Source organism: Henckelia pumila, chromosome 2 (genome assembly GCF_033568475.1).
Source record: "Henckelia pumila isolate YLH828 chromosome 2, ASM3356847v2, whole genome shotgun sequence".
Lineage (NCBI taxonomy): Eukaryota > Viridiplantae > Streptophyta > Magnoliopsida > Lamiales > Gesneriaceae > Henckelia > Henckelia pumila.
Window position 1 is genome coordinate 106,060,466 of NC_133121.1, and position 138,663 is coordinate 106,199,128.

At 36.0% G+C, this 138,663-nt stretch overlaps 13 protein-coding genes and 1 non-coding gene across 24 annotated transcripts; 3 read left to right on the forward strand and 11 right to left on the reverse strand.

The window, feature by feature from the left end:
* Window positions 1-10,393: 10,393 nt before the first annotated feature.
* LOC140884746 (kinetochore protein SPC24 homolog) lies at window positions 10,394-12,407 on the forward strand. Its single transcript, XM_073291594.1, has 5 exons — window positions 10,394-10,736; window positions 11,478-11,619; window positions 11,731-11,832; window positions 12,010-12,083; window positions 12,169-12,407. The coding sequence occupies exons 1-5, from the start codon at window positions 10,559-10,561 to the stop codon at window positions 12,276-12,278; spliced, it is 606 nt and encodes a 201-aa protein (XP_073147695.1). The 5' UTR covers window positions 10,394-10,558; the 3' UTR covers window positions 12,279-12,407.
* Window positions 12,408-14,100: 1,693 nt separating this feature from the next.
* On the reverse strand, window positions 14,101-16,403 carry LOC140879748 (ferritin, chloroplastic-like). The gene is made up of 8 exons (XM_073283617.1): window positions 15,904-16,403; window positions 15,395-15,478; window positions 15,234-15,294; window positions 14,943-15,030; window positions 14,736-14,797; window positions 14,591-14,656; window positions 14,414-14,477; window positions 14,101-14,319 (listed from the first exon to the last, which is right to left on the reverse strand). Exons 1-8 carry the CDS (start codon window positions 16,266-16,268, stop codon window positions 14,285-14,287), a joined length of 825 nt encoding a protein of 274 aa, XP_073139718.1. The 5' UTR covers window positions 16,269-16,403; the 3' UTR covers window positions 14,101-14,284.
* Window positions 16,404-16,931: 528 nt separating this feature from the next.
* On the forward strand, window positions 16,932-17,002 carry TRNAG-GCC (transfer RNA glycine (anticodon GCC)). Its single transcript has one exon. It is a non-coding gene; the product is annotated as a tRNA-Gly (tRNA).
* Window positions 17,003-17,556: 554 nt separating this feature from the next.
* Window positions 17,557-19,460, reverse strand: LOC140879749 (uncharacterized protein At5g01610). Its single transcript, XM_073283618.1, has 3 exons — window positions 19,162-19,460; window positions 18,428-18,482; window positions 17,557-18,066 (listed from the first exon to the last, which is right to left on the reverse strand). Exons 1-3 carry the CDS (start codon window positions 19,246-19,248, stop codon window positions 17,696-17,698), a joined length of 513 nt encoding a protein of 170 aa, XP_073139719.1. The 5' UTR covers window positions 19,249-19,460; the 3' UTR covers window positions 17,557-17,695.
* A 5,234-nt stretch (window positions 19,461-24,694) lies between these two features.
* Window positions 24,695-31,901, reverse strand: LOC140882575 (protein BREAST CANCER SUSCEPTIBILITY 2 homolog B-like). Of its 2 annotated transcripts, XM_073288652.1 has the most exons (19): window positions 31,525-31,901; window positions 31,284-31,439; window positions 29,397-30,449; window positions 29,200-29,324; window positions 28,969-29,123; window positions 28,584-28,706; window positions 28,309-28,506; window positions 28,156-28,237; window positions 28,007-28,057; window positions 27,857-27,932; window positions 27,655-27,766; window positions 27,518-27,589; window positions 26,450-26,645; window positions 26,197-26,379; window positions 25,915-26,057; window positions 25,781-25,843; window positions 25,496-25,706; window positions 25,002-25,169; window positions 24,695-24,914 (listed from the first exon to the last, which is right to left on the reverse strand). In XM_073288652.1, the coding sequence occupies exons 1-19, from the start codon at window positions 31,727-31,729 to the stop codon at window positions 24,852-24,854; spliced, it is 3,435 nt and encodes a 1,144-aa protein (XP_073144753.1). In that variant the 5' UTR covers window positions 31,730-31,901; the 3' UTR covers window positions 24,695-24,851. The 2 variants fall into 2 exon arrangements, with proteins under 2 accessions (XP_073144753.1, XP_073144754.1); XM_073288653.1 differs by lacking the exon at window positions 24,695-24,914 and having other exon boundaries at window positions 25,018-25,185.
* A 330-nt stretch (window positions 31,902-32,231) lies between these two features.
* On the reverse strand, window positions 32,232-35,391 carry LOC140882928 (uncharacterized). Its single transcript, XM_073289191.1, has 3 exons — window positions 34,514-35,391; window positions 34,320-34,408; window positions 32,232-32,903 (listed from the first exon to the last, which is right to left on the reverse strand). Exons 1-2 carry the CDS (start codon window positions 35,342-35,344, stop codon window positions 34,361-34,363), a joined length of 879 nt encoding a protein of 292 aa, XP_073145292.1. The 5' UTR covers window positions 35,345-35,391; the 3' UTR covers window positions 32,232-32,903; window positions 34,320-34,360.
* Window positions 35,392-43,146: 7,755 nt separating this feature from the next.
* LOC140878091 (uncharacterized) lies at window positions 43,147-46,671 on the reverse strand. Its single transcript, XM_073281694.1, has one exon. It carries the CDS (start codon window positions 46,669-46,671, stop codon window positions 43,147-43,149), a length of 3,525 nt encoding a protein of 1,174 aa, XP_073137795.1.
* Window positions 46,672-58,719: 12,048 nt separating this feature from the next.
* Window positions 58,720-61,126, reverse strand: LOC140883571 (probably inactive leucine-rich repeat receptor-like protein kinase IMK2). The gene is made up of 2 exons (XM_073290096.1): window positions 59,476-61,126; window positions 58,720-59,389 (listed from the first exon to the last, which is right to left on the reverse strand). Exons 1-2 carry the CDS (start codon window positions 61,085-61,087, stop codon window positions 58,782-58,784), a joined length of 2,220 nt encoding a protein of 739 aa, XP_073146197.1. The 5' UTR covers window positions 61,088-61,126; the 3' UTR covers window positions 58,720-58,781.
* Window positions 61,127-67,374: 6,248 nt separating this feature from the next.
* On the reverse strand, window positions 67,375-72,748 carry LOC140882137 (uncharacterized). Of its 9 annotated transcripts, none has more exons than XM_073287924.1 (12): window positions 72,602-72,732; window positions 72,360-72,524; window positions 71,585-71,737; window positions 71,260-71,441; window positions 70,550-71,152; window positions 69,602-69,679; window positions 68,976-69,297; window positions 68,696-68,895; window positions 68,238-68,314; window positions 68,057-68,158; window positions 67,739-67,925; window positions 67,375-67,670 (listed from the first exon to the last, which is right to left on the reverse strand). In XM_073287924.1, exons 3-12 carry the CDS (start codon window positions 71,691-71,693, stop codon window positions 67,572-67,574), a joined length of 1,959 nt encoding a protein of 652 aa, XP_073144025.1. In that variant the 5' UTR covers window positions 71,694-71,737; window positions 72,360-72,524; window positions 72,602-72,732; the 3' UTR covers window positions 67,375-67,571. The 9 variants fall into 9 exon arrangements, with proteins under 9 accessions (XP_073144025.1, XP_073144023.1, XP_073144022.1 ...); XM_073287922.1 differs by having other exon boundaries at window positions 72,301-72,524; XM_073287921.1 differs by having other exon boundaries at window positions 72,292-72,524.
* A 5,372-nt stretch (window positions 72,749-78,120) lies between these two features.
* LOC140883577 (probable protein phosphatase 2C 65) lies at window positions 78,121-80,478 on the reverse strand. Its single transcript, XM_073290106.1, has 5 exons — window positions 79,920-80,478; window positions 79,433-79,753; window positions 79,205-79,322; window positions 78,897-79,120; window positions 78,121-78,700 (listed from the first exon to the last, which is right to left on the reverse strand). Exons 1-5 carry the CDS (start codon window positions 80,130-80,132, stop codon window positions 78,308-78,310), a joined length of 1,269 nt encoding a protein of 422 aa, XP_073146207.1. The 5' UTR covers window positions 80,133-80,478; the 3' UTR covers window positions 78,121-78,307.
* A 3,127-nt stretch (window positions 80,479-83,605) lies between these two features.
* On the reverse strand, window positions 83,606-85,824 carry LOC140882852 (uncharacterized). The gene has a single exon (XM_073289069.1). It carries the CDS (start codon window positions 85,392-85,394, stop codon window positions 83,823-83,825), a length of 1,572 nt encoding a protein of 523 aa, XP_073145170.1. The 5' UTR covers window positions 85,395-85,824; the 3' UTR covers window positions 83,606-83,822.
* Window positions 85,825-92,641: 6,817 nt separating this feature from the next.
* LOC140884969 (wound-induced protein 1) lies at window positions 92,642-93,416 on the forward strand. The gene has a single exon (XM_073291878.1). It carries the CDS (start codon window positions 92,708-92,710, stop codon window positions 93,176-93,178), a length of 471 nt encoding a protein of 156 aa, XP_073147979.1. The 5' UTR covers window positions 92,642-92,707; the 3' UTR covers window positions 93,179-93,416.
* Window positions 93,417-95,059: 1,643 nt separating this feature from the next.
* LOC140883772 (heme-binding-like protein At3g10130, chloroplastic) lies at window positions 95,060-98,300 on the reverse strand. The gene is made up of 8 exons (XM_073290355.1): window positions 98,012-98,300; window positions 97,731-97,820; window positions 97,554-97,624; window positions 96,709-96,810; window positions 96,461-96,565; window positions 95,831-95,966; window positions 95,413-95,522; window positions 95,060-95,337 (listed from the first exon to the last, which is right to left on the reverse strand). Exons 1-8 carry the CDS (start codon window positions 98,223-98,225, stop codon window positions 95,263-95,265), a joined length of 903 nt encoding a protein of 300 aa, XP_073146456.1. The 5' UTR covers window positions 98,226-98,300; the 3' UTR covers window positions 95,060-95,262.
* A 9,965-nt stretch (window positions 98,301-108,265) lies between these two features.
* Window positions 108,266-120,322, reverse strand: LOC140879791 (uncharacterized). Of its 2 annotated transcripts, none has more exons than XM_073283695.1 (24): window positions 119,864-120,322; window positions 119,598-119,669; window positions 119,152-119,195; window positions 118,967-119,078; window positions 118,796-118,867; window positions 118,476-118,538; window positions 117,471-117,548; window positions 117,274-117,366; window positions 116,624-116,743; window positions 115,651-115,737; window positions 114,934-115,143; window positions 114,805-114,852; window positions 113,921-114,172; window positions 113,662-113,768; window positions 113,215-113,459; window positions 111,799-111,867; window positions 111,574-111,638; window positions 110,960-111,129; window positions 110,764-110,842; window positions 109,993-110,248; window positions 109,653-109,698; window positions 108,952-109,060; window positions 108,621-108,683; window positions 108,266-108,493 (listed from the first exon to the last, which is right to left on the reverse strand). In XM_073283695.1, the coding sequence occupies exons 1-24, from the start codon at window positions 120,197-120,199 to the stop codon at window positions 108,413-108,415; spliced, it is 2,877 nt and encodes a 958-aa protein (XP_073139796.1). In that variant the 5' UTR covers window positions 120,200-120,322; the 3' UTR covers window positions 108,266-108,412. The 2 variants fall into 2 exon arrangements, with proteins under 2 accessions (XP_073139796.1, XP_073139795.1); XM_073283694.1 differs by having other exon boundaries at window positions 117,471-117,560.
* Between the last annotated feature and the right edge of the window lie 18,341 nt (window positions 120,323-138,663).

Consider the following 138,663-nt stretch of genomic DNA (forward strand, 5'->3'; position numbering starts at 1 on the left):
GTTAATATCAGACATATCAAACATGCTCTCTCCCACTAGCTTGTTCATCCTCCTTGAGGAAATATGACCTAGCCTAGCATGCCAAAGATTTGCCGGGTTTTGACTATCGTTTTTCCTTTTATTTGTTGTTACCAGTTTATCGACATAATTCATTGAAACGTCTTTTAATTTTAAGTTATATAGATCGTTTTCAAGTTGTCCATTTCCAATCAAACATTCATTCTTGTAAATATTGCAAATCTCATTCATAAAATTGCAAGAATAACCATCTCTACCAAGCATAGAAATAGAAATAATGTTTTTGACCAAATCCGGAACATACAAAACATCTCTCAAAAATAACTTAAAATTGTTTTGCAAAATTAAATAAATGTCTCCTATCGCTTTGGCTTCGAATCTTGAACCATTCCCGAGTCTCAGTTGGGTCTCACCCATCCTTAGCTTACGACTTCTTGTCATCACCTGCAAATCATTGCAAATGTGAGATCCACATCCGGTATCCAATACCCAAGAAGAAGTATTAAGAGAAACATTTATTTCAATGTAAAACATACCCTTTTCAGTTCGCAACTGATCGAGGTATTCCTTGCAGTTACGTTTCCAATGACCGGGCTTCTTGCAGTAATGGCAAACATTTTCATCCTTCTTCTCATATGAAACCTTGGCCTTCCCCTTCTTATTCGGTACACTCTTCTTGGGCGGGGCAGAACGCTTCTTACCCTTTCCACTTGGCCCCATCTTCGAGTTAGAAGAGGACCCAACCAAGAGTACCGGTTTATCCTTCTTTAGTGTGGCTTCATATGTGACAAGCATATTGACCATCTCTTCAAGGGTGGCCTCTATCTTGTTCATGTTGAAGTTCACCACAAAACCGTCATACGATGAAGGAAGTGAAAGGAGTAACAAGTCCGAGCTGAGTTCATGCTCCAAAGTCAAGTCGAGTGTTACCAACTTTTCAATGAGCCCAATCATGCGCACCCCATGCTCACGGACAGAAGTCCCCTCTCGCATGCGGCTTGTCATGAGCTCTCTGACAGTGGCATACCTCTCCGACCTTGACTGAGCTCCAAATAGCTCCTTGAGTGCTATGTGAATGTCAGCAGCATTCACGGCATCCTCAAATCGCCTCTGGAGTTCATCAGACATCGAAGCCTGCATGTAGCATTTGGCCTTGATATCATGGTCCCACCATAAATCAAGTTTGGCCAACTCTTCCGAACTTGTATTAGCCGGGGCTTCCTTCGGGGGCGGCTTCTCTAACACGTAGAAAGTCTTTTCCGAAGTGAGAATAATCTTTAACTTACGGAACCATTTCGTATAGTTTGCGCCAGTGATTTTGTTATGTTCGAGAATTGCAAATAGTGGATTACGCGAATTCATTGTAACGATATACTGAAAAGGAAACAGAAAATAATCAGTGATTGTTTAATTAATTTACTAAGACATAAAATATGGCGAATTTTAATTTTATGAATTACACTCCCACTATTTTAACGATTTCACCACCCTCTAGTGAAAACGGGAAACTTTTTCCTTAGTGAGAACATGGAGTCCAATTGACAAATCATAGTCCCGAATAATATCAGCCAACCATAATTTTCAAAAGGTAGAGTCCAATTACTTCCAAAGTAACCCCCATGTATTTACCTCATGTCCAATAAGGGCCCAATAATATGACGTCGTTTATTGTGACATGTCAAGATGACCCATCAATATTAAGTTGTGATGAACGGTCGCCATGTGGATCCCCCAATAATATGAGCCGATCCCATGGGAGTTCCACCCAACTTACAACATTTGTCGATCCAATGTACAGCTTTCCGATGAACGGGCCCCCTCAATAATATGAGCCGGACCATATCCGCGGGTAGCATCTCATACATTGATCGTTGATGGAAGGTAGGAAAATTTAAACAATATTTAAATTCCCTTTTATTAATCTTGATATAAATTTTAAATCATATTTAAAATGAGAGATTTTTAATTTTGAAAATTTGTCTCATCATTCATTTTTATGTATGCTTGCGGGATTCATACAATTTGTTCTAAACATGCATACATCAATAATATCATATATTATTTAAGGATGATCGATCCTATTATATATTCGACCCGTGGTTGCCAATCACGAGTCTAAGTCCAATCCTAGGTAATATGCAGGTATGCAATGCAATCCTATTACATTGAGCTTCCAATTTACATTTCTTCAGTCTTCATTGTCTGCTGGGCCCACCATTTCTTCAAATCTTTGTCTCCCACTAAGTCTAATAAATTTACAATAAATTTCGATGACAAATATGGGATACATTTGTAGGGGTGGGAACGGGCCATAAACCAGGCCCACTTTTATTACATATGACAATCATATTGGGCTATAAACCAAGCCCATTAATAAACACCAACAACAATAAGACAAATGTAAATTCCTAACATACACCTACAAAATTGGTTATGGCAATCGATCATCCCATTATCCAATTTTAAATTCAAAATTTAAATAATTGGATAAACATGCTGTGGCATCATTATTTAAAAGATAAAATCATATTTTATCTTATTACCAAAATAATCAATTTTCAAAATTCAATTTAACGGATAAAATATTTAAATTTTCCAAAAATTCAAATTTATCCAAAGATAAATTTTAAAAATTTCGGACTCGAACAATTCGATCCGATGCCTCGTGATCTTATCAAAAACATTTTTCGATCGGATCAAACACTAGAATTTCAAAAATTCAAAATTTTCAAAAATCAATTTTTAATTTTTCCGGGCTGCCCGGGACAATCCCGGGCAGCCCGTGCCCTGACCGGGCGCGGGCTGGGCAGCCCGCCACTACCCATTGGGCAGCGCCGAGCGCTGCCCTTGGGCAGCGATCCAATCGCTGCCCTTTTTTCTTGCCCGTCAGAAAAATAAAATTTTTGATTTTTTTTAAAAATATGTTTTGTTTCAAAAAACCCGAGGCCAAAAATTTTTGTACAATCGATTAATTTAATCGTTTGATCTGAGCAACCTGTCTCTGATACCACTGTTGGAAAACCGTGTTCAGATCAATTGAATCGATACCCGGTGCAGCGGAAGTTTAAAAATTTTATTTTTCTTTGATATGAAACAATTTCATATCATGGGTATCAAAACGTTTAACGATTAAATCACACAAGTAAAATAAATAATAATTAATTAAATATTTTACCTCCAATCTCGAAGCGAGATTATGGACACTAACAGAATTTAATATGCTCTTCTTGTAAATCCCGGGAACTGATGGCGTCACGATCAATCACCGGAATAAGGTCCACGAACAGAAAACAGAAACCCTCTGATTGACTGCACTAGAAATCAATCAGAAGTTTTGCGTAGAGAATAAACAGATATGATCTGTTAATTCAGAATTGTAATTTTTCACAAAAATCACAAGTCTGAATTTTCTCCGGGAGGGACAAGGATTTCGAAAAACCCTTAGAATATTTAGAGTGTAATTTCGAAAATTATAAGACACAAAGTGTTTGATTTTCGAGCCCAACACCTCTATTTATAGATAATTTCTAGTTATAATTGTATCAGGACTCTAACTCCTTAAAGCCCACAATCCATAACTTAAGCCCAACAAGCCAAGCCCGTTGTTATAGAAATTAATATAAAATTCATCGTGACTCCGGTTGATAAACTGATTTCACCAATGTGCACAGAAACCATTTTTGCATCTTTTAGAGTCAAGATAATTTTTCTGAATCCGAATTCAGTGATTTCCAAAAATGTCCATCACTATGTCATTTTAGGAAATTCCACTCCCTTTAGTTGAGAAATCCAATTTCTCTTTCATTAAATTTAACTATCTCTACGGGGTTTTAGTAATCCATTACTTGTGTAACCCTCAATGGTTCAGGAATACAGCTAGCCGTGGGCTCACAACTCCTTGTGACTCGGAACAACAATTTCCGACTTACCCAACGAATCATGGTAAGAGCGTCTAGCAACATCGCCCCATGATTCCCTAGGTATTACTGATAGTGCCTGCAAGAACCAGTAGATTTTGGTTAGCGTACAGTGCGGTCCCTTCAACCAAATATCCCGATCGAATCAACAACCATTGGTACATCGAGAGTCGTTCGAGATTCGATAACTATGCATAACATCTTGGAGATCTATTAGTGACATCGCATGTGTTACTAGGATAACCATTAACCTAAAACACATCATGTACTCTGGCCAGAGATTCGTCACACTAATATCTCCTCAGATCGCATAGGATATCCACACTCGCAAGTATGTGGTGAATCCTTGACAACAAAGCATCGACTCCTATATGCGTCGTAACTGTACCCAATCCCGACACCTGATGACCCCCATAGAGTCGGTAAACGAGTCAAATCACAGTACTAGCATATAGAGTCTCAATGATGTTTCAAGTAATAAGGACTAATGGTGTACAACCAAAACCGCGGACTTTATCCACTCGATAAGTGATAACCACTTGGAAAGTCCGAATAGGGTAGTTCGATCATTCATCATATGAAAATCCATTTGCATGCTTCGAACATCTTTATGTTCCCTACCAATGAAACGTGGTACTCTGCATCGCAAATGCTAGTTTCAAACTCGAGCGATCCTTATCCTAATTTTCGGACGGCTCAATCGACTAGGAACTGTTTAGAATATACAGTGACTATAAGATGTGTTTCATGATAGTCATCCCCATGTACTACCACATCTTACATACACTATAGTATATTCAAGGTCTTTACTAAAACAACAATAGTATATCACAATATAACAATATGAAGAAAGATAAAGTCATTGCCATTAATAAAATGTAAATTATATTAAACAAAGATTGTTTACACAAAGAGTCATAAAAGCCCTTAGCCACAAGTTGGCTATCCGGGCACCCACTCTTTCACGCCCACCAATACTGCCATGAGAACTCCGGTCGTCACGATCTGTCATCTACAAAAATACCTCACGGTTACCTTATGCAGAGTCTAAATCCCAAGAATTCTATGCATGCTCTGATACCATAAATGTAGTGACCCTTACCCGGATCACCTACTAACAGAACTTAGGCATGCAATTAACTTAATTAAATAGATATCAGAATAAAACTGCGGAAACCATAAACGTTATACAATTCCAAGTAAAGAAATCTGTAATTTATCCAAATAATATACAACCAAATCGAATAGCTGTATCAACCTCAAAACAACAGAAATAAAACCTAGACGAAGCTCCAGCTGGTCAACCACTGACTAGCCCCTCTTGGATCCACCCGCCTCGTCCAATCGCAAACCTGCCCCATGGAATAGGGTGTCCAGAAACACAGAGTACGAGACGTGAGCATAAAATGCTCAGTACTAGAGTATGAGTATACATGCATGCAAAGTGAACTCCCTATAAACTCGAGGTCAAGGATAAGATAACAGAGACAGACCGGGCCCTGGTATGTAGCACGTTGTGCCGTCGCTTCAGGAGGTGGCTCCCATACCATAATACAAGTGGATATGCCGGACCCAAATCGATGGAAGTCCAACCACTAACAGGATAGGAAAAAACCCTACTAACAGACATCTCGAAGAAGATAGCTCAGTATGCAAATGAATGCAGCATAAATCAATGACATATAAACCATGCAGTCACATAATACATGCATACCCAGTCAGGATATCTCGAACAGTACTTTCGTACCTCAAAACAGTGCAAGCTCTACCAACTCTAGGTCCGCGCCTATAGTCTGCTCTACACTGCCAAATGATACTACTATCATTAAAGTGCTCTAAAAGTCTTAACTAAGCTATTGCATACTCCTAAATATTTATAGAAAGCAAAAGTTATACCTTCGTCCGTCGTTAGCCCTTTGATGCCGATGCCTCAAGAACTTGGGTACAACTCTGCTACAACTTCCGAACGCCTCGCCGACCGCCGGGTCAAGCCTAGGAAGGCTAGAACAACTCGAATAGACTAGAAAGGAGAGGGAAATACTCGGAATTGGCAATTGGAAATGAAGCCCCGACCCTCTATTTATAGACAACAATCGGAACTTCCGATCCTCGATCGGAACGTCCGAACCTCGATCGGAACGTTCGATCCTGCCATCGGAGCTTCCGAAGATCCTGATCTGCCACGTGTCAAAATATCACTTGTTGACTTCGGATAGGGGTGATCGGAGCTTCCGATCTAGCCAATCGTCATGCCTGACGTAATATGATCGGAGCTTCCGATCCTGCATCGGAGCTTTCGATCCTGTTCGGAACTTCCGGACCTACCTTCGGAGCTTCCGAACTCTATTCAAGTAATTATGATTAATTCCTTAACTACTGATTTTGGTTACGGGCTACTACATTTGATCTGGATCGATTTGAAGTGTATCTTTGAGCTTGATCGATCTGTGTTGTGTTCTAACTCAGAATATCGAAACTTTGATCTGATGAAATAAGTATCTGAGTTGGTATATTGAGTGAAGGCTTTTTCGACTTTGAATTTGATTGCTTTGTAATTTTCACTCTTGGTCTCGTGTCTTGAATCTTCGAAATGCTTGAGTATTTATAGTTTCAAAAAGTAGACAGTGAGCCGCCAACAATTTCTGATCTTGGGCTGCCAGCATATCTCATAAATAGCTCACAAATCTTGACTTAAAGCGAAGGCCGATCAACGTTCAAATTCTCATTAAATGATTTTGTCGTTTTCTTCAATTACCGCAACGGATAGATTCCCGATGAAGCTTCGATCTGGTTGTTGACCATTTGATCTTGTGTCAATCGATCCGGTATAATAAGATCTGTGGAGCTTGATCTGTATCTTGGTTTAATCACGATACTTTGATCTGGCAACTTTCGTAGAAATCTTTAGTCTTTAATATTTGATGAGTCCGATTAATTTATTTACTTGGTTTTGTTTTGACTTTGTAATCACCGAAATTCTAGAGTTTGATCTCCAACAGACTTTGAAATCTGATAACACAAAGTATCGAAATTATAAATAAAGAATTTTATAGAATCAAAAAAGCAATTTTTTCAAAAATAAATGTCAAAATGTAATCCACATTTAATCTAAATAAATTTAAGACTCAAATATAAGACCTTATCAAATATTAAAAATTCACTATATCTTAGAAACAATAAAACAAATGAATATTATTTGAAATTTTAATTATTACTTTTTTTATTTTTATTTTAAAGGTGAATAAATTTAAATTTATTATTTGTCTTATGTTATATCTAATATATTTTCACGTGTCTAACCCATAAGACACGTGTTAATGATTTTCTAAATATCATACTATATTTATAAATTTAATAATATACTATTACAATATAAATGCAATCAATGAATAAATTATTTTCATATAATTTTTTGGTATTAAAAATACATTGTGTTAACTCGCATCTTATTTAATTATAAAATTTCACCTTCAGTGAATTGGTTTGAATTATTTTCTATGAATTTAAGAAAACAAAATTTAAAATACGTGAGCATCAAAGTGGTTTTTTTTAAAAAAAAAATATATATATATATATATATATATATAATAGAAAAATAAAATTTGGTTACGACATACTTATAAGAAAATTTGAAAAAAAACGATATACCAAAATTGAATAAAAATTTGATAATAAAAATAAATTTTAGAAATAATATTTTATCGTACATATTTCTTAGAAAAATCTAAAACAATTAAAAAAATTAATTAGATGTTGGAAAAAATTTATATTCATTAAAATTATTAAAGATAATAAATATTTATTTTATTAAATTGTGTATTATTTTGATTAACATAAAAATGATTAGATTTTGAAAAATAAAAATATATATTTATTAAAATTATTAAAGATAATAAATATTTATTTTATTAGATTGTGTATTATTTCAATTCAAAACAATTAACATAATAAATATTTTCACTCTAAATATATATATATATATATGTTTGACAAATAATTTTTTTTTTACTGAAATTATTAAAATAAAATCATGTATATTTAATAATTATTACTTTACCTTTCTAAAAGTATGAATAAAAAGATAAAGTTTTGCAATTGTGAAATAACAACTTTGTCATTTTATTTACACTATAAGTAAGGTCATATAAAAATATAAAAAGATATAAAAGTAAAACAACATTTTAGTTAGAACATAAAAGTAAATAAATATTTTTATTATATTATATGTAAATATTAATATCCATAAATAAATTATACACTTTCATTAAATTGCAACTAATGCGTCCATTAATGTCATTAAATAATTCATTTTTTAATTATTATTTTTTGAAAGAACCATTTTTAATTTCTCATAATTTGTCTTTATTTATAGTACAACTTATGTAATGTTAAGCAATTTAAAAATATATAAGAATAAGCTAAATTTTAGTTTGTGACTGAAGAAAAGGAAAAAATCAAAACTTACGGTATTAATATAAATAGTTAAAATTAAAAAAAAATATAAGAATATAAATCTTGAAAAGAACAAAACTAAAAACTAAATTTTTTTGTAATAATATTAAAAGTTAAAGTTAAAAACATATATTTACGAAATTAATGTAGGAGTATAAATTAAATCTATTACCTAAATAAAAATGGTAAAATTTTATCATTGTTAAATCTATCTATCTATTATCTATTACCTATCTAAAAGTTTGAATAAAAAAGTAAAGTTTTATCATTGTGAAATAATAAATTTGCCATTTTATTTACACTATAAATAAGGTCATATAAAAATATATAGGGATATAATACAAGTTAAATGACAAAAAATAAAAATAATATAAAAGTTACATGACTATAAATGAAAATATATATACGACAACATAAGTACATAACCCAAAAAAACATGGGAGTTAAATGATCAAAATAAAAAATAATATACAAGTGACATGATTAAAAATGAAAATGCATCATAATATGACTAAAAATGAAAACATTCAAGTTACAGGATTGAAAATACAAATTCACCATTAACATGACTAAAAGTGAAAAAAATGATCATTGTATTATTTCAGTTGATTTTCATAATTAATAATTAAAGTTTATATGATTTTTATTATGATGCCGTGAAAATCTCGATAATTATAAAAAAAATAATAAATAGATATAATATATATAAACAAAGTGTCACCACGTGCATCGCACGTGCTGTTTACTAGTTTATTTAAACGGGACAATGGAAATTTTATTAATTTCGATGCATATAATTTTTATTTATGGGAATGTTTTCCACTCAGATCCATTCATGGATATCTTTTATATCAGGATAAATTTATGTCATTCTGAATGAATAAATTATTTTTAAAATCAAAATAATAATAATGATTTTTAATTTTTTTATAATCGGTTGAACAAATATTACATTATCACTGTAATATTTAAATAAGGGTTAATTTTATTTATTTTTTTAAAAACAATAATTTAATTTGTTTTCGAGACGTTCGGAAAATACCATGGCTCATAGTTTAGCCCGTAAAGCTTTAAATTTTTCTACGAACCTAGAATGGTTAGATGATAATATTCCGTTATGGCTCAGTTGTATTGTATCTAAATACCTTTGAAATTTATTTTGGTTTTCTCAAAAAAAAAATAAAAAAATGACCACATCTGTTGAAATGAGCATAAATTCGATTGAACCGAATTAACCGACCGAACTGATCTAATTCGGAAATTCGGTTCGGTTATTTCGAAAATTCGATTTTAATTTATAAAAAAATCGGTCAAATAGGTTAAATCGGTTTGGTTTCAGTTTTTTATTTTAAAAATTTGGTTAACCGATTTAACCGATTTTATAAAATAAAATTAATTTTTTATTTTTATATAGATTTTAGACTTCAAAATTTAAACCTTGACTTATGGGCTTGCAAATTCAATACCAAAAGCCCACGTCCGTTTAGCCCTAAATGGTCAAATAAAGCCATAGATTAGCCCAAAATCATCATTTCCTAAAATTGACAAAATTCATTGTTCATCTCCCATCATCTTTATGGTCTTTCTCTCTGCGCTCTTCGTTTTCGATCGTCGGCGTCACTTGTTTATCTCTGAAAAAAGTGAATTTCTTTCCGGTGAAGTGATTAACATTCCCTGAAACAGTCAATGTGCCCCTTATTCGATTAATTTTCATCATTTTTGTAATGATTTTTGTCATGTTTTTCTAATGTGAAATTACATATACTTTGTGCTTTTAATCGCATGCAAGCAAAAAATGAGTTTTATTTTTTTAATTACAATTGCACAGTTTTGCAGCTGAACTCTAGTAGCACAAGGCTTTTCTTTTAAAAAAAATCGGTTAACTCGATTTTGATTTTGTTATTACAAGTAAATCGGTCGGTTCGGTTTTTAAAAAAAATGGTTCGGTTTTTCGAAATTCGACCGAACCGACTGAATGCTGCGAGTGACATTTGTCGTTTCAAACATTTCAAAATTCACTCAGGTCTCCGAAAGATTGGCCAAATCAAAGGAGACTCTTTTTTTCTCAATTATTATCACCATCAATCAGAAAACCCTAAAATTTGTCTTCAACAATTTATGTTTTGTGTTTCTTTACTCTGAATTCGGATTCGAGCATTCTGTTCGGTAGAATGGGAGATACGACGAGGAAGATGGATATGGAAGAGTTGATGAAGTACTGCAACAACTTGATTGATTTCTTGAAAGACGACAAGGATATAGTTGGTCTCCAGCATTTTCTGCGCCATTCCAAAGCTCTTCAGTCTCAGTGCGATAAAGATTTCAACGAAGTACAATTGTCCATTGAAGGTTATTATTTTCACTCCAATCGGCACTGTTTGCTGCATCTTTTATTGGGTTATTAAATGATTGGACTTGATTTAAGTTCTGCCGGTTATTTAGTCTTTTTTTTTTTTGCGCCACACCTGTTCGCGTATCGAGCAATGACATATTTGGTAGTGTAGTATTCCTTCATACTGATTATCCTCTAGAATTTCTGTTTTAATGCTGCAATTCGTGTTTAGTGGAAGCCAAGAAGTACAATGATGGTTAGAGTTCATACTGTTTCATTGATTTGTTGATCTGTTTTTAAGAATATAAATGTTGGCAATCAGTTTGACAGACAAGAACTAGGATGTGAGTTGTGTTTTTTGTGCATAATTCTCTCTCTCGAGCTCAGGTATAGCATTTTTTTTGCTAGAAAAGCTACTCTCTTGAGTCTTGACTATCAACTCGATTAGAGCTGCTATGCGCCTATGCCACAAGACACAAGAGTGCAAATACTAAATTTAGTCCTTGTGATACAATAAGACTTTTAAAGGTGATTTGAGTTTCTTCGTGATTTTGATGCCGGTTTGTTCTTGATGATGCTTATAAGTTATAAGTAACTGAACCTTTTATGCCTCGAGTTGTTATCATCGGTAGAATTATGTCTGTGTATTTTGTAATTTTCTGTAAATGAACATATTTATTTGGTTTTGGAGATGCCACTCTCTCCCAATATGAGTTGATTATTTTTTCACTACCGTTAATTAATGATATTTGTCCCAGACTACAAAAAGAAGATAGAAGCATGCAAGCAGAAAGAATCAGATGCAGAATCCGAAAGCATTGCTGATGTAGAGCTAGATTTGCTCGAAAAAGAATTGGAAGAGAGACAAAAACTAGAACGAATGCTTAGAGAAGAGCTTAGATAAGTATTGGGTTCATGTTGCTGATTATATTCAGAGTCTTGAAATACTACTTCCCATTTTTGATTTTGTTTCCAATTACATTGTTTGACTTCCTCTATTATAATCAACACAGTAACAGTCAATGGAATTGATGATCTAGAGCTTCAGAGGGCCTCTCTTGAAGAACAAATGCAGACCCTAAAGAAATCCGAGCAAGATGAACTGAGATCTGAGTAAGACTTATTGGAAAATTTTGGGTATTTCAAGTGCTGTTGTGTTGTCTTATGCTAAATTTTTATTTGTTTCTGTTTTTGTGTGTTCCAATGTTCTCATGGCTTAAAATGAGTGAATTATTATCCCAATTTTCTTCTCGACCCTCAACAGCTAAGCAATTTTCTTTTATCTTGCAGGATGAAGCTTTCGATGCATGCGTCTGTCACAAACATAATCCCAAACTTGGATGATCTATCCAAAATATCTGGCCGTATCCTTTTTGTTACTTTTACATTAGATTTTTCTCCGAACTTCTGCCTTAGTAGAAGGATTCTCCTTTAACTTAATGAGTCCAGATATCGTGGTGAGAGATAAGAAAGTTGTTGACAATTTTAAGTTCGATCCAGCAAAGCATTCTGCCTTTGATACATGTAATGGTGTCTGGAAGATGATAAAGTTGCAATAATCTGACTTCTGCTTTTGTATTTATTCTAACTAGTAATTTGTGGACAACTATTCAAATTATGATCTGTATCGGAACTCTGATGCCAAGCTTGCTCTTCATGTTGAAAAGTGTGATCTTTTATTTTTCTCATCTTTATTGTCTATGGTCTGATGCTTCTTTTGTCTCTGCGAATTGGGGGAAATTTCTAAATCTTATCAACATCTTGAAAAGTCATAATATATTCTTTGAAAGATAATAACTCATGTGAGCTGAATTATATTTCAAATGAATACATGAGGGGAAGATTTGGAATGCAGTTGAGAAGATCTGACCCCACAAGGCTATCCAAGTTTGAATCTAAACTGCCTCATTACCCGTTTTTCGTCACCAATTTCACCTCCAGATGATCCAGTTTCCGGGTTGTTTCCTGTATCCGAAGGCATCCCTCTGTATGGCACACTAGTGCAAGTTTGACTTTGTTTTAGTATTCAAAATAATGAAGAGTAGATAAAAGTGGAATGAATTAGGTCACTACATTGCCAGAGTTTGTTGAGAATTCACATGCTTGCTTTCTAAGAACTCACTTCTACTACCTGCACTGCAGTGTTAAATCAGAAGGAGCAGATTATACCAAATTTTGGTATTATACCGAAAAGGGGCATGGTTTTTCCGATACCAACACAATTGGTTTAAATTCAAAAATTTTATTAAAATTTATTATTTAAGGAGAGATGATTGTTATCAAATGTTATGTTTTCTTTTTTGATTTAAATCATTACATTGATGAGTTTATTATAATTTTTAGTGGGGAAGGAGAGTGTACACAAGCAGAAAGGCACTTGAAGAAAAAACAAACAACCGTTTGACCCAGGGCCCCAACTAAACACCAATTCTTCCTACTCATGTGTTTGTTTCTTCTTATTATTATATGAATATATATATTTTTTTCTTTTCCAATATTTTTCTTTTCTCCAAATCCAAACATTAATGTGAATTAAATTGCCTGAATAATGATAGCATTTTTATCCAAAACCTTCCCAACTTCTGATACATTCATTCATTGGAAAAGAAACAGACTCGAAAATTTAAATGATGATGTATAATTTCTATCAAAAGATTTTTTTTATTGAAAACAAAAAAATTTAAAATTAAAAAAAAAAAACTTCATAATGATTTGTTAGACACCATTTGTAGGCTAGTTCATGTAAAATAAAAGTAATTAATTAGCAGGGGTTAAGTTCAGGAGAAAAATTATATAAATAGGCAAGAATCGAGAATGGCCTTTCAAGAATCCTTCATAAACATGGAGAAGAGAAAACTAATCTCCTTGATCAACAACTCTATTCTTCTCCCAACAAAGTATACCATTGCTAGTGCTGCTTCACTTCTCAAAAATGGAGCCAAAGGTAAACTCATCTCTTCCAAGAAAATTTCTCAGCCATTATTTTTAGCAGCTTCTCTTCTCTGTAAGTCTTTTTATATCTCTTTAATAATGCAGGAAAAAGTAGTGGGTTGATTGCTCTATACAAAGACATGGAGGCTTGTGCCGGATACACGGATATACGGGTGATGTGGGAGATGGTACACACATCATATCCACCCGTTGCAGAGAGGGAAAGTAGCAGCAGCAAGGGCTTTAAGTTTTGGAAATCATGTTTTCAAACAGTATGATAATCGCATTTTTATTCAAAAATTTTGATGGGATTTGGCTTTGCTTCATCTTTTACTTGTGTACTCATTATTTTTTTTCAAAAACACGAGCCAAACGTCTTATTCTTGCGATTTAGAATCAGTTGTTTATGTTCTTGAAGTGTAACATAGCAAAAAGGGTAACACAGCCTGCTGCTAAACACGGTCTGCTAGTACAGAGCGATTTCTTATTGAAAACCAAACGATAATGACAGTAGGATAGATCTTGTCTCATACTTCAACATTCAACAGTAAGAAACCAAATAGCAGAACTGATAACTGGAACAGAATATCTATTCTAATATCTGTCTCCTTTTCTTTAAAGTACTCACGTCGCCTTAATGAAGCAGCATCTGATCAAAGTGCCACACACCTGCATGGTTAAAAAAGACTATTTATTTAGTCATCAGAGAGATTTTTTATGAAATTGTGAATACATCATGAATAATAGTGGGATATGGTCTTACCGTGTCCTTTTCCAACCCTCCTCAATTGAGCTACATATTCTGCAATTTTCTTTATGGCTTCGACCTGGAAAGTTCGAAACGAACTCGTAAACTCGATTTGATGCCTTTTTGTATTTTTTTATGCATTCTCAAGTGCAATTGGATTGGTAAAACAAAGTCCACCAAGTTGAAGCTTACCTGCTCCCCTAAAAACTCACTCTCTATGAAATCTGCCATCTGAGGGTCATTATTTTCATCTGCCACCTGTTTCAATCCGAGAACAAAGATCAGCAAACGACCAGAAACATAACTTAACGGCATAAAAATGTCTAGATATGCTTACACGGTGCACTTTAAGAAGTTTCTCATTAGTTAACTTCTCCAAGGACAAGGCAAGTTCCATTGCTGAATCAAGAGATCATAGAGAATTCTAGTAAGAACTCAAAAGAAAATTGTTATGGAATATAGAATATGATGCATTCCATTGAAAATTGGGTCCTGACACAAAATACATCAAAGAAAACGCGATATATGAGGTCCAAAAACTTACCATATAGTGCATCACCCTTCTCGATATGATCAAACTCGGTAGGTGGAAGCTTGATATGATTCAGGATAACTTTCCCCCCTCGCTTATTCTAAAATTTGTCAAAGTTAGAACCAAAAAGGTGGCAATCACAGTTACATGATGTCTAACTTATATAGTTTGATTCTTATGTTTTCTTCTGGTATGAGATGTGGCGATTGTATGTATTTTTGGGTACAAATCCACATGAAATTTCAAATGATTTCATCACATCTCTGTTGGATTCACCCATTACAACTGCATATCATACTATACCTGATATTTCATAAATTTTTCTGCATGTTCTCTTTCTTCTTCACTGGCCTCCTTGAAAAACCTGCCCACAAAAATCATCATAGTAAACATTAAAATCATGAGAAAAGTAAAGTGAGATAAAAAGTTAAGAGCAAGAAAGCATGTGAGTCTATTTCACTTACTTTGCTAGGCCTTTGAGAGCAACATTATCCCTGTCAAAGTAGGCATAAAGGGAGTGGTACACATAGGACACAGAGTATTCCACACTGAAAGAGAAGAAAATATCCATAAACTTCAGCATTTGAAGTATAATCACAAATGCTACTATTCGTATTCCTACGATGACTCAAATAAGAACTCGTGCCTTCTATACCTCAAATCATAATAACATATCCAACTTTATATTAACAGCATATGGAAGCATTCTTATGCAGGCAAAGTTTAGTAGTTTTTACTCGGGCTAAAACAAGCAGTATCTATGGTCATAGTTGAAATTTTGATACACCAAACGTGGATATGCTCCCTCAAAAAGGCCGGGAATCCATTAAAGATACCCCAGATTGTCCAGGAATCCAAGAATCTTGAATTTACCCACCGGATGAATAATCAACGTAAATCAACCCATTGTAGAAATGTAAATCTAACACCCAAGAATGTAAATAGAAACAAGAAGAGATTATCCAGAACTCACTTGATCTGCTCATTAATGGCATCCTCACACTCTTTGGAGTACCCCTGGCGAGCAAGTGAAACAAGAGGAGCAATCGGGACCATAAACTCATCTCTCTTAACCTCTTCAAACGGCTGAAAGACAAGGCCAGTGAGTGTCAAACTTTCAGTCTCGTTCGAGGCACTGGCCGCAAAACCTTTATCGCGTCTTCTCGCCAAAGAAAGACTCAATCTTGAGGGAGAAAACGAAGATGTAAAGGGATTCAAGCAAGGAGATGGTACGGTTGAAACGGCATTTGGATTGGTCAAATCTTGCAAGAACACAAGATTCGAAGAACCACGCGACGAAGGCATGGAAACAGCTGAAATCGTCTCAAGAAGCATCATTCTTTCTCTCCAAAAGATTTCAAACAGATCACAAAGAAAGGAAGGAATTGGGAGTTAGATTCACGCAAGTGCAGAATGGGGTGGCAGTGGAATTCCTCGAAAGTCCGGCGGCTGAATTATATAGATATGGCGAAGTCACGATTGTAAAGCTCTGGCCATTGAAGAAGTGACACGTATAGTACGAAAACGGGTCCATCTGGACATGGGCGTGTGGCAGGCTCGTGGCCTAATCCAGAATCTTGTGGTTTTTAAGGAAATATCCGGAACCCATCGGTGTCTAAATTCAAAAGGTATCTTGGCTTCATGTAATCTGTTCACACGACGTGGAGTGGAGTTCTTGAATTTGATCCGCTCATTTTTCACTGAAAGTTGCCTTCCCATCGACTGCCCTAAGCCAAGATCAATGGTCCGGATCATCTTTGCAAAGAGATCCGCACAATTCGATCTTCACCCGGACACTGTTTGGGTGGGGTAACGTCTACTGATTCCATGGGAAGATGTTATCTCGTTGCAGTGAGTTGTCAAAAGTTGTCGAAAGAGAACTTATAATTTATTTGGGAATTTTTCCAATTATATTTTTAAAAGCTCAACGTGATCGATCTATTTCAGATTTTAGAAAGAATGGTATATTAAAATATATTAATAGTCACAGCATGTTATCCAGCACCAGTGGTCTAGTGGTAGAATAGTACCCTGCCACGGTACAGACCCGGGTTCGATTCCCGGCTGGTGCATTATTCTTTTTTTTTTTTATTTTTAATTTCTTAATAATTTTTATAGCTAGACACAATTCATGATTCTCTTGGGCTTGTTTGTGGCTGCTACCGATTATATAGTTTTCAATTCGATTATGACAGAAGTTTTGAGTCTAGGGAGACATTTTATTGGTCAAAGGATCTAAATTTCTCGAATAGTTGATTTTGATGGACTTTTAGTTGTCGAAACACAATTCGATTATATCAGAAATTTTGAGTATTTAGAGGCACTTTATTGGTTAAAGGATCTAAATTTTTCGAACAATTGAGTCCGATGGACTTTTGGTTGTCGATATTCTCAAGACACCTTCTAATGCTTCTAGTTTTGAAGGCCGGATTTCTCCTCTCTTCTCCTCTTGTTTATGATGTAATTTCTTCCGACATTTAGTAATGAATTTGGCTTTATTTATTTATTAAAAAAAAAACAATTCCACCAACCATTCTTTAAAAAGTTAATCTTGGTTTATTTATTTCTGAATGTGAACTAATGTTCTTAATATTTGTTTTCAAAGGAAAAAAGAAGTCAGTACAAATCGAATATACAATTCACAAAATACCAGTCAATTGATATGATTTTCAAGCATGAAGCAAGTGAAAAGAATCCAACATCCCCCCAAGAAACAATGCTACAACTGGAGACGATAAAACCGGTTACCAGAGATTAGAAAGATACTAGAATTTGTCAACACCTATCCCATCTCTGAGTACCTCATATGCATCCCTGCTTCTGGTTTTCCTAATCCCAGCAGTGAAATGAAGCTTCGATTGTTCGGATGTAATACAAGTCACTTTAACCCAAATCATCACTTTAGTTTTGATTCCCTCTATGTCAGCCAGCTTACCCTTCTCCAGATATCCGGTTATAGTATTCGCGAAACGTAATACAGATGAATCCTTGTAACTAACCTCACAGATTGATGGAACGAATACAGTCAGCTTCTTTGTTTCCTCGTCGAACTCATAGTTCGTGGCATCTCGGGGAAATATTCCTATAGCCAGGTCGTACTCCTTGAGAAGTTCTTGCAGAGGTTTTTGCATCTTCCCTGAAATGACAAGTTCTCTGTCACACTTTGATGGAATAAACTCTGATTCAATATCAAATATTGTCATAATTGACAGATTTGAGGAGACTGTTTCTTAAGCTCATCCATGATCTCAACTCATGACTCTAATCAAAGGAATGACATCAATGCAACTTGAAATTCGGATAAATCATGTCTAAATAAAGAACTGATGCTTAAATTGGTGAAAGATTTCTATTTGCATTTCAAGCAAAGCAGCTTGATACTTTATGATATAGAAGAAATATATACAAACTGATGCGTTAGACCTAAGATTTTCTTTTGACAAGCAATTTGCAGAAGCTTAAAAGTAGAAATGCATAGAGAACAGGAAGAATAGAACCTTTCATCTTATTAACCAACCATTTGGCTCCCCCTTCGATACTATTCGATATGGACTAACAAAGAAGAAACAAGATTAGCGTCAGGAAAAAGATTGATGGGATGCAAGAAATGGACAAGCAAAATAGCTCAGAGGCGAATATAACTCGCTACAGTTGAATAAAATAACAGGCATTCAAGATCCAATGCGTCTTTTATGTTAAATGGAAAGATGATTCAATTAATCTCCAGGTTTCAGGCTTTTGCATGATGCAAAACTTCAGTGAGAAATAGAGGGGGAAAAAAACTACATTTTGAACTTGTGGTAAAAGAAAGTCCCCAAAAATTGAACAGCTGAGAATGCAATCACGATTTAATCCAATATGCATTTTGATATGTGTTCTGCATTTCTTCCACTGAAAAATCATATTGGTGCAAACTAAAATAGTCAAGAGGCAATTATCAAATCACATCACCTAATCGGCATTTGCAGCAAAATAAAAACTACAAGACGATTTCTCAATATCCTTTATAGTTTGCTACACACAATGTAAAAAGTTCGTCATTTATCCAACTTTCGGTCGGTCATTTCAAGGCACCAAAAATCCTGTCACTCTCAAATCAAAACACACGCACCGTCAAAAATTTTTGCAGATTTCTGAAAAACGAAGATCCCGATAACGTGAATTTCACCAAAATTCAAGAAATGATTCTGGGAAACTACAGTGCAAAAACTACAGAATGAGAGAGTCTTACATTAATCTCATTGCCGACCGAAGCAAACTCCTTGTTGGCTTTTTGTCCCAACCAATACGAACCCACCTTGTTAAATATCTGATCCATCAAAAAATTCACGAATATCAGTTTCTACAATGTGAGACGAATTCACAAATATTTTTCACTATCTGCGAATGATTCTGCGTCTTGAATTTTTTTCTCTCACGCAAGTCGTTCCAATTCAAAAGCGAGAGAAAGGCTTCTTTTGATCAAAAGAAGCCTTTTTGCCGGTAATGGATAAAGTCGAGACTTTCTAATGTACGGTGAATTGTTTTTGCTCTTTTCATGCAACCAGCGTCCCACAATTTCAAATGAAATTTTTGAAATTAAATCGGAGAATTGTTATAAATATATTATTATTATAGATGATTATTTTATTTAGTTAGATTTGGAAGATTCGTGATCTTTATAAATATGTCAAGATAATATCTGTAAAGATTTGTATTTTGTAATCTTTTTCTATAAATAGGATGATTGAGTTCAATAATAATTGCACCTGAGTATTGAAATTCTCTCTTCTCTCGTGAATTCTCTCTACTCATCTCTATATTTCTATTATGATTTATAACACGTTATCAGCACGATGTTGTAACCAATTGAGAATGAAAATAATTCTCGTTTTATTGATCCTATTGGAATAGCACAACATGTTGTCAATACTCAAATTTATGAGAGATATTCATTGGTGCTCTAGAAGTAGCACAAAGAGATATTCATTGGTGCTCTAGAAGTAGCACAATGAAAATAATTGATATATTGGTGCCCATGAAATATCATGAATATGTTGATGGTTATAAAGTAGCACAACATGATTTTATATTGAGAATTTGAAGAAATTCATTATCATGATACAATATACTGAGAATTTTGAGAAATTCATGATTTCAATTTTGATATATCGAAAGATATTCATGAATTCATGATATAATGTATTGAATATTGAGATATTCAATATTCAGATCTGATATAAGATCAAATATATTGATAATCTAAAGATATTCCTATTTATAATATAATATATTGAGAATCTTAATAGATTCACGATAAAGATGTGATATATGATTTCGTATATTGAGAAAGTGAAGAAACCATGATTGATATCTGATATGATATCAAATATCTACAAATATCATTGAAGAAATTGATTTCATGTCAAAATATATCAATATTGACATATTGATAAAAGGATATTGCAATATTGTATCAATATTGAAATATTGATAAAAATATGCAAGATTTGATAATATTCATGAAGAATATTAATATAAGATCCAAGATTTTGAAATATTCTCGAAGAATATAATTTAATGTCCTTTTGGTTGTTGAGAATCTTATGAATTGAGAAATTTAGTATAATTTCTAAAAGAATATCGATATATGATCTAAAATTGTTAATATCCATAAGAAAATATTATTAAAGATATATGTGAGATATATATCAAAAGATATTGACTTGATATCGATTCAAATCATATATTTGTTTTTAATGCTCTAGAAGAAGCATGATCTATTATTTGTCACTATTTTTATAAATAGCGACTTGATGTTCAATGATGAACTGCATAGACTATTGATTGAAAATTATGAATGTGCAGTAGTAAGATCGCAACACTATCAACCGGAAAAAGAAAAATAAATGTTAAACCCAATAAATTGGACCATCATCTATATTGGGCAACGACGATGATGGATTGATGGTAGCGTATGCATGATGATGTATATAAGTTGATTTATTACTAACTTCAACTCATTTTATTTATTTATTGAACCAATTTATTTTTGGTAAATTAATTTTGTATTTGTTTAAACTAAATTGTGAAAAACTCTAGAATGTGTTTTGTTTTGATTCACATAAATTATTTTGATGATATAAAATAAGAACTACAAATTTTGTGAATTTATTCTATTAGTCAATATATTGCATGAGATATTGATTATGCAATTTGGTGATAAATTTTTTGATTTGAGAATTTTTATATTTTAAGCATATATTGGGTTGTTAAATCTTTATTTAATAAAATTTGATTATGGATTTTAAATTCATCAATTTTGATTGTGGATATAAATTTTGGATTTTTTCAAAATCATTTGATTAATCTATCATTTTTTAAATAAATGAAAGAGTATTTTTATCACATTTTATTATCTTACATGTAGGAACATGAATTTAATGTAAAACGATATTCGTGATAGATCGAATGTTACTATTGAAGGTAAAAGATCTACTTGATGCATACAAGAATTTGAAAAGGTACAGTATTTTGTTCAAGGAAAGACAATTATGACAATTGTCTAATTAATGTGGTCCATTCTTTTAAGTAAATGTGAAAGTGCCAATGAACACAGTTGATACACTGTAGTTTATTCTTCAAGGAAGAATATGTCATCTCGTATGATCGAGATATGAATCATAAATTCGGCTCAAAATATTGAGATATACGTCATAATCAAGTATTGTCCTAAACGTTCATCGGTATCTCGTATCACTATCGTACCTGAAGTACGTAAAAAGATTTATTGATATCTATCAAGCAAGATATAAAAGTTTGTGGAGACCATTGATGTCTATCCAAATCATATGTTGATTGAATGTTTGAAAGATCTATAAGATCGCTTGATTGACGATGAAAAAAGATGATGTGCTTGATATTATAAAATAGTGATACACAATAATGACGTATATGTATTTTTTAATCTAGCAGATATTGATTTGGTTTAAATAGTATACTACAAATCAATATTTCTAGAAGAGTTAAAGAGCTCCAAAAGTATCATTGATACAAATACTTTCAGAGTTTGGCATAATGGATTGAATTGAGCATTCAAATTATATAAATAGTTGAAAAACTATTGATAGTACACAAAGTTGTTAATGAACAAGTCAAAAGTTTTTGGATCGATAAATATGAATATTTTTGAATCAAAGATCCAGAAAATTTTATGAATTCTTATTGTCTTATCAAATTTGATATCACTATCATTAGCTCAAATTGTTAGAGAATCCCCATATTATCTGGAAGGAATAAATAACGTGGGCCCACGAAGCGCAACATAATGTTTGCGAAAATACGTATTGAGAAAATTTTCAGAATATGTAATCAAGACAAGCTTGATCAAAAGAGGATATGCATATCAATTTCATGATTATAAATACATTGGTTTAGTTGATTTATTTTGCCTCCAATCAACTATTAAACCATGAGAATAAATGCGTCATATTTGGGGATATCTGAAATATATATTATAAATATTATGTCAAATGCTCATGTATTGAAAGTTAATATTTGTGCGAGAAATGCACTACAATAAATCTCTTGAAGAGATTGTAAATATGTTGGAAATAAATTAGATCTTATGATCAATTATTTGATCAATGAGATTTTATGACGCGAAATTCTCATTTGTTATTCTTGTAAAACAATGTTTCCAACATTGAGGGGGAGGAATTAGAAGCTACAAGAATATTTGAGATCGATCCCAATGAAATATGAAGTAAACATGATGTTCAAAGTTTAAATCTCAAATACATTATTTGATCTTGTTTATAAGATCGTTTAGCTTCATTTATGTTCAAGTTGAACAATATATATAAATCTTCTTTAGTGACGAAACCCCTTTAAAGAAAATGTGTGAATATCTCAATGTGAAAAGAATAATGGAGGTTGGCCGTTATGAAATAAATTAATGTCCTGCAGGACCATATATTATATTACTTGCAAGTAAATGAAAAAGACGCTAGAAGCGTGAACGGCCAGTTATTTCAATGAATCCATTTTGGATTATGTTATTCATGAAGAATAACAAGTATATCAAAATATGAGATTTCACAAATTATTGGGATCGAAATGATATAATCATTCGTGTGTTTTGCTATTACGCAAAATGATGATTATTTTGAACTACAACTTGTTGAACTTTCAATAACAATGATATGTGGCAATATGAGCAAATATTAGCAAAGTTTCTCAAAGTATTTCAAGCGGATTATGATAAAATATTTGCACTTATCGTGAATGCACTGATTTGATGGTGATAATATAGAAACATCCTCGAAAGATTCGATGCTCAAAATATTGTTTTTGTCAACTTGAAGAAGAAGAAAAGATATTTGGTCTTGAAGTACCATATATATGGCAAAATCAACATCTGAATAAATTTTTGGCAAAGTAGTGCATAAGATTGAAATATTAAGAGTTAATAATTGAAAGTGATGTTTGCAAGAGGGGGAACAATTAAAGTTGTACTCTTTTTCCCTTGTCTATGATTTTTCCCATGTGGTTTTTCATAACAAGGTTTTTAATGAGGCAATTAACAAGTATCGCAAGAGATGTCGTACTTTTTTTTCCTTCATTAGGATTTTGTCCCACTGAGTTTTTTCTAATAAGGTTTTAATGAGGCGCATCTATCTTCGGGAAGACATCTAAAGAAAATATATGGTGTTGTACTCTTTTTCCTTCGTTCAGATTTTTTCCACGGAGTTTTACTGTCAAGGTTTTAACGAGGCAGCACTTGAGTCCCGATGAAGTTCACGAACATCAATCTTGCCAAATGGAGATTTTAAAGAATTGATTGTTTGTGCCAATAATCATCTAAGGGAGAGTGTTATAAATATATTATTATTATAGATGATTATTTTATTTAGTTAGATTTGGAAGATTCGTGATCTTTATAAATATGTCAAGATAATATCTGTAAAGATTTGTATTTTGTAATCTTTCCCTATAAATAGGGTGATTGAGTTCAAAAATAATTGCATCTGAGTATTGACTCATATGAATTCTCTTTCTCTCATGAATTCTCTCTACTCATATCTCTATTTCTATTATGATTTATAACAAGAATCATATTTTATAAAAATCATGTAATATATAAACAAGTTTTGGCTTTATTAATGGGAAAATAAAGTAAACATACAAGTGATAAGTCCGATACATTATAATACAAAAATTCAAGGATCTCTAAAGAGTTATCGAGCAATTAAAATTTGTAGAAAAATATTTATGATAGGTTTAAAAAAAATCAGTTGATTAAGAGTTGGCGATTTTTTTTTTCCATCTTTTAAGTAAAAGATTCGAAGATATAATGAATGTCATATTATTAAACATTTATAACATTACTAATATCGTACATAAACAGTCTATGTTACACCGGATGTGTTACACTTTTTACAATAATTTATTTGAATTTAGAACATATTCTTATATAAAATCGATGTAGCATAGACAGAGAAAGTGAGAATAAGTGAATGGCATTTAATTTAAATCCTCAATCACGTAATATGCAATACGATGTATTTCAGCATTTAACCTTGAAAAATTATATGCATAGTCTGGCGTATGAATATTTCTTCACATTCTATTCTTTACTACTTTCTATGTAACCCTTGTTTAGTTGTTTCTCTAACGGTGATCTGATTCAAGTTTGTAAAAAGTAGAAAACATTCAAAAATATATATCAAATATCGAATGTTACTAACAGCTTAGATAATAAAAATTGTACGAACCTAATATTCAGTGTGAAGCTATACTAATTTTGAAAACTATGACAATGCCAAAACTAGTTTTGTTGTCAAAGCATCTATCTATACTTACGAAAATTTTTCATAAAAAACTAAATATACAAGTTCCTCTGTAATGAAGAATGATTCCACACAAAATCTTCTATTAGTTTCAACACCCTTCTTTCGAATGTTTGATCATAGCATGAACATTTTCCTTAAGCTTCTCGATTACCTGAGTTTGGAAAAATAATTGTTTCTTTCATCCAAAGGGTGAATGAATTTGATAATAGGAAGGAACATTGAGATGTGAAAACCATACCGATGTTGATGTTTTTGCCCATTTCAGAACTGAAGCAGCTTCGTCTTTGAGGTGGTTGCAACCTTTATCATCATAAGTTAGAAAATAATCTGAATTTTCAGTGGCTTCTGCCACCCACAAGCCATTGGCTTGATCTTTAGGTCTCTTGATCAGATTACAAAATCCAACCTGCAAACAAGATAAGCTGGAACTTTTGTTCGCACCACTTGTATTTTTCAAACTAATTAAGGAAAACAATGCATGTGACGTATGCTGATTATGATTCGACAAGGCGAAAAAGATGAAGTTTCATCTTGTTAGCTCAAGTTACTGCTTTCTATAGCTGTCATTTTGATTACATCTACAATTCACCAACCAAAAGCAACATATGGCTGAACTTCGAGGATAGCAAGTGGTAAGAGATTAAATGTGAGTTTTATTTGTTCGGCAATAAATCAGCAACGAGTAGATTGCCATAGGCTGTAAGTAAGGATTTTGAAGTTTTATATGCTTACCACAGATCCTGCAACATTTTTGTTGACGGGTGCAAATGACTCACACTCAACATATGGCAAGCTGAAGCTGACAGCGATTAATGCACCTAATGATTCTTTTGGACAAGATTCAGTTGTAGATCCATCAGTCACAAACACCCACTGCTTCTTTTGATGACCTTGTATATACACCTCTCCCACATAAACAACATATGCGGCAATATCAAATTCGCTGTGAAATATGAGAGCAACATTAGCAACAGTATTTATGCAATTTTAGAAGCATCTTTTGCAAATTAGATCAACCTGGAGAGAGAAAGTTGACCCAAATTTGATATTGTTATTGATGAGCGGGGAATGAAGAATGGCCTGCAAGAAACATCCATTAATGTTGCAGTCATTTAATTTATTTCTAAAAAACCACCTGTGCAGCTGCTTACTCAAAATTTTCCATTTTCACAGGAGTCAGGGGTGTCCAAGTGCTAGTTGATCCTCTCGTTTGTAAATAAAGAGTGACTGAATCAGAACTAGTCGGTGCAGCACCTCCCACAGAATATGCTTTGCCCTCGCACAGCTCCTGTTTCTGAACCAGTAAGAAACAAGACACTTGATGCATCAAAATCCATGTAACTAGAAAAGAAACTAGCATGTGAAGAAACACAATGTCCAAGAAAATTGTAAGTAACAAGAAAATTTATGACATGGATAACATATAGATTCACCTGTTTCTCAGTTGGGTACCATATTGTTATCAAGCCTTCACGTGGACGATATTTCTGCTGACAACATTTATCTGTTAACCCAACAACTCTTATCCGCAGAAATGGAGTTACCTCTCTCTCACTAAGCCCAGCAGCCTCCAGAGCTTTCTCAATAGATTTTTCCATGTCTGTCTGTCTAATTGTCTGATACAAAGGAATTGTCGTAAAACTCTTGTACTATGTGTGCTCAATCAAGAAACAAGCATTCACATACCTCGAGCTTAGCTTTGTAAGAAGCAAAAGAACTTAATTGTTTTGAGCTCATCCCTGCCATTAAGATTTCTGGTTCAGCAGATGTCTCAAGTAGCTTCATGATTTTGGCCCCTTCTTCACCATCATGATTGTAATCTATATCAACGTTCGTTTCCCATTTGAATGCAGATACAATCCCTTCCACAACAGCAGATCGCCTAAACTCCCAAAATGGAAAAGAAAAATAAAACTCAATTATCAGGTACTGGATTTTCTTCGACTCAAATTTCTTCAACTCCCAAAACGGAAAAGAAAAAAAAAACAATTATCAGGTACTGGATTTTCTTTAACTCAAATTTTACGCAAGAAAAAGTCATTTGAAATTTATGGGAAAGTAAATTGACAGTGACTGTATAACGGGGTTTAAAAATTCAATATTTAACCAAGGTGCATGACCTTGATTTCTTCTTTAACTTTCTCTTCAACTTCAGGAATCTAATGAGCTAAGTGATCAGGAAGTAACTTTATGATCACAGATTTTAGAACCCAGAATCATAGATGATAGATCATTCCTACCAAGAGCTTGGTATGGAAAGTGTTAGTTTTTTTCAAATTTCTATTTAATCTTTTTTTAGTTAAAGAAAAAAACATGAGAGCAAAGGGGCCAAAATTGGAAGAACCTGATATGGAGCAAAACTTACTGTTTTTTTCCAGTTTGCTAGTTCCAAGGTCCCACATTCACAGGCAAGTAGAATCGCCACAAAGAGATATCTCCCCATTCCTTTTCTATGTTTGAAAATCTCTCCAACTACATTTGTTAATTTCATGATTTCTATAACGTCACTGAAAGCTTCAAGCACTTCAAGTGAACCATAAATTATGTCAGGTTTACCTAATCTAGAGGCACATTAAGACTATTTTGATATTGAAGTTACTAAAACAACGGTTGCATAACGTCTATTAACCAACAAGTCCATACTAAAAGATATATGATGCAAATCCAGTAAGACAAACAAACAGAGCAATAAATAGAATTATAACAGGTTAAAAAGAAGTTTCAATCAGTTTACAATAAAGAATCAAGCATCACCTTTGGTTATATAAATGCATCACTCTAGTTTCCATCCTCTGCGATCTCACGGTGAAATTCCCGTTATTCAACCTGAATGAGATAATTTAGTCAAGCCCAAAATGGACAAAAATCATAACGTGTGACACTTGAGTTACCTTTCCCTGTACAAAATTGGATATATCCTTGTAATCCCAATTAATGTGCTGGGAATTGTCCCTCCTGTACTCTTGATGCATCTAAAAGCTAATGGAGCACCAGCACTTTTACCTATACGCATAGGAAGCCAATTTTGAGGTTTTAGGAGACCACAAATGTGTAGGAAGATATTGTAGAATGTGTGAAATGAAGCACACTCACAGAACCCCAATCGTTCAGCCCAGTGACATCTGTATGTACCATTTAGGTGCAATGATAAAAAAGATGTATGTGATCCCTGAAATCCAAGTTAACTCAAACTAAGAAATGCCAATGAGTACAAAGTTTGGCAAAATGAAATCAGGAAATAACCTCTAAGGGCGAAATAGGCCCAATCCATCCACATAGTTTGGCTCCCCAAATCTTCAGATGACAATACAAACTGTAAGTGTTTAAGAAATTGACAATAATGTCAAACAGTAGAGGAAGCAGACTTAAATTAGTGAAGAAAGATATCATACCCTAAGCTTTTGCCCCAGAAACAACTTCCGAGAAGCAAGTTGCTGGGATAGTGGTTCATCCAAAAGAGCTTTCACAGAATACCTGTTAAACTCTACAGTTACACAGATGGAAATCGACTTTCAGTAAAAGCATTAACGAAAAGAGTTCTTTACCACCCATCAGTTAATTCTATTTTGGCATCTCCACCATTGACATGCCCTTCCAATGCAAGGGATTGAGGCCCAGACTTAGGGTCACCATATTCACAAAGAGAGGTAATGCACAGCACCATCATTGAAGAAGGTGCCACATCTCCATCTAAGATTTTCCTGATTGCAGATCGATGGCCATGGACTGCTTCTCTCTCATATCTATGAATGATTATGCAGTAGGGTATCAATAACTTCCTGAAACCCAAACTTAAAGTAACAATAGGAATCATGCATACCTGTATTTCAATTCTTCAAGCACGTTAGAGACGGTCAAAAACTTTCCCAAGAATTTGCCCGGAAACCTCCTCTCATACGAGGCAAGTTTCCAGACAATCCACTTATAATGATTTGCAACCCACCTAAATGAATAGACATTGAATTGAAAATACAGATCAACAGAGTGGGAGAATGAACCAAAAGAAGCTATTGGAAAACATGAGAATTTATTAGTACACCTCAAGTCAATTCAAAGCATACAATAACAACCTTAAGCTACATAAAGATGGTACCATGAATAGAACAATAATTTCTTCATAGCCAATAAAAAATGTTTGTTTGTGACAGGTATTATATGCATCATGCATGGCCGTATAAAATTATGTTGAAAGAGAACAAGATTACTCTTTAGTCAAGCATGGAGAAGAAGCTCCCGACTTGGACAGCATCAGTTGCAAAGCCTCTGGTCCAATGTCAACAGAAGCTTGTTCACTCTGAAGTTTGTAGCTTTCAGCAGCATTCGGGTTCATTTTCATCACATGTCCTGGTAAATTCTCCAGCTAATTTAACAGAGAGTCATCATGTCAACAAGAAGAGTCATCACTAGAAGTAATGATTATTACATGTAAACAGTACCTTTATTTGAATGGGTGGGAGCAGTGAAATGTACTCCTTCACATATGCTCGTGGAACCTGGCTTGGGTATCGCACAGAAATCTTCTCTTTATAGCAACCTTCTTTAGGAGCTAGTCTAGATAAATCTAACAAAAACATATCATTATGATACATATTATGCCAAGAAAAACTTTATGCTCAAAGCTTGATCCCTTTACCATTAGGAACCGAGGAATTCTTTGTGTTCAAAGGTGTGACAAATGAGCTCCGAGGCTTTTTGAATGGAGATACAGAATTGATGCTTCCATTTCTTCGCTTCTCGCCAAAACATCGCTTATTATCAATATGATTTATGCTGGTGCTGTTTGTAATATCAATCAAGGCCACATTTGATGACCTCTTCAGACGATTGAGTGAATCACTTTCATTTTCGGAAGAATTCACGTTTTCTGATGGCGGCTTACTTTCATGGGGGTTTTGATAGCAAATAAGGCCATTATAAGAGGTACTGGTTGCAGCCTCTGAATCAAATTTCTTAATCAAGTTGTTCCCAGGTTGCTGTAACTTAAACCTACCCATCAACTGCTGGTGGTATGAACTTGATCTAAGAGGAGATGTGAAATTCCTTGAGGAACAGTTGAAATTTTCTGTCGTATTTTTTGAAACAGGTGTGTTCTGATCAATTTTTTTCTTTGCACAACTGACTTTTTTATTGTTAAGAGTAGGAAGCACAGAATTAACTGAGTTTGCTTCATTTAAAAAAGAATCAAACTCCAAATTTCCCAGAAGGCTTCTTGCTCTTTGCAATGCATCATTAGAAACCGATATAGATCTACCACCGGCAGTATGAAATTTGACGGGAGAAGGCTTGCTAGCAGTATTCATGAAGTCTGGAAACTCTTTGAACGCACTCGGGATTGAATAACCGTTGGTACAGCTATTACAGTTTAAGTTAGTGAAATCATCAGTCTTTAAATGAGATATCATTTGCCCATCAATGAGCTCTGTACAAGTCAATTGATTTTTGGTCTGATGAAAGTCATGTAAAGGGTCGTCACCATAATTTTCTTCAACGCCTAATAATGTCTTTGCTCTAAGTAGGCCAGCAGAAGATATGCTGACTGTTTTACCGGAGCCTGTCTGGAACATGGAATTTGAAATGCTACCAGCATCTTCAAACCTATTCTGCATACCAGACTTCAATGGCTTCAACGAGTTCAACTCTAACATTGGTTTTAACGAACCGAAACCATTTTCTCTCCCATTTTGGCCTGCAATAATTTGTTTGATGAAAGAGATGCCGCATCGCTATATGCCTACATCTAGAAATGCTTAGAGATGGTAATACTTCACCAAAGCAATAAGATCTTCAAAGTTCTTTAGCTGTTTCTTGATAGATTCGAGTATCTTATTGTAAAATAGTGTATTGGCAGGTGACATAATCAGATTGTGTTTCACAAAGATCCTTAATCAAATTACATTAGTCCAACAAATTGAGTCCTTGCCTTCATAAGCATCTTGATATTTTTTCAAATTATGACTTTGTCCATCCAAAATGAATGGACATGCACAAAATTGTAGCCCTATAAGCAGATTTTGTATAGACTATCCAAAAGGAGATATAGTGTTCTGAAATTATTCTAACTCATAGTTAAGTTACACAAAAAATATTTATTTGGTCTTTGACACGATAGAGATTGAGAACAGCAAGACAATTTTCTCAAATTAAACTCATATTTAAATGTCGAAAAGTTCAACTTCAGTCATCAGTATTAAGAAAATAACTAAATCTAGAGGATGACATTCCTTCAGAATAAATTATTAAAAGCAAGCCACCTTCAAGCTGGTGCTCTGGACATCAAAAGCATTTTGAACCAAAGAAGTTCTATCAATTTTCTATTATATCCCAAATACATGAATACAGCCACCTAATGCCGAATAAATGTGGACAAACATTTCAAGTGCTTGGGAAAAGTTTACATATTTGTAGGCTAATTTATTTTTATTTTTTTTAAAAAAAAAGAATTAAAATAGACAATCTCTTATCCCCGCTGAGCTGCAGCTAAAGAAGAAAAATACAAGACAATATGAATCAAAATCTCTACCTGCATCAGTGAACACCTCATCATCCACATCACCAAGAACTGAACGTGCTTTTGCAATTGAAGACTGCTTCACCGCAACTGATTTCCCCATTCCAGTTCGAAACATGGGTGAATTATCCACGTTACACTTCTCATTCTCCAGTAACTTTGAACGACCTGCTTTTTTTTGTCGTGGAAAATCCTTTTACATAAATGAGCGTTTATAAATTCAAAAATCCGAATTAACAGACACAGAAATTGCCTTGAATTAAAAGATCTTGCATGGAAGGAAGGCGAGAAGTGTCGACAGTTGGATGAGCTGGGGCATCGATTTGACCTTCTCTCCATAGCTGTTGATCGGATTCTTCCCACCGGAAATGACTCCCGGCGTCTGCGAAAACCTGCCACGTAGACATTTCTCGGGGATTAGCTCCTCTGGTCAAGTTTTGCGTTCCCGGAGAAACCATTGTTGGAGTTCAGATTCGGCATTTTAACAAAGCGGGAATTTCGACTTCTTTTTTGAATTAGCGCCAGTCATATGGTAAATCGGTTTTTGTAGGTTTGGGCCTCCACAATTGGGCCCAGATACATTGGGCCTATTTCATTCATACTCGGTCCACTTAAAGACTTATTGAAACTTTAATTTAAGTATTTAACCCCTTCAAAAAAAAAAACAGAAGCTGTAATTTAACAAAAAAATATATTTAAATAAATTATGTTTTTTAAATTGTTTTTAGTTTTTTTAAAAAAAAAGAGATACGTGGTTTTATCGTTTAATAAATATTAAAAAACTATTTATATTATTTTTATATAGAAACAAAAGAAGAAATCGAAAAACCAAAATTTTCTAGTTAATCTTTTTGTAAAAACAGTTTTTGTAACCAAAAATTATTCTATACTTCTTATGAAAAAGTTTTTTTTTTTAAAAAAATATATATTTTTAGTCCATTGACTTCTCCAACCAATTAGATTCATATCAGAACGTTATTTTATACAATATACATACATACATTTGTCATTAAAAACTTCGTGTGTAAATTATATTTAGTTCTCATAACTCCATTATTACACATAAAACTCAGGTCTCAGTAGCATCCCAAAATTGCTTTTAAAAAATAAATAAAGTTATTTTAATACATAAATTATTTTATCGAAACAAAGCATGAAATACATAATAATTTGAAAAATAAAAATGATACATCCCACCCCTAAATACAGCTGTAGCACAGGCGAAAGCATGAACATCCACGGATGCAAGTTCAAGCTCGCACAGAGGTGCGGATACTGGTTTTTCCATGGTAAAAACCAAAGTGGGTGATAAGGACAATACAAGGGGTTGGGTGCAACAAAATTAGTAGTAGCCAAGGGACAAGTACGTACCCAAGATTTGGGTATCATGTTTACCGCGATCACATTAGAAAAAGTTCTTTACATAAACACCAGGATTACACACAAATATGGGACGAAGGCAATGACATATAGAGTTAAATGATAAACACATTAGGCGGTCCTGAGGTTGGAGCTAGAGATGGGCCAGAGTTGATTTTAGGCAACCAAAAACACCGGTATTTCCAAGATTGTCATGCTTTGCTCAGCCCAGCTGCAAGGTTTCATGGCGTATACCTTCATGTTTCCAGGGATCTATAATGACAAAGTTTGAAAAGTTGAGGAGACGTATACGTGGGCAGCAACAAACAACATAATATATCCCTTTTTAATTAAACACCATTCTTATATCACCTCTACAGTGGCATAGTCACCAAACAATACATAACCAAGAAAGGAAAAGAAATAAGAACGGATCAGGAGAACTTCGGTGCATATAGGAAAACAAGATGATGGCCATAGCATGAGAATAACTACCAAAACCATTACCGTAAAACATGTCAATTTTGTGAAATTCAAGGTCTCTAACTTGAAAAGAGTGCAAAATTGAATGAGCTAATGAAGTATCAAGGTAGCAGCATAAGGGAGAAAAAACAGGAATGCTTTACGGTGGATGCATAAAACTACTTCATTGATTTGGCATAAATAACACTCGTTTTAACTTCTAGATAGTAGATACAGTGTGTTATGGCAGCGGCTGAGGAAGGGGGGAAAAACTATATTTGGTCAATGATAACGGCTGAACCATGAGTGAGCTGTATCCAAACAAGGAAGATAAGCAATAATCATCGTCTCAAACTAATAGTCACAGAAATTCCAAGAGAAAAAACAGCATTCAGTTGCCAATTAATTTACACCTTCACATTAAATGTAAGTAAAACACACAAAATAACCAGACATTAATTAAAGCTTGATCACATTAAACAGTAAGCCTAAGTATAGTACAAACTGCATATACGATGGTGAAACGCGTAATGGAGCAATTAACCAAAGTTAATAATGACAAATGCAGAAAGATATGACTTCATTTTTAATATAAACACCACCTATGCCAAGTAAGAAGTTTGGCATGGATCCCCAGCAGTAAGTAAAATAAAAGAGGCCAAAAATATATAGTCCCCAGCATGGAGTCAATCTAGTCAAACATTTATTGTACCCTTCAAGTAAGTTTGGCATGGATCTCCGCAGTAAGTAAAATAAAAGAAGTTTGGCATGGATCCCCGGCATGGAGTCAATCTCACGTGTTCAATTACCATAAGTTGCAAGTTTTGATGGTTTAAAAATTAAGAGTTGCACTTAAGCCCCTTATTGTTGGTGAATAAACGTAGACTCAAATAAGTCCCACATAAGAGAGTCAATTTACACCCACATGTCAAACGTACCATTATCAGCAATTCAGAAATTCCTTAAACGCAAAGTTAACTTTATCTAGGCGGCCTCTCACCACCCACTACTCGCACATTGCTATGAAAATCTTCAGCAAAAATGATACACATTCAATTTAAAACCACACATATTCTTTCCTTGGGCTTAACAAACAGTAAGTAATTACACTATGTTCAACTCCTTTCCTGATGTGTTTCGGTGCCATAGCCAAGCACCCTTGCAATTGCAAAGGAGCAATAAAACTACCATATAAAGGACTGAATGGAAAAGGAGCAATAAAACTACCTAAGCTAACAAAAAAAAGGATAGCCGCGACCACCACCAAATTATTCCAAGCCCGCAACTTTGTACCTCAACCTCATGTTATGATTCTCCTGCAAAAAAAGAAAAACATTGTTGAATCAAGAATAATACTCTACTTGATCAAGTTTCGACATTTATTATTTGATCAAGCTTAAAATCTTTATTATCCTCCTCACCTGCTCCAAAACTTTTGCAGAGGTCTGCTCCACCGATCTTGATAACCCGTCAATCTTAGCCAGCATTTTACCGTATAAATCCTCCAACTCGCTAGTGCAGTTTCCTGCCTCTGTGCCCATCAATTTATTGAGCCTGTTAATATCGAAGCCTTCCGCGCACATGTCCAATTGCTTCTGGTTAACCAAATTCCTCTTTGCACTCCCCAAAGTCTGTTCTTTCTCATCTTCTGCCATCGCATCCGAACCCCTGGGTTCGAAATCCATAAAAGGGAAAGGCGCATTTGGGACAAAAGAATCAAATTGAGATCGAAAAGAAGGCCCGATGTTGATAATAGTCAAGCTCTTGGGCTCGAATGAATTGGCCGGAATGCGATACTGAAATGCCTTGTACTCGTGCGTGTGAATCAACTGGTCTTGAAACGGCGTCGTGAGGAGGAGAAAGAGGGATGGGGAGAGGGAGAGAACGGAGTTTTGAGGGGTGAAAGCGAGGGAAGGAGACGAAGAGAGAGTAAGGGTGGTGGTGGACTCTCTGAAAGAAGGGCGGAGAGGGGTTTTGCGGCGAGCGGAGAACCAGCCGAGGAGGGAGGTGGTGGAGGGAGAGGGCGGAGGGAGGGGGAGATGGGAAGGGAGGGAGAGGAAGGAGGTGATGGTGGCAGTGATGATTTGGGTGGCGGCGGAGGTGGATTCATCGGACAGGGGATTGGGAGTGGAGAGGGTTGCGTGGCCGAAGAGGAAGCCGTGGAGGTCTGCCGGGGAGGCGGCGGAGCGGTGGAGAAGTGAGGCTAATGTTGCGCCGGAGATGTTGATTTTGTCGATCGGAACGTCGTCCATTTTTCCAATCGACCCAACGAAAATAAGAAATAAGGCTTTGGTTCAGACAAGGGATAAATAAAATCTTAGAAAGTAAGTGTGAATTTCATACTCATGCTTTATTTTTAACTAGTAAATTTGGAACGTGTAAAGAAATATTTTCTGCTCATTTTCTTAGTATTTCTAATCAATATTGGAGAAAAAAATCATCTGAAAAATTAAAAGTTAAAAATGAAAAATACGATGAAATTGAAAATATGTGAGGATAATTGGAATTAGTGTCTAGTGGGTTAGTTAATTGAGGGCAAAATCTCGGTTCAGTATTAAATGTTTGGACACATTCCCGGTTCAGTCCTAAATATTTGGACGTTCCCGGTTTGGTCCTAAATGTTTCTCAAAAGTTTTCGGTTCAGTCCTAAATGTTTATACGTTCCCGGTATGATCCTAAATGTTTCCCAAAAGTTCCCGGTTCAGTTCTAAAAATTTTTACATTACCGATTTCATGCCAAATATTTCTCAAAAGTTTCCGGTTTGATCATTCCATCTACTTGTGTGTTAAAACTAACACCGCGTAGTGTTATATAATTTATGATTGAGTTTTATATTATTTATTATATATTTAACATTAAACAAATTGTAAATAAAATACAAATTTATTAGAGTTTTTATCCAAATTTAAATCAATTTTACACAATGTTCAAAATAAAAATATTAAATTCATGATGCTTAAAAATAAAAACTTAAATAAAATAAACAAAACTTGAGAAATTAAAATTTAATGATGTTATTTCACATTTTTATTAATTTTGTTATATTCTCTTCATGATGGTTGCACATTTAAAAAAAATTGGAGGTTGGAAAAAGATATATATCTTTTCAAAACTCTTTTTATAATTTAAAAAATTAGTATTTGAGAAAAATTTACTATTAAATAAAACTTAATTTCATATCACTACTTCAACGGTGGTCAAATAATTCATTATATTTTCTCAATTATTAAGCATAAATATTATTCTCTTGAAAAATTTGTTGAAATTTTCAAATATTTTGTGAAATAAATAATACTAGTTATTTGCTAAAACATTTGTTTATTTGTTTGTGATTGATAATGTTTTTAACTATAAGATTGCACGGTTCAATTATTTTTTTATTCTATAATTTTATTTTGTATAATTTATATTTATTTTCATTTGAAAGAAATTTTTGTTCATTTATTATTATTATTATTATTATTATTATTAGCTTCTATTTTATTTAACTTTGTCTTTTGTTTGTAAGTATTTTTTTATTACGCTTTGTTTGTAGATGGAAGGACCAAATCGATAACTTTTGGAAAATATTTAGGACGAAATCTTGAATGTAAAACATTTAGGACTGAACTGAAAACTTTTTAAAATATTTGGGACCAAACCGGGAATATAAAAATATTTAGGACTGAATCGGAAATTTTTGAAAAACATTTGGGACCAAACCGAAAATATTGAAACATTAGGACTGAACTAAAAATGTGTCCAAACATTTAGGATTGAACCGGGATTTTTTCCGTTAATTGATGTAGTTTTGTTTTACAGTTCGTAACGAAAATCAATAAAAGAAAGAAAAAATATAAAATGAATAAAATAAAAGATACTTCTTGTAGAAATAGGAGATAGTGAACTGATTTCGAATAATTAATTTTACAAACATGACATTTTCATAAATTAAGACATTAAAAGTGGGGAGGGAAAAAAAAAAAGAAAGAAAAGTAGGGAGGAAGGAATTGACTACATCCTCCTTAAATTATAGAGATTGTAGAGATACATGTCGTATAGTTAGTGATGATGGTTTGTAAAACCAGGGCCCGGGCTATCAGGGTAGTGTTAAGGACCTGACGTGGTGACCGGGCTAATGGAAGTAATATATGAGCTGCCCTTCCTTAATCAAGATGATCTGCACACCAAGGAAAGGAATAAAAAGCACGTTAGTGGGGCGCCGGAGGAAGTTCCGGCGGGGCCAATCTGATGCTTAAGTTAGACTTAGAAATAGAGTGGGCTTTTTAGAGAAAATGAGTATAGTGCTTTGGAAGTTTAGGTGAACATACCTCTACAAATATCTGTGACCAGGTATTTAAAGGCCTTGGAGTGAGAGTGTCACTCCGCAATTCCAGGGTAGTGGCCACGATCTGGATCGTGGGTGCGGTAGTTGCCCATGTTTGCCTGTCACGTACGATGAACCCGAAAAGCTCGGGTTTATGATAATCGTGGGGATCATGCCCCCAAAACACGGGCTTTATATAAGTCCTGCAAACCTGGTTTCCCGGGCTCCTGAGGCTACTGGGCTGCCTTAATACGGCCCTACCACTCCGGGGCATTCGTGGCCCTGCCCCCTGGCTTACCGGGGCATCACTACTCATCCTAAAAATAGTCGGGCTAGAGTCTTACTCGCTGTCCTGACTTACAGTTCCGCCACCCTTGCTTTAATACAACCCTGTAATCCCTGACTCTTTATGTCCCTGCTCCCCGGGGCATTTCTGGCCCTGCTCCCCTGTCTTGCCGGGGCATCACTACTCATCCCAAAAATAGTCGGGCTAGAGTCTTACTCGCTGTCCTGACTTACAGTCCTGCCCCTGGCTGTTCAAAGCTTTGCTACCCCAGCCTTCTGGGGGTATCGTCCAGTAATATCCAAAAATTCTAGGGCTGACGTTAACCCTAGAATTTGAAAAGACGGGCAGGTGTCAGAGGACGTTACCTGTCCTTTCGACTGCCCGCGTCATCATTACGCTGCCCGGTTCAACTTTCCAAGATCACCCTTACCCTTCGATCATCTTTTCATCTACGGCCAACATTAAAGCTCTTCGCCTATAAAAACAAGGCCCCTTTCTTCACTTTTTCTTTACTTTCCCTATTCACGTATTCCCTCCCTGGTTCTAAGCTTCTCCGGCTCCGGCGACTCCGCGTAGCAAGCTTGCTTTCTTCTGTAAGTTTTCTGTCTATCTTACCTTAAAGTTTCCTTGTCCTTTGAACATGTCAAATTCCACATCTTCAACCTTCGGTGGCCACGTTCGTGGCTCCTCTGATATAGAATCCGAGACCTTACGCCATGATTCTCCCCCTCCTGTCACCTCCCATGTCCAATCCACAGTAGCTCCCTCCTCATCTCGTCCGAAGAAGGCTAAAATCGGGCCTTCTAAGGACAAGGGTAAGGCTAAAATATCCGACTCTGGGTCTCTCCTTCCTTTGCCCAAACCAAACCCCGAAGGTCCCTGGTTCTCCCACTTTACCAGTACCCTCCGCCCAGAAGCCATAGAGGAACTTAGGCTTATGGGTAACATTCCTCCTGCGTACTCTATTCTCATTCCGGGGCCCCTAGGCCGGGCTGACCGGCCGCCCGAGGGGTTCTATACCTTCTTCAGGGAACAACTCAGGAATGGGTTTCGTTTCCCTATTCATCCCTTTTATTACCAAATTGCTTCTTTTTACAAGGTTCCTTTGAACCAATTTCATCCCAATGCCTTCCGTATGATGACTGCCACTTACGTTCTTTTCAAAGCGAACAACTTAGCCATCACCCCTCTCATCTTTCACTACTATTATGCCTGCCGTTTCACGGAGATGGCTTTCTCTTTGAATGCCCGGCAGAATGCCCGATTTCTAGATGATACCCCGTCCTCGTGAAAGGGATGGAAAGAAAGATTCTTTTATATTCAACTCCCTGGTGCCCGAACCAGACCTACCCAATTCTTGACGGCCCTTCCGCTTCAACCCGAGCTCCCTAAAAATTATAAGTTGGAGGAACCCTACCTCCGAACCCAAGAGCTAGTGGAAAACCAGAAGTTTCCTTCAGCCCCTCTCCTGGAGGAAAAAAGTTTGAATGATTACAGGCTGGGTGCCCGGGTAACTGATCCCGTTGACCGGATTATTGATGAATATGATGAGTCGGCCCCAGTCCCTGGTATGCTTTACTGTTACCATGTATTTGCTTCTCTTACATGTTGTTTCTAATGTACCGATTTTTATCATTTTTGCGCAGCATCCCCAGCCCCGACTAAGAAGAAAAAATCTCGACTGATGAAGCAGGCCTTTGCTCAAAAACGGGCAGCCGAGAAGGCAGCTGCCCGGGAAAAGGAAGAAGCCAGGGCTGCAGAGGCAGCTAGAAAGACCCGAGTCCTTCAACTAGCGGAGGAATGCAGGGCTCAACAAGCCATAGGTGAGGAGGCTGCCACTGCAGTGGTCATCCCCGAGGTCTCCGCTCCTTCACCTTCTGTTGTTCCCCTGCCAGTTCCATCTGTGGAGGCAGGGTGGACGAATGATCAGGCTCCTTCTGCTGTCGGTCCCTCCTCTCCTTTGACGCGGAAGAGGAAAGCCATAGAGGAGCCAGAAATAGTCATTCTTAGTGACCCAGAAGAGGTGGCTCCTTCCTCTCCCTTTTTCCCCCCGTTGGCCCCCTTTTACCAGGCTGCCCAGGGATCTAGTCCCTTCGGTGCGAGGGAAAATATATTCCAAGCCGGGGCCTCTGGCCGGGGAGTGCGGATGCTGAAGGACCTCTTGACTTCTGCGGAGCAGCTCCACCTCTATAACCAAAAATCGAACGTGAAGTATTTCGAGGGCACCAACCGGGTTATATCCGTAAGTTTACTTCTCCTAGTCTCGAACGTGTTCTGTTTTATATTTCTAATACCTCTGCTTTCAGGGACTGCATATGCTGGTGGACAGCTATGAAGATGCGACCAAATTTGGTCGGATTGAGACTGATCGGGCACACGTAGAAACTGAGAAGTCTCGGGCTGCCGCGGAGTTGATCAAAAAACTGGAACAAGACTTGATGATGGCACAACAAAGTCATGATCAAGTGGCGTCTAGTCTCCGTTCAGCCCTGAGGCAGCCGAGCAAGGTCTTCACTCTGCTCAGCTAGACCGTGCCCGCTCTGAAGCTGATCTAGGGCAGGCTCGAGATGCTCTAGCCACCACTACGGATGAGTTGAGGGCGGCTGAAAACCGAGCTGCAGAGGCTCAAGCTGAAGCGGCCAGTGCGAGGGATAAAGCGGAGAAAGCAGTGTCAGCTCTGGAAACTCGCCTGAAGTCAGAGGAAGAGCTCAAAGCAACTTTCCTATCTTCTGCTGAGTTTCAAGAGACAGTGGTGGATAGATCGTACACCTTTTTCCAGGTCGGATTTTACAAATGCCGAGATCAATTCGAGGAAGCTGGCCTATGGTCTTCTGACAAGAGATATTTTTCCGACTTGGATAAGGCCATCGACTCCCTCCCCGCCACCCAAGGAGCTGAAAATGCGAAGGCTGCCCCGAGTCAGACAACTGCAGATGTCGGTCCCTCTAATAACCCCGCACTTTGAATTATTATTTGTAATTGGGCCGTAGGAGCCCCTCCTCTCATAATCTGTTGTCAATGTAACTCCTCTGTTCTTGTTATTCATTATTTAATGCCTGATATATATAAATAAAAGAGTAGGTAATGCCAAGGGCTTATATATGCCTTGGGCTTATGATAGTTGCCGGGGCCTGGAACCTCCCGGGCTTATATAATGCCAAGGGCTTATATATGCCTTAGGCTTATGATGGGTGCCGGGGCCTGGAACCTCCCGGGCTTATATAATGCCAAGGGCTTATATATGTCTTGGGCTTATGATGGATGCCGGGGCCTGGAACCTCCCGCGCTTATATAATGTCAAGGGCTTATATATGCCTTGGGCTTATGATGGGTGCCGGGGCCTGGAACCTCCCGGGCTTATATAATACCAAGGGCTTATATATGCCTTGGGCTTATGATGGATGCCGGGGCCTGGAACCTCCCGGGCTTATATAATGCCAAGGGCTTATTTATATATGCCTTGGGCTTATGATGGGTGCCGGGGCCTGGAACCTCCCGGGCTTATATAATGCCAAGGGCTTATATATGCCTTGGGCTTATGATGGGTGCCGGGGCCTGGAACCTCCCCGGCTTATATAATGTCAAGGGCTTATATATGCCTTGGGCTTATGATGGATGCCGGGGCCTGGAACCTCCCGGGCTTATATAATGCCAAGGGCTTATATATGCCTTGGGCTTATGATGGGTGCCGGGGCCTGGAGTCTCCCGGGCTTATATAATGCCAAGGGCTTATATATGCCTTGGGCTTATGATGGATGCCGGGGCCTGAAACCTTCCGGGCTTATATAATGCCAATCCTTCTTTCATGATAAAACTCCTTCATTAATAAAACATTAAATACAAATCATTACACAAAATACTTCTTCAAATGTAAAGCATTCCATGGTCGCTTGAGGGGCCGTCCCTGGCCATCTTGTAGGTACCAAGTATTAGCACCGACTTTTCTGATAAGCTTATATGGTCCCTCCCATTGGGCATCTAGCTTCCCTACTTCCCCTGCTGGATTAACTCTTTTCAACACAAATTCTCACTCTTGGAATTCCCGAGGCCTGACCTTCTGATTATAGGCTCTCATCACCCGAGCTCTGTAGGCCTCCATTCTACGAGCCGCCTTCTCTCTTCGTTCTTCAATGAGATCCAATTCTTGTGCCCGGGCTCCTTCGTCTGTGTCCTCATATGCTTTAATCCGAGCTGAAGGCTGTCCGATCTCTACAGGCAAAATAGCCTCCGACCCATATACCAGGCTAAAAGGTGATTCTTGTGTTGCAGTGTGTGGAGTGGTGCGATAGGCCCATAACACACTCGGGATCTCTTCAACCCAATCTTTCCCCATTCCATGCAATCGCGTCTGTAAAGATCGAACAATAGTACGATTGGTTACCTCTGTTTGGCCATTAGTTTGAGGATAGGCGACCGAGGTGAAAACCTGCTTAATGCCCATCTCGGCACACCAGTCTGCCAATTTTTGGCCCTGAAATTGCCTGCCATTATCCGAGACCAGCTTTCTCGGTAGCCCAAATCGACATACTATGCTTTTCCATAAAAACTTCATCACCTCGGCCTCTGTTATTTTCGCCAAAGGCTCTGCCTCCACCCACTTGGAAAAATAATCAACAGCTACCAACAAGAACTTCTTCTGTGCCCGGGCTAGTGGAAAAGGTCCCACTATGTCCAGACCTCATTGATCAAAGGGGCAGGATGCCCATATCGGATTCAAATTGCTTGCCGGGCTATGCTGTATATTTCCGAACCTCTGACATCCTTCACAAGATCGGGAAATCTTGGATGCGTCTGCCTGCATAGTGGGCCACCAGTATCCTGACAGCAACACCCTTCGGACCAGACTCATAGACCCTCCATGGTTTCCACAACATCCCTCATGCACTTCCCGCAAGACATATTCGGTTTCTCCTTCCCCCAAACATTTGAGCAAAGGGCCCTGGTAGGAATGCCTATACAGGCTTCCTCCCAAGATAGCAAACCTGGCTGCCTGTCTTCGTATGATCCGGGCTCGTCCTTTGTCCTCCGGGAGGTTCCCCTGAGTTAGGTACTTGACAATCGGGGCCTTCCATGTGTTTACTTGGAGGACCGGCTCCCAGGCTTCTATGGCAGCCACCGTTTCCCTTTGCATAAGGGATTCTCTACTATCACCTTCCCCCGCGGCCGCTCTTTTAGCCAAGGCATCTGCTTCCATATTTTCTTCCCGGGGTATCTGCTCTATACTCCAAGTGTTGAAACTGGCCCCGAGCTCTTCAATCATCTTACAATATTTTATCAATTTCTCCTCTCGAGTACAGAAGGTTTTGTTTACTTGTTGAACAACCAACTGAGAGTCAGAATAAATTATGATATGACTTACCCCGACATCCCGAGCTCGTTGCATCCCAGCTATCACAGCCTCGTATTCAGCTTCGTTGTTGGAGGCCTGGAAGTCTAGCTTCACAGCTATCTCAATCTTCTCTTAGGAAGGTGAGATCAGGATGATCCCCACACTACTGCCTCCAGCACCACTTGCTCCATCTACAAAAACCCTCCATACTTCCTCTCGGCCAAAAACGGCCACCTCTGTCAAAAAATAAGATAAAGCCTGGGCTTTGATGGCCTTACGTGGCTGGTACTCAATATCATATTCTCCTAATTCCACCGACCATTTCACGAGTCTTCCCGAGGCATCTGGATGAGTCATAATGCGCCCCAGGAGGCTATTAGTAAGAACAGTTACCGGGTGAGACAAGAAATAAGGTCTCAATTTTCGGGCCGTTATTACTAGAGCCAAGGCCATCTTCTCAATTTCCGTATATCTAACTTCCGCCCTCTTCAAAGCATGGCTGACGTAGTACACAGGCCTCTGATCTCCCTTTTCCTCTTTTATCAAGACAGTGCTGACCGCCTTTTCTGTAGTGGATAGATATATCCACAATCGTTCCTCTGGTTCCGGCTTAACCAAGATAGGTAAGCTAGCCAGATGCCCCTTCAACTCCTGAAAGGCCTGCTCGCATTGCTCAGTCCAGTCGAACCTCTGGGCTTTACGCAACACTTGGAAAAAATGATAGCTGCGATGAGCTGATCGAGCTATAAACCGGGCCAGGGCTGTAATCCGGCCGGTTAATCGTTGTACCTCCTTAATAGATGTTGGTGAAGGCATTTCCTGCAACAGCTTCACTTTTTCAGGGTTGACTTCTATCCCCCGTTCAGTGACCATGAACCCCAAAAACTTGCCACTTTTCACCCCAAACATACACTTAGCCAGGTTCAATTTGATCCCATATCGCCGAACTGTCGCAAAGGTTTCCTCCAAGTCGGGTAAGAAACTATCCCGGGTCCTGGACTTCACCAATATATCATCCACATATACCTTCACATTTCGACCTACCTGTTCCCGGAACACTCTGTCCATCATCCGCTGATACATAGCTCCTGCATTTTTCAAACCAAATGGCATCACTACGTAGCAGAAAGTACCTCCCGAGGTGACAAAGCTGACTTTGTCTTGATCTTCCAGGGCTAAAGAAATTTGATGATAGCCCTGGTATGCATCCATGAAGCTCAGCAACTCACACCCGGATGTGGAGTCCACCAACTGGTCAATTCGGGGCAAAGGGTAGCAATCTTTGGGACAGGATTTATTTAAACCCCGGAAATCCACACACATTCTCCACTTCCCCGTAGCCTTTGGTACTAGCACTACGTTGGACAACCAAGTAGGAAATTGTATTTCCTTGATGTGCCCGGCCCGCAGTAGCTCTTGAACCTGCTCCGCTATCACCTTATCCTTCTCGGCCCCAAAATGCCTCTTCTTTTGTAGGACAGGTCGGGAACCCGGGCTGATGTTTAGTTTGTGTTCTTCCACCCGAGATGAAACTCCCACCAAATCACCCTGAGCCCAGGCGAACACATCCTTATTCTGAATGAGGCAGCCTCTCAATGCTTCAATCAACCATGCGTCTAAATCCCGAGCTATTTTAACAGACTTCCCTGTTTGCCCGGGCTCTATCTCTACCTCTTCATACTCGCTTTTAGATTCCTCTACAGAACAGACTTCTCTTCCCCCCAAGGCTCCTTCCTTTCCATTCTGTTTTGCCCTCTTGTAGTCTATCTTCACTGTCTCGGCATAGCATTTTTGAGAGGAAGGTTGATCTCCTCGAACTTCTCCGACCTTATCTCCCACTGGGAACTTGATCTTTTGATGGTAAGCTGAGGCTACGGCTTTGAAAGAGTTCATAGCCGGCCTACCCAAGATGACATTATAGGAAGAAGGTGCTTCCACTAATGTGAATCTTGTCATGACCGTCCTCTTCTCATCTCCTGATCCCAAGGTGATAGGCAGCAACATTTCACCTTGGGGTTGGACAGTGTGCCCGGCAAAACCATACAAGGCGGTTTTTACCGGGCTCAACTCATACCCCTGCAAATCCATCTGCTCGAATGCTTCTTGAAAAAGGACATTCACTGAGCTTCCCGAGTCAACGAACACCCTTCGAACATCATAATTGGCGATTCGAGCTTGTATAAGCAAGGCGTCATTATGGGGTAAGTTTACTTCCTCCAGGTCTTGGGGTCCAAATGTGATGATTGGCCCCGCACCCTGCCTTCCTTCCTCCACCCCTAAACTTTCCCTCCGACTCCAGGCCTTCCTAGCCCGGTTGGAATCTCCATCCGTAGATCCTCCCGATATCATGTTAATGATACCTTTGGCCGGCCCATCCCCAGATGTTTTGTCTTTTTTTGCATGATCCATTTCTTGTTTTCCTTTTTCTCGAGAGCTGGTGGCATCCCGGAGAGGAATCGACGTTTGTGACCCCCGAAACCAAGGCACGCTTCGGGGCTTTTTTGGGACCGGCCTACCATCTCTAACATAAGGCAGTTGGTGTCTTTGCTGCAGAGTTCGACACTCACTGGTGTCATGAGTGCACTCTTGATGAAGTGCACAGTACTTCCAGAGCTTCTCCTTAGAAACAGGGGCCTGCGTGTCCACCCTTTCTTCACACATATGAACAGCCTTATCTCGGGTCCCTCGGTACGGAGCATACCGGGACAATCGCCCCATGGGATCATGGTTCTCTCTACTTCTTCCTTGTTCCCGGCCTCCCTCCCGCTGGGCCACCTCCTTTTTCTGCCTCTGAGCTTCTTCCATGTTAATGTATTTTTCAGCCCGAGCCAACAAATCTTCGAAGGTCCGGGGTGCTTTTTTCACTAGTGATTTAAAAAATTCCCCTTCCCGAATACCTTGAGTGAAAGCCGTGATCTTGGTCTCCTGGGCACAAGTCGGGACCTCCAAAGCAATTTTGTTAAACCTTTTGATATAGGTTCGTAAAGACTCCTCTCCTGACTGCTTTGCTTCAAAAAGGCTATAGACAGTTTTCCTATACCTCTTGCTACTGCCGAAGTGCTGCAAAAACACTTGCTTTAATTCTGCAAATGATTGAACACTCTGGGGCTCCAACTTCTCAAACCATCTTTGGGCAGAATCCACCAAAGTGGTTAGGAAGACTTTGCATTTGATCTTATCTCCATAGCAATGTAACATGGCTACATTTTCAAACCGAGCCAGGTGCTCCTCTGGGTCTGTGCTCCCATCGTATTCCCGGATTTTAGCCGACTTGTAATTCAGTGGCAAGGGTTCCTCTATCACCTCCTGTGAAAAAGGGCAACCCGGAATTTTGATAGGGCAAGCTATTTGGGAACCCCCCTCCTCCAACTTCTGTACCTTACTCCTGAGCTCATGCAACTCATCTGCCATGGACGGCTGTATTGAGTGCATCCAAGAGATTTCTTCTTCTTCTCCTTCTTGAACCTGGGCAGTAGGGTTTGGATTACCCTGATTCCCTTCTTCCTCCACTGTTATGTCCTTTGATTGTGGCTGCTTTGCAGCTATAAACGACTTCCGTACCACCTCTTGGACAAATGATTCTAACTTCTCCAAGGGAATGGTAATATTCCGTCCTGGCTGATGGTCTCTAGGTAATGTTTGATCATGAGAAGCCATATCTACGTCTATAGAACAAGCTTTCCCACAGACGGCGCCAATGATGATGGTTTGTAAAACCAGGGCCCGGGCTATCAGGGTAGTGTTGTGGGCCTGACGTGGTGACCGGGCTAATGGAAGTATTATATGAGCTGCCCTTCCTTAATCAAGATGATCTGCACACCAAGGAAGGGAATAAAAAGCACGTTAGTGGGGCGCCGGAGGAAGTTCCGGCAGGGCCACTCCGATGCTTAAGTTAGACTTAGAAATGGAGTGGGCTTTTTAGAGAAAATGAGTATAGTGCTTTGAAAGTTTAGGTGAACATACCTCTACAAATATCTGTGACCAGGTATTTAAAGGCCTTGGAGTGAGAGTGTCACTCCGCAATTCCAGGGTAGTGGCCACGATCTGGATCGTGAGTACGGTAGTTGCCCATGTTTGCCTGTCACGTACGATGAACCCGGAAAGCTCGGGTTGATGATAATCGTGGGGATCATGCCCCCAAAACACGGGCTTTATATAAGTCCTGCAAACCTGGTTTTCCGGGCTCCTGAGGCTACTGGGCTGCCTTAATACGGCCCTACCTGAAACGACCCTCACTACTAGACTATAATTAAAATAAAGGAAAATTACGGATTTTTAAAAATTTTGCCATGACCTATTTGTAAAACAAACAAGCCAACAAGACTCAGTCAGCAATTCAAATAAGGAAAGAAATACTGACATAAAAACTCAAGTGCGCTAATCATAAACATGCAATCCTAGTAACCACCTCCCGGTTACAGCATAAAGTAAACTAGGGTATTTAAAATCTTCGACGATAATCATAAACATGCATAAGCGGAAAACGTACTTCAAATCGTAAACTGTAGCACAGGGAATGCACATCCTGGCTATAAATACTAAAAATACTCAAATAACTCTTCATTATTACATAACAGAGAAATGTGCGAAAAACGTAAACATAATGAAGCAACGGTCACTGGGCCTCGCACTGCCGACGGCCTCATCCCAGTAGATCACGCCCCTCTGTCTCAGCAACAAACTCCTCACCTGCAAACATTCAAGCATAGTGAGTCTAAAGACTCAACAAGTATAAACAGTGTAATAACAAGGGTTTAAAATACGTGATGCAATAGCTCAACTTTAACTGTAATATGCATAAAACTAGAAGGTATAGAAAACATGCACTGATGAACTCACGCTATAAAAGACTTTCAACTTCTTAACATCAACCTCATACTTTACTTAACCTCATGCATGACTGACTGACATCAACGTAAGACGAGTCAACTGAAATAATGAAACTTTAACTTTAAACTTTTCTTTTACTTTTTCCTCTAGAAATCAGATTCTTGATTTGTGACCCTCTGTTTTGATCATGATCATGGCTGCAGTGCACTATGCCGGCAAGACGACGAGATTTCTCCCGACGAACTTAACCCCTCTGTGGCAAGGAGATCGAGATAACTCCCGATCCTACATTGCCCCTCTGTGGCAAGGAGACCGAGATTACTCCCGATCCCACATTGCCCTCTGTGGCAAGGATAAACAAGATGTCTCTTGCTCCCTACCCAAACCTCTATAACCTCTTGGTGAGCAGACCGAGGCATCCCCCGGCCTAGCAACACCCTTCTTTGTCACAAACAAATCACTTCATTCAAAAACATTTACTTTCTTTTCCTTTTCATTCATTAAGACTCGACTCACACCTCTTTATAGCATGCAAAACAAGAAAACTTCCTTTCACTTTATGAAACTCAAGAACATGTCATATGCACACGAATAGGCAACCTTTAAGACATGAGACTCAACTCAAAAATGTGGGTGTAAGGTGGATGAGTGGCTGCCCCTAAGTCAAAAGAAACAAATCACTCAACAATTTCCTCAAACTTGACGTAGCCCGAGCAAGAGAACCGTAAGACCCTAAACTTTGTCATGCCTTAACCAAAACCCGTCCCGCTTGAACCGACACTTAACAAACACTTCAAATTACCCCTAGGAATAGGTGGTAACATCAAATGATCAAACGAGCTAATTGACAAGACAAGAAAATTGGACAGCCCCTTTTTACAAAGAAAAAATCTGCACCTACACCTCCAACTTAAAAGACTCATAACTTGGTCCAAACTTATCCGAAATAAGCCCATTTTATACCGACACGACCACAACATCATGAACTTTACTATGGTACAGCCCTAACCCTGCCCAGACCTCAGCCAAGACCTGCCCTGCCCCGTGAACAGTACTGCCCTGCACACCCAACAACACCCAACTTACCTCTAACTCAAAAATTCAACCCCATAACTCTCTTTCCTCAACTTTTATCCATACCAAAAATCAATACACCTCAAATAACATCACTTAGGACTTTTCCCAAGCACTTGGACAACACCCAACCACACTTTCATCTCACATTTCGAAAACTTCAAATTTTAAGCATCAAAAGCCTCAAAATATTGGGTAATCAATCAAGACTCATGCAAATCAATTAAATGCCTCAACATCAATTCAATTCCAGCCCTTACACATGCAAAACTTCAAAATTTAGGGCACCTCACTTCTGAATTTTCGAAATTATGCAAACCCAATCATAAAAATCCATGCCATAGCTTCTAAATTCATCATTTAATCACATAAACACAACTCAAATGCAATACTTAAAAAAAAACAGCCCTACCTCCACTAAATCATGCAAAAACCGAACCCTACATACATATACATCATGCATTTCGAAATTTCGCAAAAGAAACTTAAGGGTGGGGATAGATATTGCTTGAATGAAAGCCCAAGAACAATTTATACTTGCCTTCAACCTTGACTACCCAAAAATTCGAAAATAAAAAGGAAAGGAGAGCTGAAACTTCAAGCTAACACCAAGCTAAGCTTCTTGGGAAGCTTCTCCGGCAGCTGGAGGCGGCGGACGGTGGCTGGGCGGCAGCTGGAGGTGGAGGAGGCGGCGGCCAAAAGGAAACTCAAAGGGGAGGGGGCGGCTACTTAGGGTTAGAATGGGCTAGGGTTTAGTTTTAGGTTGTACTGTGCATTTTAGAGGGAAAATAAAAGGAGAGTGTATTGTGTGTAGTGCTTTAAAGTTGCTTTTGTACTTGTAAAAGTGCTACTAGCACTATTACAACTCTTTACCTCAAAACTTTTGCACCTTTAAAACTTCTAAGTTTAAAATTTCAACTCTCAACATTTTAATTGAAATTACACTAGCCCGGATTTAATAAAATCCTATTTTATGAAAATTTTAGGAAATAATCCAAGAAAATGATAAAATTGCTTTTTGACCCCTAAAAATTCAAAATTTACATTTTTGGCCAAAATCCCCTTTTTCCTCTAACTTAAAATCTTAAAATCGAAAGTCTTGAAAATATACCACCGAAGCCCACCATCGTCGCCTGCCGGGATAGAAAATCACTAACTAAACAATTCAAGGCATTTAATTCAAATAAGTCAAGCAATGCTATCTTTAACTGAAACTTAAACAATTAACTTCAAGAAATTAAAAACATAAATACTGAAAATAATTTTAGGCATGATATTCAAATTTTAAAAGTTCTTGGTGTTACAATTCCTCCCTCCCTAATAAGGAATTTCGTCCTCGAAATTAAAACTCACCAAAAAGCTCCGGATAGCGATCTCTGAAATCTGCTTCTGCTTCCCAAGTGGCCTCTTCATCCGAATGGTTCTGCCATCTCACCTTGATCATTGGAATTGACTTGTTACGGAGTCTTCTCTCCTGTCTATCCAAAATCCGGATGGGCGTCTCCTCATAGGACAGGTGAGGAGATAGTTGAAGCGGTTCCGAACTGAGCACATGGGATGGGTTCGAGATGTACTTCCTCAACATCGACACATGGAAGACACTATGGATCTTATCAAGGTTAGGCCGCAGGGCCAATCTATAAGCCAGTGCCCCTACCCTATCCAAAATCTCGAAGGGTCCTATAAACCTCGGTGCCAACTTTCCTTTCTTCCCAAACCTCAAAACTCCCTTCAGCGGCGCTACACGGATGAATACATGATCACCCACTGAGAACTCCAAGTCTCTCCTCCGGTGATCAGCATAACTCTTCTGCCTACTCTGGGCAGTCCTCATCCTATCACGTATCTTAGCCACTACCTCGGTGGTCAACTGAACAATCTCCGGACCAAAGTCTGATCTCTCACCTATCTCATCCCACAACACTGGAGATCTACACTTCCTCCCATAAAGTGCCTCGTAGGGAGCCATGCCAATAGTGGACTGAAAACTGTTATTATACGCGAATTCCACTAGTGGTAGTCTCGACTCCCAACTATCTTGAAAATCAATAGCACATGCCCTCAAAAGATCCTCCAAAATCTGAATCACCCTCTCTGACTGGCCATCAGTCTGCGGGTGGAAGGCGGTGCTAAAAAGTAGCTTCGTACCCAAAGCGGAATGAAGACTCTTCCAAAAAGACGAAGTAAACCGTGGATCTCTATCAGACACTATGGAGACTGGAATACCATGTAGTCTGACTATCTCCCGGATATACAACTCCGCGAACTGAGTCATCGTGAAAGTCATCTTCACCGGTAAAAAGTGAGCCGACTTAGTGAGACGGTCTACAATAACCCAAATAGCATTTGAACCTCTCACTGTCTTCGGCAATCCCACAACAAAGTCCATGGTGATATTCTCTCATTTCCACTCAGGAATAGGGAGAGGCTTAAGCAATCCGGCCTTTCTCTGATGCTTCGCCTTGACCTGCTGGCATGTCAGGCATTCTGACACGAATCGGGCAATGTCGCTTTTCATGCCTGGCCACCAATAAAGCTGCTGAAGATCCCGATACATCTTCGTACTACCAGGGTGGATTGAGTACGGCGATGTATGTGTCTCTGCCATGATAGTAACTCGCAGAGAATCACCTGCGGGAACCCAAAATCTACCTCTGTACCTCACAATCCCATCTACCACAGCATACAAACCGCTGCCTTTCTCCTCATCTCTCTGTCTCCACTTCCTGATCTGCTCATCAACTGACTGCGCTGCACGGATACGATCAAAAAGTGTAGTCTGCACACTTAGGGAAGACAATCGGGGAGCTCTACCACTTGCATAAAACTCAAGACCATACCTCTGAATCTCAACCTGCAACGGTCTAGACACTGACAAGGAGGTAATCACTGCAGTCTTCCTGCTCAAAGCATCTGCAACCACATTAGCTTTACCAGGGTGGTAGCTAATATTGCAGTCATAGTCCTTCACCAACTCTAACCACCTACGCTGCCTCATATTCAACTCCTTCTGGGTGAAGAAGTACTTGAGGCTTTTGTGGTCTGTGAAGATCTGACTCTTCTCTCCGTAAAGATAGTGTCTCCAAATCTTAAGAGCAAACACTACCGCTGCCAACTCTAAGTCATGAGTAGGGTAGTTCTTCTCGTGCTCCTTCAATTGCCTAGAAGCATAGGCAATAACTCTGTCTCGCTGCATCAGAATTGCTCCCAATCCCAACTTGGAAGCATCAGTATACACCACAAAATCACCTTGCCCGGATGGCATGGTCAACACTGGCGCTGTCGTAAGAGCTTCCTTCAAAGTATCAAAGCTCCTTTGACACTCGGCACTCCAAACAAACTTGGCGTTCTTCTTAGTCAACGCTGTCATAGGCACAGCAATGGAGGAAAAACCCTTGATAAATTTTCGGTAATATCCGGCTAATCCAAGAAAACTGCGAATCTCAGACGCGCTCCTCGGTATAGACCACTCCTTCACTGCTTGAACCTTTGAAGGGTCTACTTCCACACCGCTCTTAGAAATAATATGACCCAAGAAAGCAACTTTCTCCAACCAGAATTCACACTTATCAAACTTGGCCAACAACTTGTGCTCTCGAAGCACCTCAAGAACGGTCCTCAAATGCTGTTCATGCTCCACTCTATCCTTCGAATAAATGAGGATGTCATCGATGAAAACAATGACAAAGCGGTCCAAGTAAGGCTGAAACACGCGGTTCATAAGATCCATGAAAACCGCGGGCGCGTTCGTCATCCCAAACGGCATCACAAGGAACTCGTAATGACCGTAACGAGTCCTAAAAGCTGTCTTCGCCACATCTGACTCCTTCACCTTCAACTGGTGATAACCTGAACGAAGATCAATCTTCGAAAAGACGGATGCACCTTGCAATTGATCGAATAGGTCCTCGATCCTAGGTAATGGGTACTTGTTCTTCACAGTCACTCCGTTCAAACCTCGGTAGTCTATGCACAATCTTAGACTACCGTTCCTTCTTCTTAACGAAGAGAACTGGTGCGCCCTATGGGGAGAAACTAGGGCATATGAATCCCTTGTCAAGCAACTCTTGAATCTGCTCTTTTAACTCCTTCATTTCGGTAGGAGCCAATCTGTACGGTGCCTTGGAGATAGGCACAGTACCGGGAATCAAATCTATAGAGAACTCCACTTCTCTATCGGGCGGAATTCCCACAACATCGCTAGGGAACACATCCTCAAACTCCCTGACGACAGCCACATCAGAAATAACTGGTCGCTCTGGAAGCTCTGTCAAAGATAAACTGGCTAGAAATGACTCGCACCCACTAAGCACAAGCCTCTGAGCTTGCATGGTAGAAATGACTCGAGTCTTCCTCAAGCTCTTAGCAGCCTCAAACCAAAACGGTTTCTCGCCCTCAGGCCTGACTAGCACTGATCTCTGTTGGAATTCTATCATCACCGCATTCTTCGTCATCCAATCCATCCCAAAAATCAGGTCAAACTCTGGCAAAGGTAGCACTATGAGGTCTGCTACCACTGACTGACCCTGCAAAAGCAATACAAGATCTCTCACCAAGCTCCTGGTGGATAGCTCTTCCCCTGAGGGGATAGTAACTGAGAATCCAACCTCCAATTCCTCGCTCTGAATGCCCCTCTCAAGGGAAAAAGACTCCGATATAAAAGAATGGGTAGCCCCTGAGTCTAATAAGGCCCTCGTGGCTACGCCTGCCACAACAATCCTACCTGCATAGCAGTAGTTACAACGACGAAAAGGTTGAAGTTAAAACCACAAGTTCTACTTAGGCTCATTCTAATTCAACAATTCCCAAACAAGATACTATTCATGCTAAACAGTCAAAGGTCCTAAGACATGCAACAAGTTACTAGAGTAAAACCTCAAACAAGCAAAGACTTAGAGTCGCATGCATCAACAAATCTTTAACTGCTCTAACCCAAAAGTTAAGATATTACCTGTGAGAAGAGTAGTGTCTGGGTCGGCCTGCTCGGCCTCCATCACGAACACTCTGCCCTGCACGGGCCTCCTCAGCTCTGGACAATGGGTAGAGATATGGCCTGGCTTCTTGCACTTGAAGCAAACTCCAGCATCCTTCAAACATCTCCCAAAGTGCGGGCGGTGGCAAACCTGGCAAATGGGCTTCTCCCCAGCCTTGGGAGGAGCCTGTTTCTGGGCCTGACGTCCCTGAGGTGTCTGCTGTCCCTGCTGTCTCGGTGGTCCATGATACGGCTTCTTGCCGTGCTGCTGCTGCTGAGAGTGGCCCTGATGAGGAAAGGGTCTCTTGCCATGCGCCTCCGCGCTAATATCTCTCAGTGTCTGCTCGGACCTCAAGGCGCGCCTCAGCGCTGAAGCATAATCAGCTGGCTCCGCCATAAGTACATCCCTACGGATGGCGGGTCGAAGCCCCACAAGAAAGTGCTCCAGCTTCTCCTTCTCGTCATCGCCAATCAAAGGCACGAAATGGCAGCCCCTCTCGAACTTTACCACAAACTGTGCCACCGACAAATCTCCCTGTCTCAAGCTCATAAACTCCATCTTCAAACGGGCTCTCACATCAGCAGTAAAATACTTCTCAAAGAACAGCTTCTTGAACTCAGTCCAAGGTAGAGTAGCTGGGTCCACAATCTTCTCCATTCCCTCCCACCAGAGGGCGGCATCATCCTGGAGGAGAAACACAGCACACCTCACTCTATCTGGATCTCCCAGCTGCATATAGCGAAAGATCACCTCCAGAGAACGGATCCAACCCTCCGCTATCAACGGATCAGTGGTGCCAGCGAAGTCCTTCGGATTCATCTTCCGGAACTGCTCATAAACAGTCCCCACTCCAGCTCTAGGAGCATCCACATGACGCTCGAGAATGCGGGCCAATCCCGCTAGCACCTGTCCTCCTACATCCACCTGCGGCGGCGGTGAAGGCGGCGGCAGTGGAGGAGGCGGCGGTGGAGGCGTAACTGCACGATGATCACGACGACGAGCCATCTAAACGCATTGAGAAAATCCAACATTCAAATTTCATGTCTTAGAAAATATTTTTACTTCAAATTTAAACTTCTCAATAACTCAAGAAACTAATACATCAAAACTTAAACAGATAGAGACATTAAACTTAAATCTTACAGACTTTGAGGCGAGATCCCCTGAGTTTCAGCAACCGGCAGTAGGCTCAGCCCAAACCAAGACCGTGCTTTGATACCAACTGAAACGACCCTCACTACTAGACTATAATTAAAATAAAGGAAAATTACGGATTTTTAAAAATTTTGCCATGACCTATTTGTAAAACAAACAAGCCAACAAGACTCAGTCAGCAATTCAAATAAGGAAAGAAATACTGACATAAAAACTCAAGTGCGCTAATCATAAACATGCAATCCTAGTAACCACCTCCCGGTTACAGCATAAAGTAAACTAGGGTATTTAAAATCTCCGACGATAATCATAAACATGCATAAGCGGAAAACGTACTTCAAATCGTAAACTGTAGCACAGGGAATGCACATCCTGGCTATAAATACTAAAAATACTCAAATAACTCTTCATTATTACATAACAGAGAAATGTGCGGAAAACGTAAACATAATGAAGCAACGGTCACTGGGCCTCGCACTGCCGACGGCCTCATCCCAGTAGATCACGCCCCTCTGTCTCAGCAACAAACTCCTCACCTGCAAACATTCAAGCATAGTGAGTCTAAAGACTCAACAAGTATAAACAGTGTAATAACAAGGGTTTAAAATACGTGATGCAATAGCTCAACTTTAACTGTAATATGCATAAAACTAGAAGGTATAGAAAACATGCACTGATGAACTCACGCTATAAAAGACTTTCAACTTCTTAACATCAACCTCATACTTTACTTAACCTCATGCATGACTGACTGACATCAACGTAAGACGAGTCAACTGAAATAATGAAACTTTAACTTTAAACTTTTCTTTTACTTTTTCCTCTAGAAATCAGATCCTTGATTTGTGACCCTCTGTTTCGATCATGATCATGGCTGCAGTGCACTATGCCGGCAAGACAACGAGATTTCTCCCGACGAACTTAACCCCTCTGTGGCAAGGAGACCGAGATAACTCCCGATCCTACATTGCCCTTTTGTGGCAAGGAGACCGAGATTACTCCCGATCCCACATTGCCCTCTGTGGCAAGGATAAACAAGATGTCTCTTGCTCCCTACCCAAACCTCTATAACCTCTTGGTGAGCAGACCGAGGCATCCCCCGGCCTAGCAACACCCCTCTTTGTCACAAACAAATCACTTCATTCAAAAACATTTACTTTCTTTTCCTTTTCATTCATTAAGACTCGACTCACACCTCTTTATAGCATGCAAAACAAGAAAACTTCCTTTCACTTTATGAAACTCAAGAACATGTCATATGCACACGAATAGGCAACCTTTAAGACATGAGACTCAACTCAAAAATGTGGGTGTAAGGTGGATGAGTGGCTGCCCCTAAGTCAAAAGAAACAAATCACTCAACAATTTCCTCAAAATTGACGTAGCCCGAGCAAGAGAACCGTAAGACCCTAAACTTTGTCATGCCTTAACCAAAACCCGTTTCGCTTGAACCGACACTTAACAAACACTTCAAATTACCCCTAGGAATAGGTGGTAACATCAAATGATCAAACGAGCTAATTGACAAGACAAGAAAATTGGACAGCCCCTTTTTACAAAGAAAAAATCTGCACCTACACCTCCAACTTAAAAGACTCATAACTTGGTCCAAACTTATCCGAAATAAGCCCATTTTATACCGACACGACCACAACATCATGAACTTTACTATGGTACAGCCCTAACCCTGCCCAGACCTCAGCCAAGACCTGCCCTGCCCCGTGAACAGTACTGCCCTGCACACCCAACAACACCCAACTTACCTTTAACTCAAAAATTCAACCCCATAACCCTCTTTCCTCAACTTTTCTCCATACCAAAAATCAATACACCTCAAATAACATCACTTAGGACTTTTTCCAAGCACTTGGACAACACCCAACCACACTTTCACCTCACATTTCGAAAACTTCAAATTTTAAGCATCAAAAGCCTCAAAATATTGGGTAATCAATCAAGACTCATGCAAATCAATTAAATGCCTCAACATCAATTCAATTCCAGCCCTTACACATGCAAAACTTCAAAATTTAGGGCACCTCACTTCTGAATTTTCGAAATTATGCAAACCCAATCATAAAAATCCATGCCATAGCTTCTAAATTCATCATTTAATCACATAAACACAACTCAAATGCAATACTTAAAAAAAAACAGCCCTACCTCCACTAAATCATGCAAAAACCGAACCCTACATACATATACATCATGCATTTCGAAATTTCGCAAAAGAAACTTAAGGGTGGGGATAGATATTGCTTGAATGAAAGCCCAAGAACAATTTATACTTGCCTTCAACCTTGACTACCCAAAAATTCGAAAATAAAAAGGAAAGGAGAGCTGAAACTTCAAGCTAACACCAAGCTAAGCTTCTTGGGAAGCTTCTCCGGAAGCTGGAGGCGGCGGACGGCGGCTGGGCGGCGGCTGGAGGTGGAGGAGGCGGCGGCCGAAAGGAAACTCAAAGGGGAGGGGGCGGCTACTTAGGGTTAGAATGGGCTAGGGTTTAGTTTTAGGTTGTACTGTGCATTTTAGAGGGAAAATAAAAGGAGAGTGTATTGTGTGTAGTGTTTTAAAGTTGCTTTTGTACTTGTAAAAGTGCTACTAGCACTATTACAACTCTTTACCTCAAAACTTTTGCACCTTTAAAACTTCTAAGTTTAAAATTTCAACTCTCAATATTTTAATTGAAATTACACTAGCCCGGATTTAATAAAATCCTATTTTATGAAAATTTTAGGAAATAATCCAAGAAAATGATAAAATTGCTTTTTGACCCCTAAAAATTCAAAATTTACATTTTTGGCCAAAATCCCCTTTTTCCTCTAACTTAAAATCTTAAAATCGAAAGTCTTGAAAATATACCACCGAAGCCCACCATCGTCGCCTGCCGGGATAGAAACTCACTAACTAAACAATTCAAGGCATTTAATTCAAATAAGTCAAGCAATGCTATCTTTAACTGAAACTTAAACAATTAACTTCAAGAAATTAAAAACATAAATACTGAAAATAATTTTAGGCATGATATTCAAATTTTAAAAGTTCTTGGTGTTACACTACCATTCCGGGGCATTCGTGGCCCTGCCCCCTGGCTTACCGGGGCATCAGTTAGCTCTTAGTTTTTTTAAAAAATTTATATGTATGCATTTGATTATAAAAAAAATTAAAAGAATTTTTCCTTCCCCCTTCTTGGGTTTGGATGTGGAGGTGTTTGGTGTAAGCTTGGGCCAAACTTTGTTGGCCCATTTCAAAAAGCTTATATTAAGCAATTAAAATCCAATTCAATCGGATCGGATTCTTCCAAAATACTCGCCAGAATTTTTCACTCCCCCTTATTGAGTTTGACTGGAGGGATTTGGGTTCATGATTGTGCCAAACTTCATTGGGCCCATTTATAAACCATCAAATTCTACTTAGCCCAATGGTGCCTTGATGGTTTGCCTTCAACGAGACATGAACTAAGAATTTTTTATAACACATTTCATATCGAGAAAAAAAAATGGCACAAGAATTCGACACAAATTGGTATGAGATATTGTACACTAATATGTACGTGTTGTTTGTTAACTGAATAATCAAGGCCTTTTATTTTCTTTTATCCTCAATAAATACCAAGTACAAATGAATGAATAGTTTCAAAAATTAGCTAGCTAAGTGCTTGTATATATGTATATGTATATTATCCCCCTAGAAAATCTTGTATAGCTGCTCCATAAAGACGACGACCCCTTCCCCTTATTCACTTTTCAGTTGAACCGCTGCGGCCGGAGACGCGACGGTGGAGTCTGCATTAATCTCTTCTAATTTTTGGAGAACTTGCAGAGCCTCAGGCCTTGCTGCTGCCAAAGGGTCCACACAATGCAGAGCCAATTTCAATGTATTGAGCAAATCATCACCCATATTGGATGCATCATTCATTAACTCGACGTCGAAAACTTCATTAGTCCATTCCTCTTTCACAATGGACGAGACCCACTGAGGCAGCTCAAGGCCATCTGTTGCCTCACACGGCGATTTTCCTGTCAATAGTTCCAGCATGATCACCCCAAGGCTATAGATATCGGTCTTGGTATTTGGATTCTTGAGTTTCGAAAGCTCTGGCGCTCGATATCCTAACGTGCCCGCGGTGGCAATTGCGTCGGTTTTGGCAGCATTTGTCATGAGATGAGGGAGGCCAACATCAGCAATTTTCGGTTTGTTCTTCTCATCAAGGAGGACAACGCTTGAGGTAAGATTCCCATGTACTATATTTTCTTGTGTGTGAAGGTGGTGTAGTCCTTCGGTTATACCGATAGCTATCTTCATTCTTAATTTCCATGGCACAATCATTTCAGGTCCCCGAGCTGCATCACAACAGATTAAACACATTCAACAGGCTACAACATTGTATGCTAAAAGAAAGATTCGGGTTTTTTGTAAGACGGCTCACCGTGGAGAAACGAAGCAAGACTTCCGTTTGGCATACAATCATAGACAAGAAGCTTTTCTCCTTTAGGTCCCATATAATAAGCTCTGAGGGCCAAGATATTCAGGTGTTGAATCATTCCAAGTTTCGCAAGCTCGGTTTCAAACTCTTTATTGGCCTTTGTACTCTTCTCTCGTAGCCTCTTCACTGTAACTTGATTGTTATCCCCAAGTGTAGCCTTGTATGTAGTTCCGTAAGAACTCTTGCCCATTATTTCAGCGGTTGCGCATAACAAATCGTCGGCGGTAAACACACAATGGCCATCAAAGTGAACTAACTTCCCCCCAGCTTCACCTCCTGATTCAACTTCAATTCTGCCTCTGGATGCCAGGCCCCTGGTGTTACTATTTTTGCCCTTGGAAGCAGCTTTTCTTATGATCAAGCAGCACATAAACAAACAACATAGAAGTAGTAAAACGAGTAAAATGGCACCCACAGAAATTAGAATAGTGTCTTTTGTCCTCATTCGTCCTCCGGGATTCATAGCCGACCCCTTAGAAGGAGAAGGGTGATTATCAGGTTCGGGAGAAGGGCATGGGGTGGAGCTACTGTAACCACATAGCTGAATATTACCAACAAAAGAGCTTGAGTTAAATCTCTTCGCCAGAGTCGATGCAACGGCACCGGATAGATTATTATAGGAGACGTCGAAGGAGGAGAGGTTTGGCAGATTGGCCAGTGAAACTGGAATTTGCCCTGTTAAATAGTTTTCAGACAAATCAAGAAATGTCAGCCTGGTGAGATTACCAATTGCGTCTGGGATTTGGCCTTTGAAACTGTTGTTGCTCAAGATTAGCACCGAAAGGTTCTGTAGTCTTTCGATGGAATCTGGGATTCGGCCATCAAGATTGTTGCTTTTCAGATTTAAGACAACCAAAGAAGAGAGCTTGGTCAAAGATTCTGGAAATCTTCCATTGATGTTGTTGCTAGATAAATCAAGTGAACTCAAACTAGAGATGTTACCATTCCAAGAATCAGGAACAGAACCAGAGAGATTATTGAAGCTCAAGTTAAGTCTATATAACCTGGTGGAGTTTGCAAGAATGGGAGGTATACTGCCCGTGAGACGATTATTGCTAAGATCAATCATTTGAAGAACAGGGCAGTAACCAATCCCAGGAGGGATGGTTCCCGAAAGCCGATTATTGAAAAGATAAACCACTCTTAGATTTCGAAGGATCCCAATAGAGCTAGGAATGGAACCGACAAGGACATTGTCGTGGAGGCTAAGGCGTCGGAGGGCGTGAAGTTGCCCGATTTTTTCGGATATTCGACCTCCTAATCCCTTCCATGGAAGCTGAATAGTAATAACCTGGCCATCGAGACATTTGATCCCAGCCCATCCACCTGAACAAGCCCCGAAACCACTATCATTCCAGCTCTTCAAAACCCCTCTAAAATCGACAAATTCGCGCTTCAATGCCATCAGCGCCTGGTAATCTGATATCTTGACAGTGGATCCACCATCATTCTTGCCCGAAACAGCCCGGAGATTGGATAGAAGAAGAATAAGAAAGAGGCAAAACAGGTCGCGGGTTTGCTTCCACCTCGATAGATAACGATTTCGATCATCCATGGAATGGCAAAGAGATGAAGTTGGAGGGAGAAATCGAGCTTTTTGGCTTTCTGGCACGGATTTTTGGTGGCACATGATTGCCTTTTAATGAGACAAGGAATCAAGAAGACATGATAAGGATAGTCTAAGCTGAGCAGAATTTGTCCCAACGGCTAGTTGGGGGAGATGATGTAACGCGGGAATCCTATGAACGGCTAGATTTGTCAGTTGAAGCTCCATGTGCTCTGTAACTTTGACCGGGTCAATGCCAATTTAATGTTTAGGGGCCTAATTAATTATCTGCATGGATGCCGTTACAAATTCGTCGTTGAAATTGAAGATAATTTTCGGGAAAAAAAAAAAAAAAAGGTGAGCATTTAATTTTCAATTATTGGAAGAGTCGATACCACAAGGACAATTAAATGGATTAGATCAAATTATTTGGTGTGTAAATGTGATCTGGTTCATTCAATTGCCTTTAAGAGTAATTATCCCAAAGGTAGCATGAACTAGTACCAATTTTATTAGAGTAACACTCCTGTGAGACGGTCTTATCTGTAAGACGGGTTAACCTTACCCATATTTATAATAATAAGTAATACTTTTGGCATAAATTATAATACTTTTTAATGGATAACTCATACAAGAGATCCGTCTCATAAAAATGACCCTTGAGACCGTCTCATAGGAGTTTTTGCCATTTTATTAATAGTAAGGTTGTGTTTGGAAGAGCTTTTAGGAAGCACTTCTCAGCTTTTCGTTAATAAAATTTCACAGAATTTCAAAATTTTGTTATTGAAAAGCTAAAAAGTGCTTACAAAAAGCTCTCCCAAATACTATCTAAATCGGTTGGAGTTTGAGCTTGGAGTTTTTTAATTTAATCTTTTGGATATTCTAATAATACTTTTGAAAACAACATCATATTTCGAAAAGTTACGAGAAGTCGACGAGTAATACTATTATCACTTATCACTAGTGAAAAAACTAATAATAATAATTTTAAAAAGCTATAAGCCAAGAGTGCTTAGGGCTGAAGACCAAGGAACACGAGGGGATATTTAGGGAAATAGACTCGGTTTAAATCTTTTTTTAAAAAATGACTTCTCCGAGTGTATTTGAAATACGAATTATTTTATACTACACCTGGAGTATTTTTCTTACCATGATGTGGTCAAATATCAATCATTGGATCATCAACATATATGTCAATTTTCATAAAAATATAAGGGTCCAACGTGATCTAATGGTATTGAAATAGGGGGAGAAGCACTCCCGGTGTAGCATAGACTAACCCTTGAAATACACTATAGAATGTCATTTTTTTTTTTTTTTTAAAAAGGTTGATCAATGTTAGATAATAAAATCCCAGAACACGAGAGGAGACTGAACTCTTTGAAGTTTGAACAAAACTGGAGATTTATTAATATGTGGAATCAACAATTTTTTCGATAGACTCCACATATATTGATCAATTTTCACCCTTATTAAGTGCATCTAAGGCGATTAGTGCACATATAGGATGAAATTTTTCGAAACAACCTAAACTTTAATAAATAATTACTTCTTAGTAAGAAGTGAGTCAACGTGCTTAAAATGACTACATTCAGTGTTGCTCTTAAATGAAACGAACATACAATTTACAAACACTCGTTAATCTGGCTAGACATCTAACTTTTTCTTGCAAGAATATAGGCCCGTTTCTATTTGATTGTTGAGGAAGTTCTCCCCAATATAAAAATATATATATTTTTTAAGATCAAAGTTTTTGTTTTTGTTTTTCGAGGGAATCAAAGTTTTTGTTCATTAAAGGTGTAAATGCATCCATTTGCATTTCCTGACTTCATTGCTTGGTCTTACTCTGACTAAAACACTAGCTCTTTCTTGACAATTTATTCATCTTTGATTGTATCGACCGGGTTTAACTAGTGTTCTTACGGTTATTGATTGTATAGCACAGAGCATTTGTATATACTAGGAAAATAACACATGCGCTGCACGTGAAAAATATGTATATGAAAGAAATGTGTTAAAACTAAAAAAAAATTCTAAACGAATCATTCATCAATACCACTTATATCAAAACCCACTCACAATTTCAATGACATATGTACATAAGTTCAAAACTAAATTTCTGCGAAAAGTGCAGGAAAAAGGGCTTAATAATGCTATCAACAACAGGAGTGACTTGCTTTCCTACAAAGTTTTGGTCATGAATGGCCTTTGAGTTCGATGTAGGGAGAACATAGTTAATCCACATTCTTAACTGTGTCTTCTTTGTCTGAAGCTCAGCATTCTTCAACTTCCTTGTAGCATCATCTTCCAATAAACTTGCACTCCAGTCCACATATTTAGCTAAACCTTGTAAAATCATAACAGGAAATTCTCTAAGGAATGAATATCAGTGAATGCTCGTAATGCAAGTGGTAATTTAAATAAAACTAATGTAAATTTGTTAAAACTTGCAGAAAACAAAATTTAAACAAAATACATCTTGTATTTTATTATTAGGGTGTTCAAAATAAAATGAATTTTGCTTTTTTTTTTGTTTATAACAGTTGTATTGCCCACTGAATCATCTCCATACTAATTCATCATAAGAACTTGACTTTTACATCATCAAACTAATTATTTTCAAAATAAAAGAATAATAATTATGAACATCAAGACTATGTTTTTTGCAATCATTTTATTAACTCATGACTTGTCTATTGAGAAGCTATATTTTAGGAACAACATTGAGAGAAATAATATAGAAAAACAAACTGGATACACCAAAATGGCAAAACAAGTGAGACAAAGCCCAACCCTAAACACTGTTTAAGACCAAATTTAACATGTAACTATGTCATGATAAAATTATAAGTGTCTTTGCGTAAAGATCGATATCCATGGTATACGAAAATAATGCTAACTTCTTACAATTTTCTTCAAATATATTTCAGAAATAAACCAAGTACATTTAAAAATCAACCGATACATTATAAATATAAGAACCTTAAAGTTTTGTCAGAAAGAACAAGAAGCATGGTTAGGATCAAAACTTGACATCATAAATAAGCAGAAGGTAGCGTCTTTTAGCAAATCCAAAAGAAGGGTTGGTAGAGGAGGAACCAAATCCATAATTCTAGCATTTTAAGTTCTCAGATATTTAAAGAATATGTTCGATACCAGTAAAAATTGTGCCAATGACCTAATTAAAAGTAAAATTTTCTGAATTTTTTTCAACATGTAGAAAATCACTTGATTTCCAGAACAAATTTATGGAGAAAGCTTATAAAATTAGAATAGAAAATCATCGGGTAAAATTATTGTATGAATTTTTGCTGATTATGATTTTCCCAACATTTATGACAATCAATTTTCTATGTTGTACCATTATTTTGACCAAAATTTCACACATCTGTATATAATTATACACAACTCTACATAAATTGGCAACCCTCCCCTATTGTAATATTTTGGCTCTGTTTCAAATGTTATATTTATCTCGTACTTTTTTAAGATCTGATGATATATTATCTATGAGAGGAAAAATAAAGAAAAATGAAATGCATGTTAACGTAACGTATATCATAGCATATAACAATAAAAAAAAATGATAAGTTCAGAGGTGATATATGTTTTTAATCCATTATAAACTTAAATAGCAAAACTAAAATTGTATAGAAATGTTAAAATAACTTTAATCAAATTTATTTATTTTTTCATGAAATGATTTTGAGAAGTTATAATACAAAATGATCATATATAAGTAAATAAATATGAGCAAAGATCACTTGTTTTTTTACAACATTACAATTGATGACAATAAGCAGGACAATGATAAAATAAAATTTGGGAAACCTGCTTGGATGGAACCTCTTTTTGTTATTTTTTTGCTTGTCTTAGATGCATGCTTAGACTGTTTTTTAACTTTTGGGAAACTTGTTGCGAATGACTCTGATATTAATATAGAGGACAACATCAAGTAATAAGTGTGAGGCAACAAAGTTTTTTTTTTTTTTTTTGAAGTGAGGTTCGCAATAGCTGGTGAAGAGAATTGTACCTTGCGAGGTAGAATTTGGTGGCATATTATATAGCCTATAACTACTATTTTCGAATAACAGTCTGTTGGTAAAAAAAAAAAATTGGATTATTTTATTGTATCATCGGTGACTATCATAAATAAGAGAAAATTGTTAACTTTGAACCCATTAAGAACTTCGTTACACGATTGAGGTCAGAAATACAGAATGTTGCAGTGAGAAATGATTATAGGAATATGATATGATCCAAATACTAAATGAGTTGGTAAAATGTTGAATCATACCTTCTATATATGTGAGAATACTGTATTTTTTCGCCTCATGCTGAATTTTGATTTTAATTTTAGTTTGATGAAGATATTGAGTTTATGAAGCTTGAGAACCTGAGGTGAAAATGGAGAAGAGAATTAATCTTTAAATAATTACATATAATTAAGGATCCAAATTTTCCAATCATATGAAAATGCTATTTTTCAGCCTTAAGAAAAATGCTTGTATCTGATATCAACGATTTATTAAGATATATCATCTTAACTATTTCGTAGAAAAACAGGGTTAACTCACTATAGCCTAGCATATGCAGCACGTTGATCGTCTGGAAACAATAGCTGACACACACAAACAGAACATAACATAACATAACAGACAGAGCAAATAAAATAAACAAAGCGCATTAAATCAGTTTTGCATAAACATTTGTCACTATTCTATTTTAGCGAATAATGCTAGAGTAAGGAATATACGCAAATGAGTTCTTAGCTTAGGTTGACATTCAGACACCAATTCACCTACTCCAAATGCATTTTTTTGGGGCCTAAATAATTTATATCATTGTTAAGACTTGATAAGTAATCAAAATAACTTCCTATTGTCCATCACTCAGTCATACTTTATAAAAAGCTCTCGATAGTTACTCTCAAAATTTAACTAAAGTTTCAAAAGATGTATTTATGCAAAATTTTACATTTAAATTAAAAATAATTAATGTTCATAAAAATCAAATTTAAATTAGCTTTATGAAATTTCCTACTACAGAATTTGAGTATTGGCCATTTGAATGTGTACATAGACATTCAGACACCAATTCACCTACTTCAAAAGCATTTTTTTCGGAGTCCTTGGAACTAAAACATATGAATTTATGTCACTGTTAAAACTTGATACTTAATCAAAACAATTTTCTATTGGCCATCACTCAATCATACTTTATAAAAAGCTTTCGAAAGTTACCCTCAAAATTTAACTAAAATTTCTAAAGACATATTTATGCTAAATTTTACATTTAATCTTAAACAATGAAAACTAATTAATGTTTAGAGAATTCTAATTTAAATTAATTGTAAGAAATTTCGTACTGCAACTTTACTAATTAGGCATTTAGAAAAATGACGGTATTTAAATTAAATACAAAATTAATGTATTTGCAGAATTTTAGAAAAGAAGTTGCATTTCATGTGGTGAGACTATGAAATATGTCTTGTGAATTTAAATTAAATTTTGATGACTATTTGAAAGAAAATTGAATGAATTGAAATGCGATGAAATGAAATAACCTGTATGTCGTATCTAGATGAGTAAAACGAAGGAGATGAATGAGGTCAATCGTGTTCCGTACCTTTAGGAGCTCTCTGCAATTGTAATGTAATGTTGATTTTGAATGATTTTTTGATTGTGTATTTGTGTTGGTATTTTGATGAGAAGGGTGGGTTTCGTGAGTCTCGGGTTGTGAAGAGTGAATATTTGTGAGTATGGGAATTGTGAAGGGTGAAGAGACGTGAAGTGGGGGAGTAGTTTTCTGGTCGTGGCGGATGGGTTTTTTTTTCTTGTTTGTTTGCTTTATTTATTGTTTTTTGGTAAGGGTTAAAAGTGTAAATTCACAATTGATGTAATAGAAATTTATTCAAGGAGATAGATTTATTGTTTTTTGGTAAGAGTTAAAAGTTTAAATTCACAATTGATATAATAAATATTTATTCACACATTTATAAAGGAGATATATTATTTTTTCTCTTGTTTGCTTGTTTTATTTATTGTTTTTTGGTAAGGGTTAAAAATGTAAATTCACACATTTATAAAGGAGATATATTATTTTTTCTCTTGTTTGCTTGTTTTATTTATTGTTTTTTGGTAAGGGTTAAAAATGTAAATTCACAATTGATGTATTAGAAATTTATTCACACATTTATAAGAGAGATAGATATGTTGAAACTATTTTGATCGATAAAATGTCCATTTATCCATAACTAATAAATAGAGAAAAAGAAATGAAAAGAGGGCGTATTTTAGAAACTATTTTGAAGAATCATTCTGAATGGAGAGAATACATTCAACAAAAAATTGCGAAGATGAAAAAAAAAACCAAAAACCACAAAGACTATAAACAAAAAACAATTTTAAAAAAAAAAGAAAGAAAGAAAGAAAAGAAGCTCAAATACTGCGTTTTGCTTGGAAAAACTAGAACAAAGTATTAAACAAAAAATTCAATCTTTGTGTAAGACAATAGCAGAGGCAAAGCTCTTCTTTCCGACCGACCTCGACTGTGTTATTTCCCAGCCTTCACCCTCCTTGTAATGTTCAATCTGCCATTGCAACAACCATTAGTCTAAATACAAGAATAAAAGAAGACGAGAGAACACCAGATTCGTACCGTGTCCAGTAAGACCTCGTTAGCTACAAGACCTCCAATGACATAAATGGATTCCTTGAGAACCACAGCAGCTGAATATCCCCTGCTCTGCTTCATTGGCTCTCCGCTCATCCAGGCTCCAACTCGAGGCTCGTATATCTCAACACTTGGTACCATTTCAACTCCATCGAAACCACCAACAGCATATCTGCAAAACAGCAATCAAATAGAGTCGGCAGGTAATACTGGCAACAAGAGTATTGAATGGAATGGACTGGACTGGATGGGAACAAAACGTGATCAGTACTTTTTGAAAGCAAATGCAAAAAATGTACTTACAGCTTTTCATTCATGGCTACCAACGAATGGCAGCCTCTTCTTGTGCTCATACTCCCGATTCTGGACCAAGAATGTTCTCGGGGATCGAATCTTTCCGCAGACCTAAGATAGCAGAAAATCCAGAATAAATATTGAAAGGGAAATATGGATAAGAAAATCTCAAACGGTCTAAATAACATACATCAGATAATCAATTCCATCATATCCTCCAACAGCATAGAGCGCTCCATTGAGCTCCACAGCAGCAAGAGCGAAACGCTGTAAAAGAAAGAGTCGCATGAAACCAAGATAAATAAAATATTTTCCTTCATTTCCCAAAAAACAAATTGGAGATGACATAGTGATAACTGTTTGCAACATATATGCAAATAATAACTCTCTCTGAGGGTTCACCAGGCAGAAAACATTGCGGACAACAAATGGTATTGGTAATAATAACACCTTCTTTAAATTGGTATGCTGGCAAATGTCCAATGACTATGTTTGCGCGTAATTAGTATCTTTGAATCAAATACAAGCGTGAAAATCAAAATTCAACAAAAAAATCGAAAAATGCAGAAAATGTGTAGTAATATTACCTCTCATATGTCAACACTTCACAGATATTCTTTTACTACTATAAGGAATGTCTCAGATTACCTTTTGCAGCATTGAGCGTGTAGAAATCCATCGTCCAACATCTGAATCAAACATTTCTACATCTGAGAAGCATTCAGCCCCATTTCCACCACCAACAGCAAAAATCTTTCCATGTATAGTGGCACTAGCTAGGTGGCCTTTTTTTCTTTTCAGGGAAGGACGCAAAGTCCACTGATTGTTGACAGGATTGTACGACTCAACTTCACGCGAACAGATTCTAACTGTTAAAATATTGAGCAAAAAAAGGGGAGACAACAAGGAAAGAAGAATCATGCTATACCTGTATCATACAACAAAGAACCATCTCCGCCACCAAATACATAAAGTTCCTTATCTAACCTTGCAACTGAGGCATATGACCGAATAGAAGACATTGGCTTAAGAGATTTTAAGACATCATTCACAGGCGAGAAGGAATGTAAAGCCGATGACCACGATACACCATCATATCCACCTAACAAAAATATTAACTCACTAAGATCTGGAAACTCAACCGGTGTTTCATTGCCAGAGGCAGCACCAATTGTCATTGAAGTTTCAGGAACAGACTCAAATCTCATGCATACGTTTCGCAGTCTATGAATTTCCAGTTCTGCCTCAGCCTAAAACGAGATAAAGCATCAGATAAGAATGTTGTAGGGATTTTTACCCAACCAAACCACTTAAACATAATAATCAGAAAGCATTTTGTCGAGTAAGAATGGTGGATGTTAAACATCAAGATGCTTTTGAGTAAAAAAAAAAAAGGTTAAAAGAATCAGTATCACTGGAATCAGAATCAGACAGTAATCCATCCTATTTATTGAAACTTCATCTAGATAAGCATCTGGATAATAAAAAAATCTACAGAGCTCAATTTGATAAAAATAGGTAAGCAGATGTGATTTTGCAAGGAAAAATGAATACCAGTTTCTTTTCCAAAGTTCCAATTTTACGTGTTTGTTCTTGCTTAAAAGCCTTAAGCTCCTCCATTTCCTGACACAGCTGCATTCATAGTATAAAAAACAGATATATAAATTAAAAGCTAGAATGGAGGAAGTTGTCCCTCTCAATCAAGCACTCGCATTTGAAAACTAACCTTGTCATGTGAACATTACTTACATTTTCAAAATTTTAACAAAGCCTAGCAATCGCGAAAACTAGATCACTTCAAAACTTAAATTTAATTCAAATCAGAATTGAAAAAGGGAAATGAAGAGTAGAATACACTAAATTCTACCCAAATATCATGACGACTAATACAAGAAAAACAATAGTTCATGTTAAAAGTACTGAAACTTGAGAACAAATTGAAAACCTTATATACGATCGATCTTCTGGTGTCTCATTAATAACTTGATGTGCGTTTAGAAAGTAACACACAGACTCTACGTTGTGTCTTTGATCAACTTCATGATGCCAAAAAATTATAAACATTAAATGTTTCCTGAATAAGGGATCAAACTATTTTCACTTTCTGACTGAATGTCAGTAGTAATTAATTTTCAGAAATATCCCTATGAAATAAATCAGGGATTATTGAATAAATTTGGGGATTTCGGAGCTAGGAATTGATGCTACATAGGTTCACAAGAATACGGGACGGGACAAGTTTGACTTGCTCTAGAGAGGCGTGAAACTGTAAAAAAAGCATAGATTGGAGGATTTAAAGAAATGGCTAGAGTTATGAAAAGAAGATGATGGGCGATTATAAATGTACTTCATGTCTTACTCAGTTACTCATAGAAGCCATCGGGCAACTCCGCTATGACAATCAAACATCGGCAGAGCTCAAAAACCTCCAAGACCAATTCAATTTGCTTGTTTCCTATCCCAACCAAAATAGCTTTGAATACTGAAAATCTGAAAAAATACCTGTGCTATGGTTGTGTAAGAATCAAGAGAATGACAAGGGCTTTCACTATTCCAGTTTCCCAAAGTTGACATGCCATTTTCATAAGTCTCATGCTCCAAGTCCACATCTCCCATGTAAGTAACTTCTTCAGATTGTCCAGTTATAGCTGCAGCTGAATACTGACGATGTTGGGCCAGTTCTTTTAACTTCATGTGTATAAAGTCCTTTTCCTGAGGTTCTGCATTTTTGTTGGCTAAAGATGGCTCCATCAATAGGTTGTCTCCATTCAAACACAAAGGATCGTCTGACTTGCCCAGTGTTCCAAAAGGATCATCTGAGTTGGGAAAATCATCTGCAAAATATGGCTGCTCTGGAGCTTGGCTTTCCTTTCTTTGGATGCTTAGAGGAAACCTCTGCTTTACTGGTGACAATTTTGGTGGATTTTGTGGGGTATAGACGCTTGGAGCAAATGCTAGAGAGGTGAGTTTAGAAATTAACTTGCTTGCTTGAACATGATCCAACTCAAACAAGAAGTGATTTTGAGTGTAGTAGTTGTCAACAATTATGGGTTTGAACAGAGTTTCAGAAAGTGCCTGGCATTCCAAACGAACACGTATTTGAACCTACATGCAAAAATAAAAAATACAAGGTCAGATACTATAGTTTATCTTTGAAGTTTGACAACATTCTTATCACACTCGATACACAACAAGTGGTTTCCACATAATACCTGAGCAGGATACCTTGTTCTCTCTGAACCATCTGAGGTCCAGCCATATGAATCAATATACATTTTCCCGGAGCTAACTGCTTCATAGATGCCATAAAGTTTCCTTTCGCTGTAATTGAATAAGAATAGCGGCAAACCTGGTTCGATGTTCCTTACGTATGAGAAGTGCAGAGCTGGGAGTCCTAAGAAACATAAAAATGTAAATGTCACTGGAATAACATAAGTGCAATCCCAAATTTATCAAGAGAGGATGCGTTTAACAACCTAACAATTTAGAATAATGTACTAATTTTATGAAGATGATACCAACACAAAAGAAACTAACCAAAAAGCTTCTTGGTGACACATTCGCTCTTGGTGTTATTCGTGCAACCAAATATGACACCTCCCAGTTGGTTTTTATTCAAATGCCGACATTTCATAACAGAAGCCATCCACAGAGAAGAAGTTCCCCTATATCTGATTTCTCCTCCTGATACTGCATAGGGAAGTAGGTAAAAGAAATCATGAAATGACCAAACTTAGATGATAAACTGAAGCCACGACGTAAGTTCCAAAAACAGTAAAATAAAAGGAATAGATAGAACTACGTCGAAAAAAAGAAAAAGAAAAAAGGAATAGATAGAGCAAGGTCACAAACAAATTCAACAAAGACCTTAGCATTGACGGTTCTATACTTAAGGTCTCCATGAACAGAAGCACAAAGCAAATACAAATAATCTTCATAAGTCACCTGAATCATTCAAATGAAAAATCATTCAATCATCCACATACACACCAATATCCTAAAAACGAAAATGGTCTATAATTTTAATTCCTTTGGTCCACGAACCATAATTTCCCCAAGGCCAAATTCACCTCTACGTCTCACAAATTACCTTCCCAAAGCATCCATTCTAAATCAACTTGCAAGCACCACAAAATTTTAAAATTCACAGTCCTTTCCTGCTTTCACCACTAAATTAACTTTAAAAAATAACTGTAACAACATTCTCGATACAAATTGTACATTATCCACAAAAGGGCACGCACAAATTGTACATTATCCAGTGGAACATGAAAACACTTCGAGCAAATCCATAACTAGTTCAGTAAACTACTTTAAACCCACAACACACAGATCGAACAATCGCATTTCCGACACAGAAGTCCGATCCATCCTGTTTTCAAAACAACGATTGCCAGCCAAAACAAAACAACAGCACAATCGCCCGAAACCGAATCGAAAGTAGAAGAAACAAAGCGAGAGAAGCCAAAATGTGCACCTGTCCCAATGAACACAATCAAGAATCGATTAACACAAAACAAGAAACACGCAGAAATAATGACAGAGGAAGCGAACCTCCACACTCACTCAAGGAACGTGAGAGAATCGAGAGTTCTAGAACAATGTCCAGAGAGAACCGCCAAAAGGGATTTTATAGTTTGATAAACCAGCACCACGGCGCATGTTAGCTGCTCCGGCCCACCGATAGAACTTCCTACAAAAGGCGCTTTTTTGTTTGGTTTCGTAAAAAATATGCAATCATATAATTGAGAGGTAAACCATTCATATAAAATGAAACATATATGATATATGGTACAATTTATTAAAGTTCAGTCTCATTTAAACAAATAGACTAACATTTAATTATTCCTTTTGGGGATATAATATATTTTATTTAGTTATGTTGTTGACTGCGTAATATACTGTTCATCAAATTAACGTGTGAAACAATCTCATATAAAATTTTGTGATTTTATTTATATTCATTCAAAACTTACGAATTACAAGGATTCATATTTAAGAAATAAATTAATCAACTATATATACAAGATGAATCCAAAAAGAAGCAATAGAAATATATATATATATATATATATATATATACTAAAAAAATGTACAAACAATAATTTTATTTGGTTGAAACCGAAGTTATCAAATTTTGAATGTTTAGCTTTATTAAAATAAGTGTTATATTTTTTTACGAACAAGTTCAAACTTCAGTCATCATGATTCAATATCTAATTAGCTATGAAGTGATCATATGACCTATTTAACTTTTTTTTTGTTATATTTGTCGGTTTCTGATTGATTTTTTTTGTAGTGATATTATATGTTTATGCATTGAGTTTGATTTATTTTTTAGCTAATAATTTTTAAAAAATAGCATATGTTATATATTTGTTGAAAAATGTAAAATATATATATTTGTTACAAACTGTAGGATAGAGAGATTTTTGTTTTACTAAAAGCTATAGTTAGTGGTAATTGTGTAACGCAAATCATTTAGATCGTATCGCAGTTCAAACAAACACATGTTCCAATTGTTCAACTCAAGGAGACAATTATTGCACCCAAACAATCACCATATCAATAATTGTGCTTTCAATCAATATGAATCGAAACTACGAGCTTGACTCCGATATTAATTGTATGACCGAACACGTCTCGTTTTACCAAAATTTATAGTTGATAGTAACAATACGACTCAAAATTTTAAACAATACAAAATCTCAAGCGTCATGTTTCGATTAATGCTCTCAGAGACTATTATTGCGACCCAACATAAACAATTTATGTTAAATGATAATTTGACTAATATTGATTTTTAAGAAAAAAAACCAGTAATTTCTTTATGAGAAATGAATTTTGTATTCATTAACTTGTCAAAATTTGAGTTTTAGTCCATTGAGTTGTCAAATTTGGTTATGGCGAACTAACATTTAATTTTTAATTATTGTTGGTCCAATTGCTGACGTGATATTTGACAATTCAACAATGTTCGATTTCACTTCAGCGTTTTTACGTCGTATCAATATTTTTTTATTATTATAAATCAATATTTTTCAGTGTCATGTCCCCAATTAGACCAAAAGTAGCCGAATTAAAATTTAGCGTATCACAAATAAAATTTGTAAACTTAGTGGACCAAATCATAATATTAAATAAGTTTGTGAACAAAAAAAAAACTATTTTTCTTTTATTTAAAATCTTTATTTAGAGATGAATTTTGATCTTCTATTGATAAAGTAAATATAAATCACGTATTATTTTTTCTCCGATAAACCATGTTAATCATTAGACAATTGTTGTAGCTTGACTTGCTACAGTAATTTTTTTTCAGATAAATAATTTTTTGAATTATTAACTTGTCCAAATTTGAGTTTTAGTCAATTGAGTTGTTAAATTTGGTTTTGGTGCACTAACATTTAATTTTCGACTATTGTTAGTCCAATTGCTTACGTGATTTTTGACAATTCAACAATGTTCGGTCTTAATTTTTGACTTGAATATGTTTTTATTCTTAAATTTATTCAATAATAATCCAATTGAGCACATGTTGTTGTACATGTCATAAAAAGCATTCATATGGAGTGTGATAATTAATATATAATTTTTAAGAATAGTATGTTAAATATATTATTTGCAGTAAAAATTTGAGTAGACAAAAAAATGTGAAGAAAAAATATTTTTTAAAGGATGAACAATCATATTTTAAACAAGTTAAAAACTTTTTTAATCAATCATTTCTAGGATTTAAGTAACTTATATGTGAGAATAACTTGTCTGGGTTAAAATCGATTTGACTTTAGTGTGATTTTTTACTTTTTGTCACACGACTTTTTACGATTTCATAAGAATTAACATTAATTGATTCTATTAGCCAAGTATTATACTGTAATACAAATATCTACATGAAACTTAGTTATAATCATACTCTCTATGTCTCACTTATTTAAACTATATTTATTTTTTATTTGTCTCAATTATATAGTTCAGTTCTCACATTAAATATCATATGTCCTACTCTTTTAACAATTTATCCGTATTAAATTCATATTATTAACTACTTGTATAATTATTTTATTTTATTAAAATTTAATTAAATAAAGGCAAATGAGAAATTCTTTTAAAAAATTTTACTTTTAAAAACACTTTCTTAATATATATGCGAAAATACACACAAGCCAAAATAAAATGGGACGAAATAAATATATTTTTTACCTTGGACAAGAAAATATTTTTTATGATGTTTATTAATTCTTTTAAATTTTCATATTCTTTTATCGATTTATCCCTATTAAATTCATATTATTAACCACTTGTATAATTATTTTATTTTATTTGTATTAATTGATTCTATTAGCCAAATATTATTGTAATACAAATATGAACATAAAACTTAGTTATAATCATACTATCTATCTCTCACTTATTTAAATTGCATTTATTTTTTATCTGTCTCAATTATATAGTCTAGTTTTCATATAAATATCATATATCCTACTATTTTAACAATTTATCCCTATTAAATTCATATTATTAACTATTTGTATAATTATTTTATTTTATTAAACTTTCATTAAATAAAGGCAACATGAGATTTTTTTTTACAAAATTTACTTTTTCAAATACTTTTTTAATATATACGTGAAAATACAAACAAGCATAAATACGTGGGACGAAATGAGTATATATTTTTTTTTACCTTGGATAAAAAAATATTGATGTTATTGATTACATTTGTAGTCCCTAAAATTTTCAAAAATATTAGACAAAAATATTAATTATTAAATAAAAAATGATAATAACTAAAGTGCCACTTTTATTTCATATTAAATATCACATGTCATATTCTTTTACCATTTTATCTCTATTAAGTTCATATTATTAACTACTTGTATAATTATTTTATTTTATTAGTATAATTGATTCTATTAGCCAAATATTATACTGTAGTACAAATATCAACATAAAACTTAATTATAATCATACTCTCTATGTCCCACTTATTTAAACTACATTTATTTTTTACCGGTCTCAATTATATAGTCTAGTTTTAATATTAAATATCATATGTCCTACTCTTTTAACAATTTATCCCTATTAAATTTATATTATTAACTACTTGTATAATTATTTTATTTTATTAAAATTTCATTAAATAAAGGCAAAATGAGAAATTTCTTTACAAAATTTACTTTTTCAAACACTTTTTTAATATATATATGAAAATACACACAAGCATAAACACGTGGAATGAAATGATTATATTTTTTTACCTTGGACAAGAAAATATTAATGTTATTTATTACATTAGTATTCCTTAAAATTTAAAAAAATATTAGACAAAAATATTAATTATTAAGTAAAAAATTATACACCTTCCGTCTCAAATGCATAGTCCTAATTTTTTTTTCCACACAGATTAAGAAAAAATTATTGGAAAAGTAAATTTTATACAAACTTCCTATTTTATCCCTATTTAATGTATTAAAAAATGATTGCACAATTTTCAAGGTGTAGTTAATAGGGGTATATTAGTAAATGAGGGTAAAAAATATTACTAAATATGATATATGACTATATATTTGGAACAAACAAAAAAGAAAACGTGGACTATATAATTGAGACGGAATGAGTAATAACTAAAGTGTCACTTTTATTTCATATTAAATATCATATGTCATATTCTTTTACCAATTTATCTCTATTAAATTTATATTATTTACTACTTGTATAATTATTTTATTTTATTAAAATTTCATTAAATAAGGGTAAAATGATAAATTTCTTTATAAAATTTATTTTTCAAATACTTTCTTAATATATATGTGAAAATACATAGAAGTCTAAATAAGTGGGTAGAAATAAGTATATTTTTTTATCTTGGACAAGAAAATATTGATGTTGTTGATTACATTTGTAGTCCCTAAAATTTTCATAACTATTACAAAAAAATATTAATTGTTAAATGAAAAATGATAATAAATAAAGTGTCACTTATATATATATATATATATATAAACAAATAAATAAATTAAGACATATTTCAATTAATAATATAATAATTTTTTAGTTTAAGAAATGAATTAATTTTAACAATTAATCTACTTTAAATAATAAATCAATGGACACAAAATTAAGATAAATTTCAATTAATAACTTTTTTAATTTAAGACATGAATTAAATATTAACAATTAATATATTTTGAATAAATAAATGGACAAAAATTAATTACTCTTGACTAATCTAGAAAATGAAATGGAAAACCTAAAAAAACATTGAAAATAAAACAAATATTTAAATAATAGTATGTAAGATAAAAAGTAAGATAAAGACGGACAAATTAAAAAATTCACAACGGGAACTCATATATTTGTAAGAGTAATAGTAATAATAATAACAATAGAGTAATAGATAATAGATAGAGTAATAGATAATAGATTAATTTATTTTGAATAATAAATCAATAGACACAAATTTAAGATAAATTTCAATTAATAAATTTTTTAATTTAAGACATGAGTTAACTATTAACAATTAATATATCTTGAATAAATAAATGGACAAAAATTAATTATTTTTGATTAATCTAGAATATGAAATGAAAAACCTATAAGATAAAGAGTAAGATAAAGAAGGGCAAATTAAAAAATTCACAATTGGAACTCATATATTTATAAGATTAATAATAATAATAAAAATAAATAATAATAATAATATAAGAAATAAAATAGAATAGATAGATAATAGATTAATCTACTTTTAATAATAAATCAATGGACACAAAATTATGATAAATTTCAATTAATCATTTTTTTAATTTAAGACATGAATTAAATATTAACAATTAATATATCTTGAATAAATAAATAGACAAAAATTAATTACTCTTGACTAATCTAGAAAATAAAATGAAAAACCAATAAGATAAAGAGTAAGATAAATAAGAGCAAATTAGAAAATTAACAACTGTAACTCATATATTTATAAGAGTAATAATAATAATAGATAGATAATAGATAGATATATAGTTAATAGAATAGATATATATTACATATATTAATAATCACAATTTGAAATTTAGTTGAGAAAACTTGAAAATAAACCTTATTATATTTTCAAAAAAACAATAAAGTAAACAAACCAAAGTTACAAGTTACAACACACATGCTCAACCTCAAGTCTCCCCTCCCACTCTGGTTTTTCTCTTTTTCACTTCAATATTTACACACAAAACACTCAACAATCAAAACACTCTCAGATTCTCCCAAACTCCATCACTTTTCCACTTCCTCGAGTTTCTTCTTCCCTTGCCTTCTTTTCTTCATCCTGTTCCGACCCGAATCCGCGCCACTTCCGCCGTTTTCGGAGCTTCCATCACCTTCCCAGTTCAAAACTGTGTCAAGTCCATCATCATTTCTCATACTTTTCCCATAATTGAATGTCTGGTTGAAGCTCAGCTCGCTCATTTCCGACACAGATTTCGTCAAAACCGGCCTCTGTCGTTTGAAAAACAAGCACACCACGGCACAGTCGTCGATCTTGGCTCGAGGGTACTTGTATCTCCACGCTCTAACCGCATGGTCTACAAGAAATTTCGCCGCCATGGAACGCTTTCTTGTTGATGCAATGATCCTTACCACTTCGTTGTTCGATAACACATCCCATATCTAATAACACAAACGTGTCTGATGTTAGATCATGAGTGGTGAGTACATTATAAAAAGAATCCATAGCCCAAAATGATATTGCATTACATGACAGGACCACTCAAACTTATTAGAAACCGCGAAAGCGACTAATTTTGGAGCCAATGTAGGCATCCCATGATCTAGAACTATGGTTTCTTTTGCTTGGTTTTCTTACCCCATCAGTGGCTAAGACCACAAATTCATCCTTTTCAGTGAGTTTTCTGTATGTTACTTCAGGAGTGGAAATGAGGCCGAAATCTTTTAAACAGAAGTCTCCGAAAGCTCTAGCCATGGCTAGACCAGGGCAATCTTCATGAGGCATCCATATTCTGTACACATTTGGCTCTTCATCCATCGCCATTACTCGGCCTTGGCAGCTTTTGATTCTTTGCATTTCAGCTGATATATTTAAACTGTATAAGGCTATGTATTATATATATAACAAGGATGTCGATTAACATAAGACGAAGAAGAAACACAAACATGGAAGATTTGGTTTAAGATCAACTGTGAGTTGTTCTGCAATAAGCTCATCATTTTCATCTCTCGTGCAAAGAACAGCCCGAGAATCGCCTAAATTTGAGATTATCAGATGTTCGCCCTGAAAACGAGAAGCAGACTGTTAAGATATTCCACGTTGAAATATTAAACTAATAAAGAGTGACTTATCCATTAATTTTCAAGCAGGTGGGAATCTAAGTATATACATACCTTTTTAAGCACAGACACTGTTGTTGTCCCACTGCAGTAGCTTTCGATCGAGACTTCATTCTCGAGTTCTTCGTCTACTTCGTGGAAACACTTGATCAGTCTGGCCTTCCATGACAAGAAATATGGATTCTTGAAATCCGGATTATCGTCGTAGTTTTCCACATCAACAACACAATCATTCCCATCAACACTGGGCTGTCTGTATGTAGTTGATATCTTTGTTGGTAAAGTTTCACGAATGTAACGTGCCACCTTGTGGCCAGAAGGGCCGTGCCCATCGAACACACCGCAAAAGAACATATCTTTGTCACCAGAAAAGCTCTGAAAACCAAAGGTGTTTATACTCAAATTTCGTGTATTTTACAAAGCAAATGAAAGGGAACATGAACACAGAACACCTATGAATACCACTGATATATTAATCATTTGAAAATCATCCTTGAAAAAAGACAAAAGCCAAAAAAAAAACAATGCATGCAATGTGTACCTCCCAAACAGTCATGGCATCTTGGTTGATCCCTTTCTTCCCTTGCTGAGAGAACATAGACACATATTTAGACGACCCCTGCATCCTAACGCGTGCGCCAGCATCGCGTGTTAACACGATGTTTTCATCATCAAAATCTCTTTCGTGCTCTTCTCCTTGCACGAAAAAGCCTTCGAAATTGCCACCCCTTTGGCACGAACAACATGCACCCATTTTTCGCCCTCGACGTCTCCTCTCAAGGGCTGATATACAAAAAAAAACCACCAAAGAAAAAGGTCTGATCCTTAAAAGGTTAATTAAAGACAGACCCTTTTGATCAAACCAGAGGTTGATCAAATCTAAAGAGATGAATTTAATGGCTGGTGAGATGCATGGATTGCAACATGATGAGAATGAATTCCAAAAGAATTCATTAAAACATCGCAACAAACTTCGAGATATTTTTCAACATGGGAATATCAAAAAAAATTGGGGGGACATTTTTTTTTTACTGGATGACAAAATATGGCCATTCATGCAAGAATGGCACATTTGACCTTAGAGTCAGTCTCCGATCCCACCCTAGCTTTTAGGGGAGGAGTTGTGCACCTTTGCCTTGTTTTTTTTACTATATTTGACTCCTGCTTGCATTTGATTTTGGAGTATTATTTATTAGGGAAATGTTATCCTTATCCATGCAGAGATGGCAAGTTTGGAATCTTGCTTTTATTCTTGTTTTCCATTTCCCCCTTTTTCGTTGGCTTCACCACTAGAACTTCACTCATTCACAAAACTTATATGATACGATCGGATATGTCAATTTCATGACATATATCTCACATTTGATCTGTTTTGTGAAAAAAAAAAATATATAATTTTTTTATGTCAAAAGTATTATGTTTTCATGGTACATGTGAGTCTGAGTGAATCGTTTTATGTATCACACAAAACCTACTCGTAGTCATTTGGTCAAATCAAAATGTAATTAATTGTGCTTACCTACACCAGATTCTAAAGTTTCAAACACCAAATTCTTAGTCATTTGGTCAAATCAAAATGTATTAATTATGCTTACCAACACCAGATTCTAAAGTTTCAAACACCAAATTATCAAATTGAGGACAAAATCTAATTTTAAAATTTTAGTTTTTATAAAATTACCAAAATAATATGGAAAGTAAAAAAAAGAACAAAAAGAAGGACGAAACAATAGAAACATCACGTTCTATTGTTCTTGTTTGAAAATTTAAACAATTTCTTATACATACAACTTCAATATATATAAACTAGAAAAAAACCCTTCAATATAAATTTGGATTTCTTGTTGTTTTTATTTACTTAGTTTGAATAATTCTTTTCTTTTTAATGCATTTCTAAATATCTTTGATCGGCCATTGTGTGATATCAAATTGATTTTGTATTACTTTTAATTCGTTTTAATATTTTATTTGGGGTGTATTCGTTACAGAGATTTACTAATTTTTTTTAAATTATAGACTTTTGTAGATTTGATAGATTTCTATTGAATTTTGTAGAATCTCACAAAAATTTCACAGAATCTTGCAGATTTTTTTTATGATTTTTACAGACATTTGTAAATTTTTTTTTCTACAAACCTATTAATTTTGTAATTTATGATTGTGATTTTTAAAATTTATTATTTTTCTGAATTACTAGTTGAATTTCAATAAATTCTATTTATATAATTTTTTTAAAAATAATTATAGTATTCAATTCATTGCAATTAAACAGTTAAAGTAACTCCGTAAAATTTTAATATGTTTAATTGAAGCGTTATTAATTTTTATTTTATCGTAAATTTGAAATAGACAAAAAATGTTTATATAAAGATTATTTTTAATCTAAGTAGTAAGTAGTATGTATGAAAATAATGTTTTTATAGAGTTTATTTTTAATAGAGATGAAGTCTGTAGACATAAATTAAATGTCCATCCAAATCTTTAGTATGAATCAAAAAAAATTATTGACATTTTACTATTGTACCTTATGTTTTAATTTTTGTACTTAATAGAATTCCATACATTTTACTGTTGTATCTTATGTTTTAATTCTTGTACTTAATAGAAATTCATTGAGTGTTTAAAAGTCTGTTGACATTTTGAAAACTTTTAGACTTTTGTAGAGTTTTAAAAGTCAAGTTTGAATAATTGTAGACTTTTTAAAACTTTACAAATGTTTATCTTTGAATGCATCTAAACTTTTATAAATAGAGTATATAAAAGTCTAGATTAAATATATCTAAATTTTTAAATTTCACAAAAGTTATTAAAAATTTATAACCAATACACCCCACAAGATCATGAATTCATACGATTTAAGTTTAACAGCTAGTATTTTTATATATTCTTTATAAAACTCAGGTGATATGTCATACTCTCACCTCCTATATTACAGTCCACAACATCAATGTTTATTTATTTATTCCATCGTTGATCGTACCATTATATTTTATAATAACGTAATAACCTATACATTTTTATATTCTAATACAAGACATGACTTAGGACAAGGAGTTCTTTTATGGTGCCCAACACTATATGCCCACTTCATACCCATTATGTGCAATAGATGAGTTAATCGGTACAATAGATGAGTTTTGCACATGGTGGGCAAGTTAATCAGTACAATAGATGAGTTTTGCACATGGTGGGCATGAAGTGGGCATATAGTGTTGGGCACCATAAAAGAACTCTAGGATATGATAGTATATATAGGTACCGTTTGGTACAAATACAATTAGTACTTGTACAACTTATCCTATCCAATCTCGCGTTCTTCTCATCATATTATTTATTCATCCATTAATTATATATTTTACATCAATCAAATCATTAATCATTTATCTTACATCAATCAAATCATTGAATTTAAATTACTATATTACCCTTATAAATAATATTATTCATATTTTATTTATTCTCAAAAGGACAAAATGGTAATTTATATTTTTAATATAAAATTCAATCAATCAAATCCAATAAACTATAATCTATCAATCAAATCAAATACTAAATTAACTATCATTTTATATTTATTTTATATTATATTATATTATATTACATATCCAAATATTATTTATCCTATCCTCGAACCAAACGGTGTCATAGAATATATAATATAATATGATATAAATAAAAGTTTAAAATATCTCAATAATTATTATTTACCTAATATAAGTTACCTTATTCACAAAAACTCATGCCATCCTCCAAACGAGACTACAAAAAAAAAAATAAAATAAAATTTAAAGGGTTGTTTTAGTCGGTGAAATAGATGAACACTTGACCAAATCATCACAAGTTCGATTCCTCTAGCCCGTCGCACAAGACTTGCCTAGGGTGGTTTACCTGGTTAACATAATTTACAAATTATTGCGTTAGTCCGGGGTTTCTCCAATTCACGTCGAGAGATAGCGATTACGGATTTCTCATGTCATAAATAAAAATAAAAAAAGAAAAAAATTAATACATCTACTAGGCGTCACGCGAGTTGTATAACAAGTAGAAAGATAAATGAAAAGAAAACATCTACTAGGTTGTTTAATTAATCGATCTTCATTATTTCCTTTTTCATTTACGAGCTCGAAATAAAGAATCATAATATGCGTCTTAAGAAACAAGAATCATAACTAGGTTTATGTTCCCATTTCTAAAGGTGTTCTTATTCAATCAATAGAAATTATAGAATCATTAAAAGAATCAAACAATTTCAGAGGGAAAACGCATTGTTTTACTAGACAACGGTTCACTAACGTAACTAACTAACTGTACCCTTTTTCATCGAGGGAATAATACATAGCCAAAAGAACAAGGAAAAGAACCTACAGCATATTAATTTGTTTGCTAAAGGAGACCATGTAAATATAACACACATATAATATGGTAAGTATCCGGCCTTTACCAGTTACCACCATTGATGCACTAGAACTCCGCTTTTTCTAAGAGAAGTGAACAGCTTCAGGCACTGCCCATACGTCTTCTGGTACTTGTTTGTTCTCTCACCCACACAGCATCTTTGCCATCGATTGTAATGGCATTCAAGAAAGATCTCGTCTATTAAGCAAATCGCTCCGGTTTGGAACAATTTCGGTATCAAATCAAATTCGGTCCCTTCCACGTCCATTTTCATCACCACATAGTCATTCACTGAGACCGTGTTCTTCAACCAATCAGAAAAGTCGAATCCTTGAATTTCATCTACATGGGATGAGCTAGAACCATCTGCCGACTGAACAGGTCGAATCCTGCCCATCCCTCTACCTTTCTCTACCTCTTTGTGACTAGGGTCTTGATTGATTTCGAAAAACAAGGTCTCGTTTCTGATCCACGCAGCGTATGGAAGCAAGGTGACCCCCTTCTTGAACTTGTACTCGTCATGGAAGGACTTATCTGCTTCGATTGCATATATATCAAAAGTCTTGTTCTGCTTAGGATATTGCTTCTTAAACCAGCTGACAATGCTAGAACCGTAGCTTCTAGCTCCAACATCTATATACACGTACCTTCGCTTAAAACTAATGTCCACCATCGAAGACAAGTACTTAATATTCTGCAAATTCTCCTTTAGTGTAATCCAGGGTTTTAATGGTTCTGTAGCAATCAGAGGCTCTGCTTTCTGGATCAGTTCTTTTTTGTAGCTGGAGACAAAGCAGTTGTCCACCGCTTCACCACCAGAAATTTTCACCCCGGGAACACTAATTATTCCGGTGTTTAATTTCGTACCCGCTTTTTTCATAACAATTTGGTGAACAAATGGCATATTGGGATCATGCCCCCGAAAGTTCTCTGTCTTTACCAATTTACAGCAGTTGAACAAATCAAGAAAAGAAGCAAAGCTATACTTATCTTTTGATGATGTGTGGACCACCAGAAACCCTCCGCGTTTCAGGGTCCGCCCAATCTCCGCCGCGAAATCACCCGGCCTCATTGATTTCTCCACCACTCCACCTCCGCAAAACACAAAATCAAATACCTCATCAGCAAACGGCTGCTTAACACCTTCTCCCGTTACCACCAAAGGCTTCGAAGGTTTCTTAAAAATACCGATCGAATCACCCACACCATTCTCCCTCAAAGCAAAAACATCAGCTCCCGTTGGTGTTTCGACGCAAAGGGACTTCGAATTATAGCTCAAAAATCCTTCGGAGATCAGATCCTGGAAGATCGACGAGTAGAAATTCACATCCTTCTGGAAACCCTCAGTGGTCCACAGATCAGGAATCTTCTTCGAGGTCAAGGGAACCTTTTCCCGGGAGTTCAGAACAATATCTGACGAGGAATCGGTCACTTGATCGTCGGCGGCAACGATGTTGAAATCCTCCGGCAAAGAGAGGAAACAGAAATCGCCGAAATCACAGGACTCCCCACGGAAAGTAATCACATAAGCGACTCGGAGAGCGACGATAAACACACAAAAAAACAGCAGACGCACCAGTATATTCCTCAAAAAACTCCGTTTACCCACAGCCCGCTCCATTAACCAAAATAAAAAAATAAAAAAAATTCTTCACCTCAGATTTCTCTATGTATTTACACACACGTAAAACCCTTTCAAAAAATCATATAAACAGAAAGAGGGAGAGAATTTAGCGGGAGCAGAAGCGAGCAGAAGTGTGGTTAGCCCCGACGAGAGAACAGAAAGGAGAAGGACAAGAGAATCGCAAATCAAGGGAAAAGGGAGAGACAAAAAGGGAAAACATGCCGTGGCAGGATAACTTTTAGGCGAAATTCACTCCGAAGAAGTAAAATTTCAACTCATATTTTTAGTAAATTTTGCGCGCAGAATTATGGATTTGGAACAGAGTTTCGTGTAATTGTGGTAAAGATTCGGAGAAGAAGATTAACAAAAAAGGAAAAGGTATCGCGGCGGAGACGGCGGCGGTGTGGGGGAACCGATTAACTAGGCTTCGCGGACAGTGAAACTACAATCAAATTTTAAGGTGTTCCTCTTTTATACGACAAGCCACTTCGGGCCCTGGGACAGATATGGCCCATGATACTACCAGGCTAGCCCATCTTTCGACCCAATTATACATGCTACACTAGGGAAACTACAATCAAATTTTAATGTGTACGGCGAGTCATTTCGGTCCTTGACAGATCTGGCCTATAATACTAACAAGCTATGTCAACCCAATTATAAATTCCAAAAAAAAGGCCTCGATTTTGAAACAGGGCCCAGTGAGTATATGCACCAGAAGTTTCCCAAGACCAGGCCCGATAATTGTTCATTGGTATGGATATGGCCCAAAATGAGGAAGGAAAGGTTGAAAACCCCAGCAGTTGGTCAAAGTGGATATATATATATATATATATATATATATATATATATATATATATATATATATGACATCGATTTTTATAATAAGCGATCAATTCATCTTGCCCATTTTAAAGCAAAAACCGAGAGTAAATTTATTCTGGAAATTTAAAAATATTTTTTAAAATAATAATTTCAAGGATATTGTTTTATATCAGGAAAAAAACTATATATTTGTTTTTATATAAAATATATGTGACCAATTCACATAAAATAAACATCTTGTGTGGACATGTAGCAAGAAAATCTTGGACCATAGAATTCTTTGCATTTGCAGCCAACTTTCATTTCAGACCCCACAAATAATTGGATGGATACCTCATTTCGTTTCCATGAATCAATTGATCTCTGACCCTAATTAAATTAGGATCAGATATAATTTTTTTTAAAAATGTACTGAGAAAAAAATTTATAATTTGTATGATATATTTTAATGCAGCGTATTAATTAAATTAGATCGTGAAAAATTATATTAATTCAAAAAAAATTATCTTAAATTATAAATTAATCAAGATGATTCGGCAGCTTTTTGACGTTCTCCTAAGATGTAAATAAATATTTTGCTAATTATCTTATGGTTTTAAAGTTTTAACTCGCACAATTTCTCTTAGCTATAATTTTAGTAAAAACAAAAAACACTCGATATATGCCTCCTCCAATGGGTGTTTAAGTTGGTGGAGTAGCCGAGTAAGTGACTCTTGGCCAGAGGTCAGGAGTTCGATTCTTCCTGCCAACACTTTCTTGGACTTAACCTGTCACACAGAGTTTTTCCAGTGTGGTTTATCTGACTAACGTAGTTTGCAGGCTATTGCGTTAGTCCGAGCTTTTAACCAAAGCACACAAAAAAGTAGTGGCTGCGGGTTTCCACGTCACAAAAAAAAAAAAAAAAACACCCGATATCTTGACTACAAGCCTACAACTCATATTAGAGTTAATATTAGATGTTCGATTCCACAAATTTTAAATCGGTACAATCATTGCAAAAGAGATTGTTGGAATTAAGGTCGATAAGTGACGTTCGAAGTATTATATATATACGTGTATATATATTATCAACACATATACATTCGTGGCCATGATGGTGGTGGGTCTTAATTATCAATGGCCACATTTATACTTGAAGAACCAATTTAATGTGTTTAGTAAAGTCTCTGTCAATGTATGCAGCTTGGTATATATAATATTAATATTGAAACGGGACCATATATATTATGGATATAAATGTTAGGTAAAGAGTGCCAAATTTCGAGTCAAATTAATGTATTATTATTGTTTTAACAAAGCAAAAAGGACTCAACTATATACACTTAATTCAGTGCAGGCTGGAACACCTAAACAACAAAATAGTTGGTATTTCATGATCACCATCCATCCACATATGCAGGAAAGTCTAAAACTTATTGATAATATATATAATTATAATTCATTTATTTCATCTTAATTTGAAGACATAATATATATATATATATAAGCTCATTGGATAAGAACAAAACTGTATGAATGATCTTCTGGTTTGAAATTTTGAATTAAGAGAAATCATAGAGAAATTTAAGTGAAATTGATTCGGAATTCCCAATGTACGTATAATGCATGTGGAAATTCTCATATATTGTCTAGAACTTTTAATTTTTAATTTTTAATAATAATAATAATTATTATTATTATTTTGAAATGTATATTGGGTAGCTATAATTTGAAATTGAGACATTAGCATTGATGGAGACTAAAAGTCATGATTATCCGGGAATTAATTAATTAAAAACCCCCACTTCTAGTCTATTAGCGTCATGTGGAGAACATGGGAAGCAGATAAATGATCCATCAACGAGCTTTTAATTGGATTATTAGATCATGAAATTGAATGGTTCAAATCGCGAATTCTTGATTTATTTCTCAATTAAATTTCAAAGCTTAATTTTGTTTAATAAAAATGAAAATTTATTTATTATAAAACCAAATAGAGAACCTCTTTTATTATTATTATTATTATTATTATTATTATTATTATTATTATTATTATTATTATTATTATTATTATTATTATTATTATTATTATTATTATTTAATTTATTTTTGGTTTGTGATTCTAAATGTAAACTCTCGTAAACTAATTCAGAAATCATCTAGCAATCGACCAGCTATATTTTAGACCCTAGATTTCGTATGTATGCATGTATCACTATAAGAAAAACGCTATGTTGAGACAGAAACGACGATCGAATAAAATAGAGCTAAATAGATTATCAATCAATGTTCTTTAATTTCATTTCACAAAATTACACACACGTTGAAATATTGTCCCACATCGGTGTGTTGAAATATTGTTCCGCATCGGTAGGATAGAGTTTCTGGGAGCCCTTAATATAGACAAGGGCAACCCTCATCTCTTGAGCTAGCTTTTGAGCTGAGTTTGGTCCAAGTCAGTTTCTAACATGGTATCAGAGCTCAGACCCTCCATGTGTGTTGGACCTCCCATAATTGGGTTGCCTATGGTTAGGCCACCCATTAATATCTTCACGCTCCAAATGTTCATTCCTGGGCGTGTGAAGGGTGTGTTGAAATATTGTCCCACATCGGTGTGTTGAAATATTGTCCCACGTCGATTTAAAATCACAACCAATATATGTCTTGTAATTTAAGTTGGATTTTGCAACTATGCCAACTTTATTTAAATTAAAAAAAACTCTAGAGAACACTAAGTTAAATCAGATTTTCAATATAGATTTAGACATTAAGATAAAAACAAATAAACTATATATTTTTTTACAATTAGAATTCTGCAAAATTATATATTATTTAATATGCATATATGATTATTTCTATAATTTATTGAAAATTTTAATTTGGTTAGTATGAGAATTTATGATTTTCTTCTTTTTATGTTGGAACAAAAATTTATTGCTCTATTTCGCAATCACGCAATGATTATCATAAGAGGTTTTCCATATTATATGATTAAGAATTAACTATTAAACTCAATTCGAAATTTGGTGGAAAATAATAATAAAAAAAACTCAATTCGAAATTTGTTTATTACAAATTGATGATTTGAACCACATTTATTATATGAACTAGTAAATATTTAAGGTATGTACTTAGGGATTAATTAAGTTCATCATTGATAAGTTTGATCTTTTGAAAATGTCACAACTTAAGTATGATTATAAAGTATTTTGAGTAGTTTCTATTTTTATGCTTTACGTAAATATAACATGCTATATATCATTTTTATGTGTTGAAAATTAATATAGTTCAAAATAAATTTTGCCAACAAGTAAAAAAATTTCTAGTTACGCCTCTGGGCAACCCTCACCTCTTGAGCTAGCTTTTGAGGTGAGTTAGCTCCAAGTCAATTTCTAACACACGCATATATACACACACCCCCACACCCACACACACACACACATTTTTATATATATATATATATATATATATATATATATATATATCCAAATCTTATCTTTATGCAGATAATTTAAATTAAATATTATAAATTAATTATTAATTATAAAAATTAACAATATATTTATTTATTTATGATTTATTTAGGAGGCATGCAGTAAAAAGATATGAAATGATGGCAGAGGATCGAAGTATGACCCAGCTATTAATTGAAAACGTGTTTCCATGGAAGAGACTTGACAAATGCCAATGCATGCATGCACGAACGAACGATACATAAATGGGCTGATATATACGTATATATCTCATTAGTCACTATGCTTGCTAGCTAGCTAGGGTTCCACCATCATTTAATCATATATGCCATGCTCCAATTATTAATTTCCCAATGTATGATATTATTCCACAATCGTACGTGTATATATCTTGACATTTATCAATTTCGAAAAATTTGTATCATAGTGGAAACTTATGTTAGGGCAATCAAAAGTTTAAAAAAGTAAACTAAAGGGGTCGAAATTAAAGAGTATTTTTGAGTCCATGTCTTATATCAAAATATGAAAAACATTGAAATTTTCGTTCAGTATGTTTGCATTTTTATAATTTTGGTCATATATGTTGTCAATTGATTTTAATCTTGCATACTTGAATTTTTTTTTGATAATTTTAGTAATTTTACCACAAAAATACTGATGTAACATTTCACGTTTGAGTGCAATAATAGGTAAGTGTCATGTGGGAGCCACACTAGCATTACATTGGAAAATGATGACGTGACACCGAAGAATGTTGACATGTCAAGGTATCATATGCATCAGCAATTAGACCAAAATAATCGAAAATTAAAAGTTAGTGTACCAAAAGCAAAAAAAATAATACATCATACATGGACAAAAAACAAATAAAAAAAAACAAATTAATGAATCAAAAAAATCACTTTCCCATTTTAAAAATATAGAAGACCTGAAACAAGTGCGTGTTGGCACAACCTAACGATGAAATACGAAAAGATCGAAATTTTATATATAATTTAATTCATAACCATAAAATTTAAATTTCACGATTGAAAATTTATCAAGTCGTCGAGCTCATCTTTTCCGATCAAGCTCCCGGTACCGATCATCCTTGACGGAGACTCGGCGGGTGGCTAGTTCCCATGGATCAGTTGGGTTCGATCGAGCAATTGAATTGAGTCAGCTGATCTGAAGTGGTTTGATTAATGGTGTGGGGATGAATTTGAGGAATGTCTCAATCGTGTACACGAGCGGCACCTGGTTGGATCCAGCTTCCATCCTTAAATGCATTGGCCCTACCATCCATATTCATTATTATTTTAGGACAATTTGGATCGCTTATTTTATTTTCATTTTTAGGTTGGATTAATAATATATGCAAATTGATCCAAAACAAAACATACGCAGGACGATATACATGCATACAGCTAGATTTTAATATAATATAACATCTAATTTCCCATAATTCTATGACTTAATCATATTAATTAATGACACGTATATATTCCTTCTCCGAGCAAATTGTAAGTTTCGTAGGAGCAACACAAAAATTCGACAGTTTCACCGGTAAATTTTGTGAGATCAATAGTTTCACGGGTAAATTTTGTGAGATCAGTTTTTTTAATTGAGTTACTCATGAAAAATATTATTTTTTTATTAAAAATATAAGCAGAATTGACCCATCTCATAGATAAAGATCCGTACCGTGAGACCGTCTCACAAGAGACATATAATAACGATTCCAACGGCCCAAAAACAAAAGACAAAAAATCCTATGAGACGGTCTCAAGAGTTATTTTTTTGAGACGAATATCTTATATGAGTTATCCATTAAAAAAATATTACATTTTATGCCAAAAATATTACTTATTATTATAAATATGGGTAGGATTGATCCGTTTCATGGATGAGACCGTCTCACAGGAGTGTTATTCAATAAAAAATTATAAGGTTATTCACGAATTTTAATTATAATTCGAGTTGATTCTTGATTGTACTGAATATATAATCGAGCCTATGTACTAAGCTTGTTTTCCTGTAAAAAAGAAAAAAAATCCATGTCAACATTCGCTGTTGACACCAATCTATAGTGATTATTTAGCTAGGGTTTCTGACATAGAAGGACCAAAATTGGGGGTGAAAATAAGTTTCTAGTGCACTAAAATTTTGAAATGACCAACAACATAATAAAAATGAAAAATATATGTTAAAAATGTATATAATATTCCCTATAAAATGCTTAAAATTCTCCTATGAATAATGAATATACCATATACCATAGCTAGTTTGCCGAATGCTGGAGTAAGCCAATGATCAATACAAACACAAACTTTTCAAAATCAAACATCCCATCTTTGTTGTAAATAAATGGGTTTGGTTCTGATGTAGACCGTCCAAAAGCTAATTTAATTTTTTCTTATATATTCTTCTTTAATTGTAATTATTTTTAAGGATCCTAGATAATACCTTGCACCATATAAGACCAAATAAATCTCGTGTTAAATGTTACACCACATCATGTCAAAAGAACACTTAGACAAATGTAATACAAAATTAAGTGATGTGACATCAGAAGAGGGCCCAAATTTGCAAAAGTAATTGTTAACTAATTATATCATATACTAACAAATAGACATGAATTCATAATTCTCTAATTTATAGTATAAAAATATTTATCGATATTTACTAGTTTCCTAAAAAGGGTTGACCCCGAAGGGGACCCCATTCCACATGAGTCAGATGTCAATTGGCTCATGCGAAGGGTAAATCGAGGGATGTGCACGAGCGGCAGGGACCTGAAGGAGGGAGCACATGGCCTAATCCCCAGAGCATACCCCCACAATATTTCAGCAGAAAATATGCTCCACACGAGGATCGAACCCACAACGCTAGGAAATTTTACTAGTTTTATACATATTATTAATGGGTCCCATTTTTTTCCTAAAAGTTCCCTATAAATAGATCTTCCTCCAAGCAAAACATGCAAGAACTCAACTTTACTTCTAAAGAAATTAAGCAACACTCTCTTCTTAATATTATTTACTCAGCATCAAAATGGAGGCCAAAAATGTGAATCCAATCACCGCCGCATCGGAGAATCTCAACGCCACCACCGTCGGGAACGTCTACAAGGCGTTGTCCGACGGTGACGCGGCCAAGAAAATATCCGGGCTCGTTGCTAGTGACTTAGAGTGGTGGTTCCACGGCCCACAAAATTGCCACCACATGATGAAAATGCTGACCGGGAAATGCTCACCGTCGGATTTCAAGTTCGAGCCACGGAGCATCGACGCCATCGACGATCGTGTGATCGTGGAGGGGTGGGAGGGGGCTCAGGTGTATTGGGTGCATGTGTGGACGCTGAAAGATGGGCTCATCACTCAGTTCAGAGAATACTTCAACACTTGGCTCACTGTTAGGGACTTGAGGAGGCCGCTCGCCTGCCTCAGCGCCACCACCTTGTGGCAGAGCCACCCCCGGGACCTCGCCAAGCGGTCGCTGCCGGGGCTGATGCTTGCGATATAATGGTGGCTGTGGCGGCAGCGGCGGCGGGGGTTTGCTAGTGGAACTAGGCTATATGTGTGTGACATATTTGCTGGAATGAATTAAATTAATCTTTTGTAATTACTAGTAGTAAAAATGAAAGTTTAAATAATCTAATTATTTTAATGTAAGAATGGACGTGCATTGAATTTGACATGAGTGATTAAACAAAATAGGATGTGCAAATGTATATTTTTCTATATTTATTGGTTATTAGATACGTTCTTTAATAAGTTAAGTACTAAGATGGATCAATTTGCGAAGCTCCAATCAAGTCATGAGATTCATGTGATGGGTCAAGCATAATAAATGAACTTTTTAAGTTGGGAAAATGTTGGTTTGAATCTCAAACTCGAGATTTCGTTTCGAATTTAAAACAAACATGCTACGTACAAGTCATCCGTACGTATTAATGATTTGAAACACATAAATATGACTTATTGTTTGAAGTAATAAAATTGAGATATATTTCTAAGGTCCTATATTCATTCCGAATATATATATACTTTTTAAATTTGAAAAGTAACTCTCACTCATGTTTATTCAACTATAGTCGGTTAGTTTCTTTCGTTTTAAAACAATTAACAACTTTCAACGTATAGAAAATTATCCTTAAATTTTGATTTGTTAAGCATACGTATTGCATGCTCACGATGCTAGTTACTTATTGAGTATGAATTTTAATTGAAAAAATTGTTTTTTTGGTCCTATATATTTGACACTTTGCGATTTCAATCCTTTATATTTTCAGATTTTAGTTTTAGTCCGCTATCTTAATTTTTTTGGCAATTTTAGTCCTTTTTCGACATGGCGCTGACGTGGCACCAATTCAGTGTTGATGTGGAGCCGACGTTTACAGTGCCACGTAAGCATTTTCGAGTAAAAAGAACAGAAATTGCCAAAAATCGGAACATGCAGGACTAAAACTGAAATATGAAAACATAAATGACCAAAATCGCAAAGTGACAAATATACAGAACCAAATTTGCAGTTTTTCCATTTTAATATGCTTCATTAAATTTCTCCCCCCAAATTAAACTATCCCTTAAATCAGAGAACGCATTACTCCTTTAAAAAAATTCAGCATAACTGCATAACACAAAATATATGTAATTATAACCTTTTGAAAATAAAGAACACGGAAGTACCATTCTCAAATATCGAACAATCCAGAAATAAAAACGGGAAATGAACATAATAAACTTAATTAAAATTAATAGGCCAAAACTTATTTAAACAAATAAAAAAAACAAAATATCAATTAAATATATACAACTTTACTTTGCATTGTTCATTATTTGTTTTTGTTTTTGTTTTTGTTTTTTTTTAAAAAACACAATGTAGAAGCTTTTGAAGGGAAATTACATTTGTGGTCGTGTAAGTTTTCAGGTTATAATTTTAGGAATATAAGTTGATACAATGTCTAACACCAAGTTAATCATTTCCGGTGTCACGTAACACTCCGGTGAAAAAAGACTAAAAATGATAATAAGTATCAACTTACGTACGAGACCAACATGACTAAAATGAAAAATGATCAGTAAAATTTGTTATATATGTACCATAGGAGAGAGGGCAGAGTTTTCAATTGAAGGGAACTTCATGAGAAAAATTTCATGGAGGACAAATGAAATTTAACAAGAAGGACAAAAAAAATTCAATTGAGGAAGCCCCGTGCATTACCATCCATACAAGTGTTAGATTTTTCTCTCAAAATTTTCAAAATAAATTTAATTATGTTATATATGCTAATGGTTTTCATTCAATATAAACAATAAGAGCAAATTCTCGTTCGTGTATATACATACATATATATATTTCTGATAAGCTGTTCTAAATATATGGTTTTCATTCAATATAATGTTTACGTCATAACACACTTGTATATATATGTAGGTGAACTACAAATGATTTTTTTTTTCTTTTCCAGCTATGTACATGTGAAAAAGGGATTGGAAATACAATGTAACACTGGGCCGTAGAATGCGAGTTACTCACTCATTAGCGATGAACTAGCTGCTGCATGCCCGAGTTATTCAAGTAATGAGAAATGCAGCAGTTTGAAGCTAAGGCTGTTTTCTTTCAACTTCAAGTGATATTTCGTTGCGGCGAGTGAATGGGAGAGTAAATGGTGGATTGTACTGCATGATAAAACAAGTGCGGAAGTAAAAACTTTTGTTTTGTTATTCTTGTTCATATTCTGGTAGAATATTTACCTGGGCAACTTCAACAGACACGCCTTCTTTTACGCGAAATTGAGAGTCCCTTTTCAGAGAGGCCCTGAGTGTTGATTCCCGACGTTCAACTTCTTCATCCGTGACAAAGCCTGGCTCAAATCATTGTAAAGGAAAAAAAAGGAAAAAAAAAAAAAAAAAGAAACCTATTCAAGTTGCTAGTAATAAAGTGACAAACACCAAGTATCAAAGAACAGATTTCTTTCCTTTTTCTTTTTCTGAAAAATTAACTCAGAACAGATTTCAACCACAAAGATAAACCCGAAAAATTTTATCTAAAATTTGGCCAAATTCTACGGGGGCCATTGAATCTCTTAAGCTCTTTATTGAATGGTAACACAAGGACTCTTATTAATTGCTATGCAGTCCATGTGTATTCGATTTTAATTGCGAAACAAACCTGAAAATGCAACAACTGCAATTATTTTTTTTGGCACCTCCTTGATAGTCACGGATGAATCCTTGGGCAATGGAAGGTCTGCGCCATACTTTGAAGGCATGACAAAGGACATTGTCCACTTCTCTTGATTTTCGGCCTGAATGATCAAACAATCAAAAATTTTATTGAACAAGCTTTCATTATCTTGCCTCAGTGCATGCAGTCGACTTATTCAGCTGGAAATTTTCAAGATTCGCTGATATCTACCAGATTACGGTCGCATGATTCTAAGTAGCAGTTAGAACATTGAAGAATGTTAGGAGAATAAGTCAGGAACCATAAATAATCATATCAAACATAATTTCCAACCAATAAATAAGAGCCGTGAATTTAAATTAATAAATGAATGTATAATAACTTCTGGAGATGTTGTTTATTGCTTGAATGTTGTTTTATTTGTTTCAATCACAGTAAACAATGCATGTTAGAACGAATGCACAACATATATCAAAAACTATATACATATTTATATCAAAAACTATATACATATTTACATATTCCAATCACACAAACCTTGCTAGAATAAAGTTATCAACAAAGAGAAAAACTATCCAATTATGAATGAAGAATCCAAGGCATCCAAAAAGTTACCCTTTTAGTTATCACAGGGGTTGTCATTTCCATTTTTGTTCCTTCAGATTTTACTCTTCGAGTAAAAACAGGTGTAGTCATTTCCATTTGCTTCCTATCGGTATTCTGAATCCAGTAACAGGACAACAAAATTAAGAAACATTAATATCACTAGTTTTTTGGATAGAAATGAAACTTAAGTATTATGATAAGCCGTGATAAAAGTTTTGATGCAAATTGCGCTTAAATCTCCAAAAAATTTCAACTACCTTACCAAACAAGTATTCAGCCAGCACATTGAAAGATTGAGATGCTCCAGAAAAATCAAATCCAAACTTCCCTGGCATTGTAGTCTCAGCAATAAAGAAAGACTACTTTTTCCCATGGAGAAAAAAAGAGAAGCAGGGTTACTCAGGTAACAAATAACATTCATAATCACATGCATAATTTTTTGTAGGGACAAGCAACACTGGGTTTAAGAAAGAACTTAGGGGGCAAAAACCTTGTGTTTATGTCAAGTGTATTATGCTTGACACTTACAGAAAAAGTAATAAAAGCATATATAATGGATTGCCTGATACATGAGAATATTAAGGCTTAAATGAGTCAAGTCTAGACCAAACCAAAAGGCTAAGTGTAACAAGTGGCTGTAGCCGTGCAATGTATTGTATCAAATGTCCAGCAGTAGGCAACTTAACTAAAGTAAATTATTAAACCAGCTCGCTCTAATTTTTCAATTTTCATATATTCTCCTTAAATAAATCATGAACTTTGAAGTACGTCATGTTTGTACTTTCTATTCAGATTGCTTTGGATGTCTTAAGGGCATAATGTGAGTCAAGCGCACAAGCTGGTATGGTTTGAGCTCAACAGAGTTCAGAAATTTTTGAACTAGACAGAGCTTGAGCTTTTTATGGACTTGAGCTTGAGTTCAAGCTCGCAAGCCAAGCTTCTCACACGAGCTTGCTAAAGTATTCATGACAAAAGTTACAAACGTAACTTGCGAACTGAGCTCTGAATTCCCACGAGCTTCTAAAATTTAAATAGATGCTGATCTTCTCTTTGTTTTGATGGGGAAGATTGATAGGGTTAAATAATGGATATAAAAGAATACCTCGACTTCTCTAATCTCATACTGGTCATTCCGGTTCAGAACCTTGAACTCCACCGTCTCTAGATCCGGAACTTCAACACATAACCAAATCCAAATGGAAACATAACAATTAAGGAACCAATAAAGTTCTTAAGCAACAACAGAACTAGCAAAACGCACAAGTGCCTCAAGTATCACCTGACATTAACGCTTCCTCTAGATTCCGGGTCTCGAACCTTTTACTCGGAAACACATATTTAGCAGTCTCACTAGCCAAATCCATCAAAACTAATAAATCATGAAACAAGTCAAAACTAACTTAAAACCAAGAAACCAAGAATCTTCCAAATATAAATCGTAAACCAATAAAAAAAAACTTTCTTTTTTGGTAGAAAATAAAGACCCAAACAGGCCCCTCCAATCGAATCAGATATTCTAAGGGGGAATTAAACACAAAAGCTACAAGAAGTCATTCTTACGACGCTGGGAGAGAGCGGCGGTCTGGGATGCAAGAGCGGCGACGAGAGAGAGCCGGGCTTCGAAAGGCGAAATGGGTATCTCTCTTTCCCTTCTTCTCACGCTCTCCTCCTGTCCAGTGGTTGCCATGGAGAAGATGGTGGGCCAAGACTTGCGACTATGTGCTTTGAGAAGTGGGATTGGAGCTCTAAACACAGAGGAAGGAACAGCTTCCATGGTTTCCTTTTTGAAAATCTGTTGAAAAATATGAGAAATGTGGAGGGAGAGACTTCACTTGTGTCGTTTCATTGGACACCATCTGGGTAAAATTGCATCTTTAGTTAATTGAGTTGACATGTTTTGGTTTTAGCCCTATAATTTTGTAAAGTTTGGTTTTAATTCAATAATTTGTTTGGATTTTTGGTTTTTTTTTTCATCAAAAGTCACTAAATCAATTGAATATTACTTTGTTTGACTTCGATGTTTTCCTATAAAACTTGTGTGATTAGAAGTAGGTTTATATTACACATATTAAAATATAACTAATCAAAAATAAAAAAAAACGACAAATTTTTTCTCCCGATTTGTAAATATTGGGTGTCGTTTTTTCTTTTTTTCCTCTTTATTTTTGCGTAATAGATTTTAATTTATATATCATATCGTTAATTCTTTTCAAATGAATCATATAAGAAAGTATCGATGTCAAATAAGTAATATTCGATTGATTTAGTGACTTCCGATAAAAAAAAAGATCAAAACCCAAACAAAAATTCAAGTTACTGGATTAAAACCAAACTTTGAAAAATTATAAGCCTAAAATCAAAATCAAACCAATTTACATGACTAAAATTACAATTTTCCATACACCAATTCTTTAAATTATACCAGGTTAGCCAATAGCCATGCGTCTCTATGCATGTATTGTACTATATTATATATTTTTTTTAATATAATGTGTATATATTAAACATATTTTTATATGAACTTTAATCATATTGGAGTACACTTTCTAAGATAAGTGACTAATATAGAGAAGGGACATTTTAGTGAAATAAATTTGTTATTTTTTAAATATTAAAATTATTTAATTTAGAACTTCTATTTGAGTAGATTATATGCAGACAGCACTCATTATTTGGAAAAAAATATACATTGAAAATAGCGTCATATGAGCTTTGCGAATTAAAAACATAAATAATTATTCAATATTATTTTTCATACCTACTGGTGGGTATAAGTATATTTTTAATATACTTTTTATGTATAAATAAATTGAGTGGGTTAATTTGCGGAGATCGCATTTTTAAAGGATTAATTCTTAATTTTGAAACCCTGGAAAGGATTAGATTGCATTTTTAGACCTTAGGGGTTATTTTGGGATTAAGCACATTTTTTGGCCTATAAATAGAAGTGAATCTCTTCATTTCAAGAAAAAGTGACTCTTTAGCTTACAAAAACTCTCTGTTCTCCTGTTTTGTGTGGAGGTGATCGCTGACTTGAGCGTCGGAAGGTTTTCGCCGGGTGACCACCCGGCGCCTCTAACGCGTGTTCGTGAATCAGGTGAATGCCCAAAAGGAGGACGTACGACTTCTTCAGGTGACCAAAGGAGTAGGAGATCAGGAGATCGTTCCCTTCTGCAGGTGATCGAGGAAGCAGGAGACCAGGAGGACGTACGACTTCCTATTTTATTTGCTGATTAGGGACATAATTATTTAGCCCGCATCAGATTGGCGCCGTCTGTGGGAAAATCACCTATTTACTAGAGATGCAAACGCGATCACAAGCCACCCGTAACACTGGTGGGGGCCAGGAGCTGCCGCCTCCTAACCCTCCGCCGCAGGAGGAGTTTCTTATCACCTCTAACGCCTTGAAGTCCATGTTGGAGGAGGCTGCCTCGCGTGCGGTAAAGGAGGCTATGGAACACTTTTTGGCAACACAACAACATAACTTTGAAAACAATCAAAACTTAAATGCTGAACTACCTCCACCTCAACACCAAGAAAGAAGACACACACTAAAAGAGGAAGTTGGAACGAATAGGGTGCCACACCCCAGTGCAAGAAGAGAAACGTTGTTCCGCGAGGAGGAGGTGAATAGCCACGGGCCTGTGCGCCCAGCAATTCGTACTGAGGAGAAAGGAGAAAGTGCACTGGCAATCTTACCAGCCCGGCGTAGCCCATTCACCACTGCCATCTTAGCCGAGGTACTGACAGCTGGAATGAAGATAGTAAATCTGCCAGAATACGATGGTTCGGGAGATCCTCAAGATCACCTCGATAGGTTTTATGCAAAAGCCGATCTGTATGACTTCAGCGATGCTGCGTATTGCAAAATCTTTCGAACTACGCTGGCTAATCGCGCACTAGCGTGGTTCAATAAACTCCCCGCAGGAAGCATTGCAAGCTTGGAACAACTTACTCAGCGTTTTCTTCATCAGTTCTCCATTAATCGAAAATACCCCAAGACTGCATCGTACCTGTTCTCGGTTGTGCAAAAAGAAGGTGAGAGCTTGAGGGAGTATGTGCAACGTTTCACTCAGGCTGTTCACGAAGTCCCGCATGTCAATCATGATCTCCTGGCAGAAATTATGCAACAAAAACTCCGCCACCGGAAATTTAAGGAATCCATAGCAGGAAAACCCCCGAGCGCCTTGGAAGAGCTACTGGAAAGAGCCGAGAAGTATATACGCATTGAGGAAACCATCGAACCACGCTATTTAGGGAAAAGGAGAGATTTACGAAGAAAAAGAAGGAAAAAAGGAGTGCATCAGAGAAATAATAAATAAAAGAAAGCCATATGCGTAAACAAATAAAGAAAAACAGAGTAGAGTACTACCTGCCATTTCTGGATTACTGTAGCAAAGGTGCACAGAAAGCGGAGCAAAGAAAAGGACTCTATTTATAATAAAACAAGAACCCTAGCACCGAGTTTTTTGCCCAAGTGAATTGTCAAAGAATTCTCAGATTGGAGGACACGTGTGAGGAGTACACATATTGGGTATTGTTACAAAAATAAATATATTGTTGTGAAAAAGTAAAAATTTACGGTAAAAAGTAAAAACTCAAAAACTCAAAATTTATCAAATTCTACACTTTATAAAATTTTTCTCTCTTCACAATTGTGTTTTTCTACACAAATGGAGAGACCTATTTATAGATCTCAATTGGAGATTAGTCAAAAATTAATACATCATTAATTACATCATCACACACTAATTTTCAATATTTTACAACTCAATTTTCAACTTTCAACCTTCAACATTCAACAATAAATAATAATATATATTTATATATATTTTCAACACTCCCCCTTGTGATGATGATCATGATAGAATGACTATCTCCATTACGTGTTGTATACTGCCTCGTTAAAAACCTTACTAGGAAAAACCCATTGGGACAAAAACCATAGTAAGGAAAAAAGAGTGCAGCCACATAAACTCCCCCTGATGTCAACATGAATGATTCTTCACATATTTCGTAGATTGCGCATCCCAATATTATAAATGTGTTTTCTGAATATCGCTGTGGGAAGTGCCTTTGTGAAGAGATCGGATGAGTTCTCACTTGATTGAATGTAACAGATATCAATATCTTTATTCTTCTCCAGCTCTTGAGTGTATGCAAAGAATTTAGGAGGAATATGTTTAGTTCTGTCACTTTTGATGTATCCTTCTTTCATTTGGGCAACACATGCGGCATTATCTTCATACAGTGTGATTGGATTCTTGTCCACTGATAATCCGCAAGAAGTTTGGATATGCCGAGTCATTGATTTAAGCCAGACACATTCACGGCTTGCTTCATGTAGTGCAATAATCTCGGCATGATTTGATGAAGTTGTAACAAGTGTTTGTTTCTGTGATCGCCAAGAGATTGCAGTGCCTCCACGAGTAAATACATATCCGGTTTGGGAACGTGCCTTATGTGGATCAGATAAGTATCCAGCATCAGCATAACCAATTATTCTCTGATTTGTATCTTTTGGATACAAAAGTCCCAAATCCGTCGTTCCTCGTAAATAACGGAATATATGTTTAATTCCGTTCAAGTGCCTCTTCGTTGGACATGAACTGAATCTTGCCAATAAATTTACTGCAAAAGATATGTCTGGTCTAGTGCAATTTGCAAGATACATAAGGGCACCAATGGCACTTAGATATGGTACTTCAGGACCAAGAACAACTTCATCATCTTCACATGGACGAAATGGATCCTTTTCTATATTCAATGATCTGACAACCATTGGAGTACTTAAAGGATTTGATTGATCCATATTGAAACGTTTAAGGACCTTCTCTGTATAATTAGACTGGTGAACAAAAATTCAACATTCTTTTTGTTCAATTTGTAAACCAAAACAATACTTGGTTTTTCCAAGGTCTTTCATTTCAAATTCTTCCTTCAAGTATAACATCACTTCTTGAATTTCTTTATTCGTTCCAATGATGTTTAAATCATCAACATATACAGCAATAATCACGCATCCCGATGTTGTTTTCTTGATGAAAACACAAGGGCATATTGGATCATTTACATATCCCTTTTTCATCAAGTGTTCACTTAGCCGATTATACCACATTCGGCCGGATTGCTTTAACCCATACAATGATCTTTGTAATTTCACAGAATAAAATTTTCTGGGTTCTGAACTTTGTGCTTCTAGCATCTTAAATCCTTCAGGGATTTTCATGTATATATCACTATCAAGTGATCCGTATAAATAAGCTGTAACAACATCCATTAGACGCATGTCCAAGTTTTCAGACACTGCTAAACTGATCAAATACCGAAACGTAATTGCATCCATAACAGGAGAATATGTTTCTTCATAATCAATTCCAGGTCTTTGAGAAAAACCTTGTGCAACAAGTCGAGCTTTATATCTCACTATTTCATTTTTCTCATTTCTCTTTCGAATAAAAACCCATTTGTACCCAACAGGTTTAACACCTTTAGGTGTAAGGACTATAGGTCCAAAAACACTACGTTTATTTAGCGAATTTAATTCAACCTGGATGGCATCTTTCCATTTTGACCAATCCTTTCGAGTTTTGCATTCACCAAAAGATTTTGGTTCATTATCTTCATTTACGATGTCACATGCCACATTGTACGAAAATATCTCATCAATATCTTGTACATTCTTTCGGTTCCATATTTTTCCAGTATTAATATAATTGATAGAGATTTCATGATTCTCGTCAGTTTGTGGTTCTGACAGAATATTTTCATCATCGTGTGTTTCTTCTGGAACACCATTTTCTATTTTCTGATCATCATTTTTCTCTATGTATTTTCTTTTCCGAGGATTTTTATCCTTTGAACCGATTGGCCTTCCACGCTTCAGGCGTTTTATGACATCATGAATGTCTTCATTTTGTTTCTTTGGAATTTCAACTCGAGCAGGGGCATTTACAGCAGGTATATATGATTTTGTTACCCCTTTTGTGTCTGCAAATGCATCTGGCATTTGATTTGCTATTCTTTGCAAATGCACAATTTGCTGTACATCTTTATCACATTGTTTAGTTCTAGGATCCAAATGTAATAATGATGGTACATACCATGTGATTTCTTTTTCGATGTGTTTCTTTTCTCCCCCTAACATTGGGAAGTTATTTTCATCAAAATGACAATCAGCAAACCGTGCTGTAAACACATCGCCTGTCTGAGCCTCAAGATATCTAATGATTGATGGACTATCATAGCCGATATAAATACCATTCTTTCTTTGAGGTCCCATTTTTGTTCTTTGAGGTGGTGCAATAGGCACATACACCATACATCCAAAAATTCTCAAATGAGAAATATCTGGTTCTTTGCCAAATACAAGCTGCAATGGGGAGTGTTTATGATATGCACTTGGCCTGATGCGAATCAATGCAGCAGCATGTAAAATTGCATGTCCCCATATAGAAATAGGGAGTTTCGTTCTCATAATCATTGGTCTAGCAATCAACTGCAGACGTTTAATCAATGATTCAGCTAATCCATTTTGTGTATGAACATGAGCTACAGGATGTTCAACAGTAATTCCCATCGACATACAATAGTCGTTAAAAGTCTGGGAAGTAAATTCTCCAGCATTATCAAGTCTTATTTTCTTGATCGTATATTCGGGAAATTGATTCCGCAATTTTATTATTTGAGCCATCAATTTTGCAAATGCCACATTCCGAGTGGACAATAAACATACATGTGACCATCTGCTAGAGGCATCGATCAATACCATAAAGTATCGAAATGGTCCACATGGTGGATGAATTGGCCCACAAATATCACCTTGAATACGTTCAAGAAATATGGGTGATTCCTTTTGGATTTTAGCTGGTGATGGTCTTATAATAAGTTTCCCCAGAGAACATGCCTTACACTGAAACTTATTATTCTGAAAGATCTTCTGGTCTTTCAGTGGATGACCACTTGTATTTTCTATAATCCTTCGCATCATTATTGAACCAGGATGTCCCAATCGATCATGCCAATTTGTTAGTATTGAAGAATTTCCAATAACCATATTTGATTCGATTGGACTTATATGTGTATAATGCAATCCAGTAGGGAGCATTGATAATTTCTCAACTACATATTTCTTTCCTGATTTATATGTAGTAAGACACATATATTTCTCATTTCCTTCAGTTATTGTTTCCGTATCATAACCATGAGAATATATATCATTAAAACTCAACAAATTTCTTTGTGATCGTGGTGAATATAAAGCACTATTTATCAAAAATTTTGTACCATTAGGTAACAAAAATTGTGCTTTGCCACATCCTTCAATCAAGTCTACAGAACCTGATATTGTATTCACCATTGTTTTTGTTGGTTTTAATTCCAAGAAATATTTTTCATTTCTGAGGATAGTGTGCGTTGTACCACTATCTGGTATGCAAACTTCCAGTGCATTATTTTCATCTTTGATCATAGCATTTTCCATAATGATCTTCAAAAACAATATGCAATAAAATGAATTAAGAAAGATACATGCAAAATATAATATGTTTTATAAAATAAAAATTACATTGTTACATTCTTTTCCCACCAGTATATTTAATCAATATCTTCGAAATCATTCAAAAAGTAGGCAGCATCTAAATTCATTGAACCACTTGCATGGTCAATGTTTTCAGTAAAATTGGTCTCTTTTTCTTTCCCCTTTATTGAATCTTTATAGAGCTTACACAGATGCTCAGGGGCTCGACAAGTTTTTGACCAATGTCCTGGAGTGCCACATCTATAACAAACACTCTCAGTTCTTTTTGGATGATTTTCATTTTCACCCGTATTATCATGCTGCCTCTTTTGTGGGTGGTTCGTGACGTTCCTTTGAGATGAGTTATTGAAATAACTATCTCTTTTATTTTCAAATCCACGGCCTCGACCACGACCGCGATCATTTCTACGCCCACGTCCACGCCCACGTCCTCGTCCACGACCTCGACCAAAATCTTGTCTATATCTTTGATTTTGGTTTTCATTTTTACTTACGACATTTGCTTCAGGAAATGCCGTTGAACCAGTAGGTCTGGACTGATGATTTCTCATGAGCAATTCATTATTCTTTTCCGCCACGAGTAAACATGCGATGAGTTCTGAGTATCTTGAAAATCCACGCACTCTATATTGATGTTGTAGAGTTATATTTGATGCGTGGAATGTGGAAAATGTCTTTTCAAGCATTTCCATCTCAGTAATATTATGCCCACAAAATTTCAGCTGTGAGACAATTCGATACATCGCAGAATTATAATCACTCACCTTTTTAAAATCTTGGAATCTTAAAGTATTCCATTCATCTCGTGCGGTCGGAAGTATAACTTCCCGTATATGCTCAAAACGTTCTTTTAACCCTTTCCACAAAATCATTGGGTCTTTTTCGGTCAAATATTCACATTTCAACCCCTCATCAAGATGTCTGCGTAAAAATATCATCGCTTTTGCTTTATCTTGTGAGGATGATATGTTATTTTCTTTGATAGTTTCGTTAAGACCCAATGACTCGAGATGCATTTCTACATCGAGGGTCCATGGCATATAATTCTTTCCGGTTATATCAAGTGCAATGAATTCGAGTTTCGCCAAGTATGACATGGTGGTACTAGAAAATAACAATGCATTTTATTAGTTAATTTCCATAAATATGACAATACAAAATAATGGAAGAACGTAAATTACAAGTGCGTATACAAATAGAGAAAAAATATGTGTTGGAAAATCGCTGGTGAGTAAAAGACTCGTGAGCATGATGATCATAGTCGTTATGAAAAATATCCTTATAAATGTCATCATCTCCATCTTCGAAAAAACCGAGGATAAAATATTTTGAGAGAAAGAATGAATTTGGTGTGATTGAAAATGAGTTTGAGTGAACATATTTATAGGGCAAAAACTAGCCGTTTTGTTACCGTTTGTGACCGTTGGGGGTAAAGAAAAAATTGAGTATGTGTTGAATAAAAATTCGTGATAATCATGTAATGCATATAATGATAATCATAATTAAATAATTATGTATATCATATCACATTATTATAAGGTCAGTGTCGTAGACAGCTTTTTATATAATGTTGTGAAATTATACCAATATAGTTAGTATAAAGTCAGGTATAGTATATCATATCACATTATTATAAGATCGGTGTCGTAGACAACCTTTTATATAATAACATGAGATTATACAAATATGGTTAGTATATAAATACACAATAATATATATCATATCACGTTATTATAAGGTCAGTGTCATAGACAACCTTTTATATAATAACATGAAATTATATATTAATATAGTTATATATATATACATAATAAATATATCACGTTATTGTTTAAAAACCTTAGAGGCTTTTATACTTGTCGTATCCCTTACCGGGAGTGTGGGATGTCGTCTTAACATCCTCCCAGGATTTATAACAAGTTTTGAAAAAAACTTATTTTTTCATAACATGATATTATATATTAATATATACACAATAAAAATATATAAACAGTAAAATAAAAATTCTTACTTGTTGAATATTTTTGACTTCTTCTTGTATTTTGGAGCGTCGGAAAATATAGAGAACCTTCGAGCGATCGTGCTGATAACGTGTTGTGAAAAAGTAAAAATTTACGGTAAAAAGTAAAAACTCAAAAACTCAAAATTTATCAAATTCTACACTTTATAAAATTTTTCTCTCTTCACAATTGTGTTTTTCTACACAAATGGAGAGACCTATTTATAGATCTCAATTGGAGATTAGTCAAAAATTAATACATCATTAATTACATCATCACACACTAATTTTCAATATTTTACAACTCAATTTTCAACTTTCAACCTTCAACATTCAACAATAAATAATAATATATATTTATATATATTTTCAACATATATATAATTGTGGGAGATTAATAAAGAGTACTCTTGATCATCTTCACTAGAATTGTAGTTACTCAAGAGTAGGGGGCCTATGGTGGGTATAAGTATATTTTTAATATACTTTTTATGTATAAATAAATTGAGTGGGTTAATTTGCGGAGATCGCATTTTTAAAGGATTAATTCTTAATTTTGAAACCCTAGAAAGGATTAGATTGCATTTTTAGACCTTAGGGGTTATTTTGGGATTAAGCACATTTTTTGGCCTATAAATAGAAGTGAATCTCTTCATTTCAAGAAAAGGTGACTCTTTAGCTTACAAAAGCTCTCTGTTCTCCTGTTTTGTGTGGAGATGATCGCTGACTTGAGCGTCGGAGGATTTTCGCCGGGTGACCACCCGGCGCCTCTAACGCGTGTTCGTGAATCAGGTGACGACCCAAAAGGAGGACGTACGACTTCTTCAGGTGACCAAAGGAGTAGGAGATCAGGAGATCGTTCCCTTCTGCAGGTGATCGAGGAAGCAGGAGACCAGGAGGACGTACGACTTCCTATTTTATTTGCTGATTAGGGACATAATTATTTAGGAGTAGGAGATCAGGAGATCGTTCCCTTCTGCAGGTGATCGAGGAAGCAGGAGACCAGGAGGACGTACGACTTTTTATTTTATTTGCTGATTAAGGACATAATTATTTAGCCCGCATCACCTACTGACAGAATAAAAATGGATTCACGAAGGTTTAATTATTGAATCACTTTCTAATGACATGTCCCCGGTTAGATAACGAAGAACTTCATGGAAATGATAAACCAATTTGACAGATTTCTTGTATAAATATTCGATTAGTTTGAACTTGTTTAGTATTGAATTGAGACCAGATCTCTTCTAGTGAAGAAGCTCGTACTTCCTTGGGATTGGGAACCAACATGGAAGAGTAATATATAAATAAGGTCACAGGGTGGTTATTCAAATTCTTACAACTTTCTTGAAAAAGGACAATCATCGCATAAATCCATAACAATGAAGACAATGCAATAAAATACATGGTTTACGATAGTGGATTACAAAGATCTCTGAGAAGCCAAATCCAGCAGCGTACGGAAGAATCTGTGAGGATACATCGGAGGCTTTTCTTCGAGTGCCTACATGCACATGAAAATTTACTCTTAACTACTTAAAGACTTTGTATCAAATTATACACTTATCCACTGAATCATCAAGCCTCTACCCATATTGAATGAAGAACATCATCAAGTGTAAAGTAATCACCTGGTGAATTAACACGGTTGAAGGCGTCATCCCAGGAACAGTATTAACTTCTATGATTAATACCTGAAACAAATGTTATCGACGTTTAAGGCATTAGATTTAAAATATATGAAAAACATCAAATAATTTCACGAGTCCTCGAAACATATATGATACGTCACAAAGCAGAATAGCGAAAAAAAATACTAACATTCACTTGTTGGGAGAAATTACTAACATGCAATGACAAAGATACATAGAAGTAAAATTATGTTGCAGCAGAAAATCGTTTCATTATCTCACAACATATTATGGTTTCACTGGCATCTGGCATATATTTAACTGAGCATACCTCGCCATTGTCAACGTTAACGAATGCGTCGATTCGTGAAAATCCCTCCAACTGCAGCGTATTTGCTATGAGTTCAATACCCTTTTTACATCTATCCAAGGCCTCATTACTGTTATTATCACAAAGAATATAAGCACAAATCAAGAAGAATTTGATGAATAAAGCGGAAAATGGCATTGGACATGTAGTCCCGAAAATGACATTGAGTGACACATGTAGGAAATATGGTTCTATAAAAATTTGTCATTTTAAAAAATCATACAATTCAAGCAGTCTACAATATCGAATCTTGAAATGGTAGTTTATTGGTAGAAGTTTTAAATATAAAAATTGGAAAGAGACTGCTACTTTTCCTGATTTTATATCATTATTTTTACCTTCTTCAAAATGATTCATTGCAACTTAAAATATTCATCAAAATCTTATTTAAAGCATGTTTATCACTTGGTAATGAATTGAATGCCAAGCAGTAGCATCACAGAAAGGAGATCACCATCAATTTGCGATGAAATTTCTTTCAGATAACAGATTAAAATAATCGAACCTAGAAGCCTTCAACATAGAAACAAACATATGAAACCCATGATAGCAACTTCGTAGGCGACATAATGGACATAGATTGCATAGAGTCAGAATATCACAGTTGAAGCTGTTATACATAGGTAGATGAAGAATACCACAAGAAAAGGCACACATCAAACCTTATAATAGAGAGGGGAGGTGGTGTCAAATTGATGCCAGTACCACCTGACAAAGAAAAATCAATTTCATCAGTTGATAGATTGTTCAGTGCAGTCACCGTCCAGGTTTTACAGCAAATTTGTTTTCTGATTCCGGGGAAGTCAACCTTTAAGGTAAACAATTCATATTTGTGCATAAGAATCGTTGACATACTTGAACCAAATTCCATGAATATTATCATAGGCATAAAGTTTTAGGCAATTTTACAGGCACTCCTATTTAGCTTACTGAAAACAATATGAATATATCCAGGAAAATGCCAAGAGAACTTAATTAACACCGACCCAGACAAAGAAATACCTTGAAATTTCTCCTCAAGAGATAATATATCTCCTGATTCTTTCACAGTAATGCTAGGAGTCAACGAATGCATTGATCCACGTTTTCCTATAACACCTACTGTTACTTCTACCCATCTGCTGTTGCCTTTCCATAGAAGATGGTGCATATTTTCCTCACTTGATTTGGAGGAAACTACTATCTCATCCGTCTCAATAAATGGCTCAAATATCAAGAGCTCTGGAGGAGGAATTGGCATCTCAATCACTCCATGTGCCTAGAAAAACCATGGTTAAAAATGAAATAGAAATTGCACATCAAAATAACTAACTGATGCTGATGCCCAAGGACAATCTATAAGCTTGATGTCGTACGTTCTAAAAAATGTCATAGTCCCACAACTGAAAAATTAGATATTAAAATCCCCATTTGCACATTTGAAATCCAAGAATACAATATGTTGTGTCTGATTGGAGATAAGAGGAGTGAGCCTGCCTAACAAGATAATCTGAAAACTACAGGCTGCGTGATTTTAACATGTTTAGAAAGGATATTACTTATATGTCCGTGTGTGAGTGAACAACTTAAGGGGCTTTAGATTATTTCATTTAACAATACAACCGAGACATACTCTGTTTGGAAAAGTTTGTCTCGGACAAGAAGATAAGATATTTTTATCAATTTCTATTACACTTCATATATATATTAAACCAATAAATTCATCGGCCCTCTAAGATAAGAAGGTTAAGTAATTATCATGGTTAAGTGAAAGTTGAACACATATATATATACCTTCGATAAACTATTAGGAGGAATCTGCGGAAGACAATTCTCTAGTGCTTTAATGTAGAATGCTAGATCTCCATCGCACCTGTATCATAGAAATACATGTGTCATGCAGTAGCTTATTAAAGAAAACCAAGACTTATTCATGCATGCGGCTACGTGAAAGGCATGTGCCAAATGAAGGGGACAAACATAAACCTACCGTAATCTTGCCACTCCAGTTGAACAACCATCTCTAGCTGGTTTAATACATAAGGTTCCAGACTGAAGTTTTGATGTCAACTCGTTCCAAATGTTAAGGACGGGCATTTTCAGCAAGTCATCTTTCCTTCTGACATCTTTAGAAATAGTAAGAACACCATGATCTGCAAGCTACATATCAAAATAGAACAAGTTTCTCATTTATCCTCTGCAGATCCTTTTCTTGGTCAAGGACAGTAATAACAATGGTTAAATCTTAAAATTACTTTCAATGAATCATGTGAAACTACATTCGTCAACTTTGTTTTCATAAAGATTCACCTCGACATTTGTTAAACACAGAAAATATGCACGAGTTGGTTAAAAGATTTCTCAACAGGCAATATAAACCAATGCCGTGCTGAGATATAAGTCTTGTATATCTACTAAAACTACCTTTCAGCCTTTTTTCTATTCTATCCATCTAATATGCGTCCACAGATCCACATCAAATAAATAACAAATGATGGTGCTGCTGATGCCAGAAAAAATGCAGATAAGATTAATGAGAAGAAGAAAACCAAGTTTGAATTTTATCCTAATTTAACAATGATTGAATACAAAGATGTTTCATACATGTTGGAGGGAAACTGATGTGGCAACTTTATCCATGCATGTCTTGGACGCCATCACACCTGGACCTAAAGTTTAAGAACAGAAAAGGATAAATATCATACCACAAAATTACCTCACAAAAGAACCAACATGCAAATGAGCCACAGTCAAACTTGATTTTAGTTATACTGACACTGAATTCTTTCCTTCCAAGCATACTCCAATGAGATTAAAAAAAATATTAACCTGTATAAGGAACTCCTTCAGCATGCAATAATGATTGGAGTGTTCCATCTTCACCTATGCCTCCATGTACTGTTCAATGCATTAGACGATCAGTATTTAATCATAAGGATTTCACGTTCCCAGATATATTTCTACATTAAATACAAACAAGACTCTCTTCCCTAGCAAACAATAACAAATAGGACTCAAATAATTTCCATTTTCGAACACAAGTTATGTGACGCCCGGGGCTGAAGAGGCAGGGAGTGATCGCCGGTGCCAAGAGGTTGCACGGACAATGAGCGGCTTCTGGTAGGCTTCTAGGCGGAGGGAGACATGAATGAACCGATCCCGTGCCGGAATGAGAGGGATTCTGAGACTGTGTAGGTATGGGACTACATGGTGGAGGAGGGCTTAAAAGATTTCATATGCACTATTCATATCAAGAAGGTGCATCTTTTTTTCGGAAGCTCATCACATAAGAACTCCAAAGTTAAGCGTGCTTGACTTGGGGCAATTATAGGATGGGTGACCCCCTGGGAAGATTTCCAGGGTGCGTGTGAGTGAGGGCATAAACACGCTGAAAAGACCCGTCTTGATACAGTGGGGCGTTACAAATGGTATCAGAGCCGACCTCTCTTAGTACGGTATGGTTCGGGGACGAACCAAGCGGAAGCTGGTGGGCATGTGACGCCCGGGGCTGAAGAGGCAGGGAGTGATCGCCGGTGCCAAGAGGTTGCACGGACAATGAGCGGCTTCTGGTAGGCTTCTAGGCGGAGGGAGACATGAATGAACCGATCCCGTGCCAGAATAAGAGGGATTCTGAGACTGTGTAGGTATGAGACAACATGGTTGAGGAGGGCTTAAAAGATTTCATATGTACTATTCATATCAAGAAGATGCATCTTCTTTTCGGAAGCTCATCACATAAGAACTCCAAAGTTAAGCGTGCTTGACTTGGGGCAATTATAGGATGGGTGACCCCCTGGGAAGATTTCCAGGGTGCGTGTGAGTGAGGACATAAACACGCTGAAAAGACCCGTTTTGATACAGTGGGGCGTTAAAAGTTAACTCCAAAAATTATGTCTCTAAATATCGCATATGAGGCGTTATTTTAGCAGGTGGCTCCTAATTGAATTTTGGACAACTACGGAAATTATTGCATGGGAATTTTTATTTTAGGGGGGGTGACGGGCAACCTCCATGGTTAAAAGAAAAACGTAATACCAGAAAGGGGTTGAGTCAGCAAAAAAACATGAAACCTCATGTATAGATAATAAACTTATTTTCGTACCACAAACTACTAGGGATTAGAAACCATAATGAAGATTGTCAGGTGGGAACCAATAGAACGCAGCAATGTAACTACAGACCAAAACCGACTCTGGGACAAATGACAAATGACAAATGCCGAGTGATTTACAAAAATGGAATAACCTGCAATAAAAACTGTTGCCCCAACTGCCTTGGCATGCTTGATCCACTGTTCCAGGGAATACCTCTTTGGTAAATCATCAGATAAATCAAAACCTTGGAACCAATCTTCTCTTTTCAAGGCTTCCATGATGTCATTCATTACTTGGCTCCGCAAATGAGACGTCAATGCTGCTCGGACAGGTTCAATTGCCTCAAGACATGCATCAAGCACTTCTTCTGTAGTATGTCTAAGCACAATGGAATAACTGTATACCAAAATTAAAATTGTATTGAAACAACGGAGAGTGGTCGAGGATGGACTAGATTGTTAAGCACTCAAGCAGAGTATTGGTAAATACTTAATACTATTATGCTGAGCGTATAATATGTAAAGTTGCAAGCAGTAGATCAGGTAGCATAATTCAAATCAACACTAGATATTTATGGCATTGCATGGTGTACACATACGGCAAGGACCAGACCACGCTGGAGCTTGCTCCCATCTTTGCCTTGTCCAAGTCCATATTTGGTGAAAAACCATTTCCAGGAGCAAGCAAACATGGAATTACCTCAAGCTGTAAAAAGAATAATAACAATAATATCATAAAAGATAAAAGTTTTAACTAGTGATTTCCGGAAAGCATTGTTAAAATAAAGAATTTACTGTTAAACACAAAAGTGAAAATTGTTTCCACAGCATACATAAAAAAGCCAACTAAATACTTACATCGTCAAATGCTTGCAGGTTCAGCCAAACATTAGTTCCACTCATTAGAGATACTTGCCGTTCCGATGTATTGCCACCAAAAATAACAAAAACTTTATGTGCATATTTCCGTTCCGATAAAGCTTTGTTAGCTTGTGAAGATTTCAGTTTTAGTGAGGAACTTGAAACCATATTGTGTTCAAGGAGATTTGGACACCGTAAGCAAGCATGTAGGATTATGGTGCGTAGGATATTCGAATGTGAAAGCCCGACCTACAAATGATCGAATTGGTAAATGTAATTCAATTAATTTAGATCCCACATCGGAAACTGATAGCCTGCCTAGCATTGATTAATGCAGGGTTATATCCCTCTGTGTAGTCATGCTTGCTGATCAAAGTAGCACAGTTTAATAAATCAGATTTATAATTCAAAATATTTAATTCTCTTTATGATGAAATGAAATTGTCAGATATGAAATAGATCACATAGAAATTCCTCATTCCATTTTTCACAGGGTAGAGCAGGTGAAATTTTAGGATACAACACAACACTTGTATAGGAACTGTTCACAACATATTTTATTTAACTTGGAATAATGACTAGTTCCATCCACTAAAGAACAGAGCATAGCTTTGTGGTAGTTTCTAACGAAGGAAGGAAACTTAGTTCATTATTTGCACATATACCTCTCTCTTAGCAGGACCATACTATGAAAACAATAATATGAACGAATGAGTACCAAAATAGTCACAGTAAGATAAAGAAGCATGCATTACATGAAATCCATCTAAAATTTTGCAAGAATTTACTAATTTGTGTTGGATGTCACCAGAAATTCCATAAGTTCACAAGTGAAAATACTATTCGACTAACTATCCACACAAAACAACCATATGGAGCACCTTAGAAGCTTGCTGAAATAAGAAGCTCGTTTGCTCCATCCCGCTAATCTACAAAGAAAAAGAAGGTAAGATATTACTGCAAATCCTGAAATGAAAACTAGGACCACATGGTGAACATCAGTATCTCACCAGGTTAATATCAGTGAAAAGTATTGTGCCCAACGTAGACTTTCCAATCTTGTTGTCGGTAAGATAAGCCGTATGAGCAGATGGTGGCAAAAACCAACCATCAATCCTAGCAAAATCACGGAGGCCAAGCCGTTGAAATAACGACGACGCTCCTTCACGTATATTTTTTATTACATCTTCTGGAAATCGAGGTGGAGTATAATATGCAACCTGCAAAATTTGCACGGGTCAGTTCAGATGTATCCTTCAAGTTCAACATTTTTTAGGGTTGATTTTTTAGATGCCGAGAAATAACGGAGATTTTTCAATGTTGAGTTACATTTATATCTCTCCAGGTAACAATGCGGAACGACATTCAGCTATCCCCTGGTTTGTTTGCTGGAGTCAACAGTTTAAAATAGCAGTGAAAAAAACAAAGAACATAAAAACTATGAAATTGTGCTCCCTAAGACCCCTAGCGTTTTCTGGAATTCTTGTATATTGCCAACACAACAGAATTCACTGTCACAATTGCAAAAGGAAGATTCTGCCACTAAAATTGTTTGCCGTCTTGACCAATCTAAAGGAGTAGCTTCTTTCTGCTATATGATTCAGAAATGATTGATGCTGCTTTGAACAGCAGGAGATATGTACATCTTGAAAAATCACAACTCATAATTTTTGAAATCATAATGAAAAGTAAAAATATGCAGTGTGAGTGCAATTAACCCTTCACACCTGCTTTGTTGGTAGGTACTTCCTCCGATAATTGAATATAATGTCCTTTTCACTCAGATTAATCCTGTCTGGAGCTTGCAGCTCGACCTAGTAATCAAGTAAGCAAGTAAATAGTGGCCGAACCCAAAACAATCAGTTTAGAAAGCTAGTTCCACAGTGATGTCATAAATCCATATATAACCTCAAAAGATTCACAGATTTAGTACTGACAGGATACCACGGAAAGCGATTACATCAAACATTCTACATGTAAGTTTGGAATGTCCCAGTTCACATTTAGATCACATAATACCAAATAATCAGGAGAATTTTACATGAAAAGTTGAGACAACCCCAAGTGAAAATAGTTCACTAGATAACAAAAAAAACAGAAAAACCCAAGTATGAACACATGTAGCCCCTAACTACGACAGAAACTGACTTATTTTCTTTTTACAAATAGAATTTTTGTTGCCTGATGTTCATCAGGATCACCTTAAAAACGAGATATTGAGTTATTGTCTTGAAACTTTGAGCAATAAAAAATTAGAGAAATAAAGAACTAAAAAAAATAGTAGAAAATGGATATCCGTAGAGTAAAGACTAAAAGTAAACAAGAGAAAAATTTTAATTTTGATAAAAGCATAAAGAAATAAGCATCTTTCATAAAAAGCGAAATACACTCATAATTTACATGTAACAAGAATTGAGGTCTAACAAGTTCTTTACAATTTCATAGGCCACAAATCAGCAACTCAATCAGGGAATAATGCAGCTCAATTACTTTACATTGATGCTAGAATATCATTCTGAAAAAAATTAAGTATACTTGAGAATGAGCATCCATTCCCGAAAGAAAGATAAACTATAATATAATTGATACAACTCAGAGGCAGCTGGAATAACAACTGAATTAAGCATAAAACAACTGAATATGAACTAGATTTATTAAGATATTGGACAAATATGCATAAGACAAGATATGAAAAGGAACCTCTGTTGGCAGTAGAGCAACAGGCTGACAATCCAAACCAGGGCCCATGTCAAGGACAATAGTTGTAAATTCACAACCTCCTTCCAGAAAAATTTCAACAAGAACCTTATCATCAATTCCCTGCTCAAATAGAAAAAAATGTTTGAATTAAATGGATATATCTAAAGAACTCAGAGATTTCATAAGCAGAACTAAATGCTTGCAAGGTTTTCCAATGCGTGTTAATTAACTTCAAGTTTTTCATTTTTTCCGAACTATACTTTGATATCATAGAGTTTGTCAAAGCTTAGATTCTTAAATTTTGAGCAGGCTAAAGGTGAACTAGAAAGTGCACATTTCCTCCATCTGAAAACTAGTTTCATGCTGAAGGTTGTAGGACATTTCAAAATCAATGCCATCTTCAAACAACCAATTGTTTCGGTCTTTCAGCATTCTGGTATTAAAAACAATTAAAACTGTTATAGGTTTTTCCTTTTTCATGACTGATGATGTACCACTCAAAAAAGCTATTCCTGGTCAGACGATGATAAAATAAAGAGTCAAAGTTATACCCCTGCCACCTCAAACGTCATCCAATTTTAACATTGAGGGAGCCAGTATAAACTCTGGTGGTCAAAAAGAACTACACTAAATGGAGAGCATCAACTTACATCTGAAATAATTGCATTAGCTTTTTGGAGAGAATCAGTAACACCATAAGCAACTGTAACTCCAATGCTTGACCCTGCTCTGGTTGGCTTTACCTGCCATCATCACAAGAGAGCTTGGTTCCCCAGTAAACATAAAGTGATGGCTTGTTACTACATTACCGCACAGTCCAACTTTTCAGAGATAGTAAAAGTCCTACCACAACTTTTCCATGTTCTGCATCCAGATGATATTTGGTAAACCAAGTTGACAGCTCAGCTTCATCGTTTTCACTTCCCTGGAATCCATTCTACAAATGTTACAGGTGTCATGCAATTGGAAAATTGAGTAATGATTTGCATCTTTTCATAGAAGAACTGGACGCATCTGGAGTGCTCTTCAGTTCTAAAAAATTTGCAGGTACATGCATAAGTGTGTATCTTAAGCAATTTGAACTGGAATGCTTCCAGCAAGTGAACACACACAATATACTGTTAGAAATGAGACTTGGATCTAACTCACCTCAAAAGCTAGCTCAAGAGGTGAGGGTTGCCCTTGTCTATATTAAGGGCTCCCAGGAATTCTATTCTTCCGATGTGGGACAATATTTCAATACACCCCCTACGCCCAGGAATGAACATCTGGAGCGTGGAGATATTAACGGGTGGCCTAACTATAGGCAGCCCAATTATGGGCGGTCCAACACACACGGAGGGCCTGGGCTCTGATACCATGCTAGAAATGAGACTTGGACCTAACTCACCTCAAGAGCTAACTTTTGAGGTGAGTTAGGTCCAAGTCTCATTTCTAACATATACATATGTATATATGTATGCATGTATGTTCCCCAATTGAAAAATAATTGGAATTTATCAACTCTTCACCAGGTCAAGAAACTTTACGCAGGTGCATATCAGAACAAACACTCTCTCACTTGAACTGGATTCTTATCAGAAATTAATGTGAAGAAGAAACTGGAGCCACAACAAACACAAGCAACAACAGACGCATTTATATAGGGTTGAAAGGCTCAGGTTCTGAAAAGAATAAAAACAAAACAAAAACACACTGTAACGATAAAACTATATTACAACATCTAAGGAAGCTGCTGACACGAGAATATAAAGGAACAAACTCAAGCAAACAACTGAAACAAAGAACCAGAAAAAGAAGATAAATTTCATTTCAGAAGCACATAAAAGGTTAACAGAAATTGTAGGGTCACCTGAACTAGAAAACTTGGTACTGTAACAAATCCTTGTCTGTGAAGCTCCAAAGAGGCATCATGCTGCAATTTGTCAGAAAGTATGCCATCAGAACTCGATTACTAATCAGGACCCACTTTCATAACACCACCATTCTAATTCAGCCAACTAAGTTACTGTCATATGAATTTTTTTTTATGTTCATAAGGCCATCTTCATTGACTAAATTCATACCATCTGAAATGTATGACCACAATGAAAACAATAGGATCGCTCACAAGGTACTCAATACAATTAGCCAAAAGATACTATTTAAAGGCTAAATATTCAAGAACCTTACTTTATCAAAAGCCTTGCGACATTCATTGGAGCAGGTTCCAACAAATGGAACATTCATCTTTTCCAATAGCTCCTAAAATGATTTGTACACGCATGAGATGATAATGCAGTTGACCAATTAGTGTATAATCTTAAATATCAATCCGCAAGTTAGTGTTCAATATAATCTCACTTGGATGCCACCATCTTCTCCAAAGCGTCCATGTATTACAGGAAAAACAATGTCCACAGAGGTGGCTAGATGTTCAGCAAAATCAGACAAAGAATTGAAACCACGGGCAAGGCTGAATAAAATTATCCAGTTTCAGACAAAAAAAAATCACAAAGAAAAAATGCAAAGCCCAAACAAAGCCTTACCTTTCAAGTTTGAAATCAAAGTCAGCAGGTGTGTTCGAGTATAACTATAGAAAAAAATAACAAGATAACTCAATAAGCAGATAACAAAAGCATTTTAGAATAAAAATCAAATGTTTCACAATTCGAAAATTGTCTCACTTTCCCATAGTTATTCCAGTAAAAGGTATAAGAGAGCAGTTAAACGCATTGCAATGGAAAAATGGTAAAATACAATCTCCTGTGTGTCCCTGACATAAAAAAATCAGGCATGGATATCACATTCATTGGATTCTCTTCTTTCGCTTTTTCTCAAGAAAGAAAGATCGAAGTCTCAACCTACTCGCCATCAAATTATGAATTTCAAATTCTTTTTTAGCTCGACCATAACTCAAAGTCAACACGGCTACATTATTGTATTATATATTATATAAAGCTAAATATGACAAGCAATAGAGAAGCCTGCAGACCTGAGCAGATGATATGGCATATGCTTTGAGATTGCTGTCAATGTAATAGCAGCTTACATGCAAATCATCCCCCTGTTACAACAAGACATATTAAAGAAAAAAAATAACAAACAAATAAAATAATGTTAGCATAGCTCAACGCTACAAGCTTATTACTGACAAATCGACAACACAACAGAAGTAATCAAATCCAGGATAATCGAAGCAACGCCAAAAAAAACACACACATATATAAATATGCATCAATGTAGCTCTAAACACCATACCTGAATATGATCAAGCACCGATCGAGCAGAGTTCAGTGAAATTCCACGCTCTGCGGAAGGACCACCGCATACAAGTCCAACTCTCAAAATCCTACCTTCCTCATTAGCGGTGCGATCGCTCGCTACCTTCAGTTCTGCTACTCCGGCGGAAGCCACCACTACTCCGAGTCCGCGAGAACAGCGCTGGAATTCCAAGCTCCTCTTTTTGGAAGGCGAGTTAAGAACAAGACCTCCGAGAGCGGATTTCGGAGTTGCCAGCTGCGGCAAGCGTCCGTTGCGGGGGCAGAAAGTGTGATGCACATGATTAGCGCTCAGAGAGAGCGAAGAGAAAGCCATTGTAGTTTGGAAGAATTAGGGTGGCGCTCGATCGGAGTTGGAGCCAAATATATAATAATCTGCTCGGGACGGCAGATTGCCGGTGGATTCACTGTCGTTTTTGTTGGTGTTCATTGGACTGTCTTCTTCTTGCTCTACTCACTATTATAAATTTATAATAATAATCTTTGCTATTTAATAATTGGTGAATACCATAGAAATACGGGTTCTGATCATTAATGTGAGTGAAATACGGGATAAAACCCAAATACGTTTTTAAAGTTTTCTAACTTTTCTAAAAATATACTAACACTTTATTCGTTTTTAATTATGTCCCTTATTTAACAAATAGTTTTCTAAATATGTCCTTCAAACTAAAAATTATTTATAATACCCTTATTCTAACAATTATAATTAATATTTCCTCTGGGCTCAGAATTTGATATCAAAGCCTAGGTAATTTTATTCAAACTTTATATTATTTATTAAATCATATTTTTCTTTGTTGAGGAAGAGATTTTCAACAAACCATGGATTCAAATGAGAGTTTGAACCAGAAGGATTTTATTTATATGAAATCTCATAAACAAGTGAATCTATTTAAAATAGATTCTTTATAACAGAACTTAAAGAGACTTAGGTCTTTTATACTCTCTGAAAAAATTAATAAATATGATTTCTAATTATCAATTACTAGAGATCACACCAGATTCCTCTAAACTCTCCTGAGATCTTAGAGAAATTCAAAAGACGGTACAATATTACAGTAATCAGCTGTATGAAATACTTCGAAAGATTGGAGAAATCCTTAAAAAAACAAGAAGAAATTCTTGTAACTCTAAAGGATCTTCAAACTAAAATTATAAATGTAGAACATACTTTTGGTTCTAGAAAGGGAAATACAGGAGGAAGGTTACCACTCTCGTTTGGTATCGAACCTCTGTTACATCAGAAAGGTAAAACCAAAATGGTTCAAAAACCTTTAACTGATGATGAATTGATGATTAATCTTATAAAGGCAGTATCAAAAAAAAAAAACACTATCTGATGACTACTTTGAAAAAATTAAATCTCGAGGATCTACAAGATCTTGCGGATTCTTTTTCGAATCTTAAAGTAGTAGATCTAAAAATAAATTCTCCTGAGGGTGAACAACCCATAGGAAATCCCCCGAGATATGTGGTTAAAACAGAAGAACCACATAGTGAGTTCCATGTTGGAGAAAATTCACATCCAGCAGGAACCAGATCAAGAAGGAGTAATATACCAATACATCAAACTCCTTATGGAAAAACCGTTTTAGACCCGATACATCCTTATGGGGTTATGTTAAACCTGGATGTTCTGGACTTCAAAAACAGAGAATATCTCATAGATGATTGGACATCAGCCATGAGAATAGCAGCAGGAACTTTAGATCTCAATAAAGAAGGATTTATCAAACTTCTGAAAATGAGTCTAATGGGATCTGTCAAGATAGCTTGAAAAATGACCATGCCAGAAACCAAGAAATCAATCTTAGCAGGAGAACCACTTAGCGAGATTGGAGGAAGAATGGCCACCATTTTTAAAGCACAATTCATAGGGGTAGACTATTTCAATAATCAAGATACAGAGAAAAAGAGAAGATATACTCAAGCTCTGTATAGCCTCGAGTTACATGATATCTGTTTAGTTGATGAATATATTTTGTTATTCACCAAATACAGATGGAATTCGGGAGTTGAAGAAAATGTAGTCATTCAGCTATTTTTCGCAAAAAAGCCAAGCCCCTGGAGAGAAATGCTGATAAAAGAATATATTCCAGGTAATCTTGATACATTGGCAAGACGCGCCTCTTTTTTGAAAGGAAAATTGGCGGAATGGTGTCATATGGCAGCATTACAGAAGAACTACAAGAAAATAAGGGGTATTAACAAGCATACTCCTCTATGTTGTAGAGAAAATGATCTCCCTACGGTTATAAGGAATAAATCACAGGGATTTAAAAGGAAGAAATTCAGAAATAATCCCTACAATAAAAGAATGAAAAGTTCTTGGAAACCAAGAACATTTTGGTCCAAACAAAAAGCCAGATCTTATAGATCAGGTTGAAGAAGTGGAACTACAAGAACATCCCCAGCAACAAACTCATCACAAGGCAGGGGAAGAACACCAACTAGAAGAACTTTCAGAAGAACTCATACGAGAGCAAGTGAAAGTTTCAAGGATTGTAATTGCTGGACATGTGGAGCAAGAGGACATATATCTATAAACTATCCAGAAAAACGAGAAAAATGGAGTTAAACTCTTTGAAGCAACACCAGATATGGATGATGCGGTCTTCTTTCAAGATCTAGTCCAAGTATATCAATTTGAGGATATCTCCTCAGATGAAAATATACGAAGAAGAGATATTGTTTAGCCGAGATGAATCTGAAGATGAATCAGAATCAGAATAAAGAAAAAGTGTTTCGACACGAAACACATGAGAGTTTGACTGGATTTTTTAGTCAAACCACGATATCTCATAATATGGTCCAAAGGATTATGAGAGAAAATCCAACATTACAGAAGTACCAAGGATTTTCGGCAGGACAAGTAGAGAGAGTCTTAGGCAACCTAGGGCTAAGACAAATAAGGCATCATTTAATTTACAAAGTATCCAGAAGGGAAATGGCAATTCCGATGGAGTTAACAAGTAATCAAATAGAGATGCAGTTAATTCCTTTTGAAGAAGTAAGAGAGGAATTGCAAAAGCTAAAAAGTAAGGTAGCAAGAACGATGTCTTGGATTCATATTAGAGCGATCCAAATAATGATCAAGGCAACTTTAAAGAAAGAATAGATTCACCCATAGATATCGTAGTATGTGATAAAAGAATGAGGAATATCCAAGATGTTGTTCTGGGTACGATCTCAGAAAATCTATGTGCAGGAAAAATTGTAGGAGTCATTTATCCATGAATAGCCTACAATTTAGCTGACAGAGACTTTAGTCGAGCCTTGACATTGCATCAAAACTTCAAGGAAAAAAGATTAATAAAGGAAGGTAATATACCATATTCTATTACTTATCAAATTTCATATGCTCTTTCTAATACGCATCATTCTGAATTATTTATTAGAAATGAGTTTATTGAAATTCCAGAAATCTTTGGGAAAGTTGCTCAAGCAATATACCCGAAAAAAATCGAGTTTTTTTTAATTCAAAAAACAGACATTCAAATACAAGATAAACCGGTTCTATACAAAGATCTTAAAATAGAACCCCGAAGGTTATCCTTCCAAGGTGACCGAATGACAAGTCGAAGGGTGAAAAATCTCCTATTCAGGAAATTCCACCAGAAGAAAATGATTAATATCACAGGAACCAATTTCCTTGTAACTCGATTTACTATTTAGAGCAGCAGGTAACAGGAACTTACCAAGGATTAATAAATATTGGAGAATTGGAAGTTCAAATCTGTGGAATTCCAGGAAAAGAAGTGAATCGGCTCATTCTTGGCCTAGAGTTTCTGGAGGACCATAAACCATGAAAACACCTTGAAAAAGGAATATAGTTTATGGCAAAAGAAAAGACTTGAAGGATTCAATAAGAATTCTACGATATGAAAAACCAAGAGAATTGGATAAAGGACAATCCCTTAATCAGATTCGAAAACTCTATTTACAAACAGAGGAAGAAGCAATTGTTGAAATTAGTAAGTCATGAACATGATTTACTAGAACGCATAGAAGAAGTGGAAATGAGTAACCATACTCTACCTTCTGAGGCCTTAGGAAAACTAAATGTGAATAGTCTTAATCGGATTACTGAGTTACAACACAGTCTGTTAAAAATGGCGGGGCCATTTAGTAATCCCTTTAAAAAATGACAACAAGTCCTTTTTCCATATACATTCCAATAGGGATGTTGTATGAATAATATAAGGCTGAATACTTTGCAGATTATATTGACTCGGGAGCAGGAATTTGTACAGCAAAAAGAGGAGTCTTCCCTGAAGAATGTGAAGAAGAATTGCCAAAAATTGTTGGACGAGATTTCTCTCGAAGAATTTTAATTCTTTGCAAAGGAATAAAACAAGCAGAGATCTTTATAGGAGGAGCAGGTCAAACACCTTGGTACAAGGTAAAGACACCACCAATCTATTTTCATGATACATGAGCTGATATCCTGTTAGGAAATAACTTCTTACGAATGTTTAAGAAGTACACACAAGACAATGAGTCAAGAAGACTTATGTTCACTACAATTTATGATCATAAAATTATCATTCAACGACTCAAGGTTGCTTTTTATCGACAATTACCGATAATATTTTGCAGCCAGCGTGGTGATAAAGGACAACTTTTTCACCCAAAAATGAAAGATCCAAGAAGGTTTGGAGAAACCATGTTGAAAATAACAACAGAACAAGAACTCCAAACAGAGGATATGGAGCTTCTCAAAGTAACTCTAAATTACAGAGATATAGAGTTAGAAAATAAGGTATCCCTTGAAGATGTCAAAAAGAGGCTCAAAGAAAGTTACAACGAGCATCCTTTGGCATGGTGGGATAGAAATCAACTCAAAGTCAGTCTCACTCTAAAGGAAGGCAAAGGGTATGAATTCGTCAGATATAAGTCTATCCCAATTAACATAACAGATCAAAGGGATATGAGAATTGTAACGCCCAGAAATTCGGCACGTAAATCCGCATGCATAACTAGGGGATTTAATAATTTTAAAATAATGTGAAAATGTGTTAAATTAATTTTATATGTTATTATATGAACTATGTGATTTATTGGCATGTTTTAAATATTGGTTCGGCATTTAAATCGGTATGATGTGATTTATGAATTAATCTTAGAAAATTTATTTTATGATCGCGTAGGCGGGACCGTGGACGGACGAGATACCAAAATATTTAGCCAAAAATATTTTATGAGTTTTATGAGCCTTAAAATAATATTTTAAGGTATTTTGTCAAGAAAATTTTAGTATTTAATTATATATTTATTTAAGGGTTTATTTTTAGCCAAAATTAGCCTCTTTATTGACTTTTATTAATTTTTAAAATTAACCTATTTAATAATTTCGAGATTTGGAGTTATCTTATCCGATTATTATTATTATTAGAGAGTTTTAATTATATTTTTCTATGGTATATTATCTATATTAATTAGTTAATATTTATTATACAAAAATTTATTTAAAAACCTAATCCTACCCCTTTAAAAAAAAAAAATAAAACCTACGCCAAAACTTACCTAGCCGCCTTCTCCACCTCTTCTCTTCCCCATCTCCACGCTCCTCATCAGATTCCTAGGCCACCATAACCGACCTTTGAAGTTTTATCAAGTTTTGGTTCGTCGTTCGTCGTCCGGTAACCGAATACGCGTCGGAATCAACATTTTTAATCAAATATTCATCAAGGCACGTTTCGATTCCCTTCTTGCTCACCGTTTAAATCGTAGTACACTGATTTTTATCTGATTGATATGTTGATTCATGTATATTGTGCTTGAATGAAAAATCTTACAAGATCATGCATGGGTTTCACGTTTTCTGCATGAGTTTCACGTTTCACTCGTTTTTGATTCATGGACAAATCGAAGCTGCTGGTGTATGTATTGGGGTCGTCCTAGGGTCCCATAGGGTCAGTAGATGTGGGTGGAAAGAGTCTGAACGGGCCGGACTCGGGATTGAGAGCCGCTGGTACGGGAGCCGTGCGTGCAGGATGGTAAGGGGAAGAAGGGGTTCGGTCTCTTCTTGCAGGGTCTGGGCTCGAGCCAGGATTAGTCCATGGGTTGCACCTAGACCCTGGGGTGGTCCAGGTGTCGGAGCTCCGGCATGGGGTGGCCGGAGCTGGTCAGAAAAGGGAAGGGTGGTGGATGCGCAGTCTGCGCATCCAAACAGGGAAGGAGGGGTTCGGGTTGCTCAGTTAAGGGGGCTGGCTGGACCAGGGCCTGGTCTGGTCGGTCCGGCAGGACCCTGGGGAGGTCCTGCCGGCGGAGCTCCGGCCAGGGTGGCCGGAGCAGGGCTGTAGCAAGGAGGTAAGGAGAGCCTGCCGTGAGGTTAGGAGGGAGATGGGGAGAAATCGTACAGGGTGGGTTTTGGGTTTAGGCGGGCCGGGCCGGGCCGGGTTTTGGGTCCGGTTCGGGTCTAAAATGATGGGTCAAATAATTTTAGTCCGGGTCTAGATTTTTATTATTTAGGCTCGGGTGTTTTTATTTTAATTAAATGAGAGATTAATTAACAATTAATGGGTTTGGGCTTGATTAATTAATTAATTGGACTAGTTTAATGGGATTAAATAATTATGAAAGAGAGCCCACTAATTTGTCATGGACCGTGTGATCCATGAGAATTATTGGGCCAAGTGGAGTCGGGTTAAGTAATTTCATCGGTCTAATTTATAATTAATGGGTAAACAATGCTTTTATTAATTAAATTTAAGTTAATTAGTTAATGGGCTTAAATTATATTTTAAGTGAGCCCATTAGTTTCTCTTGGGCTTGAGGGCCCAAGAAGCTTAATGGGTCAGGTCAGGTTGGGCTTTTGGATTTTTGAGTTTAAGTCTAGCGGTCAGCAGCTCGAACAAGTCCTTGGAAAAAAATAAATGTCCGTAAATATATATTTAATTCATGCATGCATTTTTATTAGATATATAAGTATTATTTTTAAGAAAAATAAATTAAATATATATTTACGGGCGAATTTCATGAAAATAAAGAAATATATGAGAATTTTTTTTATGTTCATGCATCATTAAGAATTTTTATGATAAGTTTAATTGCATGTTAAGAAAAATATATTTTTATGGAAGTTGAAGTGAAGGTGGAAAGTGATGTGGTTGGAGGCCGGGATACCTGGGCCCGGTGACCTTCCTAATGATGTATAAGTATGATGAGCTTATGGATCCAGCTGAGAGGGCTGGTGAAGTGGCAGCACAGAGGTGGAAACCCCACCGCCGCGTACGTTGGTTTATAGATTGATCAATCGATTAGTATGATGCCACCGACATGGATACGACCTGTTGAGAACTAGGAAAAATATGATAAGTTAAATTATGATATTTATGATGATACATGTTATAGTATGATGATTAAATAGTATGATTGTATTTCATGTTTATATTCATAATATTTTAAGAGCATGCACGTATAATTACTATTCACGTATTTTATATGATGTGTGCTTGTGTGTGGTTTCATTTTGTTAAATAAGGATAGAACGTGCTGAGCCTCTAGGCTCACTAGATTTAAATGGTGCAGGTGAGCAGAATAATAATGAAGTTAATGTGTTCCCGACTGGCGGCGAGGGCGTATGAGTATCCAGGCGGCTAGTACCCGTGACCATCGCTCAATTATGAATTTTATGTTGAAACTAGAACATTTATTTCCGCATATGTTTTACTATTAGATTTTTTTAGTATTTATTTTATAAGCTTGCATGGATTTTTGTTAAGGAAACATTATTTAGGAATTTTATTATGACAATCTTATGGATTATTATTTAGTAATTAATGTTAGGTATTTATTTGCATGCACGTACTTTCGTTATTATTTATGTTTAATGTGTAAATTTATATTAAATTAAGTAAAGTTATTTTTAAGTACAATATATATATGTATGGGCATATATATATTTATATTTATTATTTTATAGTTAGAGAGTTATTTTAAAAAAAAAATTTCACTAGAAGTTCTAGGATGTTTCATTTGGTATCAGAGCCTTGGTCCTTGGAGGGTTACTAGCCTGCTACACGGAGCTCAGAAGCCGCACTGCCAGTCTGTAAGTTTTAAGTGTTTTAAATTATGATTTATTCATGGGACACATGAGTTATGTTTTTATTTATTTATGAAAATTAGAATTTAAAGTTACGACAGTCTTAAAGTCAAAAATATTAGTTATGCATGGCGATTTACGTAAAGAAATATGTGGTGGTACAGAATGCCTCCGAGACCAGTGAACAGACGTGGGGGACCTCCACCCCCACCTCCACAGAATCCTCTTTCAGCATTGGAGCAGGCCAATGCGAATATGATGGCTGGGATTACTGCTCTGTTGGAGCAGCAGGCGGCACGTCCGAGGCTTTCACACGATGAGGATGTGGCTGAGCGGTTCCAAAAGAAGGGACCCAAGGAGTTTACAGGCGCCACTGATCCGCTCATTGCCGAGGGATGGATCCGATCACTAGAGTCTATCTTTGACTACATGGGGATTACAGATGTGGACAGAGTCAAGTGTGCAATTTATATGATGAGAGGGGATGCAGCCTCGTGGTGGGAAGGCGCTGTTAGAGGCGTGAACCTACCTACTTTGACTTGGATAGAGTTCAGACGTATGTTCTTTGCCAAGTATTTCACTGAGGATGTGCGCAGCCGCATGATCCGGGAGTTCATGAGTCTCCGTCAGGGGGACAAGTCTGTGGTGGAGTACATTACACAGTTCGAGAGGGGGTGTCGCTTCGTACCCCTTATTGCTGACAGTGCACCGGAGAAATTGAGACAGTTTGTTGATGGGCTTAGGGCGGACATCAAGCATGATGTACGCATGTTGGACGTCACCACTTATGAGGCAGCGGTGAGTAGGGCACTACGATCCGAGGAGGGTAGGAAAGATATCTTGAGGGAGCAACAGAGGAAGAGGCAGCTACAAACATCGTACCATGAGTCGTATCCACAGCAGGATGCAAAGAAGCAGTCTACTGGGCCGTCGAAAGGCCCAAATCCACTGAGACATCAAGGAGCTACCGTTCCTCGTGCAGAAGCACTACCTCTCTGCCAGAAATGCCAGAAGCCCCATCCAGGACCGTGCATGAAGGGATCAGGCATGTGCTACCATTGCAAGGAACCGGGACACATTATGCTGCATTGTCCCAAGAAGAATGCTGCTGGACGAGTCTTTGTGATGCAGGCGGAGGAAGCAGCACCAGATACTTTGCGCATCACGGGTAATGTTATTTAATGCATTAAATTTGTCGGAGCTGGATTGCTCGATTCGGAACTACACGAGGAAACATGTTCTTGCCTAGAGTTCGTTTTAATTTCGAGGACGAAATTCCATTTAAGGGGGAGAGAATTGTAACGCCCAGAAATTCGGCACGTAAATCCGCATGCATAACTAGGGGATTTAATAATTTTAAAATAATGTGAAAATGTGTTAAATTAATTTTATATGTTATTATATGAACTATGTGATTTATTGGCATGTTTTAAATATTGGTTCGGCATTTAAATCGGTATGATGTGATTTATGAATTAATCTTAGAAAATTTATTTTATGATCGCGTAGGCGGGACCGTGGACGGACGAGATACCAAAATATTTAGCCAAAAATATTTTATGAGTTTTATGAGCCTTAAAATAATATTTTAAGGTATTTTGTCAAGAAAATTTTAGTATTTAATTATATATTTATTTAAGGGTTTATTTTTAGCCAAAATTAGCCTCTTTATTGACTTTTATTAATTTTTAAAATTAACCTATTTAATAATTTCGAGATTTGGAGTTATCTTATCAGATTATTATTATTATTAGAGAGTTTTAATTATATTTTTCTATGGTATATTATCTATATTAATTAGTTAATATTTATTATACAAAAATTTATTTAAAAACCTAATCCTACCCCTTTAAAAAAAAAAATAAAACCTACGCCAAAACTTACCTAGCCGCCTTCTCCACCTCTTCTCTTCCCCATCTCCACGCTCCTCATCAGATTCCTAGGCCACCATAACCGACCTTTGAAGTTTTATCAAGTTTTGGTTCTTCGTTCGTCGTCCGGTAACCGAATACGCGTCGGAATCAACATTTTTAATCAAATATTCATCAAGGCACGTTTCGATTCCCTTCTTGCTCACCGTTTAAATCGTAGTACACTGATTTTTATCTGATTGATATGTTGATTCATGTATATTGTGCTTGAATGAAAAATCTTACAAGATCATGCATGGGTTTCACGTTTTCTGCATGAGTTTCACGTTTCACTCGTTTTTGATTCATGGACAAATCGAAGCTGCTGGTGTATGTATTGGGGTCGTCCTAGGGTCCCATAGGGTCAGTAGATGTGGGTGGAAAGAGTCTGAACGGGCCGGACTCGGGATTGAGAGCCGCTGGTACGGGAGCCGTGCGTGCAGGATGGTAAGGGGAAGAAGGGGTTCGGTCTCTTCTTGCAGGGTCTGGGCTCGAGCCAGGATTAGTCCATGGGTTGCACCTAGACCCTGGGGTGGTCCAGGTGTCGGAGCTCCGGCATGGGGTGGCCGGAGCTGGTCAGAAAAGGGAAGGGTGGTGGATGCGCAGTCTGCGCATCCAAACAGGGAAGGAGGGGTTCGGGTTGCTCAGTTAAGGGGGCTGGCTGGACCAGGGCCTGGTCTGGTCGGTCCGGCAGGACCCTGGGGAGGTCCTGCCGGCGGAGCTCCGGCCAGGGTGGCCGGAGCAGGGCTGTAGCAAGGAGGTAAGGAGAGCCTGCCGTGAGGTTAGGAGGGAGATGGGGAGAAATCGTACAGGGTGGGTTTTGGGTTTAGGCGGGCCGGGCCGGGCCGGGTTTTGGGTCCGGTTCGGGTCTAAAATGATGGGTCAAATAATTTTAGTCCGGGTCTAGATTTTTATTATTTAGGCTCGGGTGTTTTTATTTTAATTAAATGAGAGATTAATTAACAATTAATGGGTTTGGGCTTGATTAATTAATTAATTGGACTAGTTTAATGGGATTAAATAATTATGAAAGAGAGCCCACTAATTTGTCATGGACCGTGTGATCCATGAGAATTATTGGGCCAAGTGGAGTCGGGTTAAGTAATTTCATCGGTCTAATTTATAATTAATGGGTAAACAATGCTTTTATTAATTAAATTTAAGTTAATTAGTTAATGGGCTTAAATTATATTTTAAGTGAGCCCATTAGTTTCTCTTGGGCTTGAGGGCCCAAGAAGCTTAATGGGTCAGGTCAGGTTGGGCTTTTGGATTTTTGAGTTTAAGTCTAGCGGTCAGCAGCTCGAACAAGTCCTTGGAAAAAAATAAATGTCCGTAAATATATATTTAATTCATGCATGCATTTTTATTAGATATATAAGTATTATTTTTAAGAAAAATAAATTAAATATATATTTACGGGCGAATTTCATGAAAATAAAGAAATATATGAGAATTTTTTTTATGTTCATGCATCATTAAGAATTTTTATGATAAGTTTAATTGCATGTTAAGAAAAATATATTTTTATGGAAGTTGAAGTGAAGGTGGAAAGTGATGTGGTTGGAGGCCGGGATACCTGGGCCCGGTGACCTTCCTAATGATGTATAAGTATGATGAGCTTATGGATCCAGCTGAGAGGGCTGGTGAAGTGGCAGCACAGAGGTGGAAACCCCACCGCCGCGTACGTTGGTTTATAGATTGATCAATCGATTAGTATGATGCCACCGACATGGATACGACCTGTTGAGAACTAGGAAAAATATGATAAGTTAAATTATGATATTTATGATGATACATGTTATAGTATGATGATTAAATAGTATGATTGTATTTCATGTTTATATTCATAATATTTTAAGAGCATGCACGTATAATTACTATTCACGTATTTTATATGATGTGTGCTTGTGTGTGGTTTCATTTTGTTAAATAAGGATAGAACGTGCTGAGCCTCTAGGCTCACTAGATTTAAATGGTGCAGGTGAGCAGAATAATAATGAAGTTAATGTGTTCCCGACTGGCGGCGAGGGCGTATGAGTATCCAGGCGGCTAGTACCCGTGACCATCGCTCAATTATGAATTTTATGTTGAAACTAGAACATTTATTTCCGCATATGTTTTACTATTAGATTTTTTTAGTATTTATTTTATAAGCTTGCATGGATTTTTGTTAAGGAAACATTATTTAGGAATTTTACTATGACAATCTTATGGATTATTATTTAGTAATTAATGTTAGGTATTTATTTGCATGCACGTACTTTCGTTATTATTTATGTTTAATGTGTAAATTTATATTAAATTAAGTAAAGTTATTTTTAAGTACAATATATATATGTATGGGCATATATATATTTATATTTATTATTTTATAGTTAGAGAGTTATTTTAAAAAAAAAAATTTCACTAGAAGTTCTAGGATGTTTCAAGAATGATTATCAAGGAACATTTGGACCTTGGTCTAATCAAATAAGGAGTTTCATCATATAGCAGCCCAGGTTTTCTGGTCAAAAATCATAGTGAAATAAAAAGAGGAAAACTCAGGTTAGTTATTAACTACCAAGGTATTAATAAAATCCTGGAGTTTGATCGGTACTTCATACCCAGTAGAGAACATCTAATTAGTTGTGTACGAAATGCTAGAGTGTTCTTGATAAGTGTTGTTTTTATGTGTTTTATTGCATTATTTTGTATTTGTTTTGCATTTGTTTTGCATGTTTTTATATTGTTAATGTCATTCATGTTTAGTTATCGAGTATTTATTGCATTCGGATCACTCCTTATGAATTTTGATTTGTTATAGGCAAAAGATGGAGAAAAGCAAGAGTTTGAGCAAGGAGAATTGACGCAAGAAGGAATCACAAAGCATTAATGGTCCAAAATTTATTTTTGACTCTAGAGTGATCAAACTCCAATCTCCACCATCCAGATTTGTTTTAAAGTTGCTGTCCAAATTTCAGATCAATCCAACGGTTAGATTGTGAGATATGAGTTTTTAAAAATTATCGCGCGCTGCAGAAAATCATATGCGAGAAACTCATTTTTGGGGCAGAAATTTTCACGCCATGGCGTGATTTTTCTTGCGCCATGGCGCGACACGGACTGAAAAAATCAGATTTTCAAAATTTTAAAGTCTCAACTTGTCGGGCTTTGTTTGACGGACTTTCAAGGGCATATAAAAAGGACTTTTGAGACGCATCAGAAAGGGGGAGAGCAGCCGCCATCAACCAAGGAGAGAAAGGAACGTGAGAAGAGGGAGACGGCGTGAAGAACTCAACCAGAAACAAGAACCGCAAACACTAGTTTTATATTTTCTTCTTCTTTCTCTTATTTTTGTTGGGATTTAGGGGATCTTATCCCCAAAACTTTGTTTTGATTTCTTCTTAAAGATTGAATTTGGTTTTTATGCATTCTTTATTATATTACTGTTTTTATTGATTATTTGGAGATTGGTCAACTTCGAATTGATTTTATGTGTTATAATTGATACTGAAAGGAGATTTTATAACATGATAGGGTAATATAGTCCATGGATCTACAACTTACATAGACATATGAGATTGGATACATGTTGATAGTCATAGTCCAATAGGTCGAAAGCAAGAGGATTTCACAAATAGTAATGCAATTGCAATTGTTAAATAACACAAGGACACTTGGTTATTGCAATTTGTTAATTAGATTAATATAACTCGACAGAGTATATTGATAGATTAGGGAATTCCGTCAAAAGCATGACTTGAGAACTGAATTTCAATCATTAGAGAAGAAAAAGGGGTAGGTGAACCGAGATCCTAACAATCGTTTATTTATTTTCTGAACTTAATTTATTTGTTTTGCTTTTGTTTCATTCTTTTTATTTTAGTTATTAATTTATTCTCTTTATCATTTTAATTAACTAAAGAATAATACTTGAGTAATTTTGTCACAAATCAATCTCTGTGGGACGATACTCGTACTTTGTACACTATATTATTACTTAACTCGTGCACTTGCGATTTATTCGAGCTTAATTGATAGACATATTTTAGTTGATTTTCTGTGGTAGTATTTGCTCGATCAAGTTTTTGGCGCCGTTGCCGGGGATTGAAATTGACAAATTTTACTTTTTGTTATTTTCTTTGGTTAATTCTTTTGTTTATTCTACTTTATTCCTGCATGAGCTACCGTTTTCTATTTTATTTTTTTGCAGGAATTCATCTGGTGTAATACTTTGAGATGTCTCATCGACAAGTATTCACAAGTTTTACCCAACAACACCGAGAGCTAACAGAGATTTTCTCTTCCCATGTTTATCAGCTGCTATAGAGTGTTGTTGAGGTGACGAGCATAAACTGTTTACATCTGGCCAAGCTTAAGGGCACATGGAACAAACACCCATTGGTGGTGTCATATGACACTTACTTTGGGCATCAGCCGCTCTTTGATGAGTGCTTCTGAGGGTCGAGCCAAGGACTGAAAATCAGGCGCTACTTGGGAGGCAACCCAAGAATTCTAATTCTTTCTGTTTTGTTTATTTAATTTTAGTTTTTTATCTAGTGTCGTTTCGTGTTGAGTTGATCATTTTTAATCCCTCAATTTTTGGATTTTCAAGGTAATATATAAGAATATTGATGGCCTAAGAAATGTGGTGCAACATCGGCAGATGGATATACACCACGATGATTGACCAGGGGAGTGTTATTTTGTTTTCATTGTGTTTATTTTTGTTTTGCATTTGTTCGTTTCTCATTCTGTTTATTGTTCTGGAGCATTGAGGGCAATGCTTTGGATAAGTATGGGGAGGGGGGGGGGGGTAGATTAGTTATTGCATTATTATCTATGTTTATGTGTTGCATCTATCGTGTTACGTATTTGTTTTCATACAGTTTGTGTTGTTTGCATTGTTATGAGTGGGATGAGTCATAATAGCCAATGATGATGAATTTTATGTTCAAAAAAATTTATTTTTGAAAAATTTTGCTCTTGACTTGACATGAGAAACTGTAGGTTGAATCGTGAATATTTATAAGCACTTGTGTTAGACCAGTGGAGTGTAACGAAATATTTGATGAAGTTTCTGTCTGTTTGACCATTGCACGGCAATAGGTGGTTTGTGAATCTTGATTGTGTTCTATGAATTTTGATGAGGCTCTAGTTTACACTTATGATCTTGGGCGCACCTAGAAAAAATTTTATATACAATTCCATCCGGGCCTTGAAAGGATTAAAATCCTATAAAAAATTAAATTTAAGGCTAAGTATGCGGGTTAAATGGGATTGATGCTCCATCCGGGCTATAGACGAGGGGATTAGAACAAAAAAAGAGAAAGATTTTTTGTATCCTATCAAAGTTTTAGCTAAGTATGCGGGTAATTATTGGGGCTAAAGCAATACCGGGTGCAAAATCCGAAGGTGTGTAATTCATTATCTCAAGGGAGGTGGGTATGTCTAGAGGTCATTGGAAGGAATGAGCACTTGAAGAGTGAAACTTGCACTAAATTGTCATAGGTTGCTAAGCAGATTTGAGATGAATTCGGTCTAAGTTGCATAAAACTGGAATGACATTCCACACACACACACGTTCACGTTAAACCGAAAGTGTATTATGAAAAGTTGAGAGCATGTCTGTGTTTTTGGTTTTGTGATTGAACTTATCGGAGGCTGTGCACATTTATGAATCGTCCTCACTTATGTCGTTGTTTGCATTTTGTTTTTTTTTTGTATGTCTTGCTCGAGGGCGAGCAAGGTTTAAGTATGGGGGTGTGATAAGTGTTGTTTTTATGTGTTTTATTGCATTATTTTGCATTTGTTTTGCATGTTTTTATATTGTTAATGTCATTCATATTTAGTTATCGAGTATTTATTGCATTCGGATCACTCCTTATGAATTTTGATTTGTTATAGGCAAAAGATGGAGAAAAGCAAGAGTTTGAGCAAGGAGAATTGATGCAAGAAGGAATCACAAAGCATTAATGGTCCAAAATTTATTTTTGACTCTAGAATGATCAAACTCCAATCTCCACCGTCCAGATTGAAGTTCAAGATGTTTTAAAGTTGCTGTCCAAATTTCAGATCAATCCAACGGTTAGATTGTGAGACATGAGTTTTTAAAAATTATCGCGCGCTGCAGAAAATCATATGCGAGAAACTCATTTTTGGGACAGAAATTTTCACGCCATGGCGTGATTTTTCTTGCGTCATGGCGCGACACGGACTGAAAAAATCAGATTTTCAAAATTTTAAAGTCTCAACTTGTCGGGCTTTGTTTGACGGACTTTCAAGGGCATATAAAAAGGACTTTTGAGACGCATCAGAAAGGGGGAGAGCAGCCGCCATCAACCAAGGAGAGAAAGGAACGTGAGAAGAGGGAGACGGCGTGAAGAACTCAACCAGAAACAAGAACCGCAAACACTAGTTTTATATTTTTTTCTTCTTTCTCTTATTTTTGTTGGGATTTAGGGGATCTTATCCCCAAAACTTTGTTTTGATTTCTTCTTGAAGATTGAATTTGGTTTTTATGCATTCTTTATTATATTACTGTTTTTATTGATTATTTGGAGATTGATCAACTTCGAATTGATTTTATGTGTTATAATTGATACTGAAAGGAGATTTTATAATATGATAGGGTAATATAGTCCATGGATCTACAACTTACATAGACATATGAGGTTGGATACATGTTGATAGTCATAGTCCAATAGGTCGAATGAAAGAAGGCAGTAAGAAATTCACAGTCTTCTCTACACCACAAGGACATTATATCTGGGAAGTTATGCCTATGTGATTGGCTAATGTACCCCAAATATTTCAAAAAATGATGGATAATCTTTTTAAAGATTATTTCAACTTCATGTTTGTTTATATTGATGATATTCTTATAGCATCAAAAAACATAGATGGACATATTAAACATTTAGAGATTTTCTCTAAAATTTATACACAAGAAGGACTGGTTTTATCTGAAAAGAAAGCAGTCATAACAACAAGAAAAATTGAATTTCTTGGAATTGAGATTGATGAAACTGGAATAACTCTACAACCCTATATTGTGGAAAAGGTAAAGAATTTTCCAGATAAACTCAAAGATGTAAAACAACTCCAAAGTTTTCTAGGAGTAGTTAATTTTACAGGGATATTCATAAACAATCTGGCAATGTATAGAAAGGTGTTTAGTCCTTTGTTAAAAAAGGATGCAAGGTTTATATGGACCGATGAACATACTAAAAGGGTGAACCAATTAAAGGAGATATGTAAGAATCTCCCAAAAATGACTATACCCGTGGATGAAGATGATCTGGTGTTATTTATAGATGCCAGTGACGAATGGTGGGCAGCAGTTCTTACTAAGATCACTTCGGATGGAGAAATACCATGCAGATACTGTAGCGGTCTTTTTTTAGAATCTGAGGCTATCAGATGGCAGATCAACAAAAAAGAATTTTATGCAGTTAAAAGGGCTTTCGAAAAATGACCATTATTTTTACTTGCTAAAAATTCACTTTGAAGGTTGATAGCACTCAGGTAAAAGCTTTCTTAAGGAATAAGATTGAATCTAAACCTGAGAAGGCTAGGTTATTAAGATGGCAAGCTTTATGTCAAAATTATATTTTTGATATTGTTATTATTAAATCTCATTAAAATATTCTTGCAGATTTCTTAACAAGAAATGGAAGATAGTGACATAGATTACATCATGAAAATGCAGAGGCATCTCAGGGAACACCTTGGGTTGCTTCAAACCGAGTTCAACCAGCTTGTCATAAGTGCCGATATGGCGGGTAGGTTACAACAAGCTGATCGGATCAAAGTATCCAATCGAATCACAGGATGTATGCAAGCTCAAACTCAACTATGGGCTGCTATTCAAGGGCCAATTATGCATGCCATAGAAAAACCACTGGTTTTTCAAAAACAAGAAATGTTAAAACCATTGGTTTTACAAAAACAAGAAATACAGCCACCAGTTGTAAAACAATATGTTGATGATTCTAATACTCAAGAAAAAAGCGTTAATCTATCATCAGCTTTGATGATCTAGATAAAGCAACAATTGATGAGGATAACTCATCAAGTCAACCCTCCGCCTCTGGGGTAAAAGAGGAAGAGATCAATCTTAGGCCCCACACTGACAAGGGAAAATCTAAGATTGATACTAACCCAGCTGTCATTTCTCCATTTCAGGTTTATCAACAAAGATGGGAGAAATAAAGTACAAGAAGTGAAATCAACCCGATCACTTGCAGGGTTGATGTTGCAGGAATATATCCAAGGATTTGGCTAAAAAACAATGTCAATCCTAAGGATGTAAAGCTATGGTATGAATTTGGGGCTCTAGCCTCAGTTTATACAACTTCACCAGGCTTCCAGGAAATATCACAACTACCAAAATGGATTCAAGAAGCAGTCCAAGAAACATGGGCAAATAATGATCATTTGTCCAGAGGAGATGTGCTCGAGTTATACTTCTTTAGTGCAGCTGCAGAACCAACAGGGAAAGGATCACACGAGCCCTTTCATTTCATCAAGCTAAGGAGACCTGACATGAATAATCAAAGATTTATCAAGGATCCTATATCTGAAGAAATACCATTGGTGTCCACCTTTGGAGAAAATGAAATTTCAATCAGAAGGGCATAGGGTATTTGGGTTTGTCTCACCGAGATGGATAAGGTCAAGTTTCCGTTCAAATTTTATCAAAATTCTGTGAACGGATCATTCCTATTAAACACAATGACAGGAAAAACTACGGCTTTTGCGGAAGAACTCTTCGAAAAGAAGAGGAACTTTTTGTGGAACAACAAGCTGCCGGGGAGTAAAAAAACTTGCCGAAAATTT

Bases quoted from the DNA above. Each gene is read 5' to 3' on its own strand.
- LOC140879791 (XM_073283694.1), bottom strand. From the start codon at position 120,199: ATGGCTTTCTCTTCGCTCTCTCTGAGCGCTAATCATGTGCATCACACT. The intron at 119,670-119,863 runs GTATGGTGTTTA...TTGTTGTAACAG, and splicing joins CGGTGCTTGATCATATTCAG to GGGGATGATTTGCATGTAAG. The intron at 111,130-111,573 runs GTATGAAACATC...TTTGATATGTAG, and splicing joins CATCAGTTTCCCTCCAACAT to CTTGCAGATCATGGTGTTCT.
- LOC140882575 (XM_073288652.1), bottom strand. From the start codon at position 31,729: ATGGTTTCTCCGGGAACGCAAAACTTGACCAGAGGAGCTAATCCCCGA. The intron at 29,124-29,199 runs GTACTGTTTACA...CTGTTAAATTAG, and splicing joins TCCCACCCATTCAAATAAAG to CTGGAGAATTTACCAGGACA. The intron at 26,058-26,196 runs GTGAATCTATAT...TTACTGGTTCAG, and splicing joins GGTACCCAACTGAGAAACAG to AAACAGGAGCTGTGCGAGGG.
- LOC140883577 (XM_073290106.1), bottom strand. From the start codon at position 80,132: ATGGGTGCATGTTGTTCGTGCCAAAGGGGTGGCAATTTCGAAGGCTTT. The intron at 79,323-79,432 runs GTATGTATATAC...TCTCGTTTTCAG, and splicing joins CAGTGTCTGTGCTTAAAAAG to GGCGAACATCTGATAATCTC. The intron at 79,121-79,204 runs GTTTGTGTTTCT...TAAATATATCAG, and splicing joins TCTTAAACCAAATCTTCCAT to CTGAAATGCAAAGAATCAAA.
- LOC140882137 (XM_073287918.1), bottom strand. From the start codon at position 71,693: ATGGCTTCTGTTATGAAATGTCGGCATTTGAATAAAAACCAACTGGGA. The intron at 68,315-68,695 runs GTAATCTGAGAC...TTTCTTTTACAG, and splicing joins CACGCTCAATGCTGCAAAAG to CGTTTCGCTCTTGCTGCTGT. The intron at 67,671-67,738 runs GTACGAATCTGG...TTGCAATGGCAG, and splicing joins ACGAGGTCTTACTGGACACG to ATTGAACATTACAAGGAGGG.
- LOC140879749 (XM_073283618.1), bottom strand. From the start codon at position 19,248: ATGGATCAGATATTTAACAAGGTGGGTTCGTATTGGTTGGGACAAAAA. The intron at 18,483-19,161 runs GTAAGACTCTCT...CTTCTTTGTTAG, and splicing joins CGGTCGGCAATGAGATTAAT to TCCATATCGAATAGTATCGA. The intron at 18,067-18,427 runs GTTCTATTCTTC...TTGTCATTTCAG, and splicing joins GTTGGTTAATAAGATGAAAG to GGAAGATGCAAAAACCTCTG.
- LOC140879748 (XM_073283617.1), bottom strand. From the start codon at position 16,268: ATGATGCTTCTTGAGACGATTTCAGCTGTTTCCATGCCTTCGTCGCGT. The intron at 15,031-15,233 runs GTATAGTATGAT...GACAAATTTTAG, and splicing joins AAAAATTTATGAAATATCAG to AATAAGCGAGGGGGGAAAGT. The intron at 14,798-14,942 runs GTAAGTTTTTGG...CTCTTGATTCAG, and splicing joins GAAGGGTGATGCACTATATG to CAATGGAACTTGCCTTGTCC.
- LOC140883772 (XM_073290355.1), bottom strand. From the start codon at position 98,225: ATGGAAGCTGTTCCTTCCTCTGTGTTTAGAGCTCCAATCCCACTTCTC. The intron at 97,821-98,011 runs GTAAGAATGACT...ATGATTTATTAG, and splicing joins CGCCGCTCTCTCCCAGCGTC to TTTTGATGGATTTGGCTAGT. The intron at 96,811-97,553 runs GTATTCTTTTAT...GGGAAAAAGTAG, and splicing joins ATGAGATTAGAGAAGTCGAG to TCTTTCTTTATTGCTGAGAC.
- LOC140882928 (XM_073289191.1), bottom strand. From the start codon at position 35,344: ATGGACGACGTTCCGATCGACAAAATCAACATCTCCGGCGCAACATTA. The intron at 34,409-34,513 runs GTGAGGAGGATA...CTTTTTTTGCAG, and splicing joins CTGCAAAAGTTTTGGAGCAG to GAGAATCATAACATGAGGTT.
- LOC140884969 (XM_073291878.1), top strand. From the start codon at position 92,708: ATGGAGGCCAAAAATGTGAATCCAATCACCGCCGCATCGGAGAATCTC.
- LOC140878091 (XM_073281694.1), bottom strand. From the start codon at position 46,671: ATGGCTTCTCATGATCAAACATTACCTAGAGACCATCAGCCAGGACGG.
- LOC140884746 (XM_073291594.1), top strand. From the start codon at position 10,559: ATGGGAGATACGACGAGGAAGATGGATATGGAAGAGTTGATGAAGTAC. The intron at 10,737-11,477 runs GTTATTATTTTC...TATTTGTCCCAG, and splicing joins AGTACAATTGTCCATTGAAG to ACTACAAAAAGAAGATAGAA. The intron at 11,620-11,730 runs ATAAGTATTGGG...TATAATCAACAC, and splicing joins ATGCTTAGAGAAGAGCTTAG to AGTAACAGTCAATGGAATTG.
- LOC140883571 (XM_073290096.1), bottom strand. From the start codon at position 61,087: ATGGATGATCGAAATCGTTATCTATCGAGGTGGAAGCAAACCCGCGAC. The intron at 59,390-59,475 runs GTGAGCCGTCTT...GTTGTGATGCAG, and splicing joins TCTTGCTTCGTTTCTCCACG to CTCGGGGACCTGAAATGATT.
- LOC140882852 (XM_073289069.1), bottom strand. From the start codon at position 85,394: ATGGAGCGGGCTGTGGGTAAACGGAGTTTTTTGAGGAATATACTGGTG.